General features: G+C 40.9%; 7 protein-coding genes across 9 annotated transcripts; 6 read left to right on the top strand and 1 right to left on the bottom strand.

The window, feature by feature from the left end:
• The first annotated feature begins 28786 nt into the window (after nucleotides 1-28786).
• Nucleotides 28787-34206, top strand: emc10 (ER membrane protein complex subunit 10). Of its 2 annotated transcripts, XM_022739521.1 has the most exons (8): nucleotides 28787-28916; nucleotides 29054-29120; nucleotides 29557-29669; nucleotides 29835-29948; nucleotides 30851-31035; nucleotides 31381-31474; nucleotides 32980-33077; nucleotides 33570-33659. In XM_022739521.1, exons 1-7 carry the CDS (start codon nucleotides 28824-28826, stop codon nucleotides 33064-33066), a joined length of 753 nt encoding a protein of 250 aa, XP_022595242.1. In that variant the 5' UTR covers nucleotides 28787-28823; the 3' UTR covers nucleotides 33067-33077; nucleotides 33570-33659. The 2 variants fall into 2 exon arrangements, with proteins under 2 accessions (XP_022595242.1, XP_022595241.1); XM_022739520.1 differs by lacking the exon at nucleotides 32980-33077 and having other exon boundaries at nucleotides 33570-34206.
• Nucleotides 34207-41235: 7029 nt separating this feature from the next.
• LOC111217587 (tripartite motif-containing protein 16-like protein) lies at nucleotides 41236-49179 on the top strand. The gene is made up of 5 exons (XM_022739523.1): nucleotides 41236-41283; nucleotides 46818-46844; nucleotides 46997-47059; nucleotides 47806-47945; nucleotides 48737-49179. The coding sequence occupies exons 1-5, from the start codon at nucleotides 41238-41240 to the stop codon at nucleotides 49139-49141; spliced, it is 681 nt and encodes a 226-aa protein (XP_022595244.1). The 5' UTR covers nucleotides 41236-41237; the 3' UTR covers nucleotides 49142-49179.
• A 490-nt stretch (nucleotides 49180-49669) lies between these two features.
• On the bottom strand, nucleotides 49670-55570 carry akt1s1 (AKT1 substrate 1). Its single transcript, XM_022739517.1, has 6 exons — nucleotides 55442-55570; nucleotides 54050-54900; nucleotides 53695-53962; nucleotides 53527-53610; nucleotides 53273-53448; nucleotides 49670-50561 (listed from the first exon to the last, which is right to left on the bottom strand). The coding sequence occupies exons 2-6, from the start codon at nucleotides 54440-54442 to the stop codon at nucleotides 50424-50426; spliced, it is 1059 nt and encodes a 352-aa protein (XP_022595238.1). The 5' UTR covers nucleotides 54443-54900; nucleotides 55442-55570; the 3' UTR covers nucleotides 49670-50423.
• Nucleotides 55571-58610: 3040 nt separating this feature from the next.
• Nucleotides 58611-67668, top strand: tbc1d17 (TBC1 domain family member 17). The gene is made up of 17 exons (XM_022739510.1): nucleotides 58611-58690; nucleotides 59752-59847; nucleotides 59932-60009; nucleotides 60113-60224; nucleotides 60299-60482; nucleotides 60640-60751; nucleotides 61198-61368; nucleotides 61522-61647; nucleotides 61759-61862; nucleotides 62007-62101; nucleotides 62218-62334; nucleotides 63577-63677; nucleotides 64000-64099; nucleotides 64511-64608; nucleotides 65714-65830; nucleotides 65928-66014; nucleotides 66794-67668. The coding sequence occupies exons 1-17, from the start codon at nucleotides 58664-58666 to the stop codon at nucleotides 66953-66955; spliced, it is 1887 nt and encodes a 628-aa protein (XP_022595231.1). The 5' UTR covers nucleotides 58611-58663; the 3' UTR covers nucleotides 66956-67668.
• Nucleotides 67669-69103: 1435 nt separating this feature from the next.
• Nucleotides 69104-73553, top strand: LOC111217717 (G1/S-specific cyclin-D2-like). The gene is made up of 5 exons (XM_022739702.1): nucleotides 69104-69149; nucleotides 71704-71993; nucleotides 72101-72316; nucleotides 72910-73236; nucleotides 73404-73553. The coding sequence occupies exons 1-5, from the start codon at nucleotides 69104-69106 to the stop codon at nucleotides 73551-73553; spliced, it is 1029 nt and encodes a 342-aa protein (XP_022595423.1).
• Nucleotides 73554-74428: 875 nt separating this feature from the next.
• On the top strand, nucleotides 74429-80453 carry LOC111217579 (nucleobindin-1-like). 2 transcript variants are annotated; one of them, XM_022739514.1, is made up of 13 exons: nucleotides 74429-74499; nucleotides 75929-76052; nucleotides 76171-76278; nucleotides 76412-76544; nucleotides 77093-77196; nucleotides 77440-77625; nucleotides 77733-77823; nucleotides 77899-77957; nucleotides 78154-78246; nucleotides 78333-78422; nucleotides 79534-79704; nucleotides 79824-79944; nucleotides 80361-80453. In XM_022739514.1, the coding sequence occupies exons 2-13, from the start codon at nucleotides 75933-75935 to the stop codon at nucleotides 80408-80410; spliced, it is 1326 nt and encodes a 441-aa protein (XP_022595235.1). In that variant the 5' UTR covers nucleotides 74429-74499; nucleotides 75929-75932; the 3' UTR covers nucleotides 80411-80453. The 2 variants fall into 2 exon arrangements, with proteins under 2 accessions (XP_022595235.1, XP_022595234.1); XM_022739513.1 differs by having other exon boundaries at nucleotides 80041-80447.
• Nucleotides 80454-87786: 7333 nt separating this feature from the next.
• On the top strand, nucleotides 87787-114986 carry LOC111217572 (liprin-alpha-3-like). Its single transcript, XM_022739505.1, has 30 exons — nucleotides 87787-88290; nucleotides 93564-93665; nucleotides 93858-94097; nucleotides 94182-94241; nucleotides 95660-95788; nucleotides 95919-96011; nucleotides 96641-96693; nucleotides 96820-96913; nucleotides 97103-97237; nucleotides 97898-97981; nucleotides 98287-98418; nucleotides 99559-99621; nucleotides 99704-99783; nucleotides 100392-100566; nucleotides 101552-101745; nucleotides 102033-102270; nucleotides 103451-103584; nucleotides 104321-104475; nucleotides 104634-104733; nucleotides 104832-104913; nucleotides 105030-105230; nucleotides 106380-106445; nucleotides 106965-106991; nucleotides 107183-107358; nucleotides 107637-107734; nucleotides 110305-110480; nucleotides 112424-112492; nucleotides 112613-112775; nucleotides 113362-113423; nucleotides 113722-114986. Exons 1-29 carry the CDS (start codon nucleotides 87922-87924, stop codon nucleotides 113412-113414), a joined length of 3741 nt encoding a protein of 1246 aa, XP_022595226.1. The 5' UTR covers nucleotides 87787-87921; the 3' UTR covers nucleotides 113415-113423; nucleotides 113722-114986.
• The last annotated feature ends 13958 nt before the right edge of the window (nucleotides 114987-128944 follow it).

Raw genomic sequence — 128944 nt, 5'->3', positions numbered from 1 at the left:
AATCCCAGGCTGACAGACACCCTGACGCACAAGTTGGTTTTCACAAAGCAAGCACAAAAATGGGAAGCACAAGCAGGCTGGGAAATAATGTGTTGTGTCTTTTCCTTACCATCCCTAGGTTCATTGTTCGCTGAATGAAAAGAAACAATTGGTACATGGAAATTAGTCATGTGGACAATGAAGGGTTAAAACACTTCCCATAGTACTGCTGTGGTCTCCTCAGACTGCAGAGATGAGAGATGTGTGAGTGTGTGTGTGTGTGTGTGTGTGTGTGTGTGTGGGTGTGTGTGTGTGTGTGTGTGTGTGTGTGTGTGTGTGTGTGTGTGTGTGATTATGAATGAAAAAGATCGGATTAAAGACAATGTATAAGCCTATTCACTACAATACTACAATATCTTCACAAGGGCTGGGACTGCACACACAAACACACAAACACACACACATATACAGTACAAACAATAACACACACACAATCACACTAATGACGAAGCAAAGCGCTTACCTACAGCAGGCTGCACATCTGTTAATGAAGAATAAGCAGAGGTTAAGCAGATGAACTGGACCAAATTAACGGTAATGCAGATTTAATGTTCTACGATCATTTCATACTTATGCATGCTGCTCATAAACACACACAAGTATGACACAATAACGCTGAGCTTCATCAGCTAGCAATGAGTTACATTGATCATTTTGGAGATAAATCGATGTCTTTAATTTAACAGATGAGTAAAGCCACAATGATCACGCACAGAACTATTTAGCCAAGACAGTGCTTACCCTCTACAGCAGGCTGCATTTCTGCCAATGAAAGTGACATAATAACGTTATGTGAAGGGGAACAGCAGCCATTTTGAAAAATTTAATTGCCGGGCAACATAGCAATGAAATAAATCCAAATGATGTGGTTCTGTCACAGTGAGTTAGTGGTACAAGTGATTTTTTTTTTATGCCATGCAAAGAGCCATTAGGAATAGAGGTTTTAATAGCTCCACTGATAAGTACGCTCACTTTTAACCCTTTAACGCCTTTTAACCCTTTCTTTTATTTCTAACTCCACACACCCAGGTTTTGTGTGACATTAGGACATTTATTAGACCGGATCTGGTCTGTCATCCCCAGATCTATTTGAGCTGGGTCTGACTGTCCTGTGGATCGGGTCTCTTCGTGGCAGCACACAGACATTTACAAAAAGGTGAGCTTACATAATCAAATGCTATGGATGAAACACGTGATTTTGGACCTGGCTGAAATTTGACTAAAATGAATACACATTTTCACCATAAGACTGAAGGTTAGTCAAAATAAAATGAAAACAAACAAAACACATTCATCAAATGCCTAAAACAGACTAGCTTAGTTTCATTGTTGTGATATCTTGTTAGCATAGTTTATGAACATGTTTAGTTCTTCTGTGTTGAGCTAACCAGCTAGCCCCGGCCTAGTTAGACTGTCCTACCACTTTCTGATACCGAGTCACTGTAGTGTCCAGTCTGCCCTGAAGAAGTAGCTGCTCCAAGGACATATCATAACCTCTTGTCTTGTAAATGCAAAGATGGCTGAAGCTCTTGCTGAGACTGGTAGGTAAACAGCTTTTAATGCTAACTCTGGCTAAGTAACAATAGCAAAACTTACAAATGGCTCCTTTAAAAGTCTGGCATGTCACAGTCTACATTATATCTAGTAGCCGTGATCATCTGAAGCCGACAGTAACACCAACCCTGTCTCCTAGAATTACATATATAAATTGCAACAGCAAATGTGTTTTGTAGGAAATGTAATTGCAACCAGATTACATTTTCTATTACAGTAATGAAGATATGTTGTTAATTTACGAATCTGGCAAGTTTAAAATACGTTGTACTGGCAATCAATAAAATGTTCACAGACAACATATTCGTTTTCTGCCAAAACATCCAATCTTGCAGTACAATATGCATTTGTAGTAACTGCAGCATTCCTAAACTGTTTTATGGTTATGTTCAGAGCACTTTGTTAAGGTTAGGGAAAGATCGAGGTCTTAATACAGAGAAAATTCACAGTGACTTCAGACACAACGTGTTTATTTACATTTAACCAAAGCTACCATCTTTCCCTAACCTTAACCAAAGTGCTGTGAGTGTCTGAACTGCAACCACCATCCCCATGAATCTGAAGCTGTTGAAAATTTGCTAATGCACTAAATTTTCCAATTGGCAAAGTGCCTGTTTAGGGCTTCATTGGAGTATGAGATATGTCAGCTATATTACATTTTGCTTTTCCACTGATATTTGGTCATAATAAATGATTCTGGGGGATGTTACTGTGGGTTTTGCCGCTGTTGCCCTTCAAACACAGCGTTTGGGCAGAAATGAGTTTCAGTAGGCTGTTAGTATAACTCGCAACTCTACCTCATCATTGCACCTGCAGACACGCACACACAAATTAAATCACTCTCAGTGAGCCACAGAAAGTTTATGCAATAATTCATCTCAAATGACTGACAGCGACGGCACATACACACTGAAATATACACACACACAAGCACACACAGAAACACATGTACAATATTCTTGCGCACACCTTCTATTACAGTTGCTCCAAGGTATAAATTGAGATTTAATCCAACAAGGTGAATTGAAAGTGTACACATTCACAAATAAACTCAACACATAAATATACAACATGCTACGTTTAATTCTCAGGGGACTTGTTACTTATTACTTTCTAAGAGCTTCTGGCGGAGGAAATCTCCATAAACACACATTGTGTATTCTCATGCTTGACAAATAAAAACATGCCATACTGCAGCACAGTGCACGATTCCTCCTGATCCATACACACTTAAACACATAAACATACACACATAAACATACACATGATGCATACAGCTCACATATCATGTAGCTTCTCTGCTGTGGGCTGTAAACCCACACACAATTATTTCACGCATTTAGCTGCATGCGTTACCCTCCGCTATGGATTGGTCTTGAGGGGTCAGGTTTTTTAGGCACATGGGGAAGTGAAATGAGAGGAACAATCTGCCATCCTCAATCTGCCTCAGACCTCCTTCAGAACAGTATCAGGATCATCTTCTCAACAAACAGCAGGTTGAGAAACACACACTGACACTCACTGACTCACTGATCATGAAGCAATTATCTTTCTTTAAGCAGCTACAAAATACTGTCGCTGCATACCGCAAACAGATACATGTGTACAAATAACCCAATCATATAATATCATATTAACAGGGGTCATCTTTACTTTACTTTAGATAAATTTTCTAGGTACAAAAAAAATTAGTTAGGTAGAAAAAAAAAACAATTTCTAGTTCTAGTTTGTGTTTGATTTCTTACTGTATAATTTACACTAAGCACAGAACGTTGAGACTATAAAGAAACTGCTGCTATTTGACTGAAAGGAAAAGACATCAAAACATGATGTTTCGACTTTTACTGATGTTGTAGATAAAGATTATTTTCCTTTAACTTGTCTAAAATATTTTACAGCGGATTTGTCCTCCAAGACACTGGAGTTAAGATCAGTTAATTAAATCAGTTTGTCACTCATATATATGATGCAAACTTTGATTCTTATCATAAAGCTTTATGGAAAACTGAGAAGGTGAGTAAAAAATACTGAGTTTTTTTTTTTTCTTGCATTACATTGTCTCAATGTGATAAACAACTTCTTTTAAAATAGACTTTTATCTGACTAAGAACTGCACTGGCTAAAAACCCTGAGCTGTAGACAGCACCCATAAGGTCTAAATGAGGAATGCTAACACTGATAACAAGCAGCGTTTACAGTGGTAGCTGAAGGACAAATGTGAAAGATTCATTTGTATGTACTGTATGCATTCACAGAGGTAAGTATACCCAGGCTGAAATAGGAAAGTCAAATACACACATACACATTCAGTGCACACGCATATGCATACATACAATGTGATGCTTACCCCATGAATTAAACACCTTCTATTTTGTTCCTAACACCTAATTTAATTATCATCTCTGCTGCTTAAAATAAACTCATAACATGTCCTCAGTGCTAATAAAAGAATATCAAAGTGTGTGTGAGTGTGTGTGGGTGTGTGTGTGTGTGTGTGTGTGTGTGTGTGCGCGCGCGCGCGTGCATTCTTGCGTGTGTGCGCGTATGTGCGTGTGTGTATATGTGTGTATGTAGCAGCGGCACAGTGGGGATCATGCATCTCCACACTCAGTTCCATCACCACAGAAGTTCACTGCTTCTGTGTTTGTCTCATCTTTAACTCTTACCCTCCTCCTCTGCTGGCTTCTCTGAATGAGGGGAAAGACACACATTATTTTGCAGATGATGGTGATGGTGATGATGATGATGATGATGATGATGATGATGATGATGATGATGATGTATGGGACACAGACAAACAAACACTGAATGTGGTGTGTTTCTTCTTACCCTTCTTGTCTGAAAAAGAGAGAAAAATGAAACAATCTTTATGAGGGCTTTTATTTAAATATTAGTTTTTCGGTGGCTGCTGTAGTTTAACTGTATAATAGCTGATTACTGTATGTGTAACTCAAAAATAAATTCGATGTTTGGAGCACAGCTTGTGGGCTCAGATTAGATGTCATGAAGACACTTACCAGCAGGGGCTGCTGCAGCCTTATCGCCCTTGGCTGCTGCAATTAAACAACAATTATGTAAATTAATTTGTACATCCTCATTATTTCATATCATACAACACCAGCAGCACAGTGTTTGGAAAGTCACAGCTTTAGACTCAGTAAACTGTTTAAAGAGCTGCAGCTTATGATCTGAATCCTCAGGAGGCAGTAACTAATAATAATTTCTATACATATCTGAGGGCACTTGTTCATCACTCTATTTATCTACAATGCAATGTATCATGTTTTTATGTATGCATATGTATATATATATGTATATACATATGTATATATGCATTGGTGTCCACATTGTGGAGATAAGATAATCTGAGGAACCACACGGCAGATACACACTCTGCATTTCTAGAAACAGACATCTTTATAAACATACAAAACTGCACAAAATATACACTTTAAAATAATCTGTTTTCATTTTAATGACATAAAGACACATTCACGAGTACCCTGCACATGGAAACTACATTCAGGCAACCTTGCTTTGTGCACATCTTCTTGATTTCTGCAGGGTTTGCCTCTGGCAGAAAAGTAAATATTGGATTTCAATGGGGGAAAAGTGCATGATTCAGATGAGGCATGGTTTACAGAAACAGTGAGGCTGAGATAAATATAAGCAAGTTTTTTCAGAGATCATGAGGAATAATTGGGCTTAAAAATTCTGAAAGGGGCGGCCTCAAGACAAAAATGCTTTTGATAGGATAAGTACATCAAAGTTCCAGGATCCCAGATCTAGGTTACTTTAGAAGCTTGAGGGCGTCTAATGAGATGGCAGATTAGGCATGAGTTTCTGTCTGCCAGACAAACTAAAGCACACGGCTACACAGTAATAATTCAACTTTGGCAGCATTCATGTATTAACCTTTTATTTCATTAATTTCTCAGGTCTGTTCCCTCATTAGGGCCCCTGTTTGAATGTAAAAAAAAAAAGGTTTCAGCGCCTTATTTTGCCAGGGAGGTACAGGCAGCAAAGCCAACTAAAGGGCTGAGCCCCACAAATGAATGAGGAGATCATATTGACAACTATCATCTCTCCAAACCACCAACAACAAGCCACAACTGGCACTGCAGAGCAAGTGTCCCATGAGCCTACTTAACAGTGGGTCTAAGATATCAAGGCTCGGCCTTGGCACTCTGCTTGTGCTCAAGGCTGGCACACTATGTCTGGCATACTGGTGGGGGGGGCAACACTTCTATTTTGGATAAGGTTTGTTTTTCAGGCAGCAATCTGTTAATGCCTCTCTCAGCACTTCAGTCCAAGAGGGGATCCGTGACGCACCAGGCAGTAAAAACTTTCTTTAGATTCCCGCTGAAGCATCTATCCCACCCCTCTACTGTAAATCTGAGGAAAGTCAGTCACTGAACTTCAGATTACTGAAGTGTTCTTCAGGTCCTCAGCTTTTTCATGGCTGTTTTACCTTGATGTCAAGGAGTTTGCAAGCAGTATTTGATCTCTGACTCATCATGATATAACAGAAGACAGGAGGAGGGTTTGTTTTCTCAGAAACAATCCTCACCCTGAGAGACAACTGGGGCTTTAAATAAATGTCATAAAATCACCATGGAAACAGATGCCTGCTGTTTCAGATATGTGTGATTAATAATATAACCGTTTTACCAAAAAAAAAAAAAAAGCGACCTGAAATTCAAAAAGTCTGTGCTAAAGGAGCAGTCCCATCGCTGTCTCGCTGATCCAACAGGAATATTATGGCTTCTGAGTGGAAATTTTCATATAAAAGGCTGTTAATAAATGCAAGTAAAACCCCTCACCATGACAGCGAAGTAGAATAAAATGTATCTGCTCAAAGATCAGCCCTGCGTCTCAAAAATTCTATTACCTCCGACTAGACCTTTTTGCATTTTGAGTTTATTTTTGAATCTTGGAAACAATACAAACGTGAGGACGGTTTGCTCTGTTTCACTGAGCACATCCCTTCATCTCCTCTTATCAGTGATGAGACACAACACACCTGCAATGTTATACTAATATAGATCAGCATGAATATGGAAAGAAGGAAGAGGTGAGTATGACACTATTTGATGATGACAGCATTTCCTTACAAGAAAAAACATATATGAAGTTTTCTTAGATGTAAAAGTTTCCATTGTCATTCTATGAATACTCAGTCAGAGTCTCATTTATTGTCAGTGGAGCGGCTGCACATCAATATAAGAATCTCAAATGAAAGTTGTGGTTCGCCGGTGTGAAGATTTGATAGAGAGATATTGATGCTTAGAACCTCTGATGTGACTGTCTTGAACCTTAGGGGTGGTATATGTGTTGTGACATTTTAAACAACTCTAACAGTGTTGATTAAAGGTGTCGTCGTGGCTGCTGCAAAATCCTGCAGTCTCGAAACTTGTGTGTGAGCTCTCCTAAACAGTACATGAATAAAACAAATATTTTAGTCACGCGATAAATTGGAAAAACACCTTGAAGAGCTGGAGGAGATTAGACTTGCTAATTTCTGAGAGATGTTAAAAAATAAAAAATAAAAGCCTTATTCATATTCCAACTGACAACTTCTTTCTTTACATCACAACTTGAAAATATCATCACAAAACATCACAGGCCGACTTTAACAAATACAAGATATTATATCTTTTTACCCTGCAGCGGCATGCTCTCTCACTGTAAAGATTCTCAGCTGTCACTGTGCAGTTTCCTCTCTTACTCCCAGCAACATTGTATATGCAGTAAATTGAGTTTCCACAAAAGAATTTTTACACCGTCAAGGTCACTGCTACCTCCTCTACAGATGATTACATTGGGATTTTATACATGTTATCAGGCTCATCCTTTCATATCTAATTTATAAGCTTTTCACTGCTCAGTATTGCCTATTTTTTTCATATTTAGGTAGTTAACAATGTGAGGTTGGGTATCTGGAGAGTGCTTTTGAATTTTTCTCTATGTCCCTGGAGAAAGACTTTATGCAGATGATCAGAGAAAAAAAAAGATGCAAAGTTTTACACCACATAAAAAATACCACACAGAAAAAATATTTAAAGATGTTCAAGACACATATTAAGTTGGAAGCTCCAAGTGACAATGAGAGGTAAGTGTCGTATATGTATATGTTGATGCTAATACTTGTGTACTTATGAATGTAGGAATTTTATTTAACCATAACAGAGTATTTTCAGACTAGAAGACATGAATATTTCTTCCACCACCAAAACCATAAATGTCAACCTGATGGTTTATCCTCTAGGAACCATGAATGTCTGTACCAAATTTTGATACAATCTATCGAGAAGATGTTGAGATATTTCAGTAGATAAGTAATAAGTGGAAAAATTCATGGCACCACCAAAATCAGTAGGGTCCAACTTCTGGGGATCATGGAAACCTGTACTGAATTTAAGGACAATCCCTCCAATAGTTAAGCAAAATATTTCACTCAGACCCACAAATGTCAACCTGCTGTTGGTGCTCAAGGAAAAATCAGAGCATCACCAAAGTCAGTAGGATTCATCCTTCCTGTGGGGATCATGAACTGACCAAAAGGCCGACATTGCCGTCCATGGAGTCAATCTAGTAGCATGGCTAAACATGACCAGTATTTCAGGAAAAGATGGGAAGCTATGATCTTGTTTTTTTTGTTTGTTTTTTTTAAATGGCATGGCTCATATTTAAATCTACAGCAGCTCAATTAGTGAAGGTGTGACGTTGTTCTCTACTGCAGCTCCACTTTGTGATTAAGCCTTATAAGATGGGAGTTTTAAAAGAACTATTTCCCCCCTCTAATTATCCATAAATTACCTGTTCCTCCTTCAGTCCATTTTACAAGGTCCTCTCTCTTCCTCTGCTCGGTGGTAAAAACTGTGAGCAAGCCGCTAAGTCACAACAGTCACAACAGTCACAACCAGGACAACTGTGACCCTTGGACCTCCATGCTGAGGGTAATGCACAGCCGACGAACACTCTGTCTGCGTGGATGCATCTCCGCTCTCATTACCGTCCACGCTTCATCTACGGTCCTTTCTGGCCTAGATAATTTCACTCTTCAGCCGTCTGTTTCTGCTGTCTTCCAGGTATCTGTTAAATGGATAATGTCTTTTGCGGTCTCCATTGCTTCTCCCTATTCACTTAATCCAAATCCCTACTCTCAGCACTTTTTTGTCCCACCATTTCTTTGTCCTACTTAAAAAAATTTTCTGAGAGAAAAAAAAAAGAGTTAGGCTAAGTAAGATAGAGTGAGAGGAGGTGGAAACTAAAACGGGGCGAGAGAAGAAGAATGAGCCGAGCCAACATGGGGTCGAGGATGGCGTGAAGCCCCACGTTAAGAGCCAGAGGATTGGGTTCTTCAGTGGGGGAGATGAGATCTACACCATTTATATTTAACAAATCATGTGAGGTGCTTGTTGAAAGAGGATTTATTTACTCAGTTTTCGCTGACCCTGTCACTGTCAATACTTCCTTTAAATACACACATTACTTGATGCTCTGGGCATCATAATTATAGGCCATTTTTATTTCCAAAAGCTTATCACTAGCATCGGTTTAAGCTCTCGAGGACTTCGGTGCCTCGCAAAATGGTTCGGACTATAAACTGATATAGATTAAGTTAATGTAATGATACGTATAAGCTGAGACATAGGAGGGATCTTTGTGTGTAAAACGGGCATGTGTCGGCTTTTAAAACTCAGCTGGTAGAACAGAGCACTAACAGCATCTGGGCTGGGGATTTCTTTCTGACCATGGCTACTAAAAGATGTATGCATTCTTGACTCTTCAAGGCTCGTACAACATAAGTACTCACTAAATAGCATGTAATGTTTCATATATATTGCACTGGGTTACAAGGTTATATATAGTATATGTATTATTCACAATTTTTACATTTTCCCAAACCTGAACTAAGTGATTTTTTTTGCCACTTGGGGGAAGCAGAAGAAACTGTAAACATAACACTGATTGCTGATATAGTGAACTTATTAGCAACCAGTTGTCTCTTTACACACTTAGCAGACACAAAGCAAGATTAGCCATCATTCGGAGTCGTGTTTCTGGCCATTTTGTCTTTCTTTTTGCTCTTTCTTTTGGTTTCTACCAACTCTTAAGAAAATGTATCCGGCTCTTTAGCAGCTAAATGCTTTAAAATGTTCATCTGCTTGTCTACAGCTGCGTGCTGCAGCTGAAGCCATGTTATAAAATCAGTGAGAGCGAACCACACTACAGTTGTGGGCTTGAAAACCAAAACAATAAGCTGAAAGATGTACAACGCTCCGAAGAGTTGAGAGGAGGTCCTGAATCACATAAACAAACATAGATGTGATACATTATTGATATAAAAATATTGATTTATAGCCACTTTAGCCACTCATTGAGCTGCAGTAAGAGTTGTACCAATCCAATTCAGTTTCATTTGTGTAGCACCAAAAACTCCCCTCTAACAGGAAGTAACCTCCAACAGAACAGAGTCAGGGTGGGCCACCGTCTGCCTTGACTGATTGGGTTGAGTGGAGAAAGGCCAACAATATACCTTCCCCTGCTAATGACGCCTTTTACAGACATTGTAATAGTATTCTACTGGGATTCTATAAAATCATTTAATTTCCTTGTGTGCTTTTACTGTGTGCTTGATCAAAAATACATTAAAGGTAGTTGCAGCTGTGGTTTGCCACAATAAAATCCCATCACGCCAAAACCAACATATTTGGTAATATGTGCTCTTTGTTGAATTCCCTAAATTTCCCATGATTTTCTGTTGATCAGGTTTGAGTTTGATCAGACCTGGTGGTTAGATATGGGCTATGCCACAAAGTTTGGTTTCAATCCAATACCAAGTAATACTAAAGAACTAAATTAATTTTTTTTTTTAAAGGAAAAAAAGAAAAGGTAAACAACAAAAATGTCCATTGAAAGAATTCTTTGAATTAACAAGGTAATCACTGTGCGGATGTACACAACAGCAGCAGAGAAGCATATGACCACAATGGGATCTAATGTGAGACAGATCTGGTTTTGTTTGTTTGCTGGATGTAGTATTACAGTAAGACTCGAAGCAAGACTTAGTATCAGTAGTATTGATGTTTTTGGTATTGATCTGCCCATGACTTGTGGTGGCTATTGGCTGCTGATTCTATCAGTAACAGAGACAGAGAGTTTCTATTTCTCCTTCACAAACTGGAGACATTACAGTATACATCAAAAGAGAGAGGATCTATTCATACATGAACATGCCATATATTATTGTAATGAGACAGCCTGTATGATTTTATACATGGACTATTTTAATATGAAAACAAATATCATCATCACTTTATGATACTGAAAAACAATGAGGAGATTAGCATTGATGTGCTCATCCTCCACACAGTGTGCCTCCGACTCTCTCTCTCTCTCTCTCTCTCTCTCTCTTCTCGTTTTGCTTTTGAAGGGTAACCTCTGTGGAATGTGCTTCGTTAATCTCTCTTGACATTTCCCTGTCTTCCTTTGCAGCGTACGTCTCCTGCTTGTTCATTCGGTTGAGCCAAAGGAGTCAGGCCAAGCCAAACATTTGAATCTTTAAATCTTTCTCTCTCATCGCTGAACAAAGCCAAAAAGGGCACAAATTCCTCATCTGCATTTGTCTGAATGTGTATTTTGATGCTAGATGCAGAGCAGCTGTCTCTTTAAACCCGGAGTGATACATTTAATGCTGCTGCTGAGGAATGCACCACTTAAGTGGTTTTGTTTCTGCCGGAGCCTGATGTTGGAGGACTGCTGAATACATTGAGTCACTTAAGCGTGTCTACAACCGTAAGCTATGGCAACAGCAGACGTGTTAACTAGAGACTGGGGCCCACGCGGCCTCCACTCTGACTGAGCGCAACGCCATTTGGTGGTAACATATTCCCACCGTTCATACTTTGTTAATGCCGCCCGGTGCCCTTTTACACAGCACCGCACTTGCACCCATCTGCACTGGACAATGTGTCAGTTACAGGAGAAACTATAAGCTCATGTTTCCATGTGTGTTTGTTAGCACGTAACTGTATACATGCAGATCCGGCAAGTAGCGGGTTGCAGTATCACCTACGTCTTGGAATCAAACCTGCTCTCGCTTCGACCACAGAATCTTTCTCATAATACATCCATGTATTACTTCATCAGTCATGAGACATAATATAATATTTCCATAAGGCGCTAAAAGTTTATCTATCCGCAGATGGCAACTCAGAAAACCAGGACGAAGGGAAGCCCCGCTGAAAATGTGCAGATCCGCTTCAACCACACAAGAAAGAAACATCTGTGCATCTTCACTGACCGACTTCAACTACATGAAGCCAAAACCATCTCATGGGAATATGTGTTTACATTCTGTAAAAGTTTCTTCACTCCAAGATTATTTGTTTTCCCCAAGGACACAGAATCAACTTTGTGGTCTTGGATATTCAGGTGTTAAAACTGAAGAAAACTATGTTTACATGGAGCCAAATACTCTGATTATAATCGGTTTAAAAGCTCTAACAGAATAAAAATGGTCCATGTAAACACCTCACTCAGAACAAACAGACTGACCAAAGTGATTGAAATGTCAAGTGGTTGCAGAGGGCTGGTTTAAACCTTTTCATGAACTGATCAAAAGAAAAATTGTACAACATGTCACACAGCTGTTCGATGCGTTGGCGCATGTGCACACCTATTAAATCACAACAGTTGAGCCAAAATCTTCAATCAGAATGAAAAAACATGTGCATGCACCTGCAGCTACTGAAGCCCAATGAACAAGAAAAGCCATGAGAAGGGATTATATTTAAAGGCGCACTCCAGCAATTTTACACATCATGATTAGTTTACTCATCACGGGGAGTACTACTCAGCCTATAAATATAGTTATAAGCTGTAAAACTATCTCCAAGTTCTCTGGAGCAAGATTGCATAGGTTGGCTTGGCCTCCGTGGAGCTGGAAAGACATAAAGGTTTACTAGGCAGGGAGAATCTGATGAAAGATATTATAGAGTTGCATTATGGGAAGTGTAGGATGCTGCATGTTTTGGAGTTTGATCCAAAAGTAAATGCTGCAGTTTGACTTTGGTGATCCTCTGATTTTTCCTTTAGCACCAACAGCAGGTTGACATTTGTGGGTCTGAGTGAAATATTTTGCTTAACTATTGGAGGGATTGTCCTTAAATTCAGTACAGGTTTCCATGATTCCTAGAAACAGTTTTGATCATTCTGTCTTAAATGTCTTTTATGAGTCCCTCAGTCTTATGGAAGTGCAATACTAGACAGAGTTCAGGTTAAAGCCTAGAAGTTTTGGTACAATTTAGCCATAAACAGTTTAAATTTACTCATCTTAACCATGAAATTTAATTTGTTTATCAATTTAATAACAAATTTCGACATTGAAAACTGCACATCTTTGACTCTACATGCATAGATTAAATTCAGCCAATCATATTACTCCTCCTTTAAGCGCTGCTCTGCTTCTGAGTGATGTTTTTAGTAACTGAAACTCCAATCCGCTCCAATTTATACGCATATTTGCCGCTGCAATCCAACAGGGAAATTCCTCAATGCCTTAAAAGCACCTTAATCCCACTTAAAAAGCAATTCATTCCATTATTATACCGCGATCACACTAGGCCAAGCCACTGCTACTGTACTTAAAACCACATGATGGTGTGACTGAGAGGTGTTTTTGTATTTGCATAATATTCAAATATACATCAAAATGGGGGAATATTGGCAGCGGAGTATAAAGAGAAGATTAATATTCAAACAATCTATTTATAAACCTGAGTGTGTGGATGAGTATCAATGGTATCACTGGCACTTGGCTGGCATCCACGCTGGGGGCAGAGCGTGACTGATGGAGTTTCACCATTTTATGATGAGGATGGAGAGCGGTGCTGTCGGCAGAGTCGGGGTACACTTAAGCCTCTGCCTTCCCAATCACTCAATCATTTGCCAAGTTAATTTGACAGTCTTGATGATCTGACTTGCAGCTATATCGTGTGCTGAATAGAGCGTCACCCCCTGTAGGAGGAGAGGGTAAATGGATAAACTGAGGGTAACGATTAAATAGTAGCTTGACATGCAGATTAGCGATGGGTGTTGTAAAAACCAGCGTCAGAGGACAGATATTCCAGTAATTCCAGCGACTGTCAGCGTTGCAATCGTCATATCAAATATAATAACCACACAAAGGCGCTTTGAGTATTTTCTCGTAAGTCTCACCGCAGTGTAGCTTTCTGCAAAATCAATTTTTAACAGCATTTAAAAATCAGGTCACCTTAAAAGTTTGAAGCATCCAGTTATGAGCATTACATTTTCGTATATTTCTTAAGTTTGTAAGACAATTCATTCTGTTTTTTGTCATACCACAAGTTGCCATGTTTCCAAAAAGACAAGTGACAAAATTACATTCATTATTTAAACATGTCATAAGATGTATTTCTATACCAGGAAACCAGTTGAATTTAGTACTGAGGCAGTTGTAAAGCGCGACGCACAGAAACTACTTCCAGAAGTTGTTGAATTGACCAAATGTCAATCTTCATCTTGTTTGTGACCTTTCACCTGTAACTCAAGTCGTCAGCTGGTTGTTCTTCATGGTGGATAAGAGCTCGCAGTTTTAAACACACTGACCATGAATGGAGCAGGAGAGACGTTTGCATATTTGGATGACCTACTTTTTGTTTTTGCCTGCTGAGCTTCAGCTACTAGGGTAAAAAAAATTGAATATTTTTAATATTTTAAAGGATTTCATTTTTACAAACCTGTGTGAGAACTTGCTAACGGTGCTTGGAATAAGATTCAGAGGACAATAAGATTCTTCTCCAGCATGTGTGCTCTTTCCTGCATGGATTAGCAGAGATATTATAATAATAAAAATTGTTTTATGATCTTTGCTTTAAATTGTTTTATATAAATTACCCAAAAAAAACAAACAAAACAAACAAAACAAAAACAAATTTATGATCTGGTCAAACAAATAAGATCAAATCATAATTACTGTATTTGAAAATATTTTGCATCACTTCAATCTGAATACTAAATCTGAATTAAAAAAACGAGCATAAAAGATTATTAACTATATTTATAATAATTTTAGTCATTTTTCAAGCGTCCAGCTTCTCAAATGTGCCTATTTGCTGATTTTATTTCCCTTAAACGTCTATCATGGTAACTGGGTAGATTTAGATTTTGGTTGGACAAAATAAGTAATTTGAATCTGAAAAATTGTGATGGAAGTTTTTGCAGTGCTGGAATAAGTCCTGAGATCTTTTAATTAAGTAAAACTGCTAATTCAACATTGTAAATATACTTTTATTTACAAGAAAAAGTTCTGCTTCAAACTCCCACTCCTTTTTGACTCCTAGTCAAAGTTCAGAAGAATCAATTGTTAAATAAGAAAAAACTAAATTTGAATGAGGCTGAAGGATTAATTGAAATATTATGGAAATCACAACAATCAACCAAGTGCAATATCCAAATCACAGGAGCTGCAACTTTTTTGATAGAGGTCCAATGTGTCACAACATACCATAAAAGAAGTGTTGTGGTGCTACAGAGACGACCCAGCCTACAAATCATATTCTCCAGACGTATAAAGGAATGTCCTTGTTTCGTACAAGCCCCAATAAAAATCACATTTTTATATTTCTTTCAGTGAAAATAAAAAACAAAAAATGGCCATCCCAACTGAAATCATAGTTTTTTATATTTTGCATATTATTCAGCCCTAATTCCTATACACACATTTGTAGTCATTTACCTTTAGATTTTTCTCAGATGTTTGCTTTGAGGAGAAAATGTTCCTCTTTGGGTCTCAAACTGTTTTTTAAACCCAAGAAGAAGTTTAGAGGGAAATTATAATTTGGTGCTGTCAACTCACTGATATTTTAGAGGTCACCAGTCAAAAAAGTTGGGAATCAATGGTTTAATCTTTAACAATGTATTGTATTTTTTAAGCTTATCATACAATATGTTTCTAACTAGTAACGACTCCTGTCAAAAAATATATTTGCTCTCAAATGTAGTGGAGTTGAAGAACCATCAAACAGAAATACACAAGCAGAGATTCTGTAGAAAATAATCCGTCAATGATTGTTACACAACAACAAACCCTCTGTTGCTGTTGGTTTGGTCTCAAGATGATTGTACTGTCATCTTTTTAGAAGTGAAATATTTAGTGGCCATTTTGTGTTATTTTATTATTGAAGTAAAGATACGATTCAAAATTTATACTACGACGTACGATCCGATCCCGTTTTCCTCTGTGTTTCATTTGATCTCAGCCGCACACACCGAGCTCCACCGAGACCTTTTATACAAAGAAAAAGGTCACTAATGATGTTTCTCCTGCTGAGACGAGTTGATAAACCTTTAAAGGTGCTGACGTTCCTGTGTTATTTCGTCTGCATGCATGCTGTAACGGTCATGCTTTAAGCCTGTTGTGGCTGAGGACTGAGGGATTAGACACATGAGCCTGTGGAGGGAATGTGAGGGATGGCAGGGCTGTATATAACACTGGGTTATAGTGATGATGATAAGAATTATGACTTGTTTGGATTCCACCAGTGATGTCTTTCTCCCCCTCCTCTCCCCTTCCCTCCCCTCTCCTTCCCTCTCCTCATTGCAGCACGTGAGGATGAAGATTTATGGATGAACAAGGGGGGGGGGAATTTGGTAATAGGGTTGGAGGAGGAATAAAAGGCGTATGAAACTGAAGATTAGATTTTATGGCACTGCTGTAAACTTTCTTGACGATTTCAATGAACTGTTATTATGTGAATAAAGCAGTCTCAACACAGGAAAACAATTGCTAAATGCAACACTAATTTGGGGATGAGGAATCTGTGGTGTTCGGTAAACAAAGGCAGCTTTAAATACCGTATTAAGCTGTCATCCACTTCAGCTTTCCATTCATTTCCTTTTGTCTTCCAGCTCACAACAACACAGCCCGCGCTCCAAATAGGCCAAGGCCTTTCTCAGATCACAGAGGAAGCTTTTAGAATAAGGGATAAAGTCTGGCTGTGTATCCTCTGAGCAACACACCGCTGGGGCCGTGTTTAGAGAGTCTTTGTTAATGATATATCAGGGCTCAGTTAACTTTTCACACTCTCTTTGTGGGACCTCATGGCGCAGTCGCTTGACTCTGCATCTGTCTGTAATCCATCAAGCAGCGGGCGCATACCTGTGGGAACTTGATGATGGCCTTGGTATGAGGTAATGCTACACGGGACCAGTTGTGAGACGTGCGGTTTTGGGGGGGGTGGGGGGTGGGAGGGGTGACAGGATGTTAGCCTCCTTCTACCCTGCAGCCTATAGAGGTGACAGGAGGTTTAACCTTCCACTAAACAACTGCTACACTGCAAAAACAAGAAGATAGACTCATAGATGTTCAGTATCCTGGAGCCAGTTCCACGAAGATAGACTTCAGCTGTGGCTTTGATCAAAGTAACAGTCAGACTTCAGATAGATATCTAATTGCACAAAGTTGTCAATTTCTTGTGCAGTCTTAATTAGGACTAATTTGCCATGAATTCTGGGTAACTTAAGGGTTTTTCTTGTAATAAAAAACATGGCTAACCAAACAACTGTCATTCCACTCAGCACCAATCACTCCAGCAGAAAATATTGAACAGTCACATGGATATTTTAGTGGCAAAATCTGTGAGGAATGTAACAGCTAAAAAAACTTCCAGTAGCATAAAATCTAAACACAGTGTAGACCTGTAGCAGAGCTGAGTTGCTGTGGTTTCTTATCATTGCAGGGCTCTCAGGATGTTTGCTAACTCGCCAGTCAAGCTCAGGATAATGTTTTTGGCCAAATAAAAACGACTGATGTTGTCCACACTACTGTATATTTCGAGTGGGTTACAGCAGTATCTTAAAACTCTTTCCATTCTACTCACTCCACAACATTGTTTAAAACCACAAGACATTTTATCAGTGGTTGGCAGGTGTTACTGTTACTATGGAAACATGGCTAACTAGTTCAAAGTTAAGGTCTGGACACTCAATAAAAAAGGTAAAATTTTGCAAAAAAAAAAAAAAAATTATGACCGTTGATTGCTGAGGGGAAGAAGTCCAAAATAGAGGACGCTATCATAGCATAGTAGCATATTAGCTTGTTGTACCTCCACTATTGGAGTAAAAATAGCACCACAAAAGAGCATTGGTTAGCAGACAGTTATGAAACCACAGTTGATGGTACTTTAGATTAAACTGTGTGAATTTATTGTGCTATTCACAACAGAGTTAAGCTAACAAGCTAACAAGTTATTGAAGAGGAAAATTAGCCAATGAGCTAAGAGCAGAATTAAGACTGGCCCAACACTACAGACAAGTCTAAAACATCTTATTATTATTATTATTAATTTAGCTCTTTAATGCAAGTTAGACAGTTTCACAAAAATTGTTATTTTTTGGCTACAGGAAGTTACTTGGTTAACCATGTTGTACGTTTTATTTTAATTTACTCAGAATTCATAGCAATTAGTCAAGAACTAGACTGTCTTTGTGCAACAGATGACTTTAGACATCCATTTGCATCTGACTATCACTTTGATCAAAGTCATGATTAAAGTCTATCTTTGAATAACTGGCCTCTGCTCTGCCCTGTCCTAAGAGGGGAGGGAAGGTTGTTTGGGTGGTGATAATGGCCTCTGGCAGTGTTACTGGTGATTAAAAATTGGGTTGTTATTTCTGCACACACTCAGCAATGGAGCAGCGCCAGAGAACCGGCGCTCTGGCACCCTGCAACTGCAGCATCAACACTGGTGCACAGGGTCTAATTATTCTGTAACTGTTCATTCCAAAAAGCCCACCGCCTCATCAGACAAAATAAGTCAAGATTGCATAGCTTTTGTGAGAAACAATGATCCTGCCAAGCTGTAGTGTTTTTCCAAATGTGGGTCACACAGGGCTAAGTGGACACAACCCTCCCTTCCCAGGGGCGCCTTTCCCTTCGTGGCTCCACAAGGCCACACTAGGCACTCTTATACTTGAGAACTATTCTTGTGGCTGTTTATTGGGATGCGTGCTTCTTCCAGATCCCCACAGCTTCTTGATTCCCTGGGCAGCCTTAACCGTTGAGAGCAAGACGCCACCAGTGGAGTCACATGAGCTGTAACCAGCTGATAGACAGGGGCAGAGGGGCTCCAAAGTTGAGAAAGTGCGATGAAGTTCAAGAGAGGGGCAGCGATTTGGGATGGGTGGAAACACAGGAACAAGAGGAGCCTGAGAGAAGGTAGTAATGTGGTGTTGGGAATATGATATGTATGATGTCAGGACGCTGGATTGGTGACACATTGGTAAGATATAATGAAATGTACGGATGGAATTACTGCACGATGGAGAATAAAAAGGGAAAGGGTATAAACTGCTCCGGAGGGGAAAGATTTCAGTTCTATCAGATGCTCTCATGAATATATTTTATCACACGCCAACACCGACATGCATCTCCAAATGTGGACTTTTAAGGAACCAATGAAGGACGCATTTTGTTTTTAGGAAAAAATCTGCTTATAGAAGAAGCTCTATGAGCAGAAGAGATCACAGAATTTTTATCAACACACGATGGAAAATGTGATACCTCGACTGAAATCCAGAAAAAAAGAAAGAAAGATGGGAGTTCTGACTTTTTCACACAATAACAGCGATACGGTGAACTTCCTGCAGATTGGCGGGGGGAGATGGATGCCAGCGGAGGAGACAGCGTAACAGAATGAGGGAGGCAATCAGGGTCAGATAGATTAGGTGTCTGCGGTGCAGAGATACGACGCAAGGTAGTTACACCTGACTTGGCAGAGGTCCCTCTAACAAATCATCCCGCTCATCTCTTCACTTTTATCTGTTGCCTCCTCCTTTCCCTCCTGCCTCCCTTCCCTCCTTTCCTCACGCGCGCATTTGTTTCTCGGGTTTCAGTCTACCCGCTGATTTACGGCGCTTTGAAGTCGCTGTTGACAAAGGCAACAGAGCATATTTTAAACCCCACGTCTGATACAAACATTACAACAGACACTGCAGCGCTGTGGGGTTTAATGTCACACATTACAGCGCTGTATTAATGCTCGGTTAATGCTTCAGTGCGTAGGTTATTAAATGTTATACCACATACATATGGCAAGGTTATGCTACACTGCTGGAATCCCGTACGCGCAGTTTATGGTGCAGTGAAAGGTCTTATTATCAGTGATGAAACCAGGCATTTACTGTCCTTTACACACCCTGTTTTTCATTTTGTCCATTAAAGAACTTCAGTTTATGATTTTCCATTTCTTTAGTGTAACAAAAATCTTCAATATGGTTTTTGCAGTGTTCATCAACATTCAGGTCCATTGGTTTCATTTTGCATAAATGGGTTTACACATGTTTTCACAACCTTTTAGATGATATAAACATAATGCTTTGAATGAAACATAATCACATAAAAAAATACAGATAGTAATTAATTTCCTCAGTCATAACCTTGAACCTTATGTCTGACATTACTGTAAGTGTGCTGACTGTCCATTCCTGCTTTCCTCAGTCTAATGAACTTGAAGGACCCACACACACAAAACACATTTGTCCCCATAAGTGACTCAAAGGTCCATCATCACTGCCATCAGTGGCTCCTTTGTCCAGCATTTCTTTTAGTTTTGTCTCACTTTACATTTATTCAATAACACAAATACTAAGTGGCCAATAAAATCAACCACATTATATTATATATATAAAATATATAATTCTATTCTATCTATTCTATTAAAATAGAAAAGTTAAACAGAGAACTAAACGGATTTCAGGTATTTTGTCCCTGTGTGTTAACACACACACAGATATAGTCCTACTGTAGCTCAAGAACATCGTCAGTGGAACAGAAAGCGACGCAGGGACACTGGAGGCCAGTTTATGGGGACACAAGCTTGTAACTAACAAATGAAATCTAAAGCTCATACTACAGATTACTGAGTCATGTTTAACAGTTTTAATTCACATGCACACATTGCACGTTAAGTGATATCTTGACTGTATTAGAAGTAACACTTAAGATCCTTTTTTGGTTTCCCTGAATCTGGTGCTTGTAATCTTTATAGAAACCCAACCATGATGCATCATAATGTGATGATATTATATAAATTCAAGCATTTTTTTATCAATAAGGGTTAAAATTATGGGTAAAAAATTCTTTGTTATTCCATTTTTCACTCATCTGAATATTTCACCGCATCATCAGCTTCCGCCTTTGTTTTTGATCAGTGAGTTTTCTATTATAATCCCTCAGGTCGGACCAGCTTACCCGGCTTCTTGGGCGCAGGCATGTCTGTGTCTGTTTATAGTGATTCCTCAGAAAGCGTCTTCCTCGCTCCTTGTCTGTGGATCTGCCTACATTTCCTCCTCCATCCCTTTTTATCACCTCATCACCACCACCCCCCACCCCCCTCAAACACACACATAATCTCAGTACCACTGCCAGTCACTGCATCCTCCCCCAAAGAAGTGGAACAAGGAAGGAGGAGAGTGACAGAATGGGTGTCACTTGAAACCTTGGCAGGAGCTACAGAGCAGGGGAGGAGAAGGAAGACACCATGAGGGGTAAAAGCGGTTCAGAGCCATAAAGAAAAGTCCAGCCCTCGGGAAAACCTGCCAGCTGATTAACTCATTAGGCCCTGGAGGCAGAACGTTAACAAACTGACTGATGCTAATCAGCTCTGACTGACAACTTGATTGAGTGATGCTAAGTGGCCAGGGTTTAACTGAGCTGAAAAGGGGACAGTATCAAAATTATTAGGGGGAGAGGGCGGGGTTAGAAAAGGGGGAGGGTTATGTATCTTTTTTCATTTTGCTTAGGGGAGGGGGGGTCTGAAATTTTAGGAATAGAAAGCGAGGTTAACTGTTCCATATTCCAAACGTAAACTTTATTACATCATTTTCTTGTAGGATTTGGAAAAAATAAATAAATAAAAGGCCCCCAACTTCCTACATAACAGTGAGACCACAGATTGAAAGAGACATGAGCTTTTTTTATTTTGTATCTTTTTGTTGTCATTTTATTTGTTTGTTTCTTTGTGCATGTTTTGCATCTCTTTTTGGTCACTTTGCATTTATTTTTACTTGCTTTGTGTCTTTGTGGTTGTTTTGTGTCTCTGTGGTCATTGTGTGTTTCTTTGTGGTTCTTTGACGCTTCTTTTTACTCATTTTGTGTATGTTTGTAGTTGTTTGATTGAGCCTCCAACAAGAAGTACTAACAGTCGCTTCATGCAGAGGCCCTGGTCCAGGGCCCTGACCTACTGGGCCCCTAGACTTGTACACCTGTTCAATAATCCATGGGGCCAACATGCCTGTTCTGAGAAACAGCAGATGTGGATCTTAATATTTTGAAGAGATTGAACATAACCTTAACCCAACCTGTTAAAAACTAATGGATGAAGCATAAACATTAGTGAAGGTGGGGATAACTGTTCATTTAGCTCTTGGTTATGGAGGGTGTTGCTTTTTTTAAAAAAGTCAAACCTAAACTTCAGCCCCCCCCCCTCCCCAGCCCAGTAATTTTCACACAGTCCCTGGGTGAAGAGGATGAGTTAAGAACAAAGTCAGAGATGAAAATGAGAGCAAAGCAGCAGCAGCAGCAGCAGCAGCAGCAGCCTTGCGATCCCACAGGCTCTGACAATCCCATTTGTTCTCCAGTAGCTGAAGCTGTCAACAGGGTGTATTTTATGGGACTGGAAGCCCTCGCACAGGGATGTGAGGACCAAGGTCAAAGACAGTGGAGGGAGGTCGCTGACCTTATGAGTTCCTGGAGAGGTATGAATTTCTGTACACACCCATACATGTTTCTATGCTGAGGATTTGGCACAGATTTGACATGTGCTGTGGAATAATATAGCCTATATATTCATTATACATTAAAAAGCAAAGATTATGCACATGTGAGTAACAGAAGCATGACTGTGGTCTTTATCCTCCTTCCACTGATTCTAAATGACAATGCGGACCGATTATGGATATTATAAACATCAGTGTTAAATTGTGGATTTAAGCCGCTTTTCACTTTCCATTCAGTCATCCCTTTTTTGAATTCTGCGCTTGTCGTCTCGCTCGCCTAAATTGCCCAGGCAGCTATAACCTTGACTATAACAATAAACATTCTTTGAGACTTTAATTTTGGAGAGAGAACTTAAGTCAGAAAGAGAGGCAGAGATTGAAGAACAGCTATTTAAGGCAAGTGCAACTTGAGATTCAGATGTTCAAGGAGAACAAAATACCCTCGAGGAAGATTATGGAGGGCTGTTTGAATAGGACATAAAAGGTCCTTGAGCCTACTGTATTTTCTGACTTTACATTACAGACTTGTATGTAATAAATCTTTCTGATGCGTTCACAGCTCATCAGTGGTGATTTATACTGTGATTGCACTCTCTGAATGGGTCTAGATTATTCATATATTGTGGATTTAAAGTGGAAACAGGAGACTAACTATAGGTGTCCTACATGATCCAGTGAGCCGTTGTGGAGGATGACACCAGAGTTATTTAACGCTTGCATTAGTTAAGCCTCACTGAAGTACACGTTAAGCCAACTGAAGCAGGTCCTCTCCACCTTTACAGCCACTTTCCCATGACTGCAAGAGATTAAAGCTGTCAGTGGGCAGCATGTGCCATCAAAACTCCATATATTTGAACATGATTTTTTTTTTAAGCCATTTTCTGAGGATTTTTATTTCTTTATTAGCAGCAGCAGAGACGGACAGGAAGTTGAAGAAGAGAAGAGGGGAATGACATACAGCAAATGGTCCGGCCGGCCAGGGAACCAGGGACTCACTGCTCGGGGCATTTGAGCCCAGGTGTTTGCTCCCTAACCATTCAGCTACCAGATCATCCAAATATGGTTATTTTTAAGACAAAAATAATTGACTGCTTGGCAGGTTTTTTTATGGATTACTGCAATGAAAAGAAAGAAAAATTATCTAAATGGTGCACTAAACTTTTCTCAGTGTTTTAACAAAGAATCAGGTCTGATGCGTTCAATCCAAACCTGACAAACTGCATAATTTGCTACCTGATCCTCACGGTTGTTTTGATGCCATCTCCCATCAAAACATGTTAATGAGATTTTAGTCTGTTTTCTGCTTCAGGGTGATCTGTTACTGTAACATGACATCTACGTTTTAAGAGCTGGGTGGACTGCGTATTACTGAATAGGACAAACTCACTGATATGCATTTGACTGTATGTTAAAATATTGAGTACAGCCAAAACAATAAAGTGTCAAAGAAACAATATAAAAGTCAAAAAAATCAAAAAAAAAAATCAAATGAACCAATTTGACAAATTCCTCCTTTCTGTTTAAGTCTGATCCACTTTAAATGATTACACATGTTGTACCTGTATTTGGTAAGATGATCCTTGATGTATGACTAATGGAAAGAATCATCGGGGTTTTGTGATGTGATTTGTGTTGGCACATCAACTAGAGAGGGTAGAGTGATAAGTGGAGGAGGTATCCTTCAGACATTTCAGATTGATGACAGTTTCTTACTCTACTGCAACATGTTCTGTCTAAATGTGTCACAGCCCTCGGTGTGTGCAGTTTGTCCCTCATACTGTAACTCAGCTGTTCCCAACCTTTTCCAACTCACAGCCCACTTGAAAATCACATATCGATTCATCATCTTTCTCTCGACTCTTTGACTTTGTTTTAACTCTTCCTGTTGCTAACCAGCTGTCTATTTTGATACTCCAGTATTGGCCATGGATGTAATCTATTAGCATGAAATCAGACTGATAGCGAACAGGTGTATAGGAAGTGGTCCAGTGGTATCAAAATAAAAGTTCCTATCATTGTCTTTTCACAGTGACAGGCCTTAATACGAGATGGAAAAAAAACCATGTAAGAGTTTTAAACATTTTTAATGTTTCCAAAACTATAAAAACATTATGTATGTATATACACGGCTCAGTTCAAATAAAACTTGGAGGGATGAGCTGTTTCAGTAAATTATTGAAAAAAGTTCAAATCTGTTATTGGCACTACAGCGTACAACATTTATTACCCAACACTTTGTCTGCACTTTACAGTTTAGGTTTATTTTTCACTGATTAACCCCAAAATGTGGGTGTATCGCGTTGTCTTACTTAAAACTTCAAACGTGGTTCAACACATTTTTTCCTTTGATTTTCTTTCTCATTATTCACAATGTTCCATTTTTAACAGCACACAGGCAGACAGGACATGACAGCCTCCTCCTTCAAAGTGAAAGTCCTGTTGTCTTTTCACATAAATATACAAGCTTTCATATTTGACTAAAAATAGGAAGGTGACACCATTGTTTAGGACGGCGACAGAGAGTAATGGGATGTCCCAGTAAGGGGGGGGGGATAGATACCGTATGGGCCTGCATAGTTTCAAAGGCAGAGCCCGCGGGGAATCACATGCCTCAGTCACCATATGCTCCATGCAGAGCGTCCCCACCTTCAAACTGAACAGGAGCCCGGAGAGAGACGGGCTGTTTCCATGCAGACAGTAATGTGATAACAATGATGTGACACAAGCTCATCAAAATACTCTGAATTACACAAGATATAATTTCATGTGCAAAATCTGAGGAAACCTGGCAATCATCACCTGTTGTTCTCTTTTAGTTTATTATTTGAATAATTTATGTAATCAAAGGCAGACTCAGCACTAATAGTGTCAAGCTAGACCTTTTGGACACGTAATAAGGTGTTTTTGTGAGAAATTAGGAAAAATTAATCCTCTTAATGGTTTGTATAAATTGGAGCTCCCAGACAAACGTTTTAATCTGTAGGTTGCCAGGTTTGCTATGGAGCCATGTCCCCCCTTTGTTTTTGACCTCATCCAGGACGTTCCTGTCATTATCAAATACGTTTGATATTTTTGTCATTGATGGTCTAATATGAGCCACTGTCATTCTCAGAAATGACGCTGGATGAGATGTGACACCGTCCAACAAAGTCATTTTGTCAAGATTTCTGTATAAAAAAAAAGAAAAAAAGAGGTAAAAACAAGTTTGTGTCCAAAAGGACATTAAGTCTTGACTTCTTGATATTCTGAACTTTAAATGATTAATACTGGATTCAAAACTCCTTTTCAGCACTTTGATGCTGAAATGATGGAGTTTAAAATGATGGATGCCTCTCACTTGTATCCACAGAGGTTTTATAGCATGTCAGCAGAACTCTTCAGCCAGGAATAAGCATTGAGAAATAAATCACATCACTCACATTTGGCAGAAACCTGCTGCTGCTGCTGCTGCTGCTGCTGCTGCTGCTTATCCTTCTTCTTCTTCTCCTTTCTGGGTCTGATACTTTTGAAGTTTTGGGTTCTTCAGGTCACAACCCCCAGTCACTGAAGTCACAGACATTCTGGCCCTTGGATGACCCTTGGACTATTTAACAGTGTTTTGGCAACTGCAAACCCAGTTAAATTCGTAACCGAAGCCAGGATCAAATGCACATGGGCCCAGAGAAGAAGAACAACGATCCATAAATTCTGTTTTGGAGGTGCAACATATCGTAGCCTTTGCTCACTAAGTCCTTTGAGCTGAAGGAACGCTGCTAACAAACCAAGGCCTGAGTCCCTGCCATATCGAGGAGAAAGCTCATCTGTGGAGCCCATGCAGAGTTATGTCCCAGTTCTGTGCTATAAACCTGTTCTAGCTGCAGTTGGTGCATCGACAACTTCAAAACAGATTGTCCAAAATGAGACTTGAGCTGATCACATGTAGGCAGGTTCAAAATCCAGGTGTGACTGAACATTCGATAAACAATCATATTCATTTTCTTCTTTTTCTTGCATTGTTGCCTTCATTCATGAGAGGACAGCATTTAAAAGGTCGACATAAATGGGAAGAATCTTGGGGGCCATTTTTGAAGTATCTGGACTCAACCTGACCACATCTGTATTTATATGTCGGGGCTGAACGATTTTGAAAAAATACCAATACTCGACTGATGTTGCAGTCATGATACGATTTGTGCTGTTAGAGAGAATGATCATTTTTACACAATTATTCTCATTTCCATTGAAAACATATTAAGGTGAATGTGGTGTGATCTGTGCGGGGATCAGTCTGTGGAGTATGATGTGTGGGACGTCTCTGCAGTCCGACATTATATATAAGTTAAAATGGTATTTTGCCTTTGACAAGTGTTGCGCCTCCTACAGTGGGGCTTGGATTTATTGTTGCCCCTCTGTGTATAGGCTGTTTTTTGTTGTTGTTGTTGTTGTTGTTGCTGTTGTTGTTGCTGTTTTTGTTGTTGTTGTTGTTTTTCCATGCGGACAATATGTATTGTTAAGTGTTTGTCTGTCCTTGACACATGGTTAATATCTACTTCTCTAATAATTTATCTACTTAAATCTTACTTGTAGCTCTCTCCCCTGGTGTGTATACGCCTGTGTTTGTGTGTGTATGTTTAGTCGAGTTTTGGAGTATTGATTTTCGTATGGTTTATGTGTTGGTATATAAAAACGTGTCGATAAAAATAATATTGAAAAAAGAAATTTCAAAAGCTTTCCGGGCACTCTTGGGTACAGTAGATGTGTCTGTGCATAACAACCTGGATAAGGTTGTCAAGTTTTTGGAGTTGGACGGCATCAAATAGCCACTGGAATCCTCCTCTGCAGTTTTACAGCCTGTGCTAACCACTACTGATAAATGGTCACCATTTCCCACATATAAAACAAATAAATAAATAAATTTGAGCAGAGAACTGAAATCTGATCACAAGAGGACATATACGTGATTAGACATTCTGATGCCAGATGTGAACAACAGTCCACCCCAGCTGGAGGGATACACAATGTGGATGTACAGTAAGCCACTGATGTAGGCCTGGAGATCAGTGCAGCAGCAGTTTTCTGCTCTGATTCAGTACAGATTTACTCCTTAAAAGTACATTTATCTAAATAAACCTCTGGCCGAGGTGGAATATAGATTGCTGACCAAAGGATTTTAATTTTTAAAGACATAAATATTTATTTGTTCAGTTGATAAAATGGCACTTTTAGGGGGTGGGGTGAGATGGAGGTTCAGGGCCTTTTCTGGTATGTTAGCAGCCTCTGTTGGCCCTGGATGTGTTAGTGCATCCAAGGGGGTCATGAATATTCACGGGTCTACATTACTGACTGCAAGGTACAGACACCTTTTTGCAATGCCAAGGAAAGTGCAGCTGGTTGTTTGACACATTGGGTTCCAACTGACAATAAGACATAAATAGTAAATTATTAATCCTATGCATATCTTACAGTAAACAAGGCTTTAGATATAAGGGGATTGTTAGTTATCAAAACACAAAAATATATATATAAGACCAAATAAGTTATTTGTTTGGGTCCTCAACTACTTATGTTTTAGGTGGATTATCCAGCCAAAACATAGAACAAAACATAGAACAACAACATAGTAACACTCAGCTGAAAATTAGACACTGAAAAAATATAGAAGTCTGAATTGCTTTCATTTGCCAGGAAAACAAAATTGCACACAAACTTGCTGCTGACATGTTACAAGACAGCAGCACACACCCAGACATGGTTCATTAGTTGCATTCTGTCAGCAGACAAAGAAACTGCTGTAAATACTAAAATGCTAAAAATACAAATTCAAAGACTAAAATACTGTTCCTATGCAGCAGCACTGGCACATTAGATGACAACATTGCATGTTCAAAAACAGACAGAAGTGAAAAGTAAAGTAAGTTGATATAATATGGAGAGGTGTGCATAAACAAAATGCACGCAAGTAGGTCAACACATACCTTAAATAGCTCAGCCTGAACAATTAATTCTCAGTGTGTGTGTATACATGTGTGTCTGTTTGTGTGCAGATAACATTTCCCTTGTCACCTGCATTTAAAGCTGCCAGTCATTTAAACCATGAAAGAATGATGTAAACAAAACTGTGAGATGGTTGAATGATGAAGCCATTTCTCAGCTTAAAGCAAAAATGTATGATGAAACTCTTTTGATGTACTGGGTCAAAATTTAATAGGAAAGTAAGGAAATTTAAGAGATTAATTTTAGTTAGCTAAGAACAACAAAATTTGTAATTGAATGTGTAAAACATTGAAAAGAAAAGAAAAGAAAAGAAAAGAAAAGAAAAGAAAAGAAAAGAAAAGAAAAGAAAAGAAAAGGAATTTTATTTTTGAGGCTTTTGTTATGAAAAACACCGGAAGAGCTAATGTTGTAGAGGTTAGCTTGACTGTACACTTTTGGCCATTCCTGTCAAAATGGCTCGTCTACTACCGGTTAAAACTGTCGTTGTTTGTACTGTTTTATTCGTGGTATACACGAATTTTGTATGTTGTAATAACGGCAGAAGGGTAAGTGAAAATGTTACCTATTTTACCCTGACATTTGACTACAGTTTAGCGGAAACTGCATCTGTTAGCTGTTTGATTAGCATTAGCTTTGCGTGATCGGCTAAAGGCTAACGGTAGGTTTTATTTTTTATTCTTAGGTTGGTGATTCCTTGGACACTGAGTTCAGTGGTTTCTCTGTGCCTCTTGAACACTCATTCGAAGTCGGTGAGAAAGTGTTAATGTTTTTTGTGAATGTATTATTATTTTGATGTGTAATACGATGTTGGTAATGCTGGTTAGCTAACCGTGTGCTTACAACGATAACGCCTCATCTGAATGGAGAAAGCCACACACCAAACTCCATTCAGAAATCTGTCAGTTTACATTTTTTGACGTTGGTATGTAAATTCGTTACTCTCTAATATTTACATTTTTGAATGGAGAGTCATCACTTCCATTTTTAGTTATTGCAACCATATAGTCCCTTTTCTATATTTTTTCCAATGAGATGTTGGGAAATTAATACCCAAATAGTCCTGCTGCTGATTTTTCATTGAAAACATGACATTAAATATGTAACTTTGGTTGGTTTGTTATCTTTCTAGTCATTTATTCATGGTGTCTGTCCTGTTCTTCCTATATGTTTTCCTCCTTGTTACAGATGATGTAGCAAAGTTTCGAGGACGAGGAGCACTGGTGTTGAAACCTGGAAGAGAGCCCAGTGTTTCACTAAGTCAGAACCAGCTATCGGAGGAAGACAGAAGTAAACTGAAGGTGAACTATGATCATCAAGTTGAAAGGACGTGGACTGACAAGTACTGTAGCCATATTAGAAAATAGATCATTACATAGACTGCAACAAAGAGTTCATTACAAATTTGCAATTAACAACAAGCTGTTCCTCTAACATGTTTGTTTTGAATTTGGATGACTCCACAGGAAGTGGCTGCAGTGGACGGTCTGTACAGAATCAGGGTGCCTCGTGTTTTCCTGCAGGCAGACAGACAGACAGAGCGGCAGATGGAAGGTTACCTCACAGCGTTTGTCAGAGCCGTATGTATTTCACTTCTCTTAGCCAGCAAATAATCTTCAGGAAAAAAAAACTTTTACTTGAAGTTGCTCAATAATTCTGTTTTAGGGAACTGAGAGAGATGCAACGACAATTCTGTCAGTTTCCTGTTACATTTGTGCCAATAACGGGACAAATTAATGAAATGACAGCTCTCTTGAAGGTCTGTCTGAGTGGGTTTAAACTGATAACGAATGGCCTTGTCTTTTCCAGTACAAAAAAAAGTCTATATGCTGGTTGGTCCAGCGAAAGGGCACTTGTCTCTCGCTTTTTTGATTGCATTCTGATTTGATGCACTGCATTGTTCTTTGTCTGACTTTGAACAAAATGTGTCTAAATGTTTTAATATCAGTAGTACCCATCATTAAATTGACGAAGTTATATAGAAACCTGATTACTTGGTTGTTAAGACAGAAGCACTTTTCTCAACCGGATCCTGTAAAATTTTGTATTGACTGAGAAATTTCATGTAAGAAATATTTTTGAGTATTTTTATTTATGAATTGTTTTTAAATGGTTGTGTTGAATATTAACAAGAGTCTTTGGGCTTCTGATGTCTAATATGTTGTTTTTTTAGCAATTCTTAAAGTCAGCCAATATTTTTGTACATATTCATTGTATTAACATTTAAAAAAAAACAAAAAAAAAAACTATATTACTATATTGTGGGCTATGTGTAGCATGATATCGCCCCCACAAAAAACAAGGAGTAGAATAAAATGTATGTAGATATGTGTGGAATAATAGATAGTTAATTCAGATTAAGGGCTTTTTACAATGAGTGTATTATCAATCATATCCATCATATGATATAAATGTGGGTGATACTAACTGGGTAATACTAGTGTAACTCTAACATGAACCCATATTATCCTCTGATCTTCAGTGTGCCATGGTTGAATCCCATCTGAGTGACGCAATCAGCCTTCATACTGATGTCTCTGGGTATCTCATCGGTGTCTCTATAGTAACAATACCAGGGGCCTGTAGGGGCACTGAGGTTGAGGATGAAGTTGATCTTGAGGTTTTCAACACCACGCTCCGTGTCATGGCACCTGTTAATGCACCTGGGTCAGTCCTATATTATATCTATTTCTATGTTTGTTCATGTTTTTTTCATTTCTCACTTTTGTTTTTGTCTTTTCTGTCTCAACTACTTGATAAATCTACTCTGCTTAGAGTAGCACATTGCTTCCCTCCATATCTGTAGCTGTCTGTGCATCAGTGAAATCCTCTTGTGTATCTGACTGTAGCTTTTTCAGATGCCTTTGATTCAGTTATACTGTATTTGCCTTGGCTTAGCAGCTTCACATAATTTCCCAATAGGTAGAACAAGTCTCTCTGCACTTTTCTGCCTTTCAGATGCACTCTCTATTGTGGGGGTTGTTTGAATACTAATTGCTAACTTTCTTCCAGACCAGAGACGGCTCTGTTCCTTGAACGACTGGAACAGGAATCTGAGAAGAAAGCAAAGAATCCGCAAGAGCAGAAATCCTTCTTCGCTAAATATGTAAGTACTCGTACTGAAACCTGCTGATAAGACCAGCAGGCGCTGCCTAAAGATATACTCTCTTCCTTCAGTAATTGGGCTCTGATAATAGTAATGGCCCATACAGTTAATGAATACATGAAAATGCCTATTTTACTCAATGCTCCATCAGACACTCCACAGCTTTTTCTATGCATGCAGCATGTGTTAAAATATAGAGGGAACATCAGTACTGTGGTGCAAGATTTTTTTTCATCTGTTTCATTTGCCAATATTTGTGTCAGGAAAGTAGGAATCTCTTCTATAGTCACAATGGCTGCACTTTTTTTTTTTGGTTGTTCTCCCTGTTGAGTTCTGTGTTTTGGACTCACTCTACCATGTGCTTCAGGCTTTCAAACCTGCTGTTGGGTCCAACTGGCTCAGAAAAATCGAGTTTGTGTCTACACTGACTTCTTACAAATGAACCAAGAGGAGTAAACATGAAGTCATGTGGCCTGATTGGTAACGAACTGATTGGACAGTTTTGGCGACGGTCATCTTGCATCAGTGGTGCTACAGGGACTATGGGAATTTTAAACTCCAGAAGCTGATGGCGGTTTATGCAGCACCGTGTGTTTGTTTATCTTCTCTGGTGTCGCAGAAGCTCACAAAGTAATAACTGATTATGAGCCTTATTAGCTAAGACTGTAACTGGAACGTGTGTATCATAAAGAGACGAACAGACAGAAACTGGATGGGAGGATAGTTACTCTGTGGTCACTGCGTTTCACTCATTTTAGTCACTTTTTATCAGTGAACTTAGCACGGTTATCGTAGTGCTTGTATAAATATTGGTCATATGTCTTTTATACAAATCAGGAGAATGCTTTGTGAACAGTTTGCGACCAGCAAAGTTTATGTTTGAATTTATGTTAAAATCACGTGTCTAGTCCCACACAAACCTGTGGTTGGTCACCAAAAACAAAAGGCACCAGAGTCCGCCTGGAACCACCTGAATATGGGGGTCTCAGGCCACTTATGTCTGCTCCAGAGTTCAATTGATAGCTGTTACACTAGCCCAAGACCAGAGTTAGCTTTGACCGAAACAAACAAGTCAGGTATGAGAGCACCCAAAGTCATTGTCATGGTTTGATTGCCAGCTCTGTAGTGCCCTGCTTCCCTCTGTGATGCTGTTGCCCTCAATTGAACTAGTCATCCAAGAGTATTCTTCCCACAAAGTTCAGTTTTAAACTTTAGAAACATAAAAATGAGTCATCTCTAACAAACAGTAGAGAGAGTTTGTTTGTCTCCTGACATTTCGACCTGTCAGTTGGAGTAAAACCGTCTCTCCCATGTTTGGAAACAGTCCCACAGAGAGCCTGGGCTCGTGTCCTATCGCTTGGCTCGTCCGAGCTTTTTTATGATCTCTCGGTCTTGTTTTGCACTGTGCTGTGTGTGTGTCTTGCCATGTTCAGTGACCTGTGTTGACTCTGTGCTGTGCTGCATCCAGTGACAGTGTGTTGACTTGGTGCTGTGCTGTGTTCCAGTGGTATTTGATTCTGGGAGGTGCAATCTTCCTCGTGGCCACCAATTCGGCACAGCCCCCAGCAGGGGGAGGCAGAGAGCAGAGCTGATTCCCACTGAAGTACTGTTTTCTTTCTTGTGGCTACTTCTGTCCGCCTTCCTCTAGTGTCTGTTTTGTAATTAACTTCTAAGCAATGTAACTAACTGAAAATCACCCCCTCATTTCCCATTCGTTCCTTCTTTTCCATTCTTTGGTGTTATTTTTCCAGGTTCAATGCCAAATACATTTTAAAGCTCCATTTTTCTGAATTCAAAGTATTTTGAATGAGGAAGTCTCAAAAATAAACCATCAAGAAATCCTAAATCTTAATTGTTGGTGTGAATATGTTCAGCATGTGTTTGGTGTTTGACCCTGAGATTTCTTCTTTATTCTACAGTCTCTCCCCCACTTTTACACTTCACATTTTTTCTCTTCTCTTCTCTTCTGTTCAGAAAATAAATCGAACCTAATCTGGGATGGAACTGTTGAAAAGACACGTCAGTTAAATTTGTTCTCTTGAAAACAAAGATATTGTATTTACTTCCTTTTCCTTTTTTGTTTTGTCTTCTGCAGTGGATGTACATCGTTCCTCTCGTCCTCTTCTTGATGATGTCTGGTGCTCAGGACCAATCAGGAGGAGGAGCCGGGGGTGGAGCAGGCAACGGCGGTGGCCGATGATCAGAACGAAGACAACAGTTTTTGTTTTTGTGAAGATTTACTGAACAATAATTCTCTAGAACAGTTTTTAATTGCTGTACATAATGCTATTTAAGAAAATGTCTGTCACACACCTGAAACCTGTACAGTATAGAGGAGATATTGTGCCCTGCAGATGACTGCATTTTAATACTAATGTGAAAATAAAGTATTTATTACTTGAATACTGGAGATTTTTAGACTCTTGGTTCTCAGCTACATGTTGTGTTTTACTCTGAGGCTCAGATTTAGTTGTAACACCAGTAAAGTAATATGAAATCATAAATAAAATACACGTGCAGGCAGTAGATCTGTATTTACATATAATCAGAACAAAGGTCAATCAATGTATGCCAGATATTGAGCTGCTTACATTTTCTAAAATACTGATTAATCACTGTTTTAGAGTATTCACTCTGATCTGATGCTTATAACAATCTGTCTAAAAAGAAAGAAAGTTAGTGACTCTCGGAAGTATTCAGTATTGAATTTTTAATAAACTTCCAAAAATTTCTGAAACATGTTTTCATTATGTTTTTATGATTATCTGAGAAACAGCAATTTCATAAATTTTAAATTAAATACAATTCAATGTGCAAATAGTGAAATGGTCTGAATACTTTCTGACATCACTAAATGACAATGTAGACAACTTCTGTACATGTGTCATCCAGGACTCCGTAAGATGTACTAAAGTCATCTCTCCTTGGAAGAAACTAAAATAAATAAAAAGTAAAACCATCTACAAAAAGAAATTTATTTTACATTGCAAATGGTTAGAGTTTTTTTAAATGAATACAAAATTAAAGTCAAAGTACAAAAGTATTAATAACAAAATATATTTTAAGGACCAAAAGTAAAGTTGAAGTACTAAGAAAACATCCAATTTCAGATTAATGTACAGTATATTATATTATTGGATTATAACTATTGACCTTTAATGACCAAATGGACTGGTTCCTGACTGGTTTCCCTCACTAACAGCGAAAACCAGAACCAGTTTGGAGTCAGTCTGCCACATTTGAGTTGGAAAGCCTCCGTTCAGCAGTTTAATCCTTTATGATAAAGCCAGGGGTTTACCCCACTGGGATTAGAGCAGTTACTGCTCTCCCCCAAGAAGTGTCGACTGTTGTGAGCTTATTCAGTAACTACTGCTTAAATAAACTTAAATGTATGTACAGAAATAATTGCATGATATCCCTCCCCTTCATTATGTTTCATCTAAATGTTTATATTGACCGACTGTTACCATTGTTGTTAGCATATTATATGTACATATGTGCAATATAAAACAATGACAATTGGTCTCTTGTTTTAAAATGAGTTATTCCAACCTATAAAACATAAATCAGTTTAAAAGGAATAATAGAAATAGTGGAATACATCACAATTTCAGTGGGAAATCTGTTTCTGCATTATTTTCTTTTTTGTATTTTTTTAATTTAGTTTTTTAACATTTTATTTTAGACAGATACTGGTATGATTTAGCTGCAAGGTCAAAGGTAAACACTGAAATTTGAACTGAGGGCTGAGTGGAAGCTACAGTGGAGCTTGCTGGTTATCATGCTAATTTCAGTAAAAAAAGATTAGTGATAAAAATAGAAGCAAAACAAGTGTTAATATTGGCGTTACTTTCCACTGCTGGAGAAAGTTTGATGCTGAACTCATAGCGTTTCTTCTAGCCTGGTTAGTAAATAGCTGTTCGTGCTAACATTGGCTATGTAGCAATAGCAAAAACTTGCATTAGGCATCTTTAACAGACAATTAAAGATGCCTAATGCAAGTTAGGCGACAACCAGTCTGTCTCATCTGACTGGCCTTTTTTGGGGAGCTAATGTGAACATCTGTGTCTTTGCTCCATCACCCTGCACTTATCTGTGTATTTATAATCATGAGTCAGAGGAGGGAGATCAGAGCTTCACAACAACACAGCTTTGGAAACAGAATGTCCCAAAATCTCTGTGTCAACATCGCCTCTCCTCTTCCTTGTGTCAGTCAGTCAGTCTGGCTGTTTTTAGTCCGAGTGTCCAGCTGTGAGCTATATCCTCTTATTTTAAGAGGCTCAGTCACTTCAACACTTCGGTGCCCTGTGCCCTGGGCCTATCATCCAGACCATTCTCAGAATGACCCACCAAATCACACAAACACAAGCCGTCCTTTTCTGTGACTGCTTTTCAATCGCCTCCACCTGCTACCTCGCTGTACAACATGAGGAATAAGGTAGTAACAACAGCTGAGGGAATGAGGAGAGTCTGAATGAAGTGATTCGGACGACAAAAGTCATCCGTTTGTAAAGAGATCTGCTTCTGTCAGGTGGGGGCAGAGGTTAGACTCTGAGAGAGCCTGGTGATCATCTATGTAATATCATCTGAGCAACATGAGCTGTGATTAAACATGTTTTTCCTACCAAGTGTTTCCTACAGAACAATCCAGCTACTGACTCCACTTTAAAACTACACTCTCAGTTATATGTGTGTGAATTTACATTGAGCATAAACACTAATGAATCACGGGAGGCCTATCAGCATGGACTGTGATGTATGTCCATCTACCAGGAAGCTTGGAGACACTGACACTGAGACTCGTGATTGCTGAGATCCTTAGGAGTGGAATTATGTGCTCGCAGTTACATTGAGTCCGCACATTAACATATGTTGCTTTCAACAAGTGCATAACAAATAGGAAAAGGCTAAAATTAACACAAACATAACAAACTTACATCCAAAAACAGATAATAATTCATATTTGGATGACTGATAATTACTAGCACTGCATTTTGAAAGCCCATTATTACAGACAATGGTTAAAGTAACTGGTAGCTTTGTCATTGCCATTGATACTGTAGGTGTACTCCTGGTTTTCATCATCAAATTTTCCACGAAATAAGTCATATATGATCTAAAAGGAAGCAGAGGTCGGTAGAAACTGTAAATCACTTCAGATGTACCGATATATAGAAATTGATTTATTGTTGTTATAGTTCTGTACTGCAATCATGTAGGAGTTAATTGACTAGATATAAGTGCTCACACGGTTTTAACAGCATGAGATGATAAAAGGTAAATAATGTAATTTTATGTAAGGAAAACACGATGGGAGTAAGAGGAGGAGGGGAGGGAGGCAGGGTGAGTGGAGGACAGGAGCTTACATACATGAAACACACTGCCGCTTGCATAGCAGCAGTTACTCATAAATCTCATGGCTCTCTGTCACTTGGAGACCACCAATGTCAGCATGACACCATGTGTTAGGCTGGACACCCCCCCACCCCCCCTTTATGCCATCTCGTGATTTAGGAGGAGTTACAAGGTTTATGTTGCACTGAATCTGCAGGGGGGGCAAGTTGATTTTGGCCTGTCGTTTCCACGTTGTAAATCTGGACACTTTAACCATGTGCTGTTTATTAAGGATTCTCTGCTGTGATCTGCATCTAAAATCTGTATGTCTCCTCCACAGACCCCTGCCAAATAGTCCAAATAGCAAACCGTGTTCAGTTTCTCAGAGCTGCTGTAGGAGAATAATGATCAGCGATGAAAAGTAATAAGTACATTTACCCAAGTACTTTGCTCAAGTACAGTTTTGGGGTTCACTAGATGTATCTTACAGCTTATACATGCTAGTAACATTCAGATTAATATTTTACATTAAAGCATATATAATGAGTTTATACAATATAATCCATTGTTAGGACCAAACCAGTAGTTCCCAACATTTTTCTTTAGTGAACAAGAAAGAAGTGTGTAGATTGGGCTCCTTGTCTTGTTTCAAATGAGTCATTCATTTTCCCTCTAAACCTCTCATATGCTTTAAAGTAAATGTTTGAGGCCCAAAGACGTCAAATTACTTTGTGTTTCTTCTTTCCTCTCTCATTAATCATCTCTTGACCCCTCAGATTTACCATGTGACCCTTTGGAGGGGCCCAAACCCTAGGTTGGGAACCACTGGACTAAACTACCAAACTGTATATAAAGTAGTAAACTCCACCTGGAGCAGCTACAGCAGTAAAATGCTGCTTCCACATTGATGGATCTGTGTTAACAATCTGTTGTGTAATATATAGTAATAATTCAGCCAAACAAGTACTTTTACTTTTGATACTTTAAATATATGCAACTGATAATAATTTTGTACTTAAGTAGGATTTTAAACCCAAGACTTTTACTCGTATTAGTATTTTTATATTGTTGTACTGCTGCTTTTACTGAAGTAAAGGATCTGAACCCTTCTTACACCAATGAATAATTCATATTAGCTGATAAACAACAGTTGTTTCAGAGCCTTCAGTCACTCTGAGGTAAACACACTCCACAGTGTTCATACTGTGAGCCAAATACACGTGGAAAAAAGGGAAGAGAGGCAAGTGAGAGGGAGGAAGCACCTGCCTTGTCAATCAGAGGAAAGCCGAGAAAAATACAAGGGGAAGTCTTGACAGTCCCTGAAAAGCATCCCAGCAGGCCTTCACAGATTACAGCTTTACACTTATTCTACTATCCCCCCCTCCCCTCCCCTGCTCCCAATCATGCCATACATGTCGGCATAGCACCATCATGTTAACGTGTAATGAAGTAACATGATATGGCATTTAATGGCAAGGCTTGGTGGTAATGTACACTGGAATATTGCATAGTGATCACTGAGTATATAGTGTTGTGCATAGCGCCCCCTAAACACACCCATGGGTCATGGTACAATACTATTTAAGCCCACTCACTGACAGCAGTAAGCAGCAGGTGTTGAAATTTGTTTTCATGCCTCACATGGAGCATATCTGGTATTATAGGAACCAGCGCTAAGCGGGTAGTTACACTTAATTAAAATTCTTCTTGTAATAACAGTGAGGCACGTTCTCTTAGTTATTTCCTATTAAGTTGTATCAGTCAAGATGTGGCCAATTAAGGAAACCCTCCAGACCCAGAGGTTCAGCAAAGACAGCTCACACATGATCTACTGCCTAAAGGAGAGACCACTAATTCTCATGATTTGAACGTAATCTGAATCTTTATTGCTTTTCATTTCATTGCTTTTCACATTTATTACAGTCTGTGGTTGCTGATAACAAGAGAAATATGCATTTTAATGCCTTTTAATTTGAACGATTTTGACTACTTACTTGGGTTTTTCCATTTTATGCTACTTTATACTTCAACTCCACTACAATTCGATTCAGATAGAAAAAATACTTTTAACTCCACTACATTTATCTGAAAACTACAGTTGCCAGTTACTTTGCAATTAAGATTTTACATAAACATATGATCAGTGTATAAATTATGCAGTGCTATAGATTTAACAACCAAAGAGTATATAAAGTAGGTACAATAACAGCATCTCTATCACCTAAATGCTACTTACATATTAATGTGCTGATCGAGTGATCTAATAATATAAATCATATAATAATACAAAACACTGAAAGGGGCTTTTTTATGTCTGGAGAGTAATTTTATTTGTGAGTACATTAGTACAATTTTTTGTAAATTTTCTACATTTTGGTGATAATAGTTAATATGATAAGGTGTGAGTAAGACGTGAGTACTTTTCCACCACTGAATCAATTTCACGAACATCATATGATAGTGTGTGTTTTTTTCCAAAAGAGCTGATTTTTCTCCTATTACCTCAAATTCTGGACATGAAATCGCAAAAAAAAAGTTCATTTTCTCAAATTTGCCCCTTTCTTCATCTGAAGCCTCTCACTTTTTGTCATGTTTGCAAATCTTACAGTTTTAGGTTCATACATTTGTTGGACTGTCAATTGGTTCATATTCAATGGTAAGTTCCCAGACAAAGAGATAAATGAAAGGAAGTAACCACAAGTGGAAAACATACTGAGTGGTTTGGCTGAATGACCTATTTCTATTTATCTTGTGCATACAGAATATGGTTCGATATAAATCTTGTTCAGACAAGCTATTAGATCAATCTTCCGTAAACAGGATCCATGTTTTATACCAAAAATGCATCTTCTTTTTAGAATCTTTTTAGCATAATAAAAATTTTGCGCACGCTGTACTGCCTCCTAAATACAGGCAATTGAAGAAGAAAAACCCTTATTTATATATTAAACACTCATCATAACAAAAGATTGCAAAGTGCTTTACAAGACAACATGAAAAACTTCTAATGCAAAAGCATTTATATATACAAGGTAAAGAATAGTGAACCATCAAAAAAACAATGTAAAAGATGAATTAAACTAGTGAAATATTTAATTGCTTTCTAACAAGATTTAAATTTAAGAATGGTTCATCTGAAATGTTTTAATTGTGAGTTTAATGGAACTATTTGTAGGTTTTGCTATTGTTACATATACAGCGTTAGCTTTAACAGCTGTTTACTTACCAGTCTTGCCAAGAGCTTCAGCCATCTTTTGCGTTTTCAAGACAAGACATTATAATACACCCTCTGAGCAGCAGTACGTCTTCAGGGCAGAACGAACACTACAATGACTCGGTATGGGAAAATGACAAGACAGGCGACTGTCTGAAGGTCTAGCTGTAGAGGAAAAGAAGTGGTAGAAATAGAGGCAAAACAAAGAAGTTGCTTTCCACCACTGGAGACAGCCCTTCGTGAGTAAAGGAATAAAGTTTGATGTTAAACTCACAATGTTTCTTCTAGACTGGTAAGTAAACAGCTGTTAATGCTAATGCTATCCATTTAGAAATACAAAACTTACAAACAGCTCCTTTAAAATATGGAAGATAAAGGCCAAAATACAAGGCAGACTTTAAAGCACTCATAACATCTATGCTAAATTAAAATTTGTTACATGAGATGAGACACTGAAAGGAAATGTCAGCAACATCTACTCTCACACACGAGTTACAAGCTGTTACTTATAAGCTCTGGCTGCAGCAGAAGTTCAGTTCACTTTGCCCTAAGTTCTCTGCCAGGGTGCACTCACAGCAGCCACTGATTGATGGGAAGCTGACGACAGCTTCCTAGTGAAGAGCTGACTTTCATCTTAAATACAGACTTCCTTCTCTCTCTGTACAGAAACAAACACCTATAGCTTGTGTCAGGGTCAGTTACAGTTTGACAATTTTAAAATCGGTGGCCCTCCGTCCTTGGGTCAGAGTTCGTCATGTTGCCAAGGCGACAAAACACCCCCCATGTGAATTCAGGGAGCAAAATTTCTAGAAATATTCCAGAGATGTGGGTGTCACATTTGGCCCAAACATGGCAGCAGTATTTTCTTCCTATTTATACTAAAAACTTATATTTTTTTTATATCATATCATATGAGTCTGTCAGATATCTGGGGCATGTACCTCGTGCACATGCTCAGTCCATGTGTATGCAAATGAGCACACATACTTGGGATATATTGGGTATTTGCTTGTCTACATCCATCTGATCCCTAGAAAGGATCAGGAGTTTCATGTGACAGCACTATCCCTTTGGGTAACCCGTTACATCCAACCAAAACCTATGCACATTCCCTCCTCCCTGCTCACTTTACCCCCTCCCCACTCATTTGGAAGTTAATAAAAGAGACCCTCCAGAGATGCACAGGCACTACTGTCACAAGTATCTACGCGTTTGATGCCAAACAGCACCAAGGGAATCATGCCTGTGCCCAAGAAAGCAGGTAAGAAACCCACCTCACCTGAGTCCCTGAGGGGACCTGTGAGGAACATTACACCATGTGGCAAATTAGTCAAAAGCTTCATCTGTTTGTCCTTTATCATTCAAATTCTAATAATCAACATCAGATAAAGTACAGGTAAGTTTTGCTTAAATTTATAATGAAACATAGAAGTTCAAATCTGTAGTGTTCGTAATTTAAGGCTGAATCTTTTGTGATTTTGTGACTCAGATTCTGCATATAGCTTCAAGTAAAATGAATCATGTCCTCCACAGTTGATTGCTCAATACCATGCAGACTCTAAACTCACAGTTAAAGTTCTAATTAGAGTCTTTCCTTGCAGTTTTCTTAACACCTTTTCCTTTGCTTTCTTGCTCATATGCACCTGCAAATCTTATTATTAGCAGGAATTTTTAACATTTAAAATCCTTATTGTTATTTTGTGGTTTATTTTCTTTCTGTTTGAGCAATGTCAACTATAAATTACCAAATTCCCTACATAGATTGCTTCAATAATCATACAGTAACTACAGAACACAGAGATGTACCATGCTGTATTATTTTAGTATTTTTCATCCCATTCAATGTGTCAGAGCTCGAGCAGGTATAGAATTTGATTTATTGCCTGTCAGTGTTATAATGTGTTTAATATGCTGTTTATTGAATGTTGTTAAGTAACCTCATACTGACCACCCCTGTAAGTCAGTGCGGAGCCAAACATTCTTCCTCACCTTGGATTCTGCCAGTTTTCTCTGGTCCATTAATCATGTCAACAAAGGGCATAAAAGAGCCTCTGCCCGGGCAGTTACTGTTTCTTCTGCACTTGTGCTGCCGCTCCCCGAGTTCCCTTCAATGTCAGAGCCTCGTCTGCAGTTTCAGAGCTCACATTTCTGCCTGTCTTTCTCTGTTTCTCTGCCTACGCCACACCTGTCCCAGCATGCTTTCATTGCTTCATTCTCCTCCTCTCACAAATTGCTCCAAATGGAAATCTATTGTGCCCCTCCTGCCTCTTTTGGATAATTCTAATCCATGCTCAGTGTTTCTCATTCCATAATAGCTTCAATAACTCAGACAAACCAAACCCCCCCACCCACCCCTCCCCAAGTGTTGCTAATCCCTCCTCTGGCAGCCACAGTAATGAAGTGTGAAATGCTGCACAGTAATTCAAGTCCCAAAATGTAAAAGCCCATCTCGGTTTTATTTATGGCTGTTTGATTCTGTCATTATGTAACATACGGCGCCCCCCCCCGGCCTCTGCACCCTGACTTCTGCTTAAGGAATAAGCAATATCAAAAGTTTACTTTGTCACTCTAACAGAAAGATAATTGATAATAAATGAATGTGATTAGCTGATGTTGGTTGCATAAAATATAACAACCATGATGGAATAATTTATTTAATGTGGTGGTTCTTTGTAGGAGCCAACAGGAAGATTCATATTTTAGAGATCAGTCCTTTTTTTCTTGTATTAACCCTTCCCAGAGTCCTTCTTCCTTCATCCATCTGCCTCCCCGAGTGTTTTATTGCCTTCCCGTCTCCCGTCTCTCAGATGTGCGCAGGGCTTTCAGCCAGGGAGTCTTGACACTTGACAGGGACCAGAGGGATGAGCCTGGGCCCGTGCCATCGCCGCTCATCTCTCTCCCTGCTTCCTCCTCATCTCACTACTCTCTGATCTTGCTGCCTCAGTGAGATGTTTTGAACCTGATCTGCACAGATAATGTAGCTCTGTCCCACTGAGAGAGGAATGTGTGGAGGGAAAAAGTCTACCTCGCGACCATTCAAGACAAACAGCCTTCACAAAGCATCATGAAGATCCAGCGCTGACCTTTTGGCAGGACCGCTGAGCTCTTCATTCCTTTAAACACGTGCTCAGAAGGATGAAATGTGTTTTGTAGCTTGTCGCTGCTGTGGATCCGTACCAAAATCCAACACACATTTATCTCGCTGAAGATCTTTCACCCTTTTGAAGTTATACTCAAATCCAGCTCAGTTACTTGTCAGTATTTTTTTTTTTTTTTCCCCAATCTCCTCCCGAGAAAAATCAGCTTCATCCATCCGTATTCATCCATTATTCCAACTTGATTCATGAGGTGTCTTTTTTTTTATGGTCCCTCTTCCCCTAAATATTTTTATGCCTCACACCTCAATTTCGCATCCCTCTCCGTCTCCTACATGTCTCTATTGCTGTGATTTCAAGTCATCAATCTTTTTGAGTACCTGTTTATCTCTGCGGGGCTTTCCTGCTGATCCCGCTGAGCGTGGAAAGGCATCCGTGGGAATTTAACCTCCAGCAGGCCCGTCTCCAGTCACCCAACTCGCTCACTGCCAGCCTGATGTCTCACTCCACGGTTACAGACGTGTTGTAACATCTTATAGATTTGAAGATGAATTTATTTACGGCGTATCATTTCTCCAGACGCCTTCTACGTCTTCTAATCTCTCCTCAGTAATTCCTGTTAATGCCTTGATGAACCCAGCATGAGGCTTTTCTTTCATCATGCCCCTCATCTCACCTGCTGTGGTCCTTTAATCAGGAAGAAGTGTGGGGGGTGGGGGGGGGTAGATGAAGTTATCTGTCATCGGCGTCTTTCTGCTCCACCAATTTCAAATGACCGACCTTCACTCTGTCACCCCTCCGACCTGCCAAATCTCTCCTCCTCTATCCATCTGCCGTTCGACATTATGAACTGTATATGCACTGACTGTGGCACTGAGTGAAGACATGTGGCCAAAATCCACACTCAAATCTGGTCTGTTACTGGATCCTAAGCCTCAGTAGGGTCCAATTAATATTTCTGCATGCCCAAGCAATTATCAAATTTTCTGGTCTTAGTGGCTTTGGTTAAGTAATTGTCTTCCACATTATAGTCTCCTCCATAACAGTAACACTGCGTAGGCTTTAAAGGAGGAGCAGTGGATTGTTGCCTTTGTCCGACTCACCCTCTGGAAACCCCACAACCCTTCTCAACTCATTAGCCGCACGTAAAAGAACTGCAGGCCGACAGGATTCAGAGAGAGCAACGCCGACCCCTGAATCACATCCACTGTTCGCAGATTTCCATTTGTCCTCCCCCCCGCCCGGGTTGTCATCCTGCCAGCGTCTTCCCCAGCTGAGGGTCATGCAAGGTGGAGGGGTTATGTTTCCTCGGGCTCAGAGATGTATAGACCACCCCAACTGAAAGCACTGACTCTCACCCTCAAGCACATGGCCAGCGCTGCAGGGATCAACACAACAACAGTCACCTTAAAAAAAAAAAAAAAAAAGCAAAGATAAAAATGATAAAAAACAAAACCAAAAGACACAAATTGGAGGGCACATTATCACCTCTTGTATTACAAATGCAACAATGGCTTCCACCTGCTCCCGGCAAGAAACCTCTCAAAAAACGTACAAATAGCCCCTTTAAGTACACATTTGAGGTACCTGTACTTTTCTTGAGTATTTCCATTTATGCTATTTCACTGAAATTCAGAGGACAATACTGTTCTTCACTACATTATTTTGACAATTAGTTACAGGTAACTTGACCAATTAAGACTTAATTATACAATATATGATGATCTTATAAAATATGATGCATTGTTAAAGATAAAACTGTCCAATAGTATGTACAATTGTTCAAATTAGCTGCAACAGAACTTTTAACTTTGAGTACATTTTGCCAATCAGTAACACTTACAGTACTTTTACTCACATAACATTTCCAATAAATTCCAACATGTAACTGACTATTTTTACAGTGAATTAGTGCTACGGACAACTTTAGTAAGGGATCTGACTAATTCCTCCACCACTACTTATTTTGAGATTTGTTTTGGTGTTTTATAAGAAAAATAATTTCCTCTACTTTGGTGATGTAAATTCAACAGGCACTTTAACACCTCTTTCCAGACTTAAACCTGATTACCAGACAAATCATGTAAACTTAGGATTTTGGGATATTACATTCCTGCAACATGTAGCTGCTTTTGACTGAATTGTTACCCATATAATAATACTAATGTGGCTTTTCACAGTAATGTAAATGGTATATAGCTGTGGCTAAAGATAAACAAATCATATGGTTTTTAAAAATCTAAACATTTCAAATGTAATTTCTTTTTGTGTAGAAAGGTGCATTGACACATGCAGTGAAAAGCTGTATCTGGTGGTATTTTACCCTGATATAATCTGCTTGTATTCTGCCAAAACTGTAGATACCAGATCACTAGAAAATCTTTCACTAGAAGCAGCAACATCCTGGTTTAAGATTAAGCACTGTGAATAATAAAGCAGATATTCAGTTGCTGCAAAAACAACCCTAAGTCAAGATGCTGTTCTGCATATTTATTTTTATTTTATTTTAAATTGTAATGAGTAAAGTTCAACTGAACTTTGAAGTACCGCAACTGAACAACATAGAAATGTGTATGTAGAATATTTCCATTGGATGAAGTAGTGTAGTCATAAAAAGTGGCATCTTGGGTTTAAATATTCCATTTAATTTAAGGTTATATTTATATTTCTCTGTAATGAGTGTTGGAACAAGCTAATACAGAATATATGTGTGATATTTTCACACAGTGAGGGAGAAATGCTATTTTTAAAATTATCTTTGAAAAAGTATGAGAAAAACTGGAGGGTTAGGTTAAGTATTAGCAAATATGTAGAGAAATCCTGTTCCCAAGCTCACTAATGCATTTACTTCACAGCCATGAGCTATAAATCGCAGTTAGAAGCCGCCTTATATGGAACCAGAGGAAAATTGAGGCTGTTCTGTCTAATTTTGGCAAGAGCAAAGCACACACAAATCAAGCTAATGTGGTGATGTAACTGTCTGATAGGTGAGTAAGAATGATGAGGGGTTAGTTGTCGGTGTGAAATCTGAGAGACGGTAACATGAGCGTGGATGACCTACGCAGAGGTGGTGACGGATGATGACCAGACCGGCCGGTACTAGTTTTCTCCGAATGTCAGAAGACACAGAGTGACTCACAGACTGGAGGAGGAACAAACGAACAGAGATTACACGCCAGCCCACAACATGACAAACATGCCCTGGGCAGTGTGAAGTAACAGCATCATACAGAAAGTGTATTCTTAGACTGAGACTCCTGCTGTCAGTGGCCGTGATGTGTGTCCTTAACAAATGTATGTCCGGGCCTCCAGATTCCTTATGTTGAAACCTAAACCTTGAGCAGCATGGGGACAATTCATGAATCAACGCTGAGCCAACATTGCGCGCATACCCCTCTGTGATCGACTGTATGTTGAGAGCAGCCACAGGTGATTTACTGTTGATGAATGGCAGCCTGACAGAAGCACTGATGAAGGGAGAGGCTACGGAGAAAGATGAGAGGGTTTGAAGTAGCTGGCTGGAGTTTACTTGTCAGTGCCATCCCGACTAGTGTTGTGCATTTCATTTTATACAAGACATTGCAAGAGGAATATCTGCGGAGAGTCCATAAAACATATTCTATGTACAGTATCTATTTGTCACAGACACAAGCTGTGGTAAATGTTGGCACAATAACACACTGACTCTTTTCTTTTCCAGGAAGAAAAAACAGTGCTGCTGCAGAAGGTAAAGATTAACATTAAGTATTGCTGTTCTCTTCGTAAATCACCAAAGGATAATGAGATAAATTCATTAAATTAAATGCATGGTGTCAGGAAAATTTGACTATGCACCCCCTCTAATTCTCCTGTTATCTCTGTCTATGTTTGTCACCTCAGAAAAGCTGCCGCCATATGAGCCAAATATCCCTGAACCAACCACCAGGGCTGACTTCATGAAATGTGAGGCTTTAGTTTAATGTAAAAGAAAACCGGCTTTACCACTATCTATTGCCAGTTAATGCCACACAGTATTAATTCAAGATACTTATGAAAACTGGTGCACTAAGGTATGGTGTCTTAGGTGTGCCAAAGTTTATTAAGTCATAATAAAATTAAAATGCATTAGAACTACACTATTAATTATTTTATTTTAGTGAAAAAAAATCCAATTCCACTGAGCAATAAATCATGAATTTTTTTTTTTATTTATTCTAAACACAAGAAAGAAGAATAAAAACAATAGTAAACCACAATCTGCACTGATTATTACTAAACTACTGGAGTGCAAAACATCCGACCAGTGACTGCTTATACAAAAGCAAAACAAAATGTTGTGGATTATCACTTTAATTTCTTCCTTTTGCACGTGAACGAGATGCTGGATTTCCCATTTGTAAGTGCAGATATTTGTACCAGCAGGAAATATATTGAGCTATCTCAACTTCTTTGATCGGTGTGCTCAAATTCAACCTAAAAACAACAACTGTTAACCATTGGACTTACATGACCAAAACAGAGTTATGTCGAGACAATGAATATTGTTCTTTATTTCATTTTTCTTTTCTTTTCTTTGTCCTCTCTGCTGGCCATGTCTCAGATCTTTGTTTCTGTCTCAATGTCATCTGACCTGTTTCTGCCTCTTCACCTTTAGTTTCCCCCTCTCTCTCTCTCTCTCTCTCTCTCTCTCTCTCCCACAATACCCCCAGATTGGTTCAAACTCTCTCTGGATGATAAAACTGCGCAGAAACTGTTGTGGATTTCAGAGGGTGGGTCTAAAGTGGCTCGTACATCTGATGCAGTCTGCCCATATCCAAACAGGCCTGAGAGATATGAACACTCACCACAGGTAGGCCTGAACGTGGGAAACAGCCAGAGTTTAGTGCTTAATCTCACCTGCAGCCCCGAGAAGGACTTTCCTTTTCTGTAAACCTTCACAAGAGAAAAAGGTTGAGAACCACTGGTTTAATCTTTAACAGGATGTAACATAAAATCTTGTAAAATCTTGCTCTGAAAAGAAACTAGTAGCCTAACTACAGATGTGAAAGAAGTGTAGTATAATACTTCCCTTATGAAATATGGTGCAGTAGAAGTATAAAGTCTCATAAAATGGAAATACTTAAGTAAACAGAGTGGTTGAGTAAATGTACATTGTTGCTTTCCACCTCTGGTCTCCCTATAAGTACTTTGGGGGATTCTGGGTGGTTTCCTGCAGTTATTTAAGAATTCACTCCTTAAGAACAGCATTACATCACAGTGCAGTTATTTGGTGCAAATGACAATGCATTATCAAAAATGTTCTCATTATTTTAGTGATTCCTCTTTTCTTCTATGAAATATCAGAAAACTCTGAATTACAATTTGCCAATCTAGTTAAAGTCTTGTTTTGTCAAAAAAACTAAGAAATTCCTTTTACCATCACATGTAACATGGAAAAGCAACATACCCAAACATTTTAGAAGCTTGGACCCATAAACTCTTTGGCATATTTTGACAACTAATACTTTGAACAATTAATTTAGAATCAAAATAGCTGTTTGATGATAATTTTGTCAATCAACTAATGGTTTCTGCTTTAATTCTGACACTGGTCTTGTGTAGTTTTGGACTGTGGCTCACCTCACTACCTCTCTGCTTTAGGTGCTGTGTAAGGAGGGTCTGCTGGGCTATCGAGGGTACTGGGAGGTGGACTACGACGGCTGGGTGGTGATTGGGGTGGTCTGTGAGAGCGCACCCCGGAAGGGCCAGGACGGGCCCTGCGGCCTCGGGGAGAACAACACCTCCTGGGGCGTCGGTTGGTCTGGCTCCTGCTACCAGGTCTGGCACAACAGTGAGAACGTGGACGTCCAGCTCCCCCGGTCCTCCTCCATGGGCGTCTACGTCGACCAGCCCGCCGGCATCATCAAGTTCCTCTTGGTGGAGGGAGAGGACGAGAAGGAGGTGCGGCTGATTCACAAGTTCAAAGCCAACGTCCAGGAGAAGATTCTCCCCGGGTTCTGGGTCGGCACAAATTCATACTGTCTTCTTCGGAAAAAGGATCAGTGACAAATTAAGAGGGTTTAACCTGCGGGGGGGGTGGGGGGGTCAGGTAGTGTAAATTTAAGTTGGAAAGCTTGTGATGTTTGGGGAACAAGTGTCAGAGTTGTAGAGCAGAACCGAAGCACATGACATCTTTACAGATTGTGCTTGTTTTCTCTGGTGCATGAACAAAGCTTATTGATTTCATATTATATCCAAAGATGCTCTGTTATTTTATTAACTACTGAGTGTATATTTATGTATTGTATTCAATGTAGAAAATAGGCAAAGTTGTGTATGTTTATATTACACAGGGCTTTGCATGTACTTGAGTGCTTGTTTAACTTTAGAGCCAATATATTTTTTATGTGGTGCATGTAGTCAATAAATTCCTAACTATTGTGTTTAATAACATGGACACCGCATTACTTTTGTATGATGCTGCACATTAGCTCATTTTCTTCACTTGCACAGTAGAGCGCTGAGGTCCTCTAGAGGATTTCAATAATATTGCACATAATCATATGACACATCTTCTCTCTCTTTCTCTCTCTCTCTCTTGGTGTTGCTCCTTTATTTGAAACATAAAAGTACTTAACGGAACATTTATTTGTTTTCGTCAGAGATGGACATTTGTTCCTTTTAAATCAACCCATCTCTCTCTTTCTCTCTCACACACGCAGTCACTTTCTCATTCATTCAGTCACTTCAACATATTTGGAGCCAAAAACAAAAAAAAAAAAAAAACAATACCATCCCCAATAACCCAGTATTGATTTACAATCATTCTATCAGTCAGTCATTCATTGGCAAAAGTAAAAGTACAAATAGGCATGTTATGAGGAGGTGCTGGTGTCCTCCGCTCACATTTTTGAAAAGCCACAAGCTTCACGTTAAGTCAGACATTTCTCTTGTTTCTACCCCTTTTTAAAGGAATAGATTGTCCAATCCTAATGTAGTGTTTGGGGGGGGGGGGGGTGTGTAGTCGCTAGTATTGTGAAATGTGTAGTGACGTGGCGGGGGTGGAGGCGGGGACTGGGGCAGGGGGTAGTGTTGAAAATGTTACTAGTGTTCATGACAACATTTTTTTCTGCAGTTACTCCTCGAAGCATGTGCCGTTAATTTTGGTTAGTGAGAAATAAATGGAGGTACTAGCTTTTACACCGTTTCACATACTGTACGTCACACATCAGCCAGTCCAGGTCCCCCTCCCGTCAGGACGACACCTCCCCGCGTTTCCTTTATCGCTCTAACTTGCTCCCTCTATCCCTTTCTCTCTCTCTTCTCTCTGCTCTCCTCACTCTCTCTCTCAGTGCTTGAGGGAGAAGTCCCCTGTGTTGAGGCGGGGCCGAGGCAGGGCCCCAAACATTTCCGTCCCGTCAGTGGCTCCGGGGGCCAGCAGGGCTTTCATACTGGCAGCGATGTGCTCCAGGTCAGCACAGCCCACCTGAAGGGACAAACACACAGAGGGACTGATATGTTAATGAGGCACATTAGGATCTGGACATAAATGAGGAAAACTCAAATTCCTGTCGTTCGCTCACTCACAAAATAGTGTTTGACATTGTGACATGTTACATGTAAAATGTTTCCCCAGCGTGACCTCACACAAATGTCACACACACTTTTACGGTCACATGGACTGATGGAGCTGAGAAGTGAATCGTTTCTTTGTCCTGCTCTTTAGACAGCATGAAATATGTCAACATCAACTGACAACATGAAAACAAGAAACAGCAGCTTGCTTAATTATCAGGACTTTCATTATCATTCGTTATTTACTTCACTGGAAATCTGTTTCTGCATTTCATATGCATTAAGCTGAAGGAAACAGGATTTGTATTTTATATGCTGGAGATTTTCTATGGTTAATCTTAAATTAACTTGTTTATTTGATGGGAAAAAACATTCAGTCACTCTTGTCATGGGGATGACACAGCGGCAGATTTCCAATCATCCATTTTGTTTTCAAATTGATTGGAGATGTCACTGTCACAGATATGATAATAAATATCTTGATATTAAAACATTTATAACACTTTTAGACCAAATTTACGATTTCCTTACTGATCTGAATCAGAGAAGGTTTCTGCAGAGTTCACCAAGTTAAATTTAAGACTTTTATAAATCCATTTACAGATACAGCACGGACAGATAAACACCAGATCGTGTTCCCATAATTATTGAATTACAGGCCAGAACAAACTGACTGATTGACGGAGCAGTTATAAGCTTAGGCAGTTCTCATAAAGGTGCAGCAGAGGCCTGTATTATTATTATAAGTCTGGCTCTCTGTGAGTTTCCTGACTTCACACCGGATATCCTGGATAACTTGGATCATGAAGCTGGTCATAAACTGGCTCAGTTAATCGTGGGTTTACTAATCCAGCTACAAGCAAGTGGAGTGTTTATTATGACATGAGATGAATCAGTGATATTCAGTAATTAAAATCCATACCATAAAATTAGGCAGCTAGAACAGGATGAGAAGATCTGGAAACACTCGCAGTAATATAAAAATATTTAAAAATAAAGCTAAAACTATAAACAAGTATGGAGATTATTATACAGGCCTTTTTAAAGACAGTTGCCATTTTCATTAAGGTGAGTCAATAGTGAGTAAAAATGAATGTGTAATTCAAGAGGATACACACACACACATACACACACACACACTCATTTATTTTCTACTTTGACATTTGTCCTTTTTTGTCTCATAACCCAAGCTCTTTGCTTGCGGTCGAACCACAGTGGTTTGGGCCAATCGGTGTCCTATGAGGGCGGCACTACTGGCAGCTTCATAGAAGCAACTGTTTTGGTATTTGTGCCCTTTATGCACAATTTTTCTTTACAAAGACCACAAGAACTAGTTTTGCGTTTCCTCTTCGACCCTCTCCTACTGCGTCATATGAGAGACAGATGATTCATCCAATCACCAAGTATTTTCTTGAAAGTGTCTGTCCTTTTGCAAATAGATTCCAACAAAGCCTTACCAGATGCTTCTGTGTAACAAACCATCTGGTGCACCAGGTCATCTCACAAGGATACAGATGAAACTATGAAATTGAATGAAACTATACGCAATTGATGCACTTAAAACAGTTTAAAGTAAGGTAAGACTGTTTGTGCTGCCAAGGCAGGGAGAAAAAGGCAAAGGCCTAACCAAAACAAGCTAAAGGGACAGCTCAGGTTATTTGACGAGGGGGTTGTGTGAGGTTGTCATGCATAGCTGGTGTGTTACCTAAAGGAGATTCAGATCAGCTCGCTGCCGGTTAAGAGAGGCAGCAGGAAACACCGCCACACTAGCAGAGAGATGTGCTACTGTGCACGGGGTTTTAGACACTTTTAAAAGACGCCCACTGGAACAGTTCCTGTAGAATATTTTCAGTGGTTCATCTTCCCGTCAAAACAGGTACTACATTTTGCTGGGCATCTTTTAAAAGTGTCACAGTAGCACATCGCTCTACTAGTGTGTTTCCTGCTGGCTCTCCTAACCAGCAGCGCGTTGAATCTACTGCAGGTGAGACACCGACTCTGCATGACTACCTCATACAACCCCACGTCTAATAACCCCAACTATCCCTTTAATGTCTGATAAAACTGACCAAAGTGTTGCATTTATAATGAGTGTGGATTATTGTTCAATTAAAATGTGAAGGTGAGTACACTTTTTATTTTGAACTCTCATCTCATTGAGTCTAAAAAGATTTAATTCTCATTAAAGTCTCGTCATTTTATCAGGATTCCATTGTTGAAGTGGTAAATTATCTGTTGTGGGACATGTTTTCAACTCCCTCTGTCTCTGATATAATTATCACAGGCAAAATGACTCTCTGATCTATAAAAATGTTGCTCTTTGATCTTCATTACTATCAGTTCACTGTAAATTCAGTACTTTTGTCTCTATTGCAAAAAAAAATAACGGTTAAATAAATCCTGCAGGAATGATTGATGGATGATGACTCCAGTTTTTCAGTGGCGATCTCCCCGGTTACAAACTTAAGCCAGCCTCATGCTATCAGAAAGCAACGATTTAAAACCAGAGATAGCTGGCTAAGCCACTAATCTCGCTCTGTGATACAGGATCCAGAACGCTTTAATCCCAGCATGCAAACCAGCAGCTTTGTCCTTTTGTAAAACAATACTGTGTGGGCTCACCCGCTCTCCACTGTTGCTCTCTCCCTGAGCAGCTCGGCTTCCTCTGCAGCCCCACACGGGCACAGACACGGGCAGCGAGCGGGCCAGAGCCATGGGGTGGGCGTGACGGGATGAGTACGCAGACTGACCCATAGCCATGCCACGAGATGGAGGAGGAGCATCCTCACTCAAAGAGCCTAAGATAAAAATAGAAAAAAATCAATGTAGATAATGCACACATATGGATATATAGACTCAGGATACCAAACTCATACCATCAGTGCTCTCCTCCTCCCCATCAGATTCAAAAAACGGCTCACAGTCCCGAGACAGTGAGTCCTCGTCCATCGAGAAGACACCTGAAGCAGGATGATGATGTAAATCCTCAGAATCGATGAAAATCAAAGTATTTAAAGAGACAGATAAACTGTATCACTCCTCACCAGCACTTTCATTCCCATAGGGTCTCCTCTCATCCATGTCCTCCTCCTCTTCCTCATCTTCACATTCTTCTTCCAAATCCACAATCCCAGACCTCTGTCTCCCTCGCTCAGCCTCCAGCACACTCTTCTCTCTCTCCCTCTCTCCATTACCATTCTGCCCGCCGCCCTGCCCGGTAACAGCTCCTGAGCTGTAAATCGACGGGTAGCTTTGGGAGTAGAGTCTGCCATTGGGACTGACTCCACCCACCCCACTGTCTCCCGTGAAGTTCTGTAACAACAAGAGAACAACATTATGGATGTGAACATTTTGGAAAAAGTACCACAGTGGAGTACCCAGCACAAGCAGGCTACTCACCCCCCTGTGTCCAGGGTCAGAGGTCAGGTCAACCATCAGCTTGGTTCCTCCCTCCCCTCCAGCCTGGCGTGTGTGCTTTTGGGCTGTTAGCATGGTTGTGGAGTGCAGCACGCCAATGTCGTCCATGTAGCGGCGCGCCGACTCGGCCAGAAACCCTTGACCCCAAACGCTGTAGGAGAAATCGCACTCCCTCGGAAAGGCACTGCTGCTCTCCCGCTTCCTCAACCCATCTCCTTCTCCAGCTGACAACCGGAACTTCTTACAGGCTGTAAGTATGGCCAGGTCGCAGCCTGACTTTTGGCAATACGTTTCCGCAGCAGAAAGTAGCGCCAGCCAACTCTCTTTGTGGTTGTCTGGGATCTCAGGCTCGGACGACTGGGTGATGGAGGCCATAATGGTGCTAAGTGCTGTTTACAGCTTTCTTCAATGAACTGACTTGAAGAGAGCAATGCTGATGAATGATGAATGAAGAGTTTTGAGAGTTAGACTAAACAGAAGCTTGGATATGGTTGATTCTGAGGGCATCGAACTCAATAAAGGAGAGTTAAAAGTTAACAGTTACAGTTAACTTTTAAAGATGGTTAACTTTGGTAGCTGTGGTGCTTCTGACTTTGCCCAAACGGTTGAAAACTCACTTGAGTTTTGTTTCTTCTGTCTTGCTGGTGTTCTGTTAATTTTTGCACTGGTGAAGATGCAGGGGAAAATAATCTATCAGGTAGAGAGGCACTAGGTGACTTTAAGATATGATATGATATGATATATATATGAGTGTGTGTATAAATAGTGGGCGGTGTCCTTACACACTGGAGAGCCAGGGGAGAGAAAAGATGTTGCCAAGTTGCTGGTGATACCTGATGAAATACAAACATAAAAGAGGGACAAGGTTTGAAATAAGACTTAATAAATGAAAAAAATGAAATAAAAATGAATAAAAACTATTCATTTACCTTCTGTGGGTTTGAGTTACGGATTACAAGAGCGATTGCATGCTGTCAGTTATGTGCAATTCAACACATAAACACAACCTATAGGAGCTAATCTGTCCTGACTGTCGCAGCCCCCACCACCTCTTTGAGCTGCATGTCACCGACCAATGCTAACTACTGTAGCTACTGTAGCTTTGTAATGACCCCGCTCTCTATTGAACTCCCCTTGTTGCCATTTTTGCAGTCTTTTCTGCCCCAGTTTAAACTGCATGCTATGGACTTTTCTGCGCGGTTGCTGCCGCCGCTGCTGCAGCAGCAGCTGCTGTTGTTGTTGATCTTGTTGTTTATTCAGCGCTGTGTGCAACCACTTCATGACGGACCCACATTTCACCACCATTTTCAGGCTTTAGCAGGAGCCGAGACGCGCAAGTATAAATTACAGAAACTTGGGAAGACGTTCACCTACCTGTTCAGTTTCTTTCTTCCGTGTTACCAGATGTTTATCGATCTTAAACTTTACTTCTTTTATATCAGACGTATTCTACCTTCTCCCACGGTTTCTCTCCCCTTGCTAGGCTCTGCACCACCAGCAAGCTAGCAAGCACTAATATAAGCGTTTCCGGTTATGAATTTCAAAATACGTGTCGATGAACAGGCGTTTTTTTATTCTACCACGTTTATTTGACAGCTATAACAATAATAATGACTTTATACATAGCTTTATACATTGCTCTTTATTTTGTAAACGACTTCACTTACAGTCGTTTACAAAGACATGATAGCAAAAAGCATTACCAAATAATTGTAAATAAAAGTAAGCTATAGTTACAGTTACTTTACTATGATACATAGAAAACATACTGTAAAATGATCTTGAAATATTATGCAGTCTCATCAATCAAACTACCAAACAGTAAAAAGGTCAATTACATCAGAATTTTAATATAACTTGATAATAATGAGGATTGCATTATGATAATATTGGTTACTGAAAGTTTAAGATAAGACTTTATTAATCCCAAAGGGACAATCCAGAGGCTACCAAATATGAAGTCATTAACATTTGCTCCCACTTTTATTTAAGCAAAATTTTGAATGCATGATTTTTACGTATAAGTATAATATAAGTAATTCTACAATGCGATATTTGTGCTTGATTCAAAAATCTGAGTACTTCTTCCACCACTTTTATCGGTTGAATATATATTATTCATCTACAATCAATATCATTAAGGATCCTCTTTGATCATAAGAGGATGTGTAGAGAGTGAAGTCACGTTTATTTTTAGTTTAATTTCTGTGGAAGTGTAATGCATTCACTTAAATAAATTTTTTTCTTAATGAACAAGATAATTATGTTGTTAATTCAGAAGAAAATGATTTTATTTATTTTAAAAAATAAAACAAAATAAACTTCCTGCTCTGCAAAAAAAAAAAAAAAGAGCAGATTTTTTTTTCCTTAAGTGAATGCATTACGTTTCCGTAGCAATAACTAGTCGATGCTTTTAATTTGAAAGCTAGACTGGTCACATCCGGCTTTGTTTCAGTCTCTTAGCTCAACTTGGCGTAACTCTGACGTCACCTGTTTACTGCCTTCCAATCGAACGCACGTTGTACACGTGACCGACCACTGTGGGCGGGCTCGTACTCGTCTTGTTCTCGTGCACGTGTACAGCCCACCAACTCCTCCTCACATTCGTCAAAAGACCCACCAGCTGCTTGCAGGTATCATGACTACAGTTGTTTAAATAAAGTCTTAATGTGAAAGTAAAACAGTCACTGCAGCTGTTAGGTTAATGTAGCTGAGTAAAAAACTACTGTGTTCTGTAGGGTAGAAATACTGAAGTATCAATAATGGTGTTCATAGTAACGTTGGTTCTAATGTTAACAATAAATGTGTTGATTACATACATGCAATATTGTAGCCTGCACTGTGCAATTGATTTCAGTAAACAGCCTTGCAATAACCAAAGTGAACTACTAACTCATTTGCTTTATTTTGAGACGAGCACATTATCTATAGGCATGGATGGAGTATTGCATGGACCCAGGGGCCCGAGGTCAGCAAGGGACCCCCTGGGCCAGAGCATCTGTATTAGGTAACTATCAATACTTCTTGTTTGAAAGTCACAGAGCTCAGTTAAAAGGCAAAAAACAACCACAAAATTCAGAACAGCTACAAAGAGACTCAAAATGACCACAAAGAGAAGAAACATTATCCCAAAGAGAGGTAAAACAACCACAAAGAGACACAAAACAACTACAATGAGACACAGAATAACCACAAAGAAACATTAAATGACTACAATGAGACAAAATGACCACAAAGAGACGTAAAACAATCCCTAAGAGGAGGAAAACGACTACAAAGAGACAAGCCCGTAAACCAGACCAAGCCGCAAGCTCGTGTTTATTCGCATTCGCAGATGGGTCTGACTACCTCTCCCATTGAGAAAGATTTCCATCTGTCCTGAGTCAACAATAAGTTTTTTTTGTTGATTTGGGGTTTTCTGGACTCATTCCTGCAGCACTCTATATAAAAGAGAAAAGGAGTGACAGAGAAAGTGCACACATAAACAATTGTGCATTAAGTATTGATGGCCGGCAAAGTTGAAACCAAACCTTCGCCTGGCAGTACCAACATTATTAAGTACAATAATTTTTAGTGTCATTATTACAACTAAAAATGGCAACCAGTTTTGATGAAAAAACTGTCGATCTGTGTGGACTTGCGTGCTCAGTGGTCACAGTGGAGAATTGCAACTCTATATTAAATTCATGGCTAATCGTGTGGCAGTGAACAGAATATTAGAAAAACAGGCTCTTTTTTAATTTACTTTGAAGGTTTTCATGAGAAATGTTACTGTTGCAGTTTCTACCTTGACAGAGGTGCCTATTTATACCTATTGCCTATTTATGCATCCACCAGATAGGAGCAACATTAGCATTCTTAGGAGTGGTGTCTCTGGCTAGGCCCAGTTTATACCTCTTATGTATTAAATTCATGTCACAGTGGTAACCATTGGTGTCTCAAAAAACAATTAACCAGTGATGTTTGAAAAAGCCAGGCAGTCATTCAAAAACACTTCCTGTTTCTCTGAAAGATATTCCTGAGACTCTTCCAGCTATCTGGATAAACAAGTATTACTTCCCCTGAATGATAAAAAAAAAAGATTTTTAACTTGTTTCTTGTTGCTACATACTCAACTATCTTCACCAATCAGCTGCAAACTTTGCTTGCTTGTTTTTGTTTTTATAAAATATTGATTATAATGACTTTAATTCAAGTGCAATTTACTAGCATGATTATTAAATATAACGAGTAATCAGCAGTGGTAGTTAGTCTTTTAATTATGTATACGTTGACTGAGCGTTCACTGCCCTCCACTGGTCACAGTAAGGAACTTCATCAAAAAAAACATGTCAGCATTTTCACAATAATATTACATAATATTACAATAATAAAATTACGGAAAACAGTACTACTATCTGACACGAAGTGTGCCAGAGTGTCTTTGATTGTCGTATTATGGCGTTAAAAAATACATAAACCAAAGCACATATACTACGATATGATTGGCTCGCTCTCCATATGGCGTCTCCTCGGGGGGAGGTGCTTACCGTAAGCAGGAAGTGTGACGTAACATTTGTTTTGGAAGAACGAAGCAGTGACACCAGCGACGGAAGAATGGAGCAAAACGTTGAAGATTACAAGGTATTGCCCACTTTTTACAATAATTTACCGACAGTATTTGAATTTTTGAATGGTGATAACTTTCTCCACATTTCGTTTGTGGTATTTTGTGTGGAACTACTTGAGCTTGTCAGTGGTAGCTGACGTTAACACTTCAAGCTAGCTGTCGTTTCTCTACGGTTGCCTATAGTGTGAACTCGTAAAAATAAATCTGACAGTTACATGTTGTCATCTGGCTGATATGTAAAATGTCGGACTCTGTTGTATAGCTAGCCAGTAGCTGTGTGTACAACCATACAGATACGATAGTTTGCTAACTATGTCAGTCAATACTAGTTCATCATAGCAGAGTCTACTAAGTTTTTCTATTGTTTCTGGCCGAGTAACCTGATAGACCACACACGCTGAAATCATGTGATGTCTCTGTCATTTAATAGCTCTGTTGTGTAACCTGATTTATCTGCCATAACTAAGAGTTACTCTTGACCCCTGGACATATTATTCGGTTGTATCTGATCTGTATTGTTACTGTTTATGCAGTAAAGTTAAGGCAATCTGACGAATTAGGTAGAAGTTAATTATAATTAGGTAGGCATATAACCTAATTATAACAAAGGCCAGCGTTACCCGAAAAGGCTAATATTCATCTATTGTCCGTAGCAAGATTTTAAAAAGCCTAAAATTAGTTAGGTCATATATCCTAAAATTCATGGCACACAATTGACTAATACTGTACACATCCACCAACCAAACAATGTCACAACATATTACAGAGTAGTTAACAAAAATCCATACTAAATAAGATAAGAAAAAAACAGACAACAGCAGCAGAGAAGGGCAGCTAGCATAATGTTAATATGTTTGATTGTTAACAAAGCATTAACTGTTTTTCTTTGTCATATATTATACTAGACTGAATACTGTATATTTGGATATTAGAATATTTGTCAGACAAGACAAGCAATTTGAACGTGTCATCTATGCTGCTCCCATAACCAGAATTAGGCACAGAAGTGAGGTATTGCCTTATGTAAGCTTACTTTTTACGACTTTACCTTTATGTGGCATTTCTTCCCCCACAGCTGATATTTGAGAAGGAAGGGGTGTACCTCCACACAAATGCCAAGAGAAGTAACCAGGACACCACCATCCCAGGGTTTATCCGTATTGTGGAGCGGGTAAGTCAATATGTCTGAGTCAAGCCTGGTACAAAGAGAGAAATCAGGAAAGCACTGGAATTAGTAACCATGTCTTTGTTTTAGGCTGGGGTGCCAGCTCTAGAGTGGAGCCCACTGGAGGATGAGGGTCGCAATGCCCCTGCTGTACTGTACTCCAAAAAGGTGAGTAACCACGTGTTTGCTACACATGAAAGGGACAAAATATATTAGGGAGTATATTTCTGACTCAAATTTAATTACCATCAATTATTTTTTTAATAATTAGGATGGAGAAGGGGGAGAGGAGGATACAAACTTTGACCCTGGTTATGAGCCAGACTGGGCAGTTATCAGCACCGTGAAAAAAGATCGAGAACATGTCCCAGTCAAAGAGTCAGGTACAGTTTACACTTCTTTCACTTCTGTCATGTTAAGAAAGCGTACAACTAAATATCCCTTATTTCACCTGCAGGTCAGTGGTCGTTCTCTCTGCCTCTCTCAGAGCTGTACTCTCTTCGGAGGGCCCGGTTCTCTTTGGGTCGAAACTTTCTAGTGTTGACTAGTAGAGGGGGGCACCCATTGCCTCCTCTGCACTTCCACAGAGGAGGAACCAGAGAACTTCTTAGGGCTCTGCATCGTTACATCATCCTGGACCAGTAAGTATTTTTACTGTATGCCCCAGCGGCAGTTAGTGTGTTAGAATTCATCTCAGCTCTTTAAACAGCTGATGTATAGTTTCAGAGTTGCTTACATCTTTGTTGACACATCACATGAGTGGAAAAAATATCACATGGCTCCTGTTGTTATCATCAGGTCACCAGTTGACGGGCGGCTGTTTCTTGCCTACCCGCATGACTCAGGTGCTCTGTCTCAGTCCTTTGATAAGCTGCAGCTCCTTGATGACGGAGGCTCGGATCTTGTCTCGGTAAATTATTATTTATTTACTTTTTTTTATCTGTATTTAAAAAAGGAAACAAGAGAAGGTAGAATATGATATGTCTAAAGGGACAAAAATGTTGTCAATATAAGGTTATACATAATGATAATAAACTGCATGATAGCACACATTGATCATAAAATAATTCTGGGTTCATAAGCTTGTTGATCAATACTGATTAACTGGTCAAAGTCACGCTCCAGCCCATCCTTTGTTTAAACATTTACAGCTTAATCATTGAAGATCCCAACCTCCCCTCACATTCGCATTATAAAGCATGGCCAGTGTCACAGCACATGACAGAAATGTCTCTCTGTCAAGTCAAAAACACAGTGGAAGTAGATGAACTCCGTCAAGATTGCTGCAATTCCCATTAAAAGTAAAACACCTCTGCTTCTCTTCCTCTTTGTAATTCTGGTTTCTTTTTCGAACAGAGATTCATCCAGGACCCCTATGCCACTACATTCGGTGGATTCTCCAAAGTCACAAATTTCTTCAGAGCGGCCATACGGCCTCCAGATTCCTCCATCCACTCGCGCACATCTCAGGATCCTAATTTGCCCCCCCAGTCTGATGAAGAACCTGGATTTGAACTCATCACCTGTGTAAGAGAAAGACACTAAAAGAACTATTTAACTATTTAAGGTAGAAATCAGTGTATAATGCATAGAGATTACAGATGGTTAAACAGGTAAAAAGAGGCATAAGAATCAGAGCATTAATTAGTTGTTTATGTTTATTTATGTCTTTCCATCAAGGGGGTAGAGCTTGGTCCCAGACCAGATGTAACTAGGGGACAACCTCTGGACAAGTGGGAGGAGTTTCTGGACCCTGAGGGGCGCGTGAAGAACCCAGAAAAAATCAAAGAGTTCGTGTTCAGAGGGGTAAGACTATAAATACAGTGACAGTATATTTATCTCTAGTCTGGAAGAAACTTCCTTTTTATGTCCTTTAACCAGATTCACATTTTTTGATGCCATTCCTGTCTCTTCCAGGGCATTGTGCCATCACTAAGGAAGGAGGTTTGGAAGTTCCTCCTGGGCTTTTACCCATGGAACAGTACTGCTAAAGAGCGGGAGAACATTCTGCGGGTCAAAACGTTAGTGTTTTCATTACTTAGTGTCTTTTTGATGGTTTGACATTTTAGAAAGTACTTCTATTTTTAGATTGGCACATTTTCCCAAAATGTCCGACTGTTCCTCCAAGTTAGTGAAACCACTTTAATGCCCCTCTGTGTCTGCAGGGATGAGTATTTCAGAATGAAGGTGCAGTGGAAGTCGGTCAGTGAAGAGCAGGAGATGAGGAACTCTCTCCTCAGAGGCTACAGAAGCCTGATAGGTCAGCTCTGCAATCTGTCAAAAAAACAGAAAATCTGTTCATCACTGAATCCATCAGCTGCCAGAGAGAGCTGCGACTGACGCTCAAGTTGAACTGTCTTTGTTCTTTTGTGACAGAGAGAGATGTCAGCAGGACAGACAGACACAATACGTTCTTCTCTGGGAACGACAATCCAGGACTGACTCTGCTTCATGATGTGCTGATGACGTACTGCATGTACAACTTTGATCTCGGTATGTTTTTTTGTTTTTGTTTTTTAATAAATTGCTGGCAAACAGAGGTACACTACAGCTACATCTTCAGTGTCAGACCGAAGTGCTTTATTGGTTAGACTGGTCTGTATGAGAACGAAGTCTTAACAATTCACCATGCATGCCATTTAGCACTGAAGAGCCAGACAAGAAGAGATCTGATGACAAACTCTGTACTGGTCATTGCTTAATAATTCTTAAAAAAACATAATGAGTGCCAGTGAGAAGCAGAAGCCAGAGTGTACAGCCTTCAATGGTCAAACATAACTTAGGATGATTAGAAGATGATTAGCAAATATAGAACAGAACAAGAAAATAATCTTTATATGAATTTTCACTCATGCATGATGCATTGTATAATAATAGTGTTGTTAAAGTTTATTTATATTGCATTTATCAAAGCTGGAGATTTGAAAGTGCTTTATGAGAAATAAAGAAGAATGTATTTCCTATGTAAGTACATAGAGCAACCTGCAGACTGTGGCTCCAACTTAGTTATTGTCATCATCAGTTAAAGTGTCAGCTATTTTCATGATTAATCATTAGTATGTTGAATGTCAAAAAATACATCCCAGCAAGAAAGGTGACATCCTCAAATGTTTTGATTTGTGTGACCAACATCTAAAATCAAAAGATATTCAAGCTGCAATGATAAATGACAATAAGCACAGATAATTCTTACATTTGAGAGGCTGCAACAAGAGACTGTTTGGCATTTTTTCACTGTCTTTGCTTGAAAAAGGATGATTAATCAATTATTGAAATAGTTGCTGTTTATTTGTCTGTTGATCATCTAATCAACTGCAGGCACACACAAGTGGATAAATAGACACACAAATAAATAGACAAATTTACCCAATTTAAAAAAGGGTAAAAAAAAAAAAAGTGCTTCTGCTAAAATAAAGTGATTTAAAATAGGTAATGACGGAGCATCAGTTCATCAGGCAGGTTGCTCCAGAGCTGAGGTTCCCTGACAGCAAAAGCGTGATCTCCTTTAGTCTTACACATTAACATTGGAACAGGTTCCTATCGGACAACCTCAGACTGTGTGGAGGCAGTGCACAGTAATTCAGAGATGTAGTCTGAGGCCAGGCCACGCAGTGCTTTAAATACACACATAGACAATATGTTGCACTAAAGACCTGTGATCTATGATATGATTTGCTTATCTCAAGAACCGTGTCCCTCTGAAACCTCTATTTGTTTCCTCTTCCATCCCTCAAGGCTATGTGCAGGGGATGAGCGATCTCCTTTCTCCGCTCCTGTTCATCACCCAGAACGAGGTGGAGTCCTTCTGGTGTCTGACGGGCTTCATGGAGCTGCTGGTTAGTAGAAATGTAGAAATGTCTCTCTGTCTCAGGAATTTTGGTTGTCCCTTTACTTATGTCCGTCAGAGGAGATTCTTACCTGTACAGCTGTGTTACTTTAACCTTATTGTTTGTGTGTCAGTGATGACTTGATCAGCAGTTCAAGTTGAAATTAAAACAGAAAGCACACATTGTTACTGCGGTTTGGATCTCTTTCAGGTTTCACACTCAGTGGCTCATATAAATAGCAGTATATTTTGAAAAGTTAAGACATTTGATCCATTTGACCATTACAGTCTTACTGGTGACTAACAGACCGCTGCTGTTTTCCTCTCTGCAGCACCAGAACTTTGAAGAGTCTCAGGAGGCCATGAAGCAGCAGCTCCTTCAGCTCAGTATTCTGCTGAAGGCTCTGGACCCGGAGCTGTGTGACTTCCTGGGTTAGTCAGCTAATATTCATCCACTCAGACTGGATTCGACTAAAATAAACCCTAACTAGCCCTGAGGCACAGCTGGGTGCTTGTAGCAAAAGTCATAAGGATAATGCAGAGAAAAGTAGGGCAGAAACAAGAATAAAGCAAACGAGAGGCTGTTCTACATAATGCAACCTCTGGATTATACATTACAATCTATTAGTTATGTAGAAAAGTATCTGCTGATGGGGTGCACACCAGGTAGACATGCATGACAATGTATGCTAAATGAGAGAAAGAGACTAACTCATGCATTTGAAGTTAGGAATACATGGCAGTAAAAAATGTGTGTAACTCTTGATGTTACTCATTTGCAAGGAGCTCATTCTTCTTTTGTTTCTAATTTGGAAAAAAAAAAAAAAAAATTTTGTCTGTCAGACTCTCAGGACAGCGGCTCACTTTGCTTCTGTTTCCGCTGGTTGCTCATCTGGTTCAAGAGAGAGTTTCCCTTCGAGGACATCCTCATTCTGTGGGAGGTGAGTGCACAAAAGCTGCTTGTGCTAATATACATGAGTATTTTTATAATGCTAAAACAACTAAAGCACAGTCAGTGAGAGAAACAGTCAGGCTCACTTCACTACTTTAAACCTGGATGATGTTAAACTTCATATTAGCCTATGACGAATAACATAATTTCATGTTAAAAATATGACATTTATTCAGATGTATTCTTGATTTAAAAAAAAAAAAAAAAAAAAAGTAAATATTATTGCAACTCTTTTTAAATACACGTGAACATCTACACATAATGCCGATCAGCACCGGTCTGTGGTGACATTTCTGTTCTGTAGTGACATGTTTTACATCAACCAGAGTTTGCCAGAGCTGAAGAGGGTGTTCTGTTGTCTATATATAATTATAAACATATCTGGAGGCTCAGTTAAGCACCAGTCAGACACCTGCATTATTTCTCAGATTAAGTGTCCCCCGAGCAGCACAGTGCAACAAGCTAAAAGTTCCTAGATGAAATATGTGGGTAGGAACCTTCAGCATGTTGCACTGTGTCGCTCGGGGGACACTTCAAAAGTCCCGGAAACAGTGTGCAACCGTCTGTTGGGTGCTTGTGTTGAGCCTCCAGATATGTTTATGTACATAAAGACAACAGAGCATGATGTTAGAGAGAGCAACCATTGAGACGGAGACAGAGGAGGCTACACCAACTAGGAGCCTATGATGGAAAAAACCCAGGAAGTGTCCAAGAAAGGTTTCTGACGCTCCAGATGAAAAAGAAACTCTGTGTTCAGACCAAGGGTTAAGTTCTAAGAAAGAATGATCGGTGGTGAGGGCAAACATGGACTCCCATTGGTGTGGCTTTCTCTTGTTGGAGAGCTCTGAAAGAAGATCCTGGAACTGTGGAAAGTTCTGTTTTCAACAGTGTTTGTGTAATTACTCTCACTGCCAGAGGGGGGAGATAAAAGTTCCACCCTGTGGGTTTAAATGCAACATGTCTGAGGAAAAATCTAATTTGCTCTGGAAACATACAGTACTGTCGTGTACGTGATAGTATGTAACAGTGTATGTTATATAGCAGAATGAGTTTACAACAGCAGTTGTTTTGTAACAACCTGTTTTCTTCCTCAGGTCCTGTGGACTCGTCTTCCATGTGACAACTTCCACCTGCTGATCGCCTGCTCGATCCTTCAGTCCCAGAGAGGAGAGCTGATTGGCTCAGACCACGACTTCAACACTATTCTGAAGGTGCGTGCTGCTCGTGTGTTATATCATGACTACCTTTGTCTGTCAACAAACACATTTTCATCGGTGGAATCATTTCTTTACTGTGACTGATCTGCAGCACATTAACGAGTTGACGATGAAGTTGGACCTGCAGAGCGTTCTACGCGGAGCAGAGGCAATCTACCTGCAGCTGATTCAGTGCAAGGTAACGAGTGCTTCATGTGTTGATGGACACCTTGAAAATCTAGACCAGTGATTTCTGACTCCACGAGGGATCAAAACATAAATCTGACACGAGAGCCACAACCATAAGAAAGAAATGGATTTCTGTTGTGCCAAATTCTGTTGACTTCTTCTAACATATCTCTAATATTTTTTTTTCATGTGTCTGTGTATGTATGTGCATTATTTCCTTATTTGTTATGCATGGTATGTTTTTTGTTTTTGTTTTTTTAATTCTGGAAAATGTTAATGGGAAATTGCATTTTGTGTCTTTCTAAAAGGTATAACTGATGTTTCATATTTAGATTTTATGCATCTACTCAATAATAATCAGTCACATCTATATGAATATCTGTGATTGGCTCAATTCTTCTTTAGTGCTGTTATACCTATTTTTCTGGATTCATCCATTTGTTATTGCAGTGACTAAAATCCAATCCAGGGTTTGTAGTTTTTTCCCACTTAATAATCCTCTAGCAGTGATCATTTTAATATTCATAGACCCTTTAAGAGTTTTTATTTTTTGCATATTTTCTAGTGTTTTATAAGTAGATCAGCTGCACTTCAGACATTAAGTCAGGAAAAATGAGGGAGATTTATAAATGCATCGCTTTATAGGAATATAGAAAAATGTGTTTCTGTGTATATTTTTCCACATAGTTAAACCAACTACAAACAATGCTAACATAAAAAAGATCTAACAACCTCTCCTACCTTCTTCTTCCCCCCTCTTCACTCCCCCTCCTCCTCTGCCCTCCCCAGGAGCTCCCCCTCAAGGTGCAGCAGGTTCTGGGTCTCTACGTCCCCTCCAGCTCTGAGGAGGCCAGCCCTGACTCCCAGGCCAGCGAGACGCAGCGCCTCCTCAGCCAATCCCAGGCCGGAGCTGCCTCCTCTTATGCAGCGTGTGGTTCGTCTTATCCTTAAATCTGTGGGTCAGCCGGTGGACTGACACTCAGTGAGAGATGTGTGGAAGATATTTGTATATGAAAATATATATATACTGATACTGACTGTATGTGATCCTATATGAAGGGATGAAGACTGTTTGGTGAAGACTTTGTTACTAAAGTGTCAGAGGCAGGGGGCGCTGTTGAAGTATTTTTCTTTTAATGTACCCATGAATGTTACAATCCAACATGTTTAAACACTATAGCTGTAATTGCAGTGCTTTTTCTTTATCATTGTTGTCCTCTTCCTTCTCCATGACAGCTTGTCGCTTGTTTACATGTCCTCTGTCTCTGCCGTCCTCTCTACTCTCCATCGTCCTTTTGATGCTGCTGTTTTACCTTTTCACAAGTTATTTTATAAGTGTTTTCATCTCTGCTTTGTCACTTTTGTCTCAGTGTACTCTCAGAGTATTATGTTGAGTTCGATTTAGATTTCCCTGCCGTCCCCTCACCACTGTTGTTCCCTGAAAAGGGAAGAAGATGAAAGATAAACTCACTGGCAGCACCGTGTTAGTACTGTACGATGCCATTCCAGTCCTATGCAAAGTTTTTGCATGCCTTATAGTTTTCACATGCGGTGTGGTAATATTTAAAGCCTTGTAATTATATGTATAATGTCATACCATTTTCATCTGCTGATTATTACCAAATAAATGGTTGCATCTTAACGAAGCAGAGTATTCAAACACATTCTTTTCCTTATTTTCTTTTTACTTACCAGTCTGTCTCTCTCAGGTCTGTTCACAGCCAGGACTTTGAGATTTTGTGTTAATAAAAAAAACATATGATAAACATGAAATAAAATTCCAAACCTTTTTGTCTTGTGGCCCTGCACAAATGCATGGTTTTCATTTGAATATTTGTCTGAGGCCCAAACAGGAAAAATTATCCAATATTTTACAAAAAAAAAGCAAAGATTAGAGAAACGCCTAAAGAATAAATACATATGTAGCAATGTTTTTATTTTTTTCTTCTTCTTTCCTGTCTAATTGATAATGTCGCGACCCCTCAGATTTATGTTGTGACCCTTTGGAGGGACCAGACCCCTAGGCTGGGAACCTCTAGAGCAAATTACCTAACTGTATATAAAGAATAAGTACTAGTACTAAAGTACTAAAAAATATTTTGCTGATAATACTTTTGTATTTTTATGTATTTTTACTTAAGTAAACCTTGTGAATACAGGAATTTAGCTTTCTCACATCATTGTATAAGTACTTTTACGAGATGAGAGTGAAGGATCAGTACCATATGTTCTGTGTGTCAAACCTTAGTCTGTAAAATAACTGTTAACTTAAGTTGAAAAGCAAATGTAGTGAATTAAAAAGTTTGTATTTCCCTCTGAAATGTAGTAGAGTAACAACAATAGAGAGGAAATACTCAGGTTAAGGACAAATTCCTCAAAACATTGGATCTGGCTTGTGTGATAAAAATTTAATATGATTAAAAGCTAAAGTGTGAATAACTGTTCATAAGACACTGATAAAAACTTTTGGGATCAAACTTATAAATAATAATTACTCCAGTGTAACAGTAACAGCGCTTTGTTTACGTGGTGTCTTAACTTGTGAACTGGTTAAACTTTGCCCTCTCCCCTCTCCTCCCCCTCCGGCCAGCAGGTGTCTGTGCGAGGTGAATGGCTGAGGGGAAAATAGGACCTCTGTTCTCCACTGTCCCGGGAAATGAGCTGGAAAATGAGGGGCGGGCGAGACACACCTCCTTCTCAGGACCCGCTGCACTCTTCTTTTGGCTGGTTGCTGTCTCTTTCCCCCTCGATCCATGTTGTTTGAATACAGCTGCGACGTATGAATTTAGCAGGGAGGTTAAACAGGCCCACGATCTGTCACTCTCTTTTTCTCAATGCCCCCCCCCCCCCCCCCCCTCTCCATCCACACCATCCTGACCTCACTTGACTGGCAGAGCCAAACTTACTCAGTCCTTCATTCAAACTCAATCTGCTTTCAGCCCCTCTCAAAGCCTGTTTTATGGGCAAAGGCCTTGTCAACAGCTTTAAACCCCATATTCTCTCACTCAGGCTACAATCGACCAAGTGTTGCAGGATTATGGGCTCTTCATCTTGTCATTATGCTGAGTGTCTTAGAAAAGCTCTTATCTGCAGTAGATGATGTGGCTGTGCATCTACTCTCTGCGCTTGATGTTTCAGTCACGGGGTATGACTTCACTCTGGCCGTGTATTTATGATCATTTTACAGATTTCAGTACGATTAGGCTTATTGTCACTTATGTTTCATGCTCTCTTTTATTTCATTTAAATGTAGTTCATCCTGTTTTTAATTGAGGTTTTTTAATTATTATAATTCACATGAATTTTCTCTTTATTTCCATCTAGAGTATATCACTGGAATTGTTTTTATCTGCTGTATCACACAATCCAAACAATGTATTGCCATCCAGTTTGAAGCTTGAGTTTTGAAAAGTGCTCTATAGAGCTCTATAACATTATAATTATTGTATAATTATTGTATAATCCAATATTATAATATATAACAGTATAACACTATTTTTCTTTTCTTTCAGTTCTTATACAGAGTTAACCTTATAATCTGGATACACTTTGCTGGTACTTATTTATTTTAGTAAAGTGACATTTTCAATGCTGGATTTCAAGTAAATTATGTTGCAGTTTTGCTACTTTTATTTTTAAAAGGTCTGAATCCTTCCTTCCACCACAGAATGTGACAAAATATGAAAGAATCAGTTCTATAAAATGATGCCTGTTTGAGTTAAAGCAAAGTAACTTGAATTAAATTCATTGCTTTCTCTCTATTGAATATAGTATAGTTCCTAAACATGTTCTGATTGAGCCCATGAAGTTTATTTGTCACGGAAGAGTTTAAGTTACTTTTATGTTTCATACATGACTGTGAATCTACTGTTAGTTGTAGTCAGTAAAAACGATCATCACCTCCATGATGAATAGAGTATGAATTATTGATGCTCAGCTGAAATCAAGTCATGGTGATCGTGGTGTGGTCGTCCATTTAACTCCTATTACTCCACTGTTTGAAACACGAGCTGCCATTGAAGCCTTAATGTGTGAAAAGCCACCTGTAATGACTGTGTCAAATACAATCTGTATTCTCCACTGGTGAGTGCGACCCCATTGTGACCGTCAGAGGAGTCCCCGGGGAGTGTGTGAAAAGTGTGTCTACCCCATGAATGTGTGAAGTGTGTGTGTGTGTGTGTGTGTGTGTGTGTATGAGGAGCCAGCAGCAGGCAGAAGGCCAGGGGCTGTTGTCTGACACTGATTTGTAAAGGGAGACAATACGGCTCATTGACCTGCCCGGCTCCACTGTCTGTTGCACATACCTCGCCCAGCCCTCCCCGGTGGCTCCTCTGCTCTTTAAACACGAGCAGCAGATTGCCACAGGCGCAGGGAGGGGAGGCCGACGGGACACAGGTTGCTTTGACAATGAGAGTCCTCCGAGAAGAGAGAGAGAGAGAGAGAGAGAGAGAGAGAGAGGGAGAGAGAGAAGAGGCTCAGGGCCAAAACTTTGATGAGCACATTTAAAAAGAGAAAAGAAAATGATAAAAAAAAAAAACCTCACTTTAACAACATTTTCTTCTCTCTCTGACTGACTGTTATGTGAAGTATAAGATTAAAGCTGCAACATTCACTGTTTTCACCCAAATGTTCCTCCAGTCAGACTCAAACAGTTCTAACAGAATAAAATCTGGTTGCATCCTTCATCACAAGTGGCTTGATGACAAACTAAAGAGTGTGGCTGCAAATAAGGATTATTTTATTAATCAATCAACTTTCAAATCACTTTCTTGATTAGTTTATTAATTGGTTTATTTATATTTACACTCTCTGCATCCAGCACTTTCTTCTTTTGTTGTTTGGTTTATGCAAAGTCAGAATAAAGTGAAATAATTCTAATAATTGTTGCTTGAAAATTTGTTTTTAGAGTTAATCAATGATAAGAATTGAATTATTCTTCTTAACAAATTTGATTTTTAAGTTTAATCGTGGTAATTTGGCCTGAAAAGGTCAAATTATCAGTAACTCAGGAAAAAAGCAAAAGATTGGAGAAATGTCTGCAATAAATAAAACATATATATATATATACTGTATATATGTATACAGTATATATGTATATGGAGGATTTAGGGATTTAGCATGTATCCTGTGTTTGGCGTGTTTCCTGCGCTCCTCACGTTGTAAACAAACACCCTCATCCTTTTGTCATCCCATTCCCATTGTCAGAGTCTGGAGGTGACCTTTTCTCTCCTCTCACCCCTCGCAGCCTTTTCTTTTCCTCCCTTCTCTCTTTCACTGTCGAAGACAAGCTGTTGCTCTGTCCCTGCGGGCCACTCCCTCTCTTGTCTGCTCCTCTTTCCTCCTCCCCTGCCTCCCTCTCTCCCCTTGCTCTCCTTCGTTCTCCCTCTCCCCACCTGTTGGAGCGATTGTTGCACACACCGTATTGTTGTCTTCTTATTATTTTATGTCACTCACGAGGGTCCCCACCCCCTTTCTACGGCTTTTTTTCCTTCCCCTCTCAGCCACTCCCTCTCCCTCTCTCACCCCGCTGGGTATAAAACTCAGTGGAGGCAGCTGAGGGGTGATATTCAGTGGAGCACCACAGGAAGACAAAGTTTCAACAAGGACACGGGAGGATCTGCTTCTGTCCACCTGCACAGCTCCTCAAGTGACAGAAGGACGGTCGCTGCTGTGTTTCTTTCCCACTTGGACATAAACAGGTTCATATTTTACCCATCAGGCTGTGCAGATGGACAGAGGCATGTCTGTGTCTCTGTGGTGCGAGGAGGTGGAGGACGACCGGGGTCAGGGTCAGAACGATGCTCCAGCGCAGGGTCACATCAGGGGCTCGTCTCAGCTGCGAGCCGCCTGGGACCCCACTGTGTCGGAGCATCGTGTGATCCAGAGGCTGCTTCACGTGGAGGAGAGGTACATGCCCTCCATGCTCTACATCACCCTCATCCAGCGGGATCCAGAGCGCAGGGAGGAGCTCACCAAATGGGCCCTGGAGGTATGAAACTCTCTCACGCTCTAGTTTCCTAATTCTCCTCATGATGCTGGATGAGTCGTGTCATCGTGGCAGCTGTGATACCAGAGTCCTCTGTCTTTTCTCTCCAGGTGTGCTGTGAGTGCGGCTGTGACGAGGCAGTGTTTCCTCTGTCTGTCTCTCTGATGGACAGGTTCCTGTCTGCCTCTCTGTCTATACCTGTTTCACCGTACTGCCTGGCGGCCAGCTGCATCCTCATCGCCTCCAAACTCACAGAGTGTGACAACGTCACTGCTGACACTCTCTGTGCAGCAGCTGAGTACAGCTTCCAGTCTTCCAACCTGCGGGTGAGTCCATCACTTATTAGTCATTTTAGAGACTTCAATCAATACAATCAAGGCTGTAGTGATGGATAAGGAACAACGACGACACACTTAAATACTGTAACTCTGGCCCCACTTAGTTAAAACAAAGTAAGTGGAGTTTTTGGGGGTCATTTCCAGCTGTGGGCCCCAAATATTATCACCAACAATAATCACACTGCAATAACACTGTGTTGAGTGTTACATGACTGGACAGTCATAGAATTGCAAATTGGGAAACACAAACTCAGATGCCCATCACTGGTTACCAGAGCCCAAAATGATGCACATGGACAATGCAATTAGAGCTGCAACCAACAATTATAATCATGATCGATTCATCTTCTGATCATTTTTTAGATTAATCTCTTGATGGGTTTGCAAAGATAGTGACAAATAGTGAAAAGGGCCCATCAGTGTTTGTTTCAGTCAGAAGACTATCGCTGAACTGAAATGCAGCCTTTAAGACCAAGAGAGGACATTTAATCTCATAATATTCTGACAAACAATAACTATTCTTATAATATCATACAACTCCACCCTTCCTAACTCTTACACGCACCTCTTCCCTCCATCAGGAAATGGAGCGTGTCATCCTCGCCACCCTCCGATGGGACACTGCAGCAGTGACCCCTCAGGACTTCCTCCCACATTTTCTTGCCTCCGTGGAGCAGAGAGGAGAGGAAGACGGTGGTGAGTCTGAGGAGGGGCGGCTGTCCACCCTGCGGCGGCACAGCGACACTCTGGCTGCCATGTGTGCCTGTGACTCCCGGTTTCTGGGAGCACCACCGTCACTTGTTGCTGCAGCATCACTGAACTGTGCACTGCGAGGTCTGGGCAACAAGGGGCCCTATCAGCTGGCTCTTATGAGTGAAGCACTGGCAGAGTTGTGCCAGAGTGACCTGGTGAGTGTATTCAGAGGGGAGTGTGAGGCTGATTTGGAATGGGAGTTGCAAGAATAAAGTAAAACACAAGTTTTGAGGGACCTGTGTGTTTCATAGTCATGCCAAATGCAGGAAGAGATTTGCATCTATGACAAAATCCACTCATTTTCTCTGTCTTGCTTCCGCAGGCAGTGCTGCAGTGCTACAGCGAGATGATTGAATACACCCTCCGCCAGCGGCTGAGGAGTGGACTCCAGCAGGGCCCCATGGAGAAAGATGAGGAGGTGGAGAATGAAAGGGCCGGGACCCCCACTGACATGAGAGAGATTGATTTCTAAACACTGTGTTGCATAGAAAGTGTAAATCAATCAAAACCCCTCCAGTTCATCAGTCAAACTGATATAAATTGAAAATGACCTCAACATGCTGTGACATGGTTTTATATATTTTGAAATTATTAATTATTATTGAGTGATTGCTAATTTATTTTTTACTTTATTTATTTCTGAGCAATTTTGCAACTATGTGTTTTCCATGTGCCATATTTTATTATCTATTTCTATTAATTTTATTGTAGGACTAGATGTTATTTTGATGCATAATATTTATACTTTTAATTTATTATCACGTGCAATTGTTGACTCTTTTGATGTTAATTTATTTCAATATGCCATGACTTTGTGTTTTTAAGTACTGAATTAAATATACAACAAATATATTTTTCAAACAATTAAAAAGTTTTGTACATAGTTTGTGGTCATCTGTTATTTACCAATGGTACAATGATGCCTTCACGTGTTATTCATAGGTACGTACTTCAGAGCTCTTTAGGTTTGTTGCAATTCATCTGCCTGTAGTGTATAACCATGGATGATACATCCATGTGTACAATATAAAAAACCCCTTCTGGAGATTCACACAAGAGGAGATTTTGATGGCTGCTTTTACTTAACTATATATTTTTTATAATCACTGTTTTGAGAATATTTTTGCATTAACAACACAAGACACCAAAAAAAAACTGGCCAAAAAAATATTTGATATTGAAATAACTTAATAATTTTCAATTTTTTCATCATGAGCAGACATTACTTTCACTGTCACAGCTCAATAATGCAATGTTAATCCTAATATCTTTATTCATGAAGAATACAATAATGTTTTTATTATTTCGGACGTCCCTGAATGCTGCATGGTGGTCCTGCTTCATGACGTCATTTTTCTACGACAGAGAGTACAGGTCGTGCTTTGAGCATTGGATCAGAAATTAAAAACACATCTGCGGTAAGCGATGACCTACTTAAAGGCGTTTTTCTGTTAAGGGAAATGTAAATTATGGGTTTCATACCAGCAGTTTAAATGAAGAATTCACAAAAAAATCGTAAGATATAAACGGGACAACGCACGAAGAATTGTGCCAGATTTTTTTCCCCATAGCTTGCGGCTGCTGTAAGGGAACATTAGCACCTGTGAAATTACCTGTAAAATTGCGTTTAAAGAAATAATAGTGTTTAGAATCTTGTAAAAATCAAACGTCAATGCACACATACCAAACATTTAATCTCACGGGTGAGTACAGCCACAGAAACATCAGATTTTGTCTTGAATCCCAATCTCTCGAACCCCTTATCCGCATCCGGTTGTCCTTTCTTAAGCTAGTTAGCCAACTAGCTACAAACACGAACGTTGCTATAAAAACGAGTGTCCCATTGAAACAGTGTTTTATATTTAATGAACTAACACTTCTGGCTTCCTTCACTGAATTTATCATTTTATTTCAACGCGCAATAGACGTTTCCCTGCTCAAAGTTGATCCTTGCGCCAAATTCCATTTGTAGAATCTAATGTTATCAATGCTTAATATCGGTGAATAGACACACGTCCAGAAAGTTTTAATCTTTAGATGAATGACAAATCTCTTAAGTCCCCTGGTAAATTCGGCATATAATGTTCACACCAGACACCAGCCATTCACGCTAAATTTGATTGGCTCAAGCTGAGATCCTGTTATCAGTGGGTACGTTTACACCCACTAGGTACACAGAGTTATCCAGGTTATGATTGGGGATTTGTCTGGTATTGATATTCATGCCAAGGTTTGCTTTGGACTTGTGACTGTAGACAAATATGATGATGAATAATATTTAAGTGAAAGTCTGGCACTGTTGATATGGAGGATACATTGAGCATCTTTTGTTACCGTTACTGGTGAAAACATGTAAACATCCAATTCAGCAGAGTTCAAATGCAGCATTGTTCAGGCAAAGATAAACTGATGCTCACACATCCTTAACTTCTCTGTTACAAGCCTGTAGGGTCTGAAGACAATGACCACAAACCTAGATAGAGGTATAGTCGGATTTCTCTGTTTTTAAGGCCAAGCTAATTAAAAAAATGGTACTTAAATAAGATAAAATAGAATAAAACAGACTGAGATTCAATGAAAATATAAAAAGCTGAATAAGATTAATATGAGCATGTGTAGTCTTTGAATAGGCATGATGGATTTCTGTAATAAAGATTTCACTAAAAAGAAATTGGGGAGAGAAGAAGATGAATCTGGATTATTTTTGAATGAGGTTTGGCTCACAACACATTCCAGTAAATACTGGTGTCATCCGCTATGTAGGAGAACCGACGCTCTACCAGACATTCATCTTGGCTAGTTTTTTTTTTTTTTCCCTCACCTCTGCCTTCGTTGTTTATTTTGCAGGAGGATGAAACTGAAACCTGGCTGGCTGCTGCTTCTCTCCATCTCTGCTGGGGTTTGGTCAGTACCCATTGATCGCAATGGAGGCAACCAAGAAGCTAAAGAGGAAGTACCGGAGGAGAATGCGGTAACGTTCTCTACAACCTCTTGATTTTTTTTGTTTTCTTTTCCAGTTTGACATAATGAGGTTTAGCTGAGATTCATTTTGGTGTGAGTAACGTGTCCTTTACAACACACTGTTGCAGGATACTGGCTTGTACTACGACAGGTATCTCAGAGAGGTGATCGAGGTTTTGGAGACAGACCCTCACTTCAGAGAGAAACTGCAGACAGCAAACACGGAGGACATTAAGGTGAGCATTCATCTCTTGCTGTTTCTATCTTAATTCTCACCCACTAAGCTTCTTTGTTTACCTTTTACAGGTACCAAGAGCATCTGACATTTGATTTGTTCTCCTCACCTGGGTGTATTGTGTTCTCCGTCAGAACGGTCGTCTCAGTAAAGAACTGGACCTGGTCAGTCACCACGTCCGGACTCGCTTGGATGAGCTGAAGCGGCAGGAGGTTTCTCGTCTCAGGATGCTGCTGAAGGCCAAACTGGACAGCACCAACACACAGAGTGAGTGAACTGTGTGTTCCGATCGGATCAGATTTACATGTAATTAATGATCCCTGGATAAAAATTGTGTTGCTAAGCAAAAGAGACTTTTGTAAAGTATTATTTTTTTATTAGCAGCTTAATCTTTTACTATATTATATATATACTGTATATATATATACATATATAGTGCACATTTTAGATTATGCAAGTGGGAAAAACAATCAAATACTTACTTTTTTCTTTAAAAGCTATGAAAATGGTGGCATCATGTTTATAAAATACAGTATGGTCAAATCTTGTAGCTGTTCCTTGTTTTTGCTGAGTCAGTGAAAACAAACAGATGAACAGTGTTGTCATTTTCAGTTCATGTGGATACTGGTCGTAATTTTTATAAGCAGAGCAGATGGAAGAAGCAAATGTAAAGATGAATGTCCAGAGAGTTAAGATGTTAATCGTTAGCTGAGATGAGCTCAGCCGTCATACAGAGGTGTTTTCAAGTGTATGTACAGAACATAAAGGAAGTCATGTCCAGCCTGGGGTTGGTAATTCATGTATCTTCTGTGCAGGTCTGCAGATGGACCACGCCTCCCTGCTGAAGCAGTTTGAACATCTGGATCCACACAATCAAAACACATTTGAGGCCAAAGACCTTGAACTGCTGATCTCGACAGTAAGATCCTCCAGCGGCGGATTTTTGTTGTCTCCACGTGTGAAGAGCTGATTGATTTATATGTTTTGATCAGATTTCAATGGAACAAGTGATGATTGTCACCACAGTCCAGCAGAATCATATTTATACTGATCAGACTCCAGGGTGTGAAAACACAATGGCAGATCTGTTACTGCAGTCTTGCTTTGTATTAAATCTGACCCACGTTGCCTCAAAGAATTCAAAGATGATTTTTTTTTTTAGGCCACGAAGGACCTGGAGAACTATGACGCCGAGAGACACGAGGAGTTCAAGCGCTACGAGATGCTGAAGGAGCACGAGAGGCGGGAGTACCTGAAGGGCTTGGACCAGGAGAAGAGGGAGAGGGAGGAGAAGAGAATGCAGGAGCTGAAGGAGAAACACCGCCAGCACCCCAAAGTCAACGCTCCGGTGGGCGACACATGCATCCGTGTTTATCATCAGTGGAAACGCGTGGAAGTGAATCAACCTTTCTTACGTGTTCTTCTCTCTTTTCTGCTGCGCTTTGTCGCGTTCAGGGCAGCGTCGCTCAGCTGCGGGAAGTTTGGGAGGAGACGGACGGACTGGATCCACAAGAGTTCAACCCTAAAACCTTCTTCAAACTGCATGGTGAGTAACAGCACTTCCTGTTTAACCCCTGTGTACTGATGAGTACAGTTATCACGACTTCTCTGTCCTGTTTAGATACAAATGAAGATGGTGTTTTAGATGAGCAGGAACTGGAGGCTCTCTTCACTAAGGAGGTAAAAAAAAAAACAAAAAAAAAAACAACCTGCAGCACATCATGGCCGACCCTTAAAATCCCATGACACAGCATCAGAAGTGGATGATCATCAATTTAAAAATACAGCTGTTTGTGTTCAGCTCACCTTCAGAAAATGAAAGTGGTTTGCACAGCGTCCCCACGGCAACTAACATCTGTTCGTTCCCCTCCTGCAGCTGGAGAAGGTCTACGACCCAAAGAATGAGGAAGATGATATGATGGAGATGGAGGAAGAAAGACTGAGAATGAGGGAGCACATCATGAAGAATGTGAGTCTTAGTTATTTACTTTCATCTCCTGCAGTCTTCACCTTGATTTCTCTGCCCGGCTTTGACTGATGTTTCCGTGTTTGAAGGTGGATACAAACAAGGACCGGCTCGTCAGCCTGGAGGAGTTCCTCAAGTCCACCGAGAAGAAGGAGTTCAGTAATCCCAAAGAGTGGGAGGTAAAGAGCCCAGAGGTGGCCTCACAGGTGGGGGAGTGGGTGGGTGGTCAGGCAGCGCTGTGCTGTACTCATGCACTTGGAGCTGCTCCCATGAGTGGCTGCTGTGAAAAGCATCGGTGTAGTGCTTTGTTCACTCTTTACTGCTTGGCGGTGCACAGCAGGACCGGATTGAAGACTGGTTTGTACTAACGTGTAGTCAAAGTTATTATCAGCTTCAGAGAGGCGTTTAAGTGTGAAAATCGTGGCGAGGACACTGAATATTTGTAACTCGTAACTTCTCCTGGTATGTGGCATGCCTAGGTTCAGGTTCAGATATTTAGAGTGTACAGTATTACAGCTGTAAAGTGGACAGTACAAAGAAAGGAAAACTGCAAAATGTCGATATCAAATACTTAAAGAAAGATAAGTCATAGATTATTATAATATGTACAATTAGATATTTAAATATAACAAGAAATAGCTGCAGATAAGGGATCTTGCACAGATCATGTGTGGTGAATTTATTTCCTCTAAATATGTCGTACTTTTTACTCAACTATATGTATTAGCTTTGAAAACTTAGAGTTGCTTGTAATTTTTAAAAATTAGCTCCACCTGGACCAACTGCAACAGTAAAATACGGCATATAATGGCGTAACATCTTTCATATTGCTAATACTTGTGTACTTTTATTTAAGGGATATTTTCAATGCAGTACTTTAACCTTTAATGGAGTATTTTTTTTATACTGCAGTACTTTTACTTAAAGAAAGGATCTGAATACGTCTTCCACCACTGACGGTGTGTGATATGCAGTTGCAAACATTTCGCTCCAGACTAGATCTTGAAGTCGTTCTGCAGCTTCTTCATAAAAACTTCAACTCCAAGCAATCACTGCTGTCTCTCTACACTGCAGCTGAATTACTTTCTATTTGAAACAGTGAGGGAAAATGTCTTTAATATCATCCGATATACAAAATACACCATGATATACATCTGATGTCACACCCTGTTGTTATTGCCTTGTCATAATGTGAAGTAATAAACATGGTGACTTTCACACATCAGAGTTCACTCACAATGCAGAACCATTTTAACAGTGGCGTCATGTGTTTCTCTTCCGTCCCTCCAGACTCTGGACGCCAAGCCGGTTTACACAGAGGAGGAGCTCCAGCGATTCGAGGTGGAGCTCAGGGACAAAGAGGAGGAGCTGAGGAGGAGGGCGGAGACTCTGCGTCAGGAGCAGGAGCTGCTGAAGGAGCGAGGCAAAGCTCTGGAGGCCCAGAAGAGAGAGTACCAGCAGGTAGCTGTCCCACTACATCTCATACCGACCCTGATCCCTTGATCCCTTGACATAGATGGAATCATATGGGGTCAGAATTCAATTACATAAAGTCAACAACCAAGGGTTTTTAATTTCAGGCAGTATTAGAGATGTCCCAGAGACAGAAGGAGCAGCAGGCAGCAGACGGGCAGCCTCCTCCTGCAGGTCCTAACGGAGAACTACAGTTTCAACCAGAGACACATAAACCTGAAGATAAAGGTAAACAAACTGAGATGTGAAATATGTGTTATTGTTGGCATGGGTTTGTGTTGTAATAGTTTCCAGTGAAGTGAACATTCCTCTTATTTCTCGCAGAGGCAAAAGCCCCAGCTGATCACGAAGCCGAAGCCCAGAATAATCTGCCTGCTGAGCCTCCGCAGAATCTGCCTTTACACACTTAGTGCACCACACTCGGATAGCCTTAACACACACACACACACACACACACACACACACACGCACACACTCTGATTTGCACTGACACAGAAATCCAGATGGGTTCTAACAAACTGAATTATGTGAACTGGATGTATAAACTCAGACTGGACTGGGCTCGTGAATCTTAAACATATTGTTCTGTGTGTTCATTTCTGTGGTCTACATTAGATTAAAGAACTGATATCTTGTATTTTCAGAAATCCTCCATCACAGTGAAGTTTTCATTCATGCAGGACACTCGGTGTAAAATCGTCAACAACTTCAAATAAAGTTCATTTAAAACCTCTGAACCAGGCTCAGATTACTGTCCCTCCTGTTTCCCATATTACACGTTTATTAGAGCGATGTCTTCCTGGAGAACAACATCTCACAAGCTGTTAATATAAACTACACAAAAAATAATCTTTAAGCTTTTTTTCTTAAGGTTAGAAAAAGATATTTTTGGTATCTGGTGTGTTTGCAGCAAAGATCCAGTTTTTACACAGTGATTTTTGAGACCATGTTCAAGACATTGAATTATTATGCATTTAACGGTGTAATGTGTAAGATCTGGCCAGAATTTTACTTTAAAATGTTCAAAAAATGAACTAACTAAGGAGTATTAGGGGCCATGGATTAGAAAAAAAAACGAGAGGAGGAAGAGTCTTTTTTCATCACGCACTTTGAGAAAAAAAGTCGAAATTTTGAGAGTAAAGTCGAACTGAGTCAGAAGAGGAAGATTGTGCTCCTGAGCTCCACGACTTCAGGATCAAATAGCTTGATCAGTTGTCTTATTGTGTCTTGTGATACAACATATCCCCTCTGAGTTGCACGCAGGTGTAACCAGCGATATCCTTGCGTTTGTCCATTACCCGCTATTTCAGTTTGCACAACCGGCGGCCACCTCTCCCGAGCTTGTGTGGTTTTTCCTTTTGAACAGACGTAGTTTTCGACACAATCTCTTCAAAGTCCTAATGCTGACAGCTACACTGTGTTTATGAGCCAAAAGAGAGAGAATTTCTTTGTTGGTTAGGTGTCAGGGTTAGGGTCAGCATCCCCAAAAACAGGAGCGGCTGAGCCTTGTGTTGTAGTGTTCGCCATTACAGAATGGCTTGTGGTTCTTGAATCTGGCTGTTCAGATAGAGGTGTGTAGTCTCTGGTGAGATCTTCAGTAGACTGTTCAACAACCTGGGAAACTGTAGGTTACTTCACATGCATGTGCCTTTGATACACAGCAGATAACAGCCAAAATCAATGAGCCATCTACAATCTGACGTTGGTACCATCACGTTATGTCACAATTTCAAACGCTCTCACTGCAACGTGCATATGTATGCACGTGCGTGAGTACGTGCGACTCTAGACTCTCAACGTTGTTTTCTCTCTTTTCGTCATTTATGTAAATATATATATACTCTATATATATATATAAATATATATATAAATACACTACATCTACAATACTACAATCTAATGAAATTATAATGGAGTTTCTTAAACTATACTATAGTTGATGTTCATTGTTTAAAACTTTGAGAAGGAAAAGGTTTGATGTGTAAAGCCAATATTTCTGACACAGTTAACTTTAGGTGAAACAAAGGACGTACATACTCTTCCATTTTTTTAAAAGAGGAATTGTTTTAGCCTTTCTATGTTTTTGTGAAATAAAACGGTTTAATTGAAAAATCAGAATTCCCAACAAAACCTCAGTGTATATTGTATAAGATGAGACAAGCCTTTATTGATCACAGCCGCACAAAGACAGAAAAGTAAGAAATACATAAATAATATAATGATACACAATAATAATAAAAATATTAACTATACAAGAGGAACCTAAAAAGAAGTGTGTGAGTGTGGAAGCTGGGTGTGTGTATATAACACACACCATGGTTTCACCCTGTTTAAATGTGTTTTTCTGAGCCCGGCCTCCTCCTCCTCCTCCTCCTCCTTCTCTTCCTCCTCCTCCTCCTCACCGTGTATCTCACAAGACTGCGGGCCTGCTGTCCACTGTCATGGCTCCCCGGGGACCTGCTGATCCTTGTTGTTGTCCAGCTGACGAGATGCTCCCCTGGCCGCTGCTCAGTGCATTCCTATCAGCATTCCTCTAACCCGCTGACCTCCTGTGACCCCGCGGGGCCCCTCCTCTCCTGGTGTCCGTGCAGCTGCTTCCTGTCTGTCGCCGCTGTCACTTCAGCCAAATGAAGACGTCTTCAGGAGGATACCTGGGACATGAAGTCAGTATTTATGAAGATTGAATCTGTAAGGTTCAGACACAGCAGATTTTCCATCAATATAGAGACAAATATCCTTTTTAGATTAGACCCCATCTGATTTGTGTATGAACATGCAGGTTATGATATTTTCTCTACCCGTATCAGCCCTTGTCAGTTCCAGGCAGTTTTAGCACAAATGCCAGTGTTTTTAAGGAGAGAATCTCACATACTCTTCATAATTTCATTGTTATCCTCCTAGTGAAATAAACATTTTAAACCTAAATTTGCATAGAAGCAAAACTCCCTTCTTATTATCACTTTTCCTACTGATATACATCCCATTTTTCCCATCATGCATTTTTCAAGATCATGTAAAAAACAGAATCTGGCAAAACAACCAAAAAGTAAAGAAAGATTACTGATATAAAAAGTGTCAACAACACTGTTGATAGGAAATCTAAGAAAAAAATATACATGAAAGGTAAATGAATATAACAGAGCCACTTGAACACCTTTAAGGATAATATATCTTGTATTACACTTACAATCAAACAAACCCAGTATTTAATTCATGAGAAGATCCCAACACCACTGCAACATTAGATAAAGACTGAATGGTTTCCCATCCCATTTTGTTTATCACCTTTTTTTTCCCATTCAGAGCAATAAGTAATGAGGTTCTAAAGGAATATTTCCAAATGAAATGGTTGAAATCATATTCATGTGTTAAGATTGTCCACATGATCAAGTCCGTCCTTATTTCTTCATCTGCCGAGACACAGATTTTTATAAATGTCATATGTTATTCTGAGCTGGTTCTGGCTCTTCTTCTCCTGGTGGGACCTGAGTCAGGTGTGTTGTGTTGCGTTGTGTTGCGTTGTGTCCGTTGGTCTGCAGAGGGCATCGTCCACCGCAGCAGCTCCGACATTTCATCCAGCTGCTTGTGACCAGAGGTGGCACCGAAGCTGTCAACACAGTGTCTGCAGCTGGGTTAAGACGTCACGGTGGGAGGGCGTGATGTTGTGTAATGTTGTGTGCACACCATGCTCTGCTACCAGATCATTTTACTGTTAAATTTCAGTGGCAGATGTTGTCCTTTCTACTCCACTACATGTGTCTGTTACTTAGTACATACGGATTTCGCCCAAAATATAAGCTGATGTCTTAAAATGTGAAGTGCTACAGATTAAAACTATATAAAATATATATATAAAATATATGAGGACTTTCACATTTTGCTGATACTTCCTCTGCACTTGTACGTTTTAAATGCAGGGCTGTCACCTGTGACAGTGACGCTCTTCTTTAATACACAGAGGGGTTTTTGTGCATCACATACAATTTGACACACTTTTTCATTAGTTAAAATTACAATTTTTTTCCTGTTTAAACAAATGGCGCAGTAACAGTTACACTGTCAAACAATAACTTATCACTGTGAAAAGAAGCCGTCTTCTTTTGGTACTTGGGATACTGTAATTTGTACTTTAACTTTAGTCAGGTTAAATAGCAGGGCTTTTACTGGAGTGTTATTGCATGATGGTGTCGTTGATGTTTGTATCACCGTAAAGGATTTGAATATTTCCTCCTCACTGATCATGGACACCGTGACTCATTCGATCCCTCAAAGATGAGCAAACACTGCACTTCTGTAAATGGGGCCTCCTCCTTTGGCTGTTAGAGAGCTTTTAGTGATGAACCTAGTTCAGATGACTCTGCCAAACCACAGTGTCTACGTGCTTGTCCATTCCTCTCTTTTTTTAAATCTCTGATGAAGTCACATGAAGTTGGCTGACGCTTCCTCGTGTGTTTGTAGCTCATTGTGAATTTTTACGAGGCAGTTCATCAAGTCTGTAAACAGGAGAGCTTGGTATTCACTGACTCATCTCTCAGGCTGCTCTGATCAGTCTGTCTGAGACTGATAGTCACATCTCAGTGTGAAAAATAAAACACTGAACAATAAATAAACAGAGTGCATGTCGTAAAATAGATAAATAAGCAGAACATCGATTAGTCAGTTGCACAGGCAGGTGATTTCTGGGACCAAAATTACAAAGCTGGAGAGCTTCATTCTGCTCTGCCCCTCTAGTTCCCAAAACCAAGCTGTCAAAATAAAAGCAGCTCCCTGGAAAAGGAGGAAAAAAATGTATTTAATTAGTATTTATCCAGATTTTTCCAATATCAGACTTCAATATAAATGATTCATAATTCTCATTGAAATTATATCGGTTTTCACTCACAGACATGTTTTAATAAGCTGGGGCAGATATTTTGTCCTTATTGTCCTGAAACTTATCAACATCAACAGCTGTTTCCAGTAGTGTTTTTTTTTTATGTCAAATTTAATTTGGATGTGCTGCACATCAGCCTCTCTGGAGGGGACATTACGTCACCTCCAACACACCTCCTTCTCACCCCCCCCCCCCCCCCCCCCCCCCTTTTTTTTACCTATGGGTTTTAAAATCCGCCTTTGTTGAGCTCTGATTGGCTGAGACACCAGGCCACTCATGACCAGATGATGGTGACTGGTAAATTTCTCACTGACATACCTGTCAGTCTTCTGATGTGAATAGCGGGTGATTCAATCATGAGGAAGAAATATGTCAAAATGTTTATTTTAATTTGTTTGCATAGAATAATTTCATCCCAACAACAGGCCCAGTAAATCTCCAAAATGCCTGATGTTAATACAAACTTTTAACAAAAGACTAATTGACGGTCATCATAAAGTTCTCTGCAGCTGACTGCGACATTTTGAAAGTTCCTCACGCATGCTTCCATGATTGTCGCCTTACAATAAGATAATTACCTGTTAACCTTATGGTACTAATGCATTGCAGTTCTCCTACCCAGACGCCAGAGGGAGCAGTTGTTTCGTCATCTTTCATTAAGTTTCATTTACCTCACAGTAAGAATCAACAGAGAAATGAACTGCGCTGATGATTTGCGCTGATTCCGTGTTAATAGGCAGATAAAAACACCAGTAACGTGCAGTTAGAGGAGAGTGTGGGGGGTGTGAGGGGTTTATACGGTGAAAGCCGGGGAAAGCTTGTTTCTTTAAGACCCAGCATCCTTCAGAGAAGACGGAGAGATGAGGGAGGATTGACGATTGGAGGTCGTCAAGTTACACAGAGGATCGAGGTAGAGGAGCGGATGCACAATTTTTCGTTTTCAGAATAAGGTTTCAACTTGTGCAAATAGTGAGTTATTTAAAGAAGTAATGCGTTAGTCCTAACTCATTATTCAACAGAAATGGGTCTACTACACCAGAGGACATCTGTGTAATAGACCATTTAGACCTTTCCTTAAGTAAAATTAGCAAAAGTAAAAGTAGAAAAGTATTACCAACAAAAGATATTTAAAGTATCAAAAATAAAAACACGCTACCGTATCATATACTGTATTATCTGACTATTCCATTATTATTGATGCTGTAGCAGGTCAAGGTGGAGCGACTATACCACTTAACAACTATCCTTTATAGACATTATTCTTTAGTAGTTTAACCTGTAACAACATGTTGTTTTGGAACCTAACATGTTTTCTACATAAGATTTGTTAGACAAATGTAGTGGAGTAAAATTGACAATATTTCCTTCTGATGTATAACGGAGTAGAAATATAAAGTAGCTAAAAATGGAAATACTAAAGTAAAGTATAAGAACATGAAAACAGCACAATACTTGTGTACCCAGTCTTCAACCATCCTCATTGCCTCTCTTTGGTGAGAACTGTTCCAGACGTTGCGTGTTATATTCTGAAAACCCTGACCGGATGTCGTGTGTGCTTCCTGCGCGCACCTTGACGCAGCGGTGAGCCGAAGCGTCGCTCCCTCAGCAGAGAGAGGGAGGGGATGGGGCAGGCTGGTAACCGGGCTGTAACGGGGATAACCTGCAGCCTCCGTCTCTCGGATGCTCTGATGGAGTGAACCGGGCCACGATGCGCGTTTATTTCCTTTCTCTGTCGGTCATGGAAAGGGTAAGACACACAAAACGCTCGGCGGCGGCTAAAATCCACGGTGATGTGCGGCTCACAGACCTACCAGTCCAGCTGTTTTTATGGGTGGGGGGGGGGGGGGGGGGGGGGGGGGGGGGGGGGGGTAGGGTGGTGTGTGTGTGTGTGTGTGTGTGTGTGTGTGTGTGTGTGTGTGTGTGTGTGTGTGTGTGTTTGTGGGGAGGGTGGTAATGGGGTGTTGATAGGAAATAGACGCCTTGCGGTCGGAATAAAGCCAAAGCCGCGCACCGTTCTCTCAAATTGAGGTTAATCACATCACAAAAAATAATCCAATTGCGAAATATCTTGTGATTTAATCTGTTAATTAGGCCTACATCATTTACAGGATGATTGGCACCTCCCACCATGATGTGATAGCGGTGTGAGGCTATCTGTGCAGCCTCAGATACATTTTCAAAAAATGGCTGTTTTTCCCCATTTTAGGCCATTTATTTTGTTAAGACAGCAATTCATTTCCCGTCTGAGGATAATAAGCCTCCTGATTCACCAGACTATTTTTACAGATGGGTTCCGGCGCCGTAGAAAAGAATCCCATTTCCTCCTGGTTACAGCCCGTAATTACAATTCATGATGACACCCTTTTTTAAAAAAACAAAAAAAAACATGAATGTATGAAACAGCGCCTCAGCTTTCTGCCACCTAAAGGCCTGATAATTGTTCTGTATTCATGTTTTGGAGGCTGCCAAGGTAAAAGCTGCCATCCACGGCTCATTTCCGTACATCATGCGCATTCATTATTACCATTATGGCTATGGACGCTCGGGTACATAAAGCCGAGACATGCACTGATGGATGAATTACTCCAGACGTTGAGTATCGCGATGCCAGTCTGTGTGAGAGACGGTACTGCTGCAACAGCAATGGTTGTTCTGTCTCTGAGGTTTAGGGGGAAAAAACGCCTCAGAAAGGTGCATGTACTGTGTGTGTGTGTGTGTGTGTGTGTGTGTGTGTGTGTGCGTGCGTGTGCGTGTGTGTGGTGGCCTGGTGGGAAATATATGTGTTATTATTTGTTATTATTAATTAATAATGATGTGTTCTGGGAATGTGTGGCCTTCATCATCATCATCATTACCATCATCATCACCACCCTCCTCCTCCTCCTCCTCTTCCTCCTCCAGCTGCTCTCATCATCACATCTTGGCCTAAACATGACCTTTTCTTCTTCCTCTCTTTCCAGGTTCGTCTCTCGTCTCATTGAAGCCTGGGCCAGGGGTGGGGGGGTCAGAGGTCGCCCACCCAACCTGCACTTCTCCCTCTTGCCCCTGCACCCCACCCCACCCACACTCCCCATCCACCAAACCCTCAGCCCCTGTCACCCTTCACTGTCCCCCCCCCCCAAATCACTTTAATCTCACATCCCTTTTGCTCACAAATTCACACCCCTGCCCGGCTCCATCATCCCTCAGCACCTGTTTCCTGCCCGCCAGCCTCAGCCAATCAGCAGTTAGCAGAAAAGTAACTGTTGAGCATTTCATGACGAGAGCAGATCAGTCCTTCTCCGGACACTAGTCGTCTTCTCAGATAACACCTCTCGCATCCAGGCCTCAAGATGATGTGCGAGGTGATGCCCACCATCTCAGAGGACGGGCGCGGCGGGGGAGGAGGCGGCTCGTCTTCGCCCGCTGGGGGCGGAGGAGGGATGGGCGGAGGGATGGGAGGCATGGGGGGCTACAGCAGCCGGGATCCCCGCGGTGGTGGTGGTGGTGGAGGCAGCGGAGGAGGCGGCGGCGGAAGCGATGAAGGAGGAAGCACGGGCAACCTGGAGTCGCTGATGGTGAACATGCTGACGGAGAGGGAGAGGCTGCTGGAGAGCCTGAGGGAGACCCAGGAGAGTCTGGGGACGGCACACCTGCGACTGCGAGAGCTGGGCCACGAGAAGGAGTCGCTCCAGAGGCAGCTGTCCATCGCCCTGCCACAGGTACGAAGACTGGTGGGGGAGGGTGGGAGCTGGTGACACACCTGAGAGCAAACACTGTCACACACTGATCTAAATGTTTGTAGAGACAAGAATCCAGCACCTGTCTCTGCATCCCACATTTTAGTTTGTAATCTGCATGTTAGACTAAAGGAACATTTCACCTCTGAAAGAAAAGACTCACAGTCACAGGCTGAAGGCTGGAAATGTCACATTAGATTCCTCCAGACAGAATCTCACAACATGTAGCCAAATGAAATGTATTGAGTGCAATATTTACATGATTATCTCTTATATGCTTGTTGCTCACAGTGCTGTGGATTCACATGCACATCATAAAGCAGCACTACCACTGAGGAAAATATAGGAGAGCATTTTGGACCCAGAGCATTTACATCTTTAACAAAGAGTCTTAAGAACATTGCTTTGTATTTAAAGCTTTAATTAGAGAAGGAAAATGATGATTACCTATCAATAGTTTGAGGGGAGGTTGAGATGAAGCAGATGAAAGTACTGGTATGAATTTTCTGTATGTTTTGTGGTTTTATAGATCGACTTCACTAAGATTTAGATTTTATGATCGACACATGATTGTAGTTAAAGGGAAGTGTCTCTTTTATATGTGGTACTAGATTAAATTACAGTTGGAGACTGTACAGAAGTAACTCAAAGTCTTGAATCTCTTTGGTGCAGAGTCAGAAAAACACAGGAAAAATGCTGTTTTTACTGTCTAGATTCACATGCCAGCGTTACATCATAGTGACTGTGAGTGAGCCAGGTTCAGTAATTACCAATCAGACAATAACAGGTTATGCACAGGTTTAAATAAGTATATCATTAAGTACCAGAATAGCAGCTTAGCTCGTTCATAATTCAGCCTTGTGAACAGTGAGTGAGCAGAAACACCAGCACCATGATGAACAGCTACACCGCTGCGAGTCGACGTCCCACATTGAAGATCTGTCTTCAGTACAAGTAAACAAGTGTTATGAGAGGAATGTGCTCTTGTACCAAAAGTACTCATAGTGAAAATGGTTCCTATCACAGTGTTGAATTATTGATGTGTGAACCTGTAAGCAGGATTTTTAATGTTGTTGCTGGTCCAGGTGGCGCTGAGTCTGACTTCCTTATTGTACTGTTGGGGGAGTTTAAAGTGCAGCAACACAGATGGAAACGTCCGCGTGTCCAGTTTTGTCAGGAGAAAACGGCCCGGCCTTTTTATTCTGTTTAGATAATATTGAAAAAAGTAATGTGGTGATGCTAAGATGAGGCTGCAATGTACAAAACGTGGCTAAAGTAGAAGATTTTAACTGACAATGGTGATTTTTTATGTTAATTAAACTTAAGATCTTATTCTGAAAAATAACTAGTAACATCCATTGTCTGCAAAAATAGAAAGACTTCAACTAAACTTTTTAATTTCTTAGTTTCTTCACAGCTCCATTATATAAATATATCTTTGTCAGGCAATGGTGCTGATTCTGGATCTTTCAGTAAAGCCTCTCATGTTTTACTGTTAGAGCCAAAACTATTAGTCAATGAATCGATTGACAAAAAAATTTGATTAACTCGTTTGTGCCAAACACATTCTGGTTAATGTAGTTCCAGCTTCTGAAAAGTGAGAATTTACTAAACTATACATATTTGAGTTTTGGTCTTTTATTTTGAAAACACAGGCAATTTGAAAACTGTCGCCTTTTGTTTCCAGGATATTATAATTATAATTTTACTGTTTATCCCTAGTGAAAGATTCATCCATTAATTTAGAAAGTAATAGGCAGATTAACTGGTAAAAAGACTAAATATTAGTAGCAACTTTAATGACTATAATTACTATTATATCTGAGTCACAGAGTTAAGCATCCAACTTTCCTAAAAATATCTATTCTGAATGTATTTCCAAAATCCTGTCCAGGTCGCAGGAAATGACTTTTGTCCTTGCAAGTTTTTGTAAAACACAACCAAAACTATCCCACATGAATTTGTTTGAAAATATATATTACTGGAAAGTAACATCAATTTATACTAATGTATCTGATAATCCAATTTATAATTTTGCCTCACATTGTACAAATTGACAAAGGAGATATGTCCTTCCAGGCTACCGTATTTGTTTGGATTATTTGAAAAAGAGTCACAATTTGAGAAACAAGTTAAAAAAAAAAAAGTATTTTGCTTCAGACAGAAGATTTTTTCATCCCGATGGTTCAAATCAGACGCTCAGCTTTGTGACTCAGATGTTAAGAAGGTAAACACATGAGAGATGATGGCAAAATGTTACCTTTGCCCCTGAAGCTCCGACGCCAATGTTATCCCACATCCCATTGGCCGAGAGCTAATCATTTTGTAATTCCACTCAACATACAAGGACTCCATCTCTATTTTCAGGCATTGTCGGACGCCTCGGGCAGCGATGATGCCTCCCTCATTGTTAGTACCTATCTTTCTCTGTCGCCGCGGCTGAAATATCAAAATGAAATAACAGACGTGAGCAGTGCTGCGCATTCTTACACATGGCAACTGGACATTAAAGGGCCATATTACCTCAGTGAGAGGGGATCAATATGGCGCACACATCTGCAGAAACACACACACACAGATAGAGGAACACATGGAGCCCTGTGATACATTCTACAGTAGATGGGTTCACTGAGTTCGTCTGTGTGAGTAGACGTTGCCAAGAGAGAAAAATAGGAGAGAGGGATGGAGAGAGCGACAGCATGGCACAAAGAGAGAGAGAGAGAGAGAGTGGGAAAAAAACCTGGTGATATGAAACATACAGAGACTTACAAATCATGAACATTTGCATATTGCTGCATACTAATTAGGTGGCTTCCTGAGTCTGTTTTAGATGTTGTGTGTCATGACAAGGGGGGAGATTGAAATGGGTGAAGTGGGAGAGTGGCAGGATCGAGATGGGAGAGAGTGGAAGATGAAAAAGCGCAAGAGGTGAATGCCAGCGCAGTCGGGGAGCTGAATGATTTGCATCGTGTATCTGACCAAAAATGATGGCGACAGAAAAGAGACAGAGAGAGCGAGAGAGAGAGAGAGAGAGGGGAGTCCAGGAAGTGTCTGATATCGGCCGTCCATCTCGCACCATCTTTTACATGAATTAATACCAGAATTATGATATCCTCTGGGCCCAGAACACGCCATCTGTACACGGCTATTCCCTCCCTCACCCCTTCCCCTTCTATCTTTTCAAATAAGCTTCCTCCTTCCTCGTCCTCCTCCCGTCCTTCCCCTCCTTTTTCAGCCCAACTGAGTACATCAGCTCAGGAGCTTGTTGCAGACCATACATGCCGTACTTTTTCTTTTAAATGCATCGGAGGATGGTGTGAGGTGAGGTTTGCCTGTTTGCTGCCGCGTGTGTTGGGTAAACTGGTCACTGTTAACACAGAGCAAAGATAACAGCAGCACCATGCATGCATCAGTGCCTAATGGCTCGTTTGCATACGCGCTTCTTTTTTTTTTGTTTCTTGAAAAACACACACATTATTCAGAGCACACGAGTCCGGGGACGGCCGTGTGCTCTGTGTCATGTGTGTGTCACGCCACAATCACACACGAGAGAATGGGAGGTCTAAAGAAACATTGATGGATGGATGGATGGATGGATGGATGGATGGATGGATGGATGGATAGATAGATAGATAGATAGATAGATAGATAGATAGATAGATAGATAGATAGATAGATAGATAGATAGATAGATAGATAGATAGATAGAGGCTGAAAGTTAGGCTCAGTCCAAGTTGTACTTGATAATGTCACTCATCCTCTCTTTGTTGATCTGTTGCCATGGAAAACTGAGTTGCATTAAAAGCAACAGATTTTAATCATAACTATGGTGTAGCTAGTCGTACAATTATACATAATTGGAGAAAATTACACAAAATCACAACAATTCAACTGGATTGCTTTGAGTTGGAAATATAAGACATTACACCGCGCTGGCCTAATTCCCGTTACTCTCATGCTTGTTTAACCTCCAGGCATTTGTTTTAATGGCAGGCAAACGCACAGCCAGTCGTGGTTATTACGCAATTAAACCAATTTCAGGTGCAACACGTGCAGTAAACCCGGTTGTTAGATTTTATATTGAGGCCCGGTTTAAGAGTCCTGGTGGCCAAGGACCACGAGCGCTGCGGTAGATATGGCAAAGGTTATACTGTATGTGCAGTCAAGCTGGGTTTTCAGTGAGTCATTTCCTCTTGCAGCCGCAGCGTAGCTGCTTTTTTGTGCATGTGCGCATGTGTTTAAAGCAATGAAATTTTGTGAGAAAGTGTGTGAGTCTCGTAATGAAATCAAGATTTGTCAAATAGTTCACTGTAGTTAATTGCACTGTGCGGGTTAACTGAATATTTTGGCAGTAAAACTTGCACTTTTGAGGTCTTTTTTATGTTTCTGGTTCTGTGGAATAACTGGCACAAAGTTCCAAGAGGTAAACCCGTTTCCAGTCCACTTTCCATGGAGTTTGGTAACAAACTTTTCAGTCACCATCATATTTTTTGTTTAAGGCCCTCTGAGGTGTCATTTATCAATCACACAGGGAGAAATCCATTAAGAAAGAGGCTGAAGAAATAAAAGATGTCAATACAATAAAGACATAAGACACTGTGTTATACCCTTATTTTCCAAGCTAGCTTGTTAGGAAACCCTCTACCTGTTAAACTTAAATAACGCTTCTGTCTGATGGTTTCCTGAAGACTTTCCCACTTATTGTTAGTTTTTGTGTTTTCTGGTGATTGTAGGCCAGTTACCACAGAGCTTTCATTTATCATGGCATCATTTGTTGGTTTCATTCCCTCCGAGTCAGTCAGGAAATAAAAATGTTTTACATGACACAGTGCAGCTTCAAGGCCGTGCAGCGATAAGACATGGAAACCTTCACTCCCCTGCAAGCTCCTCTGTGCCCACTTGTAAAAACCAAACAGCTAAACCAAGTTAATCCCTGCTCTCTGGAGGTGTTCTGGGACATGAAGGATATCATCAGTGAAAGTTAAATGTTTTACTGGTATTTACTGCCTTGCTGGGTTGTTACTAATCTGTCCACCTATAAAGCCAACCAGCTAAACTCTTTCTGTAAACAGTTGACGCAGGTTTAAGTAATGTGGGAAAGTACATTGCTTCATTACAAAAGAATTTTTGGTTGCACTGAACCTTATAGCTTGATGAGCGTGTGTGAGATCAGCATGGATAAACTGCACTCATGACCTCATGCAGCAGCAGCAGCAGCACTGAGTCAATAACAGCACCCTCTTGTGACCCTGCAGGAGTTTGCAGTGCTGACCAAAGAGCTGAACCTCTGCCGGGAACAGCTGCTGGAGAGAGAGGAGGAGATAGCAGAGCTGAAGGCAGAGAGGAACAACACACGAGTCAGTACACTTCTATGTCTATTCAACATTATGTTCTTGTGTTTATTTGGCTGTTAATTAAAGTTCAGGCATTTATCTATCCTAAAATACTTTAAAATGCACCACTATGTCTTCATCTGAGACATTTTATAACTACCAAAGGTACAAACGTGGGGAGGTTTTATTGTATGCGAACCACATGTGTTTTACCAGCTGCTGCTTGAACATCTGGAGTGCCTGGTGTCCCGTCACGAGCGCAGCCTGAGGATGACCGTGGTGAAGAGGCAGGCCCAATCCCCGGCCGGGGTCTCCAGCGAGGTGGAGGTCCTGAAAGCTCTCAAGTCGTTGTTCGAGCACCACAAAGCTCTCGATGAGAAGGTGCGGGAAAGACTACGGGTGGCTCTGGAGCGAGTGTCGGCCCTGGAGGAAGAGCTGCAGTCCTCCTCTCAAGAGGTGAGCCCATCTTTGCTAGGCTTACTAGTTTTTCCACAGGTTTCATTGAATCACTTCTGATGATTCTCCTCCGTGTCGTTTCAGGTTGTGTCTTTAAGGGAACAAATCAAGCGGCGGCAGCAAGGACTAGACAACGGCAAAGAGGTAATGAGATGCATTTCATTGACAGTTCTCGGAAAATGTACAGATGCTGGTGCCTCATAAAGAACCTGAAACATCCCAGTCAGCTCATGGTGGCCTGAACAAACAAATCACATTTTTCCAATCAAGCAGATATTAATTAGATATAATCTATCATCATAAAAAATCCCGTACTGTTACTGCTTTAAATGTTCGCCCCGATCCAACCTATTTCATGCGTTTATCGCTCGTGCGTTTCCTTAAAAGAGTAGCAGTGAAAATATCAACTCGCATCAGATAAGGTGAACTTCTCAACAACCCATCAAAGAGAAAAGAGTGAGGGTCAGGATGGTATAAGTAACAACACGGCCGAGAGTGGACAGGCATGCTAGCAGATCTATGAGGCTAAATGCTAACAGTTCACAACTTAATATAAAAGGATCATAATTGTTACTACAGTGTGTTCACCATCTTATATGGTCAGTTAGTTCGATGAAAAGTTCAGATTACATCCTGAAAGTGGAAATGAATGTGTGTACTGTGTTTATAGCAGTTCATCCAGTAGCTGAGTCGAGATATTTCACACAACACCATAAATGTGAACCTCACTGAGGCGCCACAGGAAAGGTCAGGGGATCTCACAGCAATCCATTTCATAGTCGTTGAGTTTGGATCAAAGTGGTGGACCGACAGACCAACTGAAAACACAGCTCTGCTCCCATGCAGGTGATTTCGATTAAGAGTTAGTGGAGCCCGTGTAAAATCCTCAGTGCTGCATAATTTCATCCTCACTCACTTAAAGTGCATCTGGTGGCCAGAGGTTTTTGCAGCTTAGGTTTATGTGCCTGCATTTGTATTGATGCAATATAACTTCCAGCCATCAGCTGGCAGCTCTGAGCACGCTTCCGACTGAGCAGCACCAGTGGATCAGTGAAGGACTTAGGCGCCATCTTGGATTTTACACAGGTTGTATTTCTTACAGAGCAAGTCGGGTGTTTGTTGCTTCACACTTGTTATTTCTCCTGATCGGCCGCAGACAAGTTCAGCTTCCCTGCAGTGAGTTCATATTTCAGTGAGTTGTTCTGTGCAATTTAATGAGAACCAAATGACTGAAATGAGTGTGTTTTCCTTGACAACATATCTACTGTGAGTCCTGGACCTGTGCAACTTCCAACTATCATTGCATTTATGTGCAGAGAACCTTGCTCTGTAAAGTTTCTTGTTGTGGCACCATCCTCCATAATTGAGATGAAAATACAGGTAAATTTGGGTGTTTAGAAAATGCAAGTAATTTCTTCCCAAATAAAGTTGAAGTAAAAAATTGTTGTTTTTGAAATCCAAATGCAATGTCAGCACATGAAGTGTAACACATGAGCCAGGTGAGACTGGAAGTTATACTGATTGCTCCATTAATTAAAGTGAATCTTTATCTCTCCATTCAGCGGCTTCCCAATGGACCTTCCTCCATCTTGGATGACGGAGAAATCGACAGGCAGAGGGAGGGCGAGATCGAGCGACAGAGGTCAGAGCTGGGGCAGCTGAAGGAGAGACTGGCCCTCATGTGCCGACAGGTACCTGATTCAGAGACACTCCTACGGTCTAATGCTTTCACCAAAAAAACAAACAAAATATGGCAAGCAGACCTAAAAGGGCGTGTGCTCGCTCAGCCTCATATCTTCATATCTCTCCACCTCCCGTCAGGTCGGGGAGATCGAGGAGCAGCTGACGTCGGCTAGGAGGGAGCTGGCCCGATCGGAGGAGACCAACCAGAAACTACAGAGGGATGTGAAGGAGGTGAGCGTCGCCGAGACACTACGCGTGTCTGTCACACAGGCAAAGAGAGTCTATTTTGCTCATAGTCACAGAAATATGTAACAGTTTGCTATGGTAACGAAGCCATTTGCCTACTTGGCAGTGGCTGCTGCTACTGTACGCACAAGAGCCTCTACGCTGTAGCCATGGTGACGGTGCCATTGGTGGAGCTGCAGGCGTTTTCACATGGATGTGGCGCTGTTAATCAGTCAGTGCTCTGGTAGCTGACTGAAAGGCGTGTGAAGCATTTTGGGACGAGAGTCAGTCAAGCCAGTATTTCTCCCTTTGTGTCTTCTCCACTCCTAACTGCTTCAACTCACTCGCTGCTCTTGTATCCCCCCACCCCCAACCCCACCCCCACCCCCACTCCCTGTCTCTCTTGAACTTGTGCAACTGCAGTTGGCGCGTCTGAAAACTGTCAACAACAACTACTAACCAGTCATTATCATTCTTCAGCTAATATCTTGTCAGTCCCAGTAAATTCCCTTTGATCAAGACCTACTTGTAAACTTGACATTTGCCCTCTCCCACTTTCTCTGTCTGGGCTTCTTTCCTTTTTATTCCTGTGTCAAAATCTTAACATACAGTCTTTTTTCTTTTAAATCTGCCAGGCACTTTGTCAAAGGGAAGACATGGAGGAGAGAATCACCACATTAGAACGCAGGTTTGTTTTTGTTTTTTTTCTTCCTGTGTCCATGAACTCTCAGAGATTTGTCTTCCTTCAAACTATGCTCCGCTCACTGCTCTGTCCGTCCGTCCGTCCGTCTGCCGTTTTTGTTCTGGTTTGCAGGTACCTGAGCGCCCAGAGGGAGGCAACGTCTCTCCACGACATAAAAGATAAACTGGAGAACGAGTTGGCCAGCAAAGAGTCCCTCCACAGACAGGTGAGACGTCTCTTTCATCCCCTTGTGTGTCCGTGTTTCTGCAGTTGATTGGCACCTTGGCCATGTTTCACGTTGGCACACAGAGCGGTATCATCAGTCACCGGTTTAATCATGTCTGCTGCCCTCGGCAATCTTCACTCGCGCTCGGGAGTTTTACCTCCACTCCCTTTTCATCCTGTCTTCCTGCAGAGTGAGGAGAAGAACCGGCAGCTTCAGGAGCGTCTAGACGATGCCAAACAGAAGCTGCAGCAAACTCTGCAGAGGGCCGAGACGCTGCCTGAGATCGAGGCCCAGCTCGCCCAGAGAGTGGCAGCACTCAACAAGGTGTGTGTGTGTGTGTGTTTACCTGCAGCCATAACCACCACTGTTTATGTTTTGCGATTTTTCTTTTTAAGTCATCTGAGAGGTTTTGGAAAAGTGTCACACCTGTTCATCCCTGTCTAGAAATAATAAAAAAAAAAAAAAGGACTTTGTTTTCATTGTTTTCACAAAACAGCCACAGTATGTGCTAATGTTTGCTTGTGGGAATACGCTCTCATTCAGGTGTGCGTGCGTCCGGGTCTGTGTGTGTTTATACATGAATGAAACAAAACACAAGATGTCAAATGACAGATGAATGCCAAATATTTTCGTCGAGCAGTGCCAGTAATTCATAAGGAAAACATCTAAGATGAAACCCAGCTCAGGCCACAGACTCAGCGCAGCTATTCGATCCTTGGGCGATCTACACGTTAAGAACTGCACGCCGCTCGCATTCTTTATGACTGATTTAATTGCTCGTGCATTCCTGTAAACTCAGATTAAAGCCCCGCGAGACGCAGGCACCCAAACTTTGCTGTAAACTGTGATCTACACAGGCATGTAACTAATTGGTAGACTCAGTCAACAAGCTGCTTCCTTTGTGTTAATTTGTATTAGTGTCACAACATGGTTTCATGCTGTAACCCCTGCTCCCCTCCTCTCCCCTCCTCTCCGATCATTCAGGCGGAGGAGCGTCATGGTAACTTCGAGGAGCGACTGCGACAGATGGAGGCGCAACTGGAGGAGAAGAACCAGGAGCTACAGAGAGTGAGTCATGCTTGCCTTTCCATCTCTCTTTCTCCTTCACTGTTTTCATCCTCCCCCTCGTTCCTCTTTGTCAGGCTTTACGCAGCACAAAGGCGCACTAATTTTCTAAACCCTCTATTTGACCGTGCACATGCCAGATAGAAATCTTTGTCTCTCGCTCTCAGTCAAGCAGAATACTTGTTATTAACTCTCCTCCCACTCTTCATCCTCTCCTTCCTCGCACTCACTTTTCTCTTTCTTTTTCTCTCTCTCTCTCTCTCTGTCTCTCTGTTACGGTCTCACCCGTGTCGCTCTCTCCCCCTCAGGCGAGGCAGAGGGAGAGGATGAACGATGAACACAACAAGCGCCTCTCCGACACGGTGGACAAGCTCCTGTCTGAGTCCAACGAGAGGCTGCAGCTCCATCTGAAGGAGAGGATGGCCGCCCTGGAAGAAAAGGTGACGGGCTCAAAGTCTGCATTTGATTCAGCACCTGGTTGAACTGCAACAGAGCGAGGTCACTTCCTGCCCTCCAGGAAGTCACCCGTTAAGACTTGAGTGCATTCCAAGCAATCTTACAACTTCCAAGCAGCAGTGAACGCTACATCCAGAAACATATGCATTCATCAACATCAGATCCTTTCCTCTCTCTCTCGTCTCTGCTATATTTTATATTGGGCCTCTTCTTTTTTTCTTTTTTTTAGTTTTTATTTAAATTATTTCTAAAAAGTGGGTAAATCATCAATAATACAAAAAAACATCTGATTTTAAAAAACACAATTTAGAGCACAAACACAATGACTGTGGAGATTCATCCAGGTCATAGTTATCAAGAAGGGCTGAATCGAGGGCGACTGGACGTTTCACCTCTTTCACATCCAAGAGGCTTTTTCACTGAAGAACTGATTCAACCCCTCTTGGATACTTGACAGTTCAAGGTTTTTTCTACCTTACTTTCTCTGGGATACAGTCAGCACCTTATTTGTCCTATATCACTATTTTATTTATCACTTTGCACTCTCTATTACAGGAAGCATTTTCCGAGAAGTCAGCATCATAAAAGAAGCGTATTTACTGTGAACTGCTGTGATTAAGATCCTTTCGCAGCAGGAAAAATAACTTGAAAGCGTAGACACATAAAATCTGGGTGAAAATGGGTTTAAAGCAACGAGCTCCTTTTTGAAAAAGTGGTTAAAAACTAAAAATGATGAGCCTTAGTTATCCTTTTGTTTACAGTGCAACACAGGGAAGTTTTTTTTTCTCCCACTTTTAAAAGATATTCCTTTGCGCTATCTCTACGTCTGCTAGCTCACTAGGTTTATATAAAACAGGGAACACTTAAACTGATCCTGCTGGATTTTTAACGCAACTTTTACAGATATTTATTGGGTGTTTTTGAATTATTTGAATCGAATAGTGTAAAGTATCACACACTGGTTCAGATTAGTCATCTGAACCACCTCATGGTCATGTTCTGTGCGTAGTTTACTCATGTCCTCTTACAACTGACGCCTCACAAGAGATGAGTTTGCAAACCTTCCTGTCACAACCTCTTTTGGAGAAAAGTGTTTTTATTTTTATGTTCTTCCCCCCCTGCAGAATGCTCTGTCTGAGGAACTGTCTAACATGAAGAAACTCCAGGATGATCTCTTAGCAAACAAGGTGACTGCCTCTTCATTCGTAGCTGAAGCAGGTCAGGTGTGTCACTTTTTCTCACCGACTCTGTCTCGTTTTCTACTCCCAGGACCAACTGATAGCGGAGCTGGAGAGGCTTCAGCTGGAGTTAGATCAGCTGAGAGCGAGACCCGGGGGCTCTTATTCCAGGTAGGAGCCATTCAATCATCAGCGCCACAGAAAAAGAGCGAAACCCCAAACCGTTATTCTGAGTCTCGGGGCGCGGCTTTGCCCGACTGTAAAGATGCCAGTGATGTGTCTGCTATCTTGTCAGACACTGTAGATGAATCACTCCGTGCTGGAGGTGTACAACACTGTCAGTACTCACAGGGCTAAAACTGTGTTGACATGGGAACACATTCAGTTGGTTGCTGGTTGCACAAACACACACGCATGATCATGCATCATCACACCTGACTATGTCCATCTGCAAACCTGATCTGGGAACATAATTCACTTTAACATTTCTAGTTTTCTTCATATATCATGTTCCTTTTATTGTTTTATAGTGGATGTAGTATATTCCGTTTTTTTTAAAGTGATTTCTTACTTCATTCTTCTCTCATATATTCTTCACGTCTACTCTACATATATCACTTTTGGAATTGGCACATGTGTAATGTTTTCATCCCTCACCTTGTTCGCTGTATGTTTTTCTTTGTTCTACCATCTTACTGTCAAAATCTTCTTCCCCTTGCAGGGATACTTACCGTTTTATCTTATCTCATGTCATCTTATCTTCCCTTCTATCTCCCCAGTCGCTCTCTGCCAGGTAGCGCTCTGGAGTTGAGGTATTCTCACGGGGGCGGGGGCGGGTCCCTCCCAGCAGGTTCCACCACTCACCTGGATCCCTTTGGTAACGCCTCCACTGGGGGCGTGGTCAGGCGAAGTCACCGGGCCCGTTGGAGCTCTGCACGAGAGGACGCGACCAAAGTGAGAATCGATCCCATTCTACCCACACCTGACTCAACATGTGACGTTACTATTGACGGCACTTGATGCCTCTTAAAAGCAGCAGTTCATCAATACTTGTTACATTTCTGTTACATACTAAATATCTGCAGTCTTCTGTCTTAACATCAGATCTGTTCCATCAGGCTTTAACTCAGTAGAATCAGTTTTATTGTTTGTTTTCACCTGAAAATAAATCTGCCTTTCTTACATTTCTTAATAAAGTGAGAGGAAGTAAAAGAGGCCAAAGAATGAGGAAAAAATCTAAATGAGGTTGGTAACAAGTTTAGTCAAGTTTGGACCAATTCACTCCACCTGTTACTTTCAGGTTGATGACATCATATTTATCCTGATCTCCTAGGGCTGTCTTATTAAAGAAAAACATAAAAAAACGTATTTATTCACTGAAACCTACTTTCACCACTGATCGTCAAGATTTGGAATAGCAGCTCTGTGAGGCTGGCAATATTTGCTAATTAGCACTAAATACAAAGTACACCTGAGGGTGATGGGAAATATCGATTAGTTTTGAAGGTATTTGGTCATAAACTAAAGCAGTGGACGATTGTTGATATTCTGACCTGATGATGGCGCTATAGGAAAAGTCAGAGGATCACCAAAGTCATTACAGTTCATCCTGAGGGGGGAGTGAATGTCTGTACCAAATTTCATACTATTCCATCCAGTAGTTGTTGATGTTCATTGTGAAGATCATGGCGATCAGTGAGACTCTTCCTCTGGGGACCATGAATTCTGAATCCATCCAGTCCTTCCAGATCTCTGAGTCTGGACCGAAACGGTGGAGCCACTGACGAACCAGACATTGCCATCCTCAAAGCCTTGCTGCTAGCATGGCTAAAGAATGTGTTTAATGTTGAAACGAAGGTGAATGATTTACGAAGTATTCGTGAATGGGATCAGTTGCTCAATGGGTATTAAGTCTTCTATTCTTGCTCTCTGTGTGTAGTACCCAGACTGGGAGAGCGGGGGCCTGCTGGGGACCGGGTTCGAGCCCGGCGTGGATGTTGGCTGCTCCGATGATGAGGACGATGGGGATCCTCGGTTTGGCTCCGAGCTGCTGTCCCCCAGCGGACAGACGGACGTGCAGACGCTGGCCATCATGCTGCAGGAACAGCTGGAGGCCATCAATAAGGAGATCAAGTAAGGGAGGGCAGCAGTGCTCAACAGCTGGGAGGGAGGGAGGGAGGGAAACACCTCTCTACATACTGCAGTCTGACACAACACCACCACATGCTACAGCCTCAACAATAAATACATCAACACCTCTCTGACACTGTTAGAGCAACAGCTGCAGTGGTGGATGTCCTCAGATCAGCAGGTCGACCTCTTCCTTTAAGTCTGTCCTGATCTGCTCAGAGCTAGCGTTTCGGCTTAATCATATCATCCAAATGTTTCACTCCTCTCCCTCCTCTTTTCTCTCACTCCAGACTGATCCAGGAGGAGAAGGAGAACACGGAGTTGCGGGCCGAGGAGATCGAGAGCCGGGTCAGCGTGGCTTTGGACAGTCCGCCCATCCCTCCGACCTCCCTGGGGAGAGACAGCACAGGACGGGGTTTCATCCCCTCGTCCATCACATCCTCCACCCTGGCCTCCCCCTCTCCCCCCAGCTCTGGACACTCCACCCCTCGCCTGCCTCACTCCCCAGCCCGCGAGACTGATAGACAGGTATCGCTGGAATGTAGAGATGAACTTCGATACTGGTCTGTGTCTCTTTTTTGTTCTTTTTTTTTTGTTCTGTCCAGCTCCTCTAGACAGTGAGTCATGTAAATAAAGTATAAGTAAATCATGCAGACGGGGTCAGAGAAGTTCAGTTATTCTTCAGCAGCACGTTAGACTGGCCAAGACTGATTGAAGTAACTTGTAGGGTGGTATGATAGTTGGTGCCAGACACTGTGGTTCCAGTATTTCAACAGTGGGCGGCTGAATTACAAAAGATGTTGCAATAAAGAAAAAACATGCTGCCAGTTGTGATTATGAAAGTGATAATGTTGATGTTCAAAGAAGTGTTCAAGCTATGAAGCTCAGAAAACTCTGCCTGACAGACAACAGACCTGACTCACCCCAGTCCTGTTGAAATCAGAGCGGTGAGGGTAAAGTTGGGGTCCGGTCACTAAAAGTTAGACAGCAGAGAAGCTGGTAGGAGGTCATCTGCTCTGTCAAGTCGCACTCTCTATTCACAGGGTACAAATAAGGAGTAAAAAGCATAAATTAAAAGATCAAGGAGTATTATCAGGAGTAATAACAGTTTCTTGGCTTACACTGGAGCCTGTAGTACCTAAATATAATATGAGGCTTTAGCCAGTAGTCGGCAAGACTGCAGCACCACTCTTATTTTCTGTGGCAATGGATTCATTGTTTCGTTTAGGAAATGTCAGAAAATCTTTATTCCCTAAAGCCTATTTAAATGTCTGACCACCAGTCAAAAATCCAAAAAGTTTACTATCATAGAAAATATCCATATTTGGACCTGTGAATTTTTGCATTTAATTAGCTGTCAAAATTGTTTCCAATTCATTTTCTGTCAGTCGACTAAGTGATTAATCAACTAATCATTTCAGTGATCGCCGGTTGGTATCTGGGTGACTTTGGAAATCAAAATGTCATGTATAGTTGGGGTCAATAGGGGCCCGGCAACAATTTTTTGCCCTGGGACCACCTAGGAGATTAAACACGGCCATGATTGTCAGGTAGCTTAGCTTAGCACAAAGCATTACCTTCCCAAAGTCTTCACTGATTTCCTGGTAGCTGCAGTCCAGGTCATGACTCAGGTGTCCTGGAGGAGCGTTACCATCCAAGCTGCATAACATGAGAAATACTTATTCCTTTTTTACACATCCTGTTCCAGAACAACAAAGATGATGATCGGTCCCTCGCTCTTCTTGACTCTACGCCTCCTCCCACGCCTCGTGCGCTTCGATTGGACAGGATGACCCTCACCCACCCAGGCGCGATGCTCGACGACCCCCGGGAGTTTCGCAGGTAAGGAAGCCACACACTAGATATGTCGGCATTATTTTCTGATAAGACACAAATTATAATTAATGTAACAAATGAATGGCTTTATCAATGGTTATAACATTACTTACTAATGCTTAATAGATCAGTTAATAAGAATAGCTTTTGGGGCTGCAGGACATCTGGACCAAAATCCATTAATAAATTGCTTATTAGTATTTATAAGTGCAGACTTTACAGATTATTGTAGAACCTTTTATTAATGATTATTAACAGCCATGTTAGTGCTAAGACATCTGATTTAAACTGGGCACAAAAACAGCTCTTACCATCCACATTTCACATGTACTGTATTCCTCTCTTTACATTTGTACTATTTATATCTCTATGTATAAGTTAATAAATGGTTATGCCTTAATAAATGTGGAGGGTTTTTTAAGGGTCGACAGGCTGTTTATAAATGGATTTTGGTCCAGGTGTTCTGCTGCATTTTTTCCAGAAGGCCGTTGGAGAGGTCTCCCCACTGAATTAAAGAGCTAGTAGGAATTTTTCCACAACCTGGCAACCCAAAAGTTGTTCTTGTTATTGGCATATAGCTAACTTATGCATTAACCCTTAATAAATCCATAAAAAAAAATGTAAAACTTATAAAACCGTTATAAATGGTGCCTAATCAGAAAGTGGTACATACATAATCAATGGTGTGCTTTTAGTGTGTAATTAGCTTTTTCCCCTTAGTGATTCCCTTTGTCTCCTCCAGTCTCTCGGCAGATGGCAGCAGCTCCAACAGCAGCCAAGATTCCCTCCACAAGTCGAGTAAGAAGAAAAGCATAAAGTCTTCCATCGGTCGGCTTTTTGGAAAGAAGGAGAAAGGGAGGATGGGCCAGCCCGGGCGGGATGGATCTGCGTCTCTTGGTAAACAGATGGAGGATAAGGGGGAGATAACACTGACTGTATATGAGTCTGTCAGTATTTTCATTTAAACATTTTTGAAGTGGTGTGCCTCAGTGACTCGAGGTATTCATATCTGTCTTATCTTTTATTGTTGTGACCTTTGACCTTTCTTTGACCAGCATCTACGCCCTCTGAGGACCTGGCCTCTGGGGACCCTATGGGGATGAACAAAACTGGGACCCTGGGTCCAGCAGATAAAGACCGCCGCAGCAAGAAGAAGTCAGTGTCAGGACAAGATGTCCCCTGATTTTATGTTAACTTAATTCTCATGTCCTTTCACCATAAAAGCACCAAATAATGCTTCCCGTTCCTAACAGGCACGAGCTACTGGAAGAAGCATGTCGCCAAGGACTTCCCTTTGCATCTTGGGACGGACCCACTGTCGTGTCTTGGTTGGAGGTACTGTACAGTCACAGAAACCTAATGAGAAGGGAGATGGTAATTTAAGACCAAAAGCTGGGTCCTTGTAACATTTCTTTCCTCATTAATTTAATCTCTTGTCTGCCTCCCACCAGCTGTGGGTGGGAATGCCAGCCTGGTACGTGGCGGCCTGTCGCGCAAACGTGAAGAGCGGCGCGATCATGGCCAACCTGTCGGACACAGAGATCCAGAGGGAGATCGGCATCAGTAACCCGCTGCACCGCCTCAAACTGAGGCTGGCCATCCAGGAGATGGTGTCCCTCACCAGCCCGTCCGCCCCGGCCAGCACCCGCTCTGTGAGACCCTGTGGCTGCACATTTAACACACTTAAAAGGAATAAAAATATGTTCTCATGCCATTAAAAAAAAAATCTCAGTCTAGTCAGCGTCTCTATATGATTAAAGGTAAAGAAGTTCTAAGACTTTTAACACCCTCATATGCTGATTTATGCATTCATCATCTCCATGCTGAGCATAGACCTTTTGCTGAGAATACACAAATGCTGCATTCAGATTGGCTGTGAGAGGCACCAGATGTTTGTAGTTATGAGATAGGTTGAGAGGTTAGTGATCTCTGCTGGGAAACTTGGAGCAGAAACTAGCAATAGGACACAAAAATAAAAACAAAACGTAATTAAAACTTAATGAGATCAAACAAGGATGATGTCCAATAAAAAGCAGTTCAAGTGAAGTGGAATAAAGGAGGGAAAATGATGCGATTTGTATGATGCAGCAGGAGTGTCAGTTACTGAGAGAGGGGAGGAAGAAAAGACAGATGCAGGAAAATGTAGAAAGCAAAAGAACGTGAAAGGTATCCTGCGTGTGATAAATGTCAAAAATAATAAAAATACTAATGCGTTTCCCATAGGAGAATGGTAGTAAACTGCACAAACACAGAGTAAATTCCACCTATTTGCCTGAATATGAAACTACATTTTCCCAAACTTCACACAGCGACAAAGATAAACCAGATGTTCAGAAATGTAGTAAAAGTGAGGCACGCAACTTTTTTTTTTTTTATGTGTCTCTTTCCAAGAAAGAATAACTAAAACCCAACTTCCTGTGACTGTCGGTTTTCGAGTTTTGGAGCAAACGCCTGGTTTTGATTCGGCTTGGCTTTTTTCAGTTCCTTACTTTGGCGTCCTATTTATTTACAGCAGGAGTCGTATTCATGAGATGAGACGCTGAAATACTGCTTGACAGATTTAACAGATTTATTTTATCAGTTCACACAAACCCGTCGAACCTCTTGTTCATCGAAATCACCATGGCGATGAGAACGCAGTCTGCTGTTTTGGTTGACTAACATCTTGTGACGTGGCTTTTCTTTTTTTTTTTGGCAGCGCTTAAATGTACAGGCATTCACTCAGTGCCTCAGGCAGATCAGACAATATGTGGCGCTCTTTATCTCATAGTTTCACTCTTCTCTTGTTCACATGACCGCAGTCGACCAGTAACGTGTGGATGACCCACGCAGAGATGGAGTCTCTGAACGCTGCCACCAAGCCTCCGGTCAGTGCCCCCGCTGTCCTGCCTCTGTCTGACAAAACCTCTTCTATGTTTTCATGATTATTTTACTTGGGTTTGAATTTATTTTAAGCTTCTCCTCTGGTCTGAATCATGTTGACGAGTCTCTCCCCTCCCTCCTCCTCTCACTCTCTCTCTACATTTCTCTTTTTCTATCTCTCTCTCTCTCTCTCTCTCTCTCTCTCTCTCTCTGTCTCTTTAAATATCTATCTTTCTGTGGGCCCAGGCCATAGTGTTGAGCATCTTCTTCTCTCCCTCTGGTTGCTGTTTCAGTGTGAACTGCTTCCAACTAATTACCCGTTCACTAACACACTATTCCTCCCTTTTGTCCTCTTTTCCTGCTGCTGCTGCTGCTGCTGCTGCTGCTCCCTCTTCCTCTGCTTCTCCTCCATCCGTCCACCCTGCTCTTGACCCCCGCTCCCTTTTCCTTCGCCACCTCCACATCACTCTCTCTGGCTCTGTCTCTCTCTGTCTGCCTCTCCTCCTCTCCTCTCGGCACTCCAGGAGCTGAAAGAGTTCAGCTGGGATCAGGTAAGGATCAGCTGCAACTTTTTTTATTTCTGAAAGGTCAGAATTGACACAACATGCTGCGTATTTTTTTGTCCGTAATTTTATCTCTAGTGAGACTAACCTCAGTGAGTCATGAGCCGCCGACTTGCACCACCATCAGATATCAAGCCGAGCGTGATTCAGCGTTGATCATCTGTGGTTGTCCCCTCCAGATATTGGCCTATGGCGATATGAATCATGAGTGGGTGGGCAACGACTGGCTGCCCAGCCTGGGCCTGCCACAGTATCGCAGCTATTTCATGGAGTCCCTGGTGGATGCCCGCATGTTGGACCACCTGACCAAGAAGGAGCTGAGAGGACAGCTCAAAATGGTGGACAGCTTCCACAGGTAGAGCTCGGCTTGTGCATGCCCGATCTCGCTCACAGCCGTGACTCATATAACTCGTGCTCTTTTGTCGCTTCTCGTTTTTTTCTTCTCTGCTGACTCTGTTGTTGTGACACTCTGAATGTTCAGGTGTGTGTCTCCAGGCTCTCTGTAAGTTCTCTTTTTAAAAGAGTTAAGGGTGTCAGAGGCCTCGGATTGTGTTAATGCCCTTTGAGCACAGGTGAGAGTGGAAACACGCCCTCAGTTAACCCTCGCCCCTCTGGCTCTTTCACCTCTCCCAGGGTCAGTTTGCATTATGGCATCATGTGCCTGAAGCGTCTCAATTACGATCGCAAAGAGCTGGAGAGGAGGAGAGAGGAGAGCGCCCACCAGAACAAAGGTGAGCTCATTTATTTCCCTCTGTCATTATCTCATCATTCATGCCCCAGATGTGGGATGGTATTGAACGTGTCTCTGACCCTATCCACCCAACTGATTCTTCTATTCATGCTCTGCTATTGTCTTGTTCAAAGCATACCTTGGTCCTTACTATATAATCCCTTGCATCTATATCCAGGTTAATTATCTACATGATTATTACTATTAGTAACCCATCATTTGTCTAACACATTATTCTGTCAACTCATTCATGTGTTAGTTATTGTTCAGTTATTTTTATTGATTTGTGAGAAATGTCATTTATTGTGCCATGCACATACAAGTATTTGTTTGTCAGACAAGTGTCGATTTTTTAGCAAAAACTTAAGTTAAAAAATGAATTATTCATTTTTTAACAGGTTTTCAGCCTCTTATCTGAGTCCAGGCTTAGACGGATAATGAGACAATGGGCCCCTGGACACAGACGAGTAAAAGGTCCCCATAACCCTTCCTACATAGGACATCCAGACTGAGATCAGTCTTTTAACTGAGCTCTGTGAATTTGAAACAAGAAATGTTAATAGTCGCTTCACACAGAGGCTCTGACCCAGAGGCCCCAGACACCTGAGGGGCGCCTGGACCTGGGCTACATAGGCACGAAAATAATTTGCCCAAAATAAGAAGGTTACTGTTCTCTAGCCCTTTTGATCAGAGTCGTAACCCTGGTTTCCTTTGAAAGGTAACTCTGTACATTTTACAACCAAAATATCAAAATGAGGATAAGATGTATTGAACTAAAGTAATAGATGCACAAACATGGGAGAAATGCAAGTTTCTTTTTTGTTTTTTGTTTTTGCCTCGCCTATTGTTTTGGCATAAAAAAAGAGATTATAAGGCCTGTAGTAGGACTTATTTTGTTTGAAAGATTTTGGAGACACAAGTCTGACCCAATTCTACCCCAACAGCTGTTGCAGTGTTATGTGGATCCTAAAACGCTTTGCACAGATAAAATCAGGAGACATGGAGCTTTCAAATAGTGTGTAAATTGTCAAGGTTGTGTGAAGACTTTCGGTACAGTTCGGTACAGACCAAAAGGCACCTAAAGTAGCACTGCCAAGGCCAAAGCGTCCCACAGGTGGGACAGTGTTTTTTAAAAGGTTTTATCTTGATAGTTTTCCATCATTCTTTGACCAGTTTGACTGTGGAAAAGCTGGTGAAGTCTTAAAAGTCCCATATTTTACACTTTTCCGGTGTTTATTTTATTTGAAATGTTGATCCATAAGAAGATATATTTGTTTTTTAAGAACCAAAAACCATCTCAGTGTAGTTTTACATCTCCTCTCTCAGGCTTCTCTCTGGAGCTCTAGTAACAACAGGTGGTGAGACGGTTTACTGAGTGATCGAATAAAAATATAGCAGATTTCAATTAAATGCTCCAAATCCTGCAAGGTTTGACGATGGCTCCATGTGGGCGGGGCTTGTGCCATGGCTGAGAGCAGTGGCTGCTTATTTGTGAAATCTCAAAGTTACAGAAGTCCTGATGGCTCGTTTTAAGGCTCAGTTTCTGAATATAGGCTGTGTGCATTTCTCTGTGGACTGAGCGCTTTCATAGTTTCATGATATTAATATAGAACCTGCTTTATAATCAAAAAGACATGGACATCTCATTTTGTACATACAGGATCTTTAAAAAGCCTGAAATGTAATTTTGCAAGCACTGCAGAAACCTTGTAGTAACACGCCTCCTTGCTTCAATCCAAATTGTTGATTTTATTATTATGTTATCAGTAACGCCAGGAGCACTAGTAGCATTTGCATTACTACTTTAGCTCTCAAGATCTAAAAATACACTGACATTAAAAGAAAAAAGAAAGTTCTTCTTCCCTTTGATTCACCTCAGTAAACCATAAAAATCATTTACCTTCTTTCATCAGCTTCAGGCTATAAAATAGGTTTGTCTTACTCAAACAAAGAATTTTTAAAATCCCATAAACTTAATGATGGCAAACAAAACAGACATTTGCTTTGATTTCTCCTGTCTCCCACAATGTTGGGAGATGTGTGGACCACCCTTTGGATACTCCCCCCCCTTTTTTTTTACTTAAAAGAGATTATAAACCACAACTTTCTAGTGTAATTTGGCTGGTAATGATTACATAAATGTCAACACGCTCAATCATTAAACAAACTCAAATCTTTTGCTCTTTCACCGCTGCGCCTCAGGATACATATGTTGTACATTTACAGTCAGTTCATCTTGGCTCATTTCCACACAGAATAATTTCCCAAGGGAGGAAATTTGTAGGTTCTTGGATTTGTCTGATGATCAGCTTGACCTGTGCAGTCCAAGTCTAGAAAATAAATCAGTAAAGCGGGAACAATTCACAAATATCAGGTAATATAACCCTTGCTGAAGACCATTAATAAGCCCCGAACAGAGCAGCATGTCTCATCTAGCCTGAACTTCAGGAAGTGACCAGAGAAACAATAAGAAACCTGATCCGTCTTATAAAAACAGCGAGCAGACGGCGTACTGTTTGCAGATGGATGCCTCCTCTCACTCCCCTCACCCTCTCCTCCTTTTCCTCCCAGATGTGATGGTGTGGTCCAACGAGCGAGTGATGTGCTGGGTGCAGACTATCGGTCTGAAGGAGTACGCCGACAACCTCCGTGAGAGCGGCGTCCACGGGGCTCTGCTGGCTTTAGACGACACCTTTGACTACACTGACCTGGCCTTGCTGCTGCAGATCCCCAATCAGAACACACAGGTAAACGCGCAGGTGGTCGAAAGGTCGCAGGTGACGATGCTTTTCATCAGCGCTCTGATTCTATGTAATGAGGAACAGTTACTGCTAAACACGGGATAGCGGTTAGTTTTTAAGGACAATATTTTAGGCTTGAAGATTTCTTCCAGACATGTATTTTATCATTATTAGTTTGCCCTTTTTAAATTTGAACGAGGTGATGTAATGGTTAGCACTGTCGCCTCACAGGAAGAAGGTTCCGGGATTGAATCCGGGGCCTTTCTGTGTGGAGTTTGCATGTTCTCTCTGTGCCTGTGTGGGTTTTCCCCAGGTACTACGACTTCCCCCCACAATCCAAAGATATGGATGCAGCTTAGATTAATTGTCATACACCCTCCTCTTTAGTGTAGAGGGTGGGGTGGTAGAGGGTGAGGTGTATGACATGGAACAAACGTACCCAGCTGGAATCAAACCATCGTTTGTGCCCAAACCGCAGACTATTGGGGCACCTACTCTACCACTACTACAGCATACACATGTTCTCTTGCTCCTTTGAGAAACCAAAAGGGAGTCATTTTTGTTTTTTTATTTTTTTGGTTTCATGATCACTCAGATAGACGTCTACATAGATGGAGACCTTATTTGAGTACAGCCAATCAAATCTCGCATAAAGCAGTGACGTCAGCGTCGTATCTTAGGCAGCGCAGACGGTCACACTGAACCAGTCAAAGTCTGTTTCTCCGTCTAAATGTGTTTTTCGCCTGACCTCAACCTGAACCAGTTATCTCTACTAACTGTAACCTTCACTCTCATCCCAACCATGGAGAAGGGTGCTACAGACAAAACTGGAGGGACACAGGAGCAGACTGTGACAGAAGCCTGCCAGCTGCTGTCAATCAAACAGACAAAAATGAGCATTTCTGACATTTTCTTCCTTGAAGTAGTACAAACCTAACAACATTTAAAACACATTGACGCATTTTAGACTGCAAAAAGGGATGACTAAATGTTACTTCAGTTAGACTTTAATACACACAAAAAACACTGGTCTGAAATTTTCCACAAAAAAGTTCAATACCTCATTAAAAATTCTTAAAAGCACATTCTCTTTCTCCCTTGTTGAAAAATCCACAATCTATGAATATGCAAATAGGTTTAGCTTCAAAGGTTTAACTGCTGTGCGCAGGATGTCTCCTACTTCTACTACCAAAGTCCATTCTCAGTGTACTTAGAGTTTCCACATCACACCTGTCTGAGTTTCACTCTGGACCAAACTAGTTATAATGTCACACGTTAGATTTAAGGTGAGCGCAGAGAAACTTTCTCTGTTCAGCAGATGAATGTGGAAACAGATGTCTCTGTGCATACATTGTTCTGCAGAGTGAAGCTCAAACATCCAGGTGAAGTAACAATAAGCAAGACACAGTTTGGATTGGAGTTACCAAGATCAATATACAACCCCTTAATTTAATTCTTTTCAGCATTAAAAAACTTTCTCTTTAATAGCATTTCATTTTGCTTATATTAAAGATTGGCTTTTGTCAGGCAATGGCCTTAATTATATTGACAAAAATAAGTGGTTGATATCAGCAGTTTTTGTTTTAAACCAACACTTCAGAGCCTCAAATAAGACTTCGTATGATACGTGTCCAAAATCATTAAAAGTAACAGTCTGTGCACCCCCGTGGCTCAAGGGTTAAGGTGCCAACCATGAATTGCAACATCCCGGCTGCTAGACCTTAAGGTCCAAGACCTTAAGTGCATTTCTTGCTCCATCATTTCCTGTCACCTCCCTGCTGTCTGTAATAAAGGCTTAAAATGCCTCATGTGGTCCTTTGGAGTTACAGCTGTACTGGTTTGAAGCATGCATGATGCTCACACATGAGCTAATGAATGCCTGCATCAAGGATTCATCACCTGCAGAGTCCAAACTGATCTCGACACTCTACATCACCTCTCTCCTGCAGGCCAGACAGCTCCTGGAGCAAGAGTACAACTCCCTCATCTCCATGGGAACCGAGAGACGACCCGATGAGGTGGGCATGCTAATCAGCCTGAAGAAATTTAAATGAAAAAAAAAAAGAGGCAGATTTAACTGCTTTAAGTGATGGTTTGGTCGAGCTTGCGTCTTTTCACACACTCTGTCTGTCTGACAGGATGGAACGAAGACGTTCACCCGCTCGCCCTCCTGGAGGAAGATGTTTAGGGAGAAAGATCTCCGGGGCGTGACCTCTGACTCTGCCGAGACCCTGCCTGCTAACTTCCGTGCCTCAGCCATCTCCACGCCCTCCGTTACCCTGAGAAAGGTTCAGAGTGATGGTGAGTGTGACCCGTGACCTCTGACAGCTTCGCTCTCATATTCGCGTTCGTTCAGCTCCTCTGAGCCCCTCGGGGCGCGTCACAATTTAGACGATGTGTGAAAACCTTTCACTCTGTATAGCATTACTCACAAGAAGAGCGGGACAGGAGTCGGGACAAAAGGTCTGTTGTAGCTATGTTACAGGACAGACTCTGATTAGGTGCAACCATTCTGCGGATGTGATAATAAATGAGGCATGTGTTTACATCTTGATTTCGTGGAAATGAGGCTTGAACAGAAACATTTGTCTGCAAGCCACCATACAGAGGGCGTTACATAAGCCGCCCTGCAAATGCAAAACTGGAGTCACATGCATGAAGCAGTTGGCTGTTTTCATGCTACTCTGCCATTAGTTTGGCGGTGGAATTTTCTTTTTCCTTTAGCAAAGGAACTGGCAATAACAAGGAACAGACGCTTCAAAGTGCAGAGGAAGACTATTATCCCTCATTCCACCTCTTAATAAGAATGCCTTTGGAAGGTCAGTGGTGTTTAAGAGATTGCAGTTACGTTAATGACCCCGTCTGTGTCTCCTGGTCTCCATCGCAGCCAACTCTGGTGCCCGGGGTGAATCTGCCTCAGTGAGGACGTACTCCTGTTGAGGGGCTGAGGTGAGAACTGTCTGCCACATTAATTAAACTGTTTAGCAGTGCTTCATCTGTGTGGGGGTTTTCAAAAGACAAAAGAGTTTCTCTAAGCCTCCGAGATGGCTTGCACATGTGCCGAGCACATTTCTTTGAACCTTGTCGTTTTATGCATTTGTTTGTTGTAGTGGATTGGTTTGAGCCTGGGATTTTAGCAGTTACCCTAAGGTCTTTAAATGGTGAGTTTGGTCTGAGGGGATTTAGGCAGAGTTGAATTAAGGCCACGGAAGCAGTGATGTGGGAATAATGCTGTTTCTCTCCTCAGGGCGCTGACTGGATTGGGACTAGAGGACCCTCTCGCTCATCCACGGAGAAAGAAGCAATGAATATAACCATTTAACTTAAAAATAAATAATCGGTCTGACCATTCTGCAATAACAGAAACAAAGGAATAAAGGGGAAAATGACATGAAGAATGTATGAATGTATTTTCCGACCAGACCAGGAAGGTTGAATGGGATCAGCTGTTTTCTCTCTCTGTCTCTCTCTTCCTGTCATTCTGTCTTTGCTCTCTCTCTCTCAGTGTGGCCGTGCTACGGGGTTAATAAAGGACAACGACGGTGTTGGTTGTGTTCATGCAGGTTCCCCCCTCTCTCTGTGTCTGCACACAGTCAGCAGAGTTGGCAATATCAGGGCTTATTTTCCTACCTTTTAGAGGAAATCACTTGCTGCCATTTATTCTCTTACAGTATGAAAACAACTAAAGGTGTCGCCTTACAACATCTGCTCAGCAACAGATGTTTTTTAATGAGGACTAAGAGGATGTTTAAACTGTAAAATCATTGGGGGGGGGGTGGCTAGATGGACATAAATGTGTTGCAACTCTAAACAACACCGATGTTCTCCTTTCTACTCATGAGGCGGCTGGTGTCCAGTGTCTGCCACGGTGGCTCCATTGTTGGCTGCTATGGTGCCGTCAGGGGGGTCCAAGTGTCCCCAATTGGTCGGAGTGTTGTAGTAAAACATGTCCGAATTGAGACCGCCATTTATCTCCGACCACATCAGAGGGACCCTCCTGGAGCTTTGTCTATTGGCACCTTGAAAACCGATAGGCTGAGTAATTTCTTGTGAAGGGAGCCCATTGTAGAGATCAAAGGCACAGAGTTTGGATGGGACAGGGTGGAGCGAGGCTACAGAGGCATTGTGTTCAATGATTTTATTTGTCGGTGGCAGGTAATCCATAAAGTTGGCGTTGGTGCCACTTTCTGAAAAGGCCTTCTTTACAAAGGGTTCATACGTTCTTTTAAAGTTTGCTTTGTCAATGTTAAAGGGTCACTATGAGTTCAGTTAACTCGTCACGGAGAGCACTACTCAGCCTGTGGAAACAGCTGAATAACGTGTCTGTGGTTCTGGACTCACACTCATGATGTCACATTGATGTCATCGAGGATATCTCGCCTCAGGTTTGAGACGTCAACAGAAATCCTGTATTATAACCTAGAGGCATGGTGTTAGAAATAGCTGTGCATTCAGGCGCCCCGGTGGCTCACCTGGTAGAGCACATACCACATAGGCTTAGTCCTAACCGCAGCGGCCATGGGTTTGAATCCGACCCCTGACCCTTTGCTGCATGTCATCCCCTCTCTCTCCCCATCCTTCCTGTCTCTCTCTCACTGTCTCCATCACAATAAAAGCAAAAATGCCCAAAAATAACATAAAAAGAATCTTTATCAAAGTGCAAGACTGAATCGTTAAGAGTATATCATTTATTAATGCTTTGTAGATAAGTAAACAGCTACTAAAGTTTGGATGGCAACATTGTGAGAAACACAGCTGGATGGAGTAAATTTTCAAACACTGTAAAAAAAAACAATTAACAACTAACAATTAAAATGTTCATTACATAACATTTACACGTGGAGACTTGGTGACTTAGTAGACAGCAAAGTCATGATTTTTTACTTTATAGCCACGCTAGTGACATGTTGCAGTCTGAAATACCTCAGCAGCTATTGGATGGATTTCCCTGAAATTTGGTCGATGCATTCATGGTCCCCTGAGGATGATTTGTAATAACTTTGGTGATCCCCTGACCTTTCATCCAGCACCATCATCAAGTTAAATTGTCAGATTGAACTGAATACTTTGGTTTACAATGCTAACATGTTAACGTTAGCATTGTAAGTTAGCAACAATGTCCTCAAATACAGCCTCACAAAGTCACTAGCATGGCTGTAGCATGACTCATGAGTCTCATTGATGAGCCATTAGGTCTGAGGTGAGAAAGGTTAGTAAGTTAAGGTAATCCCGCCTGGTTACAGTTTAAAATATTAATAAGTTAGTAACAAATGGATATTAGTGAAGAAGACAATGCAAGTTATGCTGGAGAACATACACCAGTAAAATGGATTTTTCACAACCTGGGAACCCAAAAGTTCTACAGTATATAAAACATTTAATAAAACATGAATAAATTGTGTATTATTTTTACAAAATCCCATTAATTAAAAACTATAAACCCTTTGTAAAGTATGTCTCACTGGAAAGCGGTACCTAAGTTTTAAATATCTTGACAAAGACATCTGTTTGAAGCCTGACTCAAACTAAAATTCCTCACTAGCACTCCACGATGTCGCTCTGTGGTTTATGACCTGTAATCATCAGCTCAGGGTCTTGGGTAATCCTGATGATGGGAGAGGCAACAGAGAGACAAAACAGCGACTCAAAGGGAGGAGGTAAAAAAAAAAAAACAACAAAAGGATGGACAGAAGCTGGTCATTTTACTGCACACACAAGCCATAACAGAAACCAAGAGCTCTCTGGGGGGGTGAGATCAGAGAGAGGCAGGAAGAGAGGGGCGAGCCCGAGGAAGCCCAGGAAACAAAACCTTTAGCCTCTGTGTTTACGATGCATGTCAAACAAACGACAATGACCTAAAAACATTTTTTTGGTGGTGAAGGTGATATGAGGTGTCGTTAAAAAAATATATATCTGTATGATAAACCTACAGGGGTGGGAGCCTGGGGATCAATTTGTAAAATGTGTGTATTTTTTTCAGTTGTATTTTTTATTTTTTACGATAACTATTTATTTTCTTTAGGTATGTATTGGATAAATGTATGTACATGTTCCGTTCCTTCTCGACTTCATTTGAACTAGTTTTAAAAGTAAATATGAAACATTGAAAATGGTCATTCAAATATGCTACTGTATGTGTACATTTTGAGAACAAATTGTGCAATGATTTAACAGATTTCCATGATTAAAGTGATAGTAATACAAACTGAAAATATCATCTGGGAAAATAAACAATAATGATGATGACGACGATGATTATGGTGATGATAATGAAAATGGTGATGTAAAAGAAAAAAAAATAAAATAAAGCGATCCAGGTGGATCTGCTGATCATCGCAAAACTTTCTCAGTATTTATTTTCCCTATTGATTCGTTTTATTCTTTCTCTCTCTGCAGGGAGTCAACAGTGTGCAGAGGTTCAGTGTTACTGAGAATTTTCAAGTACCGTCTCAATTACAATTCACAGATATTTGCATTTCTATTCTACGGGATTTTAAAATTATACACCACTACAGTTATGATATATTGACCTTTTTATTCCACTACAGTCATTTGCCAGCTACACTATAGCTACTAGCTGGTTCAGATTTTACACACAAAACATGCAGGACTTTATCTACTTGCGTACACTTATGACTTTTACTCAACTACACTTCAAAGACAAAAATTGTACTCTCCACTACATTTCTATGAAGTTATTGTTACTTTGAAGCAAAGCTTTTAGTCAGTGGAATGAAATTTCTTTTATTTTGAAAAATGTGATAGACCATATGCTGTGTTTATCACAGCAGGAAATACCAATCACAGTCAGCTCCTCCATTGTGAGTCATGTTGTGTTCGCTGCATTTTTGAACAGCTCAGTTTGAACTTGACATTGTCCTAAGAGTGGCTACGTTTGATGAAGATGAGGCAGAAATATCTTCACCAGAGCACCAGTGGCCTTATCTTAAGTCCATGTTTCAAATTTTAGAGATAAAGATTCCTTTACTTTTAAAATACACACGTCATCACTGCCTACAAATACCTGCCGTCCAACTTAAAGTGTTGAGGTATGTAATGTGCATTTAATTCCAGATAAACTTTTAAACAGACAGCTTGTAGTAGTTGCTGTTTTTATGCTATGGATGCAATTACTTATGGCCAATGGTTTGGCTTTGTAGCATATTCAACAGGTTTTTTTATTCCACAGGTTCTTCAGTAAGTCAGTACATCCAGTAGGTTGTTTCAGAGTCATTAGGTCCCATAAATGCACAGAGGAACAATACAACAATGTGTTGACATTAAAAAAAAATGTACTTTTGAATATTAAAGTATTTTTAAAAGCAAGTACTCCAGTACTTTAACCAAAGTAAAAATTTAACTGACCATCTTTGACTTGCATTGGAGTAATGTTTGACCAGGAGTATTTGACTCAAGTAATGGAGTTGTGTCCACCTCTGTTTGTAGCTGTAGTTTCATGTTTTGCTGCTCTCTGAGAGGAAACTGGTTACAGCAGTAAAATTTTAAAAATAAAGTTTTCTTTTATCAAAGAAATCCCAGAGTACTAATTAAGAGTAATTAAATTCTGCATTTAATGAGTAAAAAGATCCTTTATTACCACGTTTGGCAGGCAAACTGAACAAACCAGCAGCTGGTAAAACTACCTTCTTTAGGTGTCATATGAACCACATTTGACAAGCTCCACAGACAGAGATGTATCATCAGCCTGAATGAAATCATGCTAAAATGTGCCCATGCTGTTAATTTGCGTATCAAATACATTTTCCCCATCGATCGGACTCTAAAAGCACTGTTACAACATTCATGGTGATCCACATGAGAACAGTGTGGAGCAGTAAAATGGAGCCTCAGTAGGTGGCGCTCCTTCCTCTTACAACCCGACTGGACCAGAGGCTGGAATTATCATTAGACACTTCTTCTATAAATACACACAGATATACATAGCTTCATACATAAAGGTATACTGGTGTCATATTGTACACATACGTAAAGGAATATATTAATATCAAAGACATACACATGCTTACATACTAATCAAAAATAACTTAGATTATGAAAGATAAATCATACAAAAACAGTACTTTTCAAAGTAAAATCTCTATAAATGACAATTTTCCCTAGAGCTAGTATTGAGGTCTTCTTGTTTTTTTCAAAAGTCATTTGAAGCTGTGGTGGATGGAGGGATCGGAAAGGAGAGAAAAACTGTGGATTAGGGCAGGAATAACTTCCATCATTTTAATTGAGTGAAAGTGCACACAGAGGGATGTCACAGCTGCTCTGCTCTGTGTCACTTTCTACTTCTTGCCATCTCCCTCAATCCCCCTCCCTCCTCTCTCCCTCTCTCTCTCTCTCAGGCTCTCCCCTTCCTCGCCAAGACCTCCCTCCCCGGTGCCTGATTGGCTCTGGACAGCAACACGCAGACGCAGGACGAGTCGATGCGGATCCACCTCCATCCGGTTCTGTTGTTTTCATCTTTGGTGAGTGCTCGTACGAACGACTGCTTGGCTTTGCATTCGCTCAACCACTGTTTTTTATCCACGCCCAAGCAGCCTGCCCCGGCTACGCCCATCGCCGGGGATTTCGCCGCTGTGCCGGCACCCCTCGACCTGCTAGAATTGCTCTGCTGCTCGGCCTGGCGACAGCGAGTCTCATAGAAGTACTGTTTGAGTGGTCCTGTCTGGGTTTGGATTTCCTGCAAGATGGTGACCACATTACCACGGGAGTCGATGGCAGTCTTCTTGTCGGTGACCCAAACGCTTTCCGTCTCGCACACCGACTTTTCCCCTCTCCGCCTGTCAATCAAGTGCGAGCGTTTATCCCTTTTAACGGGACGGGCAACCTCACTGTTAGATCTAGAAGAATCTGCCCAACTCAGAGTCGTGCCCCTGTCGATCGCCCGGTCCCCATGACCCTCGATGTGTCCGTCCATGTCCTCCTGCTCCTCTCCATCCCCGTCCTCCTCCAGCAGGCCGGTCTCCAACATGAGCAGGCGAGGGGGGTGTTCTGGAGGAGACAGGGATGGTGAGAACAGGACTCGTGGATGTGCGTCCAGAAACATCTCGTCTCCTTCTAGGATGCTGTCCAGCCCGGTTCCCAGACCCAGCCCTGCCTCTAGGGTCAAGCTCTCCTCATCCAGACCTCCTTCAGCTCCGGGCGTCCCCGTCCTGATTGCTGATGTATCTCTCAGCTGCTCCGAAGGAACAGTCGGTTCTGGTCCTCTTTGACCCTTTAGATTTGCAACAGGACTGACGACATTACGGATATCCGCTGCAGAAACCTGCAACGGTCTATCTGTAGAGTCCTGAAGGATGTCGTTCTTGGAAAAGTCCACAAAACTGGAGTAATCTTGCCTGCTTCTGCTGCTGCTGTCAGCTTTGTAGTCCTTTGGTAGAGAATTATCCTCAGAAAAATCTTCGGTCCTGAGTGTTCCTGCTTCTGTGGGAACATCCAAACTGTCACTGCGTCTGTTATCGCTGCCTGAGTTGCCATTTGATTGGTAGGTTTCTTGATTGTCCACTTTGAACGTGGAAGTCTCTTCATGTGCTGAGGATTTCACATAATCCTTATGGTTCTGGAGGTTTTGTCTGTTGGTGTTGAAGTCCGCCTGTGAGTTATTTCCATGGAAGTTGTAGTCCACAGTTGGAGCTGCGAGGCGAGCGACCGGGTCATGACGGTGCTCTCTGCGGTTGTCGAAGCCAGGCTCTGTCGTCGCGGCAGCAATCCTGGACACGGGGTTGTGAGGGAAGGGCAGGGCCGAGGCAATCACCATGGCAACCAGGGGAAGCCAGTGCATCACTCCCAAGACGTATCAGCTGGCAGTTAAAAGAGAGGAGAAACAGAGGAAGAGACAATGTTATTTTATACAATGCAAATTGTGGCTTATACAGTTAAACTAAGTACCTCAATTAAAATGTAAAATGAGAGGTTTTACAAGTGGCCCGCAGCTTTATGACTCTGGTGCTTTAACTGCTGAGGTATGGCTTTAAAATCTTGGCAGAACTCATGGAAAAATAGGACCAAATACAGCAAGGTCGCCTTCTGCCTCGTCATGTGGGAAGACAGAGTTGGGCTATGAATGTCGTAGATTCTGGCGTCTGAATGGCTGACCTTCAAACAGATACACTGACAATCTGGTATGTATGCAATTCAGAGACTTTACAGCCAAAAGGAAATGGATTAAAAAGACATCTGCAACCCGGGAGAACAAACCTTTCCTCTCAGCTTTTAAGGGCATGATTTTTTCTTTTTCTTTTTTGTTTTGTTGTTTCTCTAGAATCCAAGAGACTCTTTAAAAGATTCTTTTTAAATCTGTGGTAACAAACATGGTTTTTGCCGTAAGTCCACAAAACCACACATGCAGCAGGAGAGCATGCCGGTGTTGCTGAGGCATCCTTCAGGTACTGAACTTGGTCGCACCTGGGCTATGGGCACATTTGTTTTCCTTTAGAAAGGTGGTGCCGGAACATGACATAATACATCTGTCACCTCAGACCGGAGGAGTTTTACCTAGAGGGTGATGTGCAACCATTACTACTGTAAACTTCCTGCCTGCCACAAGCTGCTTTATCTAAGCTTTGCACAACTAACAAAAGGATTAGTGGCAGATTTTGTGAAGCAAACTATGAAAAGAATACTGCAGAAAATCATCCTAATAATTCCTTTCAGGGCCTAAGCAATGAAAGAGTGGGTTTGCAAAAGTAGAAGACATTGACAGCACACTATGTTATTAAAAAGTGTAGAGCATGTTACTAAAAGTGTATTTTAGGGCTGCAATTATTAGTCAAATATTGTATATATAATATATTTATCCATTTTCAGGCAAAAAGCATTTGTTACTTTTCCTTGACTTACATTATGATTGGACAAAACACAACATCTGATCATGTCACCTTGGGTTCTGGGAAACAATGTAGTCTAATCTTTTATTGACCAAACATTTAATCAATGAATAATCAGCAGATTAAACAATAATGAAAATAATTGTTAGCTGTTGCTCTAGTGTTTTTATTTAAAGCAGCAAATGAGATTGTGCAGTTAGCTGTATGAATTAAACATACATTTAAACATTTAACGTTATTTAAACATTTAAAGTAAATGTGATCATATTTATAACGTACAGGTACAATCCTCACTCTTCATTATTCTACAGCATGTTAAAAGTCATTATAATAACTGTTACAAAACTCAAGTAAAACACTCCCTCGTGTAGTGTTAACATTTCCTGCCATGCGTGAGACTTTTCAGCTGTATGAGTTTGTCACGTCTGACACCATCGGAACGAAACTAAAATTATGAGTCAAACAGAGATGATTCATTTGTGTTTGAAAGTGAAGTCCACCTGTGAGTAAGAGGAAAAGTATTCCAGTCACCCATCCATGTGGCACGTACAGTGGGACGGCTTTCAAGCAGTACGCTGAAGCCTCTTCAGCAGAGGTAAACATCGGTTCAGTTATTTGTTTGAAAGCAGGGAGGAGGTCACTTGGAAAGAGTTAAAATAGGTGGAATGATGAGAATGTGAGTGATGCCGCTTTACTGGCAAGGCTCCGTCAAGGTTTCCTCAGGCTGGGGGGGGGGGGGGTGCACGCAGGGCAGTAGAAGGTAACTGCGAAGGAGTGGATGTCATGACTGTGTTTGTTTGCTTGTGGCGTGTTTGTGTTTCTCTGTACGGGTGTGTGAGAGTGACTGAGTGGATGTTTCATCAATGGCTATCAGTGACTGTGTGTGTGTGTGTGTGTGTGTGTGTGTGTGTGTGTGTGTGTGTGTGTGTGTGTGTGTGTGTGTGTGTGTGTGTGTGTGTGTGTGTGTGAACATGTGAGCGAGTGACAAAACCAAATCCTTTCAGTGGCAGGACTTGTACTCAGCAGGGCCACACCCTGGACACAATGCAGACACCGAGGAGCAACAAGGTTTGGTTGACACATCACTCCCACAGTCACCTCGGGCACTCAAAGTGCCTGCTTGTCATGCTGACGATAAATCACATCAAAGTCCGTTGAGCTTTCCCTTTGCTGTGGCTACTGATCCACACACCTGCCTGCCAAATAAACCCAGGTGTTTTGGGTGATGAAAGCTGATTAAAAAGGTAAACACGCACCTCAAATGCGGCGCGGCCCTGCCAACTGCAATTAAAGCCGAAAACAGAGCGTGGTGTGCAGCCACGGTGAAAACGATCTGGTGGAGCTAGAGGGGACGAGGAGATCATTAGAATGGAGAGAGGAGGTGGTACAGGGTGAATATCCAGGACAAATCTGGTGTGTTCTGCTGCAGGAGACTTATATGCTTCTTAAGGGGCTTTCTCGGAGCACTCAGACACCACACAGAAAGCAGGCGAGCAGACTCTCAAGTGGTTTCTTTGTAAAACAGCAGCAGCAGCAGCAGCACTTCATCACCACGCTCCATTTGCTACAATGACATGCATCATTTGCGCTCCCTGCAAGGCTGGACGAGGACCACGACGTTCTTCCACCCTCTGGACCAGACCCAAGCACTCTGAATCCCCCTCACACACACACACACACACACACACACACAGGCAAAAATCCCATGTTCTCTCTAAAATGTGAGGTTTAAATAAATATAAACCCTCTCAACACTACACACTTTTGTTAACTTGAAATTCTTCCCAGTGAGCGCAGGAAGAATACTTCAAAATCCCAGGACAGGGCCTACACAGACAGACAGAGACCAACCACCTCATCAGGCAAAAATCCATGAATAAACAGACAAAATATGACTAAATAGACTAAACTATGTCTTGACAATCGGACCTAACTGTAAGGCCTCCGCGGACTACACTGGTTCCATTATGAAGTCCTTTCGACTGCACAGTAATGAAATAGCTCAGAACAGGCCTTGGCGACAGATACTCTGTTGTTTTTTCACCACTATTGTGGATCTGTGAGATGTTCAGAAACACAGTAATAAGAAACCTGGAGATGCAACTTGTTTCAACTCTTCTCCCAAACTGTGCAATACACAAACATTCCCAAAAGGATATCAGGGAACATTTTTAAGTGACAGCTTGAAACCGATCTTTTACACTTTGCTCTCTCTCCCACCGCACCACTATTTAGGATTTTTTATCTTATAATTGGTTCTATTTATTATTTAATGTATCAGTGATTGCACTTGTTTCTGCTTAACCATCTTCCTGTTTTCTTGTTTCTCCTTATTATAAATCACACAGCTACACTTATATATTGAAATATATATAAAGGGTTCTGTATAAAAATGATTAGGGCTGCAATTAACGTTTAGCCATTTTTTTAAATCAATTAATCTGATAGTTCCTTTCTTGGTTAATTGATGAATCCTTTCATCTATTAAACATTAGAAAACTGGGGGGAAAACTGCAATTTCAAAGTCCAAGGGGATGTTACAATACTTGTTTTGTCCAACCAAAACCCAGATAAATTACATTTACAATGTGAGACCAGAGAAAGCAGCAAATTCTCACATTTGAGAAGCATAAACGGAAAGTTTTTCCTGAGAAATGACTTCATTGATTACTTGATTATCAACATAGCTGTCTGTTATGTTCATTCTTGTGTTTCTTTATTATTGAGCCACTTAAAATAAACATGAAATGCATGAAACAAACTGTCTTGTTGCCATGCAGCTGCTAACACAACAGACTAACATGAACATACAGAACAACAATAAAGGAAAGTGTTTCTTGAGTAACTCTGGCACCTGGTAAGTTGGTCTGACTTCTGTTTCGAGTGTTGCCAGTGTGAACCGCAGGGGTTTAATCCAGACGAGTGACGGAGGAATCGGGGGGAGTTATGGCACACAGGGCCTCTGGCTGCAAGACCCTCCCCAGACGCCATAAAGCGCCTCCACACCTGGCAGTGGCTACTGTGCTATTAGCGTGTTAACCAAGTAATCCCCTCCCTGATGTGTGGCTAATGTCAGAAACATCCATCTGACACAGAGATAATGTATACTGTGTTAGTGTTAGGACCGGGCCCCGTCCCGTCCTAATCCTGCCTCTTTGAAGTCCTGTAACCTAAAGAGTGACGGGGGTGGGAGATGTCTGGAGGCCAGATGATTGGAGGAAGTTTTCGTAAAAACAGTTTGCACCTCACATTGCATATTTCAGCAGATTTTTTTTATGACAGATTCGGCCTGACTAAGCTGTCTGAAATGCATCTGAGTGCCACCATTAGTAGCAGTGACAACAGGGGTGACTGTGACACCATGTGACATGGAAAACACATGTACAGGTAAATGTTTGCCCCCCCCCCATTTCTGTAAGGGTAAAGTAAAAGCCTTGGCCTCACATGTGCTCATTTACAATGCCCTGCTGTCTCACTGTGCAAACAGCCCATTAATTCCAGGTCTGTGATTGTTTCATACCACGCTCAGCCTGCAGGATCCAGCCCCCTCCTCTATAACCTTGGCTCCATATGAACTCTTAGTTATCAGTGACATTTCTCTCAAATCTCTTTCTCTCACACATCAGCACACAAAATACACATTTCTGACCAGGTACTGTACATGCATTAGTGCAATAAAACAGCATGATAAATATCTTAATGTTTTAAAAGCCTGCCTGACATCATATATTACAATATGATGAAACATTTTGCAAGTGAAATTAGACTGCACATAGGATGCATGCGCTGTAATCTTCTAAATGAAATTATATTCTTAGTGTTCATTTCACTTGCACGAAAAAGAAAACCTCCCACGGAGCTTGATCAGCCCCTGATCTGTTGACAATATCGACTGAGACATCAGCTGCAGGTATGTTTGCAAATGCAACCTGTGTGATCTACCTGCGGGTTTGAATTGTGAGTCGGTAGCTCACACTTCACCTGACTGACTGCCAACGAAAACAAAATGTGAAATAGGCTGCAGCTGCAGGACGGCCAGAGAAAATGTGCAACAATGTAAGACTATGATCGGCGTGTTTTAATATGCTTTGATCGTGTGTGAAGTTGCTAAATAGAATTTTTTTTAAATGCATAAAAAAACTGAATCCAAAAGAAACATTTTCTAAACATGTCAATTGTGTCTGCATGTATGAGTTGAGGGTTGAGTGATAGATAAGCATGTAAATATATAAATGAACGCCAAATAATTCAATAATTTAACTTCTAAGGTTGATAAACTAACCTACTTCAATAACTTAGTGTTTACTCACATTATGTAACTGCTAGTGTATTTGTCAGAGTGAATAAATCAATAACTTAATTGATATATACATATATTAATTCAAATGCTAATAATAGTGTATAGTGTGTAGTTTAAGGCCTCCATGTATGATTGAAAACCATACCGTTTAGGTGAGATCCGGACCCCGCGTCCTTCCAGCTGACACCACATTGATTATAGAGTCCTGTCGCCAGTTGCTCAACTGGTTAAAAAAAATAAAGCCAAATAACACTTTCGCAAGGTGACCGCAAAACTAATCACAAGCATTTCTTTCTTCTTTTAATAGTCCGTGACATCGCATGTGCCCCCTCAAATTCTGACGAGGAAAAAAATAGGAACGTAAAATAAACCAGAAAACTGTCCCCTATCCTGGGAGCGCCTCCACTATGACAAAACAGTGTGGGGGGAAAAAAGCCCAGAAAGATATCAAAAATGAAAATATGTCTTAAAATGCAGATATTCCACGAGTTGTTACTCCTCCAAGGCGGGCCATGGGGAAGGTATCTCAGTTCAAATATCTGAACGAAGAAGTGGAGAGGTGAAGAAGTTGGCCAAATGTTTTAAGATCTGAACTCCGCCTGGAACGCGTAAAGTCTGACAAACCGTTAAGTTAGCACGAGTTACAAAAACAACTTCTGGTCGTGGCTTTCAAAATAAAATCTGACTTCAGATAAATAGCGGTGGGACGTTATACTAGCAGGAGTGCTTTTATTTTCAAAGACAAAAACAGCTACTTCCGTCGCAGTTTCTTCTTAGCTAACGCTAACTTGGCAAGCTAACGACTCCGGTTTCCCATGGGAATCGCAAAGACAAGACGAAGTTTTTTTTTCTCCTCGGGAGGTTAGTATATTGAAAAGAGATCTTACTATAAACGTCTGTGAGAGCAAGATGTATCTAATACCGCTTTCATAAACAGAGGCACACAATATGAAACAGTTGTCCAGGTTTTTGGTGCGCAAAATTAGCCAAAAAGTCACATTTCCCTGCTAGCTAGACTTGATACATCCAGTTGTGTGACTTCGTATGTGCGTGACAGAGATTTTTTTTTTTTTACCTTTACCCCCCCCCTGTTTTTTTTTTTTGTTTATCCCCGCCCCATACTTCACAAGAAAGCAATTTGATGAATTACCAGCAGTGTGTTCTTGACACAGGTCCAAGACATGCGAGTTCATTCTGGGTTGGTAACAGTGCAAATTATTACAAACAAGCTGTAGTGAAGCTGGGTGGTGTTATTCGTCAAGGTTCCTCGTCTGCAAGTGCAAGGGTGCAATGTAATCCCCTTTGGCACAATCAAACGGGAGGATGTCGCCTCATGTTTTAATGCCAAATCCGAGTCTGCTTTCAGATTGCTTCCTGTTTGCTCGTGCCAGATATTTTTGTGAGTGCTCACTTTCTGGCTATTTGGCAGGTAAGTGTTGTTGCTCAAGGGCACTTTGACAGGATAATTTGGATCTTGATGACCTCATTGGGTGCTGTTAGTATCTACTTTAATACATTAAGGACACAGGACAGCACATGCAAAAAAAACGGCTCTTTTGGCATCTACAGAATGGTTTACAAAAACAAACAAACAAAAAAAACAACACGTAATATGGCACTCAAACACCAGATACATGTTTCAAAATGTATCCTAAAAATACTTCAGAAGATACTCTAGACTCTGGCAGATTGCTTGAAAAACTAGGTCAGCTTTTTTAAATTTACTGTGCAGTATATCCTTAATTCAACACATGCATTTCAACAGGGGTGGACTCACTGATTTTCAGGCCCTAGGCAATGCTTGGTGCCGCCTGAATCCCAGCCACTATTGTCATCCCCCCAACCAACTATTATTTATAAATACTTTATCCCTTAATAACCCCAGAAACAACAAGCCTCCAGTCTTACATAGTACTGGCAGGGTACCAATGTTTTATGCAAATATCTAAAGCACTTACCTTCAGCATCCATGTCCTGTCTCATCCTGGGTCTCAACAGATTTTTTTTTTATTATTATTCTAATTGAAATTGAAAATCATTCGCTTTAAAAAAAAAATGAAAAAATTTATTGGTGCTGCTTTTTTTTAACACATATTTGTCATACTACTGCTTACTTTAATGGAAAAAAATTAGGTCACCAAAAACTTTGGTATTTTTCAGAGATTAAGAAATTGGTGGACTTCCAGCTTTACTGCAGCAATGGAAGTAAATGAAGCCTTAAAACTTAATACATGAAATTTCTACAGGTGCCCCAACTTTTGTTGATGACTTGCAAACCCTCTGTCTGTACAATGGCAGTGTTGGAACAAACTGTGTTACTGCACCCTCTGATGCATTATAAGGACAATACTATACAGCCGAAAGTAGAGCTTTATTTTTTCATCAGAACAGTGAGAAAAAGGCAAGTAACAAAGGAAGACACAATGGTTGGTGAGAGGTTCATCCTTTAAGATAGTGACCCAAAACATTTTATGAACAGAACCAGACGGAGGTTTCACATGATGGAGGACCAGCACAGTCTGCGTAGGAACTTCTGCAACAGTGTTGGGATGAACTCTTTGGACAACGTTTCAGTTCCAATGTAGAAATTTAGATTTAGGATTTATTTAAAATGATTTGTTCTGTCCTTTGATTTCAAAAACACTTAGACAGTGAAGCGTGTAAATTTCAGTAACAATTGGAAAATGGAGGTTGGTACTGTACCTTGTCTTAACTTGCCCTGCATGCACTCAGATATTTTTTTTATATGAAACCTTCATCGGTATTCACAGTCACATGCTGATTTTCTATGTGGTTTCATTAAAAGTACGTGAACACAGTTGTTTCTCTGTATACGTAGGTTGGGTGAGTGCAGGCGGTTCAGGGCTCCTTTAAAGTTGAAAGGCTGGAAACAGGAGCTCGTGACTGGCTGCTCTGTCCGCTCACAGGTCTGTGGGGGAAACTCGGCGAAGGCCCGGAGGAGACACAATGGAGGTCTATGGAGGACACACAGGCCGACAGACAGTTCAACGGGTCCTCGGAGCAGATAAGTGGTCCCCTTACAGGCCAGACTGAGGGTTCACTGCTATTGACCCACGAGAAAAGCGCATCTACTGAGCCTCCCCACCTTGAATGGCCTTGTTGAAAAGGAGAGCCATAAATTGGCGGATGAGCAGAGAGGGGAGACTCTGCCTCCCCCTCCTCCCGCCTCAGCCCCCGCTTCTCTCTCTCTTGCTCTCTCACATGCTATCTCTTTCTTTCCTTTACCAAGTAGTGGTTTCCATCTCACCAAACCCCTTTCCCCCTGAATGTTTAAAAAGATGAAAGGATAAGGAAAAGAATGGAGACAAAAG

The sequence above is a fragment of the Seriola dumerili genome, unplaced genomic scaffold (assembly GCF_002260705.1).
Source record: "Seriola dumerili isolate Sdu_G_001 unplaced genomic scaffold, Sdu_1.0 BDQW01000044.1, whole genome shotgun sequence".
In the NCBI taxonomy this organism is placed as follows: Eukaryota; Metazoa; Chordata; class Actinopteri; order Carangiformes; family Carangidae; genus Seriola; species Seriola dumerili.
Note: the sequence above shows the minus strand (reverse complement) of the source record. Positions and strands in the feature narration are given on the sequence as shown.

Excerpts from the sequence above, each read along its gene's own strand:
- emc10 (XM_022739520.1), top strand. The coding sequence starts at position 28,824 with ATGGCTCGTCTACTACCGGTTAAAACTGTCGTTGTTTGTACTGTTTTA. Across the intron at positions 28,917-29,053 it reads GTTGTAATAACGGCAGAAGG|GTTGGTGATTCCTTGGACAC; the intron begins GTAAGTGAAAAT and ends TTTTATTCTTAG. Across the intron at positions 31,475-33,569 it reads AATCCTTCTTCGCTAAATAT|TGGATGTACATCGTTCCTCT; the intron begins GTAAGTACTCGT and ends TGTCTTCTGCAG.
- LOC111217587 (XM_022739523.1), top strand. The coding sequence starts at position 41,238 with ATGCCAAACAGCACCAAGGGAATCATGCCTGTGCCCAAGAAAGCAG. Across the intron at positions 41,284-46,817 it reads GCCTGTGCCCAAGAAAGCAG|GAAGAAAAAACAGTGCTGCT; the intron begins GTAAGAAACCCA and ends TTTCTTTTCCAG. Across the intron at positions 47,060-47,805 it reads CAGGGCTGACTTCATGAAAT|ATTGGTTCAAACTCTCTCTG; the intron begins GTGAGGCTTTAG and ends CAATACCCCCAG.
- akt1s1 (XM_022739517.1), bottom strand. The coding sequence starts at position 54,442 with ATGGCCTCCATCACCCAGTCGTCCGAGCCTGAGATCCCAGACAACCAC. Across the intron at positions 53,963-54,049 it reads CTGACCCTGGACACAGGGGG|AACTTCACGGGAGACAGTGG; the intron begins GTGAGTAGCCTG and ends TTGTTGTTACAG. Across the intron at positions 53,611-53,694 it reads CTATGGGAATGAAAGTGCTG|GTGTCTTCTCGATGGACGAG; the intron begins GTGAGGAGTGAT and ends ATCCTGCTTCAG.
- tbc1d17 (XM_022739510.1), top strand. The coding sequence starts at position 58,664 with ATGGAGCAAAACGTTGAAGATTACAAG. Across the intron at positions 60,010-60,112 it reads CTGTACTGTACTCCAAAAAG|GATGGAGAAGGGGGAGAGGA; the intron begins GTGAGTAACCAC and ends TTTAATAATTAG. Across the intron at positions 62,102-62,217 it reads AGGCTACAGAAGCCTGATAG|AGAGAGATGTCAGCAGGACA; the intron begins GTCAGCTCTGCA and ends CTTTTGTGACAG.
- LOC111217717 (XM_022739702.1), top strand. The coding sequence starts at position 69,104 with ATGTGGCTGTGCATCTACTCTCTGCGCTTGATGTTTCAGTCACGGG. Across the intron at positions 71,994-72,100 it reads TCACCAAATGGGCCCTGGAG|GTGTGCTGTGAGTGCGGCTG; the intron begins GTATGAAACTCT and ends TTTTCTCTCCAG. Across the intron at positions 73,237-73,403 it reads AGTTGTGCCAGAGTGACCTG|GCAGTGCTGCAGTGCTACAG; the intron begins GTGAGTGTATTC and ends TTGCTTCCGCAG.
- LOC111217579 (XM_022739513.1), top strand. The coding sequence starts at position 75,933 with ATGAAACTGAAACCTGGCTGGCTGCTGCTTCTCTCCATCTCTGCTGGG. Across the intron at positions 77,626-77,732 it reads ACCCCAAAGTCAACGCTCCG|GGCAGCGTCGCTCAGCTGCG; the intron begins GTGGGCGACACA and ends TGTCGCGTTCAG. Across the intron at positions 78,423-79,533 it reads GTAATCCCAAAGAGTGGGAG|ACTCTGGACGCCAAGCCGGT; the intron begins GTAAAGAGCCCA and ends CCGTCCCTCCAG.
- LOC111217572 (XM_022739505.1), top strand. The coding sequence starts at position 87,922 with ATGATGTGCGAGGTGATGCCCACCATCTCAGAGGACGGGCGCGGCGGG. Across the intron at positions 96,914-97,102 it reads AAGAGTCCCTCCACAGACAG|AGTGAGGAGAAGAACCGGCA; the intron begins GTGAGACGTCTC and ends GTCTTCCTGCAG. Across the intron at positions 98,419-99,558 it reads TGGCCGCCCTGGAAGAAAAG|AATGCTCTGTCTGAGGAACT; the intron begins GTGACGGGCTCA and ends CCCCCCCTGCAG.